General features: G+C 37.2%; 1 long non-coding RNA gene across 1 annotated transcript; it reads right to left on the reverse strand.

The window, feature by feature from the left end:
- Positions 1-12,438: 12,438 nt before the first annotated feature.
- On the reverse strand, positions 12,439-108,704 carry LOC121315328. Its single transcript, XR_005950243.1, has 3 exons — positions 108,211-108,704; positions 56,893-57,011; positions 12,439-12,499 (listed from the first exon to the last, which is right to left on the reverse strand). It is a non-coding gene; the product is annotated as an uncharacterized LOC121315328 (long non-coding RNA).
- Between the last annotated feature and the right edge of the window lie 35,475 nt (positions 108,705-144,179).

Below are 144,179 nucleotides of genomic sequence, written 5' to 3' on the forward strand. Positions count from 1 at the left end.
AGACTACTGAAGAGAACTTGGATTATATTGCTTAGTTATTGGGTTCTAGTTTTGTAAAATGAACAGACATTTTTAATTAAAGACTGGAGTAAGCACTTCGAAAATATGGCCCTGTCTATACTACAATTCATCCATAACTTCAAAACACTCAATCGTAACCTTGAAGTACAACATCTTGAGTGCCATCTTCAGTGTCAAGAGCATCAATTGAAATATTGCGCTCAGGAGAAATCTAGAAATTTAAAACAAACTTTTTTATTCGAGAATAAAAACATTTGACATAAGTATCTATCACAGCATTTTAAATTGCTTGGTTTTGGTGCCTTTCGGGACGCTTGGAGTGCGATTTCGAGAAAACTCTGTAAAATGCAAAAGTAAGGGCTGAGTACTTTACTTTTGAGCTGGATTGCACTGTCCCATCTATGTTGTGATTCTGAAGGAGTTTGAGCTGGGTGTTTAAGAAAGAGGGAGACAGAAGTTTCCAGCAAATCAGGAACAACTGACATTCCCTTTAAGAAAATGATAGCCCTAGCATTTGCCTTTGCTGTGATTTTCATGAATAAAAAGCTGCTCTTTCACTATAGCACCATGTATTAATGCAGTACTTAGAAATATTTACATTGACTGAACAATGTTGGTATACATGACTGCTGTATTTCCTTTCATTTATAAACATGAGCTGCTTATAGAGCTTATTTAAGATGTATATGGGAGCTGTGATTTGGAAAATGACTTCCTATTTTGCACACAATATCCACATACATGTTTCAAACCTGACACACTAAGAAAAGGTGTCCTTAAAAATATGATATGATCTGGAATAAATCACCCAGGAATTAAATATGAACTTTATATTATTCAGCAAGTTTTTATTTTTTATTTTTTAGAAACGTTTAATATTTTAGATCGGCACCTAAGTTTATGAAGCCAGAGTGCAGTGGCAAAACAAAATACTAGATCTGTTCTAAAAAAATAATTACCATACACTGTAAACAGTTAAACTTTACTAAATGTTATGTTCAATTAAATTAAGTCAAAATGCACATACAGTACTAGTGTTTACTAAAACTAAAATATTACATTTAACTTGCTTGCTAACTATTTGTAGCTGACGTTGATTGAAGGCATAAATCTGGGCGTTACCTTATTTTTTTGTCCAGTGTCTGCAAGACTGGGCTCCCAAGTGACGCATCCAGTAAAAGCTCTCCAAGTGGAGTGCAGGAAGTGCCCTATAGTCTGGGGATTGCAGGTTTGAGTCCAGGCTATGTCACAGCCGACCGTGATCAGGAGATCCTAGGGGGTGGCACACAATTGGCCGAGTGCTGCCCGGGTAGGGAGGGCTTAGGTTGGCAAGGGAATCCACGGCTCACTGCTCATCAGCGACCCCTGTGGCCGATAGGGCACATGTAGTTCTGCAGTGGAGCCGCCAGATCTGTGTTGTCCTCCGGCACTATAGGTCTTGTGGCCTCGTTGTGGATCCGCAATGCGACAAATGCTGGATTGGCAGGAGCACGTTTCGGAGGATGCATGCTCCAGCCTCTGTTCCCCGAGTTGGAGGGGGGTTTGCGAGCCGTGAGCCAAGGATTCAGATAATAATTGGGGAGAAAACGATGAGTAAAGTTATACAAAAAAAATGTCTGCACGACTTTTAGTGATGGTTACAAAGATTTTCCTGTGATTTGATTATATTTCTTAGAGTTCCTGCCTGGTGGCATCTCCCTGTGAGAGCTACGTGTGAACAGCACCCAGCATTTTGATACTATACTGTTGAGGGCATTAGCCAAAATGTTTGTCTACTCAGTTTCTCTTTAGTTATAACTATAATTTATACTGCAGGACCAGTAATGTTTTTTTTTTTAATAACGTACTTATTCTATAAAGTCTATACTTGCATCTGTCCTTGGTGTTCTAGAAGTGGAGTGCACTTGCATATACTATGTTTTATTGTACGGTTTATACTCACATACACAAACAAGACTATCAAAAACATTGCTTCATATCAGACCGGCTGTAAAACAGCTGTGTATGTCACAGGGACAAGTCATTAATCTCCATTATTAAGAGGAAGAGTATGCCGGGCTCTATGCTTTATTCAAGAGCTGGTTTGTTACTTTTATAGAACTGTGCACTAAACCCCTGATCAATAGCAGTTCAACAGAAGTGTGAAGCATGCCAAAATTGAATTAATACAACAGAGCCAGCTTACAAATTCTAATTCTCTATACTTTCTGGAATGCCTCTTAAAGCTCCTGCACAGCAAGTCTTTCTGTGCCCTTCACACAGAAGGGAAAGGTCATAAGTACGGGAAACAAAGTACTCATTTGCAAGCTTTATATTAGTTTTCAATTTCTATATGAACTCTGTCTGCGACACCGATATAACGTAAAAAAATAAATAAATAGCAAACTTTATGAACACACGTCATTAAGGATTTTTTTTTTTTTTCTTTTAAGTTTTAAAATTCCATTTCAATGCAGATTTTGACATTTGGAAGATGGGAGATGGGGCAGTGAAATGCCTCCTCCACCAAACTAGTAAATATTAAACTGTATTGACTTGCCCTGGGGAAAAATAAAGAAGTCTCTCTTTGCATTCACAATCTAGATGTGCAGGACCTCTTCTACCTCCACTGCTGTTAAGTTAGCTCTCAGTGTTTGCTGATCCTTTTGCTGTCGTAGAATGTAACTATGATCATATTGCAAACAGGAAGACTAATACCGAAACAGTGCTATAAGACAGCATGTAAAATCCTTTTCTGTAAGCTTACATCACCAGCCATGAAGTTAGCTTTGTATTTAAATAAAAACAAAAAGTAAGTCATGTAAACAAACATTTTGGCTTCTGCCTTTTCTAGCATACTGGAAAATAAACAAAACAGCCCTACAATATGCTAGTAAGTAGATCCAGTTTAAGTATCCATTCCAAAAAAAAAAAAAAAAAAGAAAAGAAAACAGTTCATTTCCCTTTCTTATTGTAACAAAGAGTCAAACTTTCCAAAGGTGTGTTTTATACAATGTCCAAGGTTATTTCAGCCAACCAGAGCATGAATGCATGTGTTATGCTGCAACTGGACCAATCTAGTAAATACCCTTAACCAGGGGTGAAATTCTCAAGAAAAAAGTGCAGGTACTCATATGAGCAACTGGATGGAGTAGACCTGTGGTTTATTTTATTTTTTTTCCTACACGTAACCATTAAAGACAATCTGAGCGCCAAGTAATGCATACTTCTAAAATGTGCATAATATTTTTTTAATACAAAATAAGCCTAAAATAAAGAATAACCAATTCACCATAAACAACAAAGCTGAAAGTACAAAGTGTTGTAGCCTCTGTAGGTATTACAGTCATGTACTGTAATATAAAAGATAAGAACTATTACCCTATGAGGTAACTGCTGTAGAGAGGTTTCAGGATGTTTCAGGATGTTATAAAAAATGGTATTAAATCAATGGTGATATGAACTGACTACAAAAGGTCCAAGTTAAACAATGCACAATAGGGGCTACAATACCCCTGTATTTTTTATATAAATGACACTACTCTTAAAAAAAATATATATATATATATATATATATATATATATATATATATATATATATATATATATATATATATACTTGACTTGACCATTTTAATTTCCATAGTATTCTCTGAAATCATACTTTCCAGGCCCTGGGTACTCATCTACAACAGGACCTGGCCATGCCACATTGACAGCCTTGGAATAGAACATACAGTATATCTGTGTCATTATTATTTAATTTACTTATTGCTTATCTACAATACTATATGCTTTTCTGTTGTGTTTCTGTTTAGATTAATTACCATGAACTATTATAGAAAAAAAAGTTATGTCAGCACGACAAATACCTATTTATAAAACTGAAAGTCCCAGTTTGTATGTATTTTCAGATTTTGTCAAAGAAAATATTAGGCTTGTAACGCTAATGATAATAATTGAATTATTTACCGATTGGGACCCCACGATAACACATCGGTAATATTTTAATGAAATCGAATATTCCATGAAATTAAAAACATGTCTTGTATATATTAACTTACTGTCATTAATGTAATCTGTGCTGTTGCTTCTAAAAATTACTGAGAATATGCATCTGTACACAAACACAGGATGATAATGCAGAAATCAAGGGTAATTTGCTTTATTAATGTATTTTATACATATTATTTTGTTTGAAATCAGTCCCAACTGTAACCGTCTGTCTTGAGCGAAATTAATATTTAACATTCCTGCGTTGTCATGTGCCGCTGTTTTTTTTGTTTTGTTCTTGAGAAAAATATATATCTTGTTAACTTGTTTGCTGATGAAAATGTATTACGTGAACACACCGACAGTATGAAGTGCATGAATGTAAGTGAGTGTAAACAAGAGACGCACACATGGTACTAGGCAGCCAGGCGGCAAATACTGTGCCAAGAAGTACTTTTCTTTTTATATTATTTTCAAAACCAAAAAAAAAAATAATAAGGTTTGTTTCAACCTGGAGGTGATTTTTTTTTTTTTTTTTTTCTAATTTACCGTTATGTTTACACTGGAAATTTGCCAGATTTTACACAAAACAAGGCAAAGACTAGGGCTAGGGATGGCAGGAATATGAAATAGGAGAGTGCTATATTTAAATGCCAGTGTATTTATCAAACGTGTCTTTGTTTGAGTGAGTTTTTTTTTTTTTTTTTATATACCATACTCTATAAAAAGAGGACTTATTGTTCCTTTAAACTGCTACTGTGAGGGAAGATTTTTATTTATTTTTAAGCATTTTAACTCGATAATGATCGATAATCGTCGTTAGCATTTGCATGAATACTGAAAATTTACATTTTAAAAATACATTAAAAATCGTGTAAATAATCACATGGACAAAATGCAATGAACCACTGACGCATGTGCAAACCTCAAAATAATGTCAGAGTAGCATTTGGTATCTTGTAAGCATGTTCAATACAAGTTATTTAAGCCGATTTCCTGTTATCCTGTTCCCGATTTTATTATTTTTTGTGTGTTAAGTTTGTTTTTAGGTGTGTATCCCTTTAAAAAAAGACGCTCCTGTTTCTTAATTAATTGATGCATGTCCCTTTTTTCAAAAAATCTATAGTTTCCGCTAAGGGATTGGACTGTGAGAGTAAACAGGTGAAGAAACTAGAGTAGACCACAAGAGAGAGGGGACAGGTTGTGGATTTGTTGTTTTTCTTGATTTACAGCTATTGACTGTTACTCGGGTTCTAAGAGAAACGCCAATCAATGGAATCAAATGATAAAGCAATACTTTAACGGACTGTGTTTGCCTACGAGACTAACAATGATTGGCATGTAGAGGGTTTGTTGTATCTTAATATAAAATAAACATGATTATACTGCGTTTGTATTTTTAGCGGTATTAACAATACAAAGTATGTCTCTGAGAGCCTAGCTTTTTTTTTTTTTTAAACCCCACGATATCGCGATATTTAAATTATTATCGATTTCATTTCAAAATATCAATATTAGTGCCCACCCCTACTTAATGGGTTAATCAATCATATTATATTGTTACAAATTAATACAATACACTAAAGTACATGACTAACACATTGAAGTTCAATACAAAAACTACTTGCACTTTCCTATTCTAATCACTTGCTGCACAATTTGCAGCTAAATCTAACAAATATAACTCACTGTTTTGCTTTTTATTTGTTAGCACTCTCCTCATTGCGAAAGATAGGAGCAAAACAAAACGTTGATTACTATACATAACATTTACCTTGCAAGTTGAGCCAGTGTTTAGAAAGTGCTAAGCAGACTTGCATCTGTATCTCGATTCTGACTCGCGCGGCAAATCCTGTGTTTTATCACTTGCCATTTTAGGCAAAACATGTTGTGATATGTATTTATATCAATGTGCAGCAGTGTTTGTTCACATATTCAGCTTGTTCCTCCACACTAAAGAAAAGCTTACTCAACACTGCTGTTTTCACGCCTTGTTGATCAATGAGCCAATGAACACGGACTCAAAGCGAAATGGGTAGACATTTGTGACGCATTCCAAAAGGAAACTGTCCGATTGGTTCAATATTGATTGGCTCCAAAGCTGCCAAATGACTTCTCATGATCTTACTCAGGTCAATAGATCATCCATTGGTTAATTTCAAGAATATTTTAATGAGTTTAGCTAACTGCTGTTTTCCAACAGAACGCTAGTAGACTGTAAGGCCTGGACACACCAGCTCTTCACGTCGCTTTGCCTTTTTACCCAATTGTCAATTCCCTTTCCCAGGCAAAAAAAAAGTACTTAATAGCATTCCCTTTAACGCTACCCTCCCCCACTGTTGCTCTTACCCAATAAAAATAAAATATGGCTGTATTTTGGGAAGACATGGGAAATGTGACACCAACAGAAGAAGGAGAGATTCTTTTATTCTACAGTTTATGCAATTACAAAAGTTGCGTACTATACATAGGGTTGAACATAATTTTCCATTTGACTTGAATTTCTTAAAAAGGGAATTTAGATAGTCTTCTAAAATAAATGTCTTTAATCATCTTTAGTACCATGCCTATTTAAATGTATAAAGTGCTCCCATTTATAACATTGTAGTTGGGAGCCATAGTTAAGAGAACGTGCTATTTGTGTCCCACCTTTTAATGAGAACACTAGCGTTAGTGTAATGGCATTATGGGGTAAATGGGAGCCCTGACCTCATCGGCTTATAACCTATTCCTCAGTATAAAGAGCTGTGTATACATAACCACAGAATGTATTTATGCATATTTGCAAATGCGTGTTTTTGTATGGGTGTTCTTTTTATCTGTACACGTTACTAGACCACAGTTTTACAGCAACTGATTATGCAACAAAAGATCTGAGCAGTACATCTTGTAGCTCATATAGTGATATTTTTCATTTTAATAAAGACTGAATCAGCAACACAAAGCACATAAGCATAAAATACTCAACACTCATATTAATTAACTCAGGTACTCAAGTATATGCCTCTCTGTACCAGAAATGGAAAGAGAGAAAAATTGGTTTTACATCAGAATTAATTTGAACCAGGAGGTATTTATATATAATTTATGTAAAAAAAAAAAAAAGTCAATTGTGCAGAACACTGTGATGTAAGGAATAAGTCTGTGTTAACCTACATAAACAACAAATCAATACACAGTATATGAATCAGGCAGGAATGTCGATAATTTGTACTTATATCAGCAATGACGTGATAGCATTTTTTCAGTTTTACCCCTCGTTTCAACTTCTCATTTCATAGGATTGCAGTACAGTGTTTGACATTAATACCGGCTTAGTTTTAGCTGTGTTTACGGATTATAGTGTAATATGTATAACGATTACTCATGATTTAAGGGGCTCCTGAGTGGCGCATCTAGTAAAGGCACTCCACATGCAGTGCGGGATGTGTTGTATAGTCTGGACATTGCCAGTTCAAGTCCAGGCTATTCCTTTGCCGACTGAGGACAAGAGCTCCCAGGAAGCAGGGGGAAGGGAGGGCTAGGTCAGTCAGGGTGTCCTCAGCTCACCACACACCAGCAACCCCTGTGGTCTGGCCAGGAGCCTGCAGGCTTGTCTGTAAGCTGCCCAGGGCTGCATTGTACAAGAAGTCTATTCTGCAATCATAATTTAAAAAACTGAAATCTTTTAAATAAATATTTTTCAAGCATTTTTGTACAGGATTTGTACCACAAATCTAACTACTAAGCTACTGAAATTCTGCTCTGCTTTAAAAATAAATAAATAAATAATAAGCAAAAGCAAAACAAACAAAAAAAAAAAAACTTGAACCAACTATCTAAGTTATGTGACTAAGCATGTTGGCAAAAGCATATGTCCTAATTAAAAGTGAAGCAAGTTTCCCTGTCTTGTCCCTGCAAATAATATGCTATAAAAATAAAAAATAAATAAAAAAAAAAATTGTTTGTTTTCAGACACAGAACAAAACCCATTCTGACCTCCTTGAAGCTGGGGAAGAGATTATTTACAACATATCTAGCATATTTTTTGGGCTAAGCTGTCCTGGTTTTTAATTGACTGGCAGCATTTTGAGACAAGACTTTCAAGCCCCTCCAAAAGTGGTGTCCAGTATGTGGAAGCACTTCAAAATGACAAGTCAAAAAAGACTATATTGAATCCAGGGTTTGTCTTTAGAATCCAAGCATCTGTAATTGCCCTTATGGCTTGTGTTCACCTGGACAGTGTGGGACAGTTCAGGTTTCTAGTACCTTCAATTGTACAAGTCATTATAGACGGCTGAGGATCTTTCACCCATCAGAGAGCATGTTTCTGCTGTATGCCACAACATATCACAAAAAAGCCAATTCATGGCAATCATACCATATTGAGTTATAGGGCTGTGAAAGTCTGTGTATGTGTTCTATCGGCAAGTAAGTAAACAGACCTTGGCTTACTTCTACTTGTTCTTATATTCTCTCATACACAGGTCATTATGCTATAACACTGGCTTCTCAGACACTGTTGGTACTTCAGTTTTGAAGATGTGGGTTGTTAATTTGTTTGGAATTACATAAAAAGGTAAAATAAAGCAGAGTTTGGATAGACTGCTGTGGGATGTTCCATCACTCTTCCTGTGTAGTTGCAGCCAGCTGGCAAAGATTGGCTGGGCGTGGTTGTGACCTGTGGATGGTACTGGCGATTTGGGCCCACAGATGTTCATTTGGACTCATGTCAGGAGAAAAAGTTGGATACGGCAAAATATCGACATTGTTGGCTTGAAGTCGTGCAATTGTAATCATAACACTCTGTGGTCTTGCATTGTCCTGCTGGAAAATCGACACTTCCGGATTGGCTTGGAGGAACAACAAAGCTGTGCCTCAAGGACTTTGTCAATGTATCTCTAAGCAGTAAGGTTGCCCTCAGTGTCAGCCAAAGACGTTCTTGTGTTAAAGGAGATTCCTGCCCACTTCAACACACTTCCAACGCCCCACTGGTTGGCTTCAACAATGCAACAGTCAGCATAACGCTCATCACGACGTCTCCACACACGTTGTCTTCCGTCAGGTCTGTGAAAAATGGCATTCATCTGTGAATAAAAAACTCTTTCTGTCACCACCTCAGATGTTTTCTGGCCCACAGAAGACTGCGATTCCGTCTCTCAGCTGTCAACATGTTACCCCTGAACGGCCTCCGAACATGCTCATCATTTTCACGCAGATGGAAAGCTACAGTCATTCTGCTGATGCTCAAGTTATTTCTTCCTGGAATTTCTCATGCTGTAGCCATTGCAGTCTGAAAGCAATTATGCAGAGGGATCAGTCAAATGTGATGGTCCTGGGCTGGTGTGGTAACCATCTGCCTTCCAGGACGTGGACTGTCCCTCACAGTGCCAGTTTCCTGGTTTCTCTGAAGCAGAACATCTCCGGGCATCATCTCTCACAGACATGCTAATAGCAACCAGGCGATTTTCATTACTTAAGAGGGGCATGGTCGTATCATTCGCTGTTCTTGTGTTAATTAAAATCACGTTTTTTCAAATGGCTATTTATACAGATTCTTAATCAATTAATTTTGGTAAATTTAACTCAATTAACAAACACTGAGCAGCTGGTGTTTTTATGAAATCCAGTGACTTGAACTCAGTATACAAACCTATCTGCTCACTATTTAAAATGTAAATAACATTATGTATGTGCCCAATGAGCTACTGATGTAAAACTCAGACTGCTGCATTTTCACTGTTCATCAGTATACATAGATATAAACTTATAAAGATGCAAACCGCCCCACTGTTGATGTATCATCTGTCAGCATAAATCCTCACTCTACATTACTGATTGATATCTGTTTATAAAATCCTGTCAAACTCACAGTCTAGCCTTTCTCTGTAGGTACACTTTACTTTTCATCCCTACACAAACTTGTAGAGATTTATAAAAAGAGACTCTTATGGGGGGGGGGGGGGGGGGGGGGGGGGCAGTCAATATTGAACCCATACTATTCATTTTAAAGAGTTAATCACATCCACTCAACTGTATGTCAGAAGCAGATTTTTATAAGCCATGTGTTGACTGATTGTATTCAATATAGTGTAGTGGCAGATGTCTATATAATGTTGCTATGCATTGTTTGGTTCAAGAGTAAGTATCGGGGTTCTGAAAAATAGTGTTATGTCGTGTTGCTACTGTTTAAATAATGTGCCTGTTATTTATTTTAATTGTTAACAATGACAAGTTTTACACTTAAAACTTTAAATTAGTTTCAAAGCTATTTGCAAAATGACAGCTCTAGCACTGATAGTGTAAGGATTATTGCCCACATTGTCAAACAGATGATCTATGATGTGGTACAGAACAGAAAAGCCAGAGCATGTGTTTGTTTTTTTTTTTTTAAACCACTCTTCATGCAGGGATTTAGAGGACAGATCTCAAACCCCAGTGCACTACAGCAGCCATTTTGAAAAGAGCTTTGAAACAGATTTTAAAGTTACAAGTGTAAAAAGTTGTCAGGATGTTAATAATGAAAAGAGAAATTACAGGTACATTATTTAAACTGTTGTAGCAACACGTGGAGCTGTATAACGCTATATTTTTTGGAACACCGCTACTTAATCTTTAAGCACGTATTTAATCTTTGAGAGTATATTTTTCTACATTGCAAATATGTATTATTTTTAATACAAGTACGTTGAGGAATTCATAAATAAAAAAATAGAAAAGAAAGAATGTGTTTCCAGAGATATCAGGGGAAATGTATCCTCTACTATTGGAGGTACATTCTGAATGTAATTACCAGATTTTGCCGAGCTGTGCACAGGGGGCGTAAAGTTGTTGTTAAATGCAAAACTATACAGATAAAATGCAGTACAATACAGGTAATAACATTTAAAATATGAACAACAGATTATAAAAATATGTCTGCAATCGGGTTTTAAAAACCCCTACAGTTGGTGCCTACCTTACAGAAACTGGCAGTTGATTCCATAGTTTGGGAGCCTTAAAGCCAAATGTCCTACCTCCTGTGTTCTTTTTAAAAATTTTAGGGACAGTAAGCAGTCCTGAGATCATAATGGTCATATAGGTGTGTATGGGATTAAAATATCATTTAAATATGAGGATATGAAGGAGCTAAACCATTTAATGCTTAGTATGTAATAAGCATAACCTTAAAATCAACCCTGAACTTTACAATTTTATATATATATATATATATATATATATATATATATATATATATATATATATATATATATATATATATATATATAGTAACATGGCAGGAAGGGGGCTAATATCCTCTCACACTCTTTTCTGAGCAAGTCATTTTACTGTTACTAGTGAACCCTTTTTTGGTGCACCTAGCGTTTTTCCTACAGCTTTACTGAAGTGATGGTTTATGCAATGTAAGGAGAGGATGCTATGGGGTTGCATAATGATGTTAATGTTCAAAAGGCCCATAAGAGACTAAACAACACAAGAGGAAAATGTAAAACTTGCACAAAACAAAGGCAAGTAAAAACTTTCATACCTATTATTATTTACTTTAACCAAAGGAAATGTTCATATAGCTATAGATTGGAGAAAACACTTTAAATGGGGTGACATTCATAAAGTCTCTCAAATCTCTGGCACACCAATCCTTCAAAACACCGTCACCATCAACATTAATGTCAGTCACAATTGTGCATGTAAGCTGAACAAATCAGTCGGGGTGGTTACTTGCGATAAAGACTTTTGTAGACCCCTATTTTTACATGCATTCTCTAATATGAACAATGGGTTCATAATACGTTTTCATTTCAGTCAGGCTTTATTGAATACCATCATAATCAATAGGATCATTGGCTTATCCTTTCTGTATTAAACCGCTAAGACCTCCTTAGACATGAGCGAATCAGAAATTTCACATTGAGAATTGGCATGCGGGAACCATGGAACCAGTTTGTCGCCTAACATGCAGTTGCTCTACCAATTTATACAGATAACTATGTCAATGCCTATTAAGGGTGAAGCTGGTGATAAAGGACAAGTGCAGCATATAGTTTCCATGACACCCTGTTCCTGATATTTCTGCAACTTAAAAAATAATAATTAGACCGGAAACTATGGGCTGTAGTCCACTAAATAGTACTGTACTCTAGAATGCAGTTAAAATGAGTTCAAACTACTCCAGAGAGCACAGTCCCCCAAATGTATGCAAAGGAGTTGTCTCTACTGAGCCCCCACACAGTATTCCCCAAGAGGTTTCCTTCCAATTACTCTCCATCTCCAAATCTGAGACGGAGCAGATCAAAATCTGCAATGGAACGGCTGGAGGCTCAGTGAAGGACTTATTTCTTCAGTGTTGCCCCTGGGAGTAAGTGCTAATCAACCTCCAACACAAATGATAAAGGAGATTGAATAATAGGCTCAAGGCATGAAGCCTTAATAGTGCTTACCTATATTGTGCAGTATTCTGCCATAGGGCCACTCGCAGCTTGTCTCCTCTTATGTGCTGACTGTGCTTTGTGAAGTTTGAAGTTCCAACCTATCAGAGAAAAGAAAAAAGGTTAAATGTACAGTACTTTTTCATTCACAAGGAGGTTTATGGTGCCTCACAATGTACCAAATGTATTCGTTGTTGTAAATATATTGTTAAAAATAAACATTGTCACAGTGTATCCTATGCTGAATTATACAGAAAGCCCTACAGTTTCTCCATCTGCTTTTTCAAAACATTGGAATTCCTTGATGCTTTAATCTGAGGGTGTGGCAAAATGCCCACCTCTTATTTTTTGTATTATTACTATTATATAATTATATTGTATTTTTATGCAGGCGGACAAAGCCATTCATGTTATTATTTGCTGTTTGAGACTGGCGAAAAAGAAGGTCTTAAAGTGTGTAGTCGATGGGGACGGGGTTAAAGCCCAGCCACAGACTATAAAAAGACGCACTCCAGGCTTATTGGGAGGACAGTGTCAAGAGGCGAGACGTGAGTCTAAATTAATTACTGTTTTACTTTGCCCAGAGTGCCCTTTGCTTTGTTTTGTGTATGTTTTTTTTTTTTTTTTTTTTTGTTTAAACTGTTTTATTTTTTTGTTAAATTATTAAATACGAGCGCAGCAGTGCCGTTTTGCCCATACAAAACATTGTTATTGTTTCATTTCCTGGTTCGTGACATCACCAGACCTGTGCACTGCAACCACTCTGTCACAGAGGGCTATATGTGTTTCAGCAGCACAACCTCTCCAAAACCAGCGCACTCTGTGCTTTAGTCTTAACCAATGACATATTTTGTTATTATCATGGAGCAGGTGGCAAGAGGAAAAGTTCTCAACCCTACTTTCAATGGCAGCTTAACCTCGTAGCTTAACCCAAAAACAACTACCCCTGGACCACCAGCTTAGCAATTCAACTGCCTTAAAAGCAAGTTATAGGAGAAGTTTTCTGAGCTGCCACTATATCTATTACTACCATTCCTTATAACACCTATCATGGAGATATTACATAAATATCACTTATTTTGAAATGTCACAAGCAAGGGAGATCAGATTGCTTTAGTTATATCTGTTAGATCAGTAAAAGAAAAAAAAATAACGCTGCAACAACAAACTTTCAATTGACACTACGCTCAGCCATGGCAGCTGTGTCTGGATGCCATGCTGACAGTTAAACTTCTCAAGAACAAAGTCATCTCAGCAGAATTGTGCTGGAAGACATTTAGAGCTAGGTCCAATTAGGTTCACAAGTTCTTCCATCATTTTCAGCTATAAATCGTATCCCTGTCTTACACTTGTCCGTTGCTACATAACACTGTATGAACAGCTAGACAGGCTGGCTACTTCGAGACAAACTCGAAATCAGGGGCTTCTCAGCATCTGTTAGTATTTGTGTTTGTTATCATTGGATTAGACACTCTCAAATTTTCATTGGAACAATTTTCACCTGAAATCAAAAACACCAATTCCAATTACTTAATTCCACTGTTTACAATTTCAAATTTAATATATGTTTTTTTTTCAAATTTAATATCTGTTGTTTACTGCTGATTTGAGGCCACAAAGTGGATGGTTCCTGTTGATCAACGAAAATAATCTGCTGCAATTTTCATCTGTGGGGGATGTGTGTTGTTATCTGTAGGCCTTATATTGCAGCGTTCTGAGTTCAGTGCATCTGACTGCTGCTAAACATAATTTTTATGTTATGTCCTTTTACAGGTAACACTTTAATTTAGTTTGGTGCTGAATCGAGGTGAAGCAACAAAACCAAAATCTGATATTGTTTTCTAAATGGGAAGCATATTATCATACATGCCAACAGTCCCTATAGGGTCGGGACAGCAAATGTCCCACGTCCCGATGCATAGGAAGAAAGTCTCAGTATTTATACATAGAAAAAAATGCATTTATTCTATGCAGTAGAGTTAGTGAAAACCGCAAGCTGTGCTCTTCATGCAGCTGACACATCTGCTGATCACTAACTTACCAGTATACAAAGCTAGGAACGCTTCACTGTGTCTGTGTTTACTGTCATACTGGTCATGAGGTGTTGAGTTGAGGGGATACGTCTATTATTATATGATGGGAGTGTTTTTTGCGTATGACCCCTCCCATGTGTATGATGTGTATAACTGTCAATGTAGAGATGCTTCAAAAAGCAGATGATCTGAATGTATCCTATGAATGTTGTAGCAATGATACATGTCCGAGTTACTTTACAACCAGCCTGTATAATGCCACTCATGTAACTTTCAGTAAAAAATTAATCGTCACTGCTGTCAGTAAAAATGCTTTTTAGCAGCCGATAACTATTCAACTTTTGACAAGACAAGGACCCTAGGGAGCGCTCTTGAGATATGCTGCTGTTCCTCTATTAAATTAGTAAAACATATTTTCATGCAAGTGGCCTTTTTTAAGATCCCCATCCTACTGATTGATTGCTGCCACGAGTCTCTGTCTCGAGAGAAATGAAAAATCCCAGTGATGTGAAGGATGCATGTTTGCTGTCACAACACCCTTTTCATTATTTTCAATTGAAATTTGCAACCCTCCTTGACTTTCTGATGAAAACAATAATGCAGAAAGAATTAATTTATTTCCTGCAAATAGCAAAGAGTAAAATATGTAAATTACAAAAAACAGAGGCTAGCTGTTGAAATTGCTGAAGCTACATTTCTTTTAAGGCTGTTTTGACATGGACAGTAATTTTCATATATATTCTATGAATTTTCACATGTGTATATTCAGGGCATTAAGTGAGTCATTTGTCTGGGAACAGACAGTCAGGAGAACTCTAAATTAAAGGTCATAATGTTTTTAAGTCTTCGAGATTCCTGCTGCTAAGCACTATTTTGTTTTGTAACTTGGTTAAGCGAGTACTTTCTTTGTAGTTATACTGCTGTATGTGCAATTATTATTATTTATTTCTTAGCAAATGCACTTATCCTGGGCGACTTACAATTGTTATAAAATATCACAGTACAAAGTATCACATAATAAAATATCACATTACAGAGTATCATAATACAGATAAGAGCAGTTATGAAAGTACAATAAGACCAAATTCAAGTAAGAGCAAAATAAAGAATACAGTAACAAGTGAGTCTGACTGAGAGCAGTTAAAACGTATAGTAAATATTTGCTTATATGAGCAAAGTCCAGTAAGAACGTAGTAAGTATGATAAATGAGAATGATTTAATAAACTTGGGTATGGTGACTTATAAGAGTAAAATCAAATACAAGACACAGTAAGTAGTTCTAGTTAGAAGCAGTAGTTGAATACGACAAGGTATAGAGCGGTTCAGTGCAAGCACAAGCTGATGCAAGTACTGGTACAATTGGGTGCCATATAGTCCAGTATGGTACATGTGTGTCTTGAGGAGGCACCAGAAGGTGGTCAGGGACTGAGCAGTCCTAATATTCCGTGGGTAGGTCGTTCCACCACTGAGGGGCGGGGGAGTGGAGGAGATTGGAGGAGCGGAGGCGAGACGTGGTGTAGGGAGAAATGATAGTCTGGAGATAGGAGGGAGCAGAAAGGTCAAGGCAGCGATAGGGGAGTACAAGAGTTTATGGCTTTCGAGCAAGGAGCAAAGATCGGAATCCGAGAGGGGTGAGAAGGTTGGTAGAATAGTAGGAGTTGCAGAGGGTGTTGGGGAGGGAGTGAACAGAGGACATGGTATGGGTGGGAAAGGAGGAGAGGTAATGAAGAGTTTGTGGAGGTCTGAGATTTTGGAGAAGGAGGCAGTCATCAGCCATGACGGAATATGGAGGGAGGGCTAAGGAGGGAGGAGAAGGTAGAGAAAAGTTTACGAGGATTGTTAGTGGAAGACTGTATGATAGTGGAAGTAGGAGTGTTGGCAGAGGTCAGTGTAGAAGAGAAGGAAGTGAGGAGCGAGTGATAGAGATTGAAGGAAGCAGGGAGAGTGATTTTCTTCCATTTCTTTTCAGCAGTGGGTAGTTTGGTATGAGCAGAGCAGAGCATGGAGGAGAGCCAATGCTATATATAATCTACACTGTCCTACTATTGTAATTGTAATTATGCACATACAGAAATCTACCCATTAAAACAAAAAAACAGTAGGATTTGTACTTCACTCCTGAAGCACTATACAACAAGCTTGGGGTTTCTCAGTATTGAAACAATAAGAAAAGCAGATTCATTCATTCAAATCCATTCAAAACCAAAACAGCCTTTGTTTCAGGGTAAAGTTTGCACGACTTGAAATAATTAGCATACTAATACAAAATACAGGTGAACCTGTTTTATATCACCTCGCTTAATATCATACCCTGTTTATTATTCCGATTTTTGAGAACCACTCGCCATGCACCATAGGTTCTTTGCTTATTGTCACATTTTGTGCAGCCTGTCAAATTCTGTGTGCTGCGTGGCTGGGCTTTATTAAATAACCACAGGTTTGATCACTTTAAAAAAATGAGAGGGGATGGTTTTAAAGAAAATGCACGGAGAAGCCGAAGACGCAGACATTGGGTCACGTGAAAAACGGTTAGAAAATGAGTGGATCGAAATGAGACGTGGCATTTGGAATGCAAATGAAAGTGGAATTTTCTTTTGAGCACGATGGGACGCTCACCTTTAAATCCGACAATAAAAAAGGAGAAAAGAAGTAAAAAAAGAAAAGAATCACCGCTCTATTCATCTGCTCCATGGCTGGTAATAAAAAGGACCTTTTCATCATCGGGGAAAGTCAAAACCCATGGTGTTTTAAAAATGCAAGACATCTTCCACTCCGCTACACTGCCAATGTATCTGCCTGGATGACAGGCTACCTATTAAGCGAGTGACTGAAGGACTGGGATCGAAAGTTGGGTCAGCCCACATGACAAAAAGTATGGCATTGAGGAATATCCGGCTTCAATTCCTCCCAAAGAACACAACTTCAATCCTTCAGCCATGTGATCAGGGAATTATCAGAATTGCCAAGGCATACTTTCGCAAGCAAATGGTTTGCACAGTGTTGCACCACACTGACAATGAGAACAACAAAGCTACTGCTGTGGAAATTGCCGGGAAGATCAGTTTTTTAGATGCCATTCTAATGCTCGCAAATGTCAGAGGTTCAACAGTCAGGAATTGCTGGAAAAAAGGAGGTCTGGTATAAGCACCCATGGGAAAAGCAATTGTTGTTGATCCACCAAGAGAACCGGATGCCCACGAATTTGAAGACTGGATAGACACCGATGACAACGCTATTCGAATGTTTCTAAAATCCCAGTACAATTCAGATGCGACTGGAAAAAAAATGCATATGTTACTTCAAATCAGTGGGTATTCTCCACAACAGCACAGCTTGGAACTTTCAGGACCATTCTGCCTGATTCACTTGACAACCAAGTCACTTTGGTAGGGTGGGGATCTTAGGGTAGTTATCAGCACTTCACCGTAAAATGAATAACACACCTAGGCATGCAGATATTGGTTATATTATTAGTACAAAGTGGTTTTGTTTGTAAAAGTTTTTAGTCTAGGTTACAGAGAAATGAGGTTTGCAGTTTTACATGGTCTTGCCATTGTGTAGGACTATATTTATTCAATGAAAATCCTAATTTCCTGTCCGTCGACTCTTCATTTAATATTCATGGCCGGTGGTTTGGTTCATTTAATTATTATTATTATTATTATTATTATTATTATTATTATTATTATTATTATTATTATTATTATTAGTGACTGTTTTACCTTGTGACAGAGATTCCTGTCAACCGGCAGAAGCAAAATAAAATAAAACTCCTTTTCTTTGGTTAAATGTTTTTATAGTAGGTACATCTGCAACAGAAATTGTATTCTTTGTTGTACTTTTCAAATATGTTTCTTTTAGGGACTGGAACTGTTAAAATCTCTATCCAGTTGATTTTACATTTGTGGTTTGTTACACTTCCTTTACATGGACTTGCTTGTGGACCAGAGTTTTCTCTTATGAGTTTGTTTGGATTGACTTCATACAGTTATGTGTACTGTATATGAAGGGTAAGGGTAAGGGTAAACTTGACTTGATAAAGTCTAAGCACCTATAATGCATTTCATCAGTTTATTTAAATACTGTACAGGAGTGCAACAGCTACATCGTGTAAAGGGGGTGATGTTGCTCAGTGATTTCATTTAGACTCAGAAAATTCTATGGGTCGATGAACTGAAAGATGTTTTTACATTTCAGGGCCATGTCTAAAAAAAAACATCCCATTGTTATTGCTGCTGCATATTTCTGGAAAATGGATGTCTGTGAAGTTAAATTACACAGCTGAATTCACAACAATAACCAGAACAATGGCTTCTCCTCTTTCTTTATAAACATTTCAGCAGTCAGCTATGGCTGTACAATATGTGAGTATGTGAAGTGTGTAAATAATAGCCTCATTCTAGTTCCTGGTTAGAGATTGGATAGGATCTGATTCCCTTTGTTTGATCTCTGAATCTCTCTGTCAGCTCTCACCCACACTCATTTTATACACCTCTCTTCATCTAATAATTAGGACCTAGCTGAAACCTTGTGCACTTTTAAATACTAACCCATTTTCTATTGTAGCTAAATGCTGATGCTACAGACAAACCTTTTATACTAAAACCAAGAATGTTATATTTAAATTGTCTAACAGAATAACAAATTCAGTGTAAGCTTAATTAATATATTGATGATATATTATATGTAAACAAAGTTTAAATTACTATTTGCTTCATTACATATCTTTTGCTTTACCACTCAGCTTTTAGTATACCAAAGTATTTTACAAGAGGTGCATGTTTTACAGGGGTGGAGTGTGTCTTATGCAAGGCATGGGTCTTATACAAGGGAGACCCATGCCTTGCAACAACCTTTGTTTTTAGTTTCTGTTGTTGAAAATAAGGATGAAGATGGCAGCAGCTGGCTCATGGGTTCCATTTTAAGAACGACGTGGTGGGGAAGCACAGCCAGGCATAACTGATTGGTTGATAATGATAGTGTAGCGGGTCTAATGTAATTTTAACAAATAGGCTAACAGGAACTGAGCTAAAATTAGTTTTAAAAAAGAGCTGATGTCACTGCCTTGTGGCTTTTGCTAGTGCATCGCCGCCACACGCGAACACCTCGTCTGCTAATATAAAAACCGCTTCAGCAAGTAGATATTTCATTTGCTTTGTATTATTGTGAATTACGTGTGTATAGGATAACAGTACGATATTAATGCTTTGTTTTTCATTGTTTTGTGATGTGCAGTACGAAAACAACGAACAGTAATTCTAAGTGTCTATGTATAGTGCAGCTAAGGGAAGCGCAGTTAGACAGTAAAAATTGTGAGCCAACTCCAGGACTGCGATATGTCCGAATCCACACTATAGCGAGGGGTATAGATTTTAAACCTATATTAATACAATCAAAATACAGTTGGCAAAAATCATGGATTTTAAATGAATATGCATACATATTTATTTGCTTTCATAAACGCATCGTTGATGATCTCTGAGTTCAAAAGAAACAAAAGCAAAATTGGTTCCATATTCAGTATTTACTAAATTGCTTTATATTTCACCATTTTCATACAAGTTCATCTCATTGGTAGGTTCATACTTAGCTTTAGAGTGAATCAGATGTAATGACAATATGAAAACTGTTGTGCCAAGACAGAAAGTAAAAACCAATAAGAGCGAGAATAGGAAGCTGCTGACAGCTTGTGGAAGACTGACAATTACCAAGCTATGTGACTCACTCTTCCTCTTTTATAGAGCAACTAATCTTCTAATACAAGAAAAATGTCAACTAAGACCACATATATTGTGTATATATATATATATATATATATATATATATATATATACACGATTATGCCAGTAGGACTCAACAGAAAAGAATGAACTAAATAATTCCAATAAATATATACAAGTTAAAAATAATTAGAGAAACTAAATAATTAATTCAAAAGTTTTACATGCTGATGAGCTGGGGAGGCCAAATCAAGGCTGATCCTCAGAGCCAGCATTCTAAGATAATATAAATCTAAGTTTATATAAAATAATGTTAATTAGAATCAATATAGATTTAATGATACAAGTAAAAATGATGCCACAATATATAGAACATCATTACATCATGTAAGAATAAATCATGGATTATGAATATAAACAATAACAAGTAGTTGTCATGCCGTCAAAAACCTATAAATACCATCAATGTTTTGATTCAAACACAGGCTCCCTTGAGAAATATGTGTGAAACATATCAAAACATTGGGCAACTGCCTCTCTGCGCTAATATATTCAACTTTCAGAGTCATCATTTCATTCAATGTGAGCCAACAGTCAGATACGGAAACCGTGACTAATGTTTCAGTCAAAGTGTCCTCCTACCCCACAGTAGACAATACACTCATAGACTGCCCCTGACCAAATCAATAGGTTTTGCAGCAGCCTCAGAGCAACATATTCTTCATCCTCTCAGGTTCTGCAGCGGCATCGGATCTATGCATTCTTCATCTCTGCCCAAAGGCAGTCCATCTCCGGCTCCATCTAAACCACCTTAACAAGATCAATATCCACTGCACTCAGCAGATCTCTGCTCTCTGCAGCAGGCCACTGCACACTACTGACAGCACTCCATCGTTTTCTTCCTCAGATCTCTGCACTGTTCAGAAGATCCCACCATCTACTGTTAATCGCTCCCCACTATAGCAAACCTCGGCTCCCTCTTCAGATCTGCTCACTATTGCAACATGCAAAAAGTTGCTTTAGTTTACAGTTTAAATCTGTAACCTCCCTCCTCCACAGCTTTCACACTTCAGCTTTCCTCCAATATGCAAATCGTGGCAGCATTTCCAGTCAAGGCTAATGCTAATCCCCATCTAATCAAAATACGGGGCGCTTGACTTCCTCAGCAATCTATTTGTATGTCTGCTCATCCTCTCAAATATTACAGCATTAATACATGGTGAGTTAAGGAGTTCCACTATTAGGAGAATGACTGGAGTTCACCTTTTCTATTCCAAGCAGACATGATAGTAGCAAACCGCTGATTGATCCCATATTAACTAACACATAATTAACACGGAGTGGAGGCTTCCTGTCTGCTAGGGCCACCAGAGGTTTTCCCTTAATCAGCCTCAAGGGTTTTTCTTCCTCTCCACTGAGTGGCAGGTATAAACAGTCACATCCTACTGAATCACTAACAATCCCTGTTTGTCTCGTTTGTCTTTCTGATCTTGTGTCTATGTTACACATCGGCATGTGTTGTCCTTGTTTGTCTTGCGGTGTGGGTGATTTCGACCAGGGGTCCATCCTTTGGGGGGCAACTGAGTATCAACACGTGTTGGTTTTATATCTTTCAATAGAACAATTATAAATGATAGAAATCACTGCCTTTGTGGTTTTTCAATTTTATTAACTGCCTACATATAATTATATATATATATATATATATATATATATATATATATATATATATATATATATATATATATATAGGCAGTTAAATTGAAAAAAACTATTTTTTTTTGCCCTATATATATGTAGGCAGTTAAAACGAAATAAACCACAAAATCCAGTGATTCAAAATTTTTGGTAGTTTCCGTTCACTCATGGCAATAAGGGTATCCGTATCGGTTGTAATCAGCAAACATCAGTACCGTTGATAAGGGTTAATGTTTAATAATGACATCTCTTCAGCAAAACTCATGCCTCTACTAAGTGTGATTTACTATTAAGTTGAACTCATTTAGACAAAAACATAACCTAAGTGCATGCAGGTTTTGCATTTCAGTGAGAATCATAAGTACTGTGCTTTGTCACTTTGCCACCAAAACATTATTTTGTATTGTGCATTGTTGTCAGGCAGTGATTACGGGTGTAAGTAAAAGACACTTTCAATTTTTATTTTTGTTTTACTTAAGAAAATACAAATTCATGCAATAAAATATATGGAACAATATAAACCTCAAGATCACCATTTGTTGCATCAACAGGTATTTCCTAAAACAAAAATGTTTTTCCACAAGCTACAGCAGTACAGTAAATTATTTTCCACATCGGTATGTAAAACAACACTAGTGCGTACCAACCATAAGATTAAACTATAGCAACCTTTACCCACGGTTTTACATGGATGTTATTCCAAAACCAGTCAACCATCTTGCTATCTCCTCCTAGGACCTGTTTCATGATTCCATGATTTATGCAAACAGAATATCGAAAGCCCAGTAAATGAAATAAGGGGCTCAACTCCCCTAAGCATTGAAACTGCTTCTCAGCTGGAAGGTACTTTTTTAAAAAGGAGTATGCAAATTTCCTGCAAACTGAGCTTCTCTGAAAGTCGATCAATGCAAAATGTACTAGAAAGGAGTGTGGTTTTTAAACTGGGTAACCAGCTGAGTGGCATTTAAACGTTAACCCTTAAAATCAAGCCAAGCACTTACTTTTATAAATAGGAATTCACCGTTTAATGAATAGTTTTTAGTACTGCATGCGACTCATGTTATTAATTAAAATATAAAATGGAATGGGTTTCAGAGTCAAGCTACTTCCTACCTCATTTTAATTATATTTATTGCTATTGAGTGATGTCAGGAGTGGCAAGTTTCTGTACTTGTAAAGTTTATACACTAAGTACTAAAAGAAACTTTCAACTATCTTAATCTTTTGGACTATAAGTCTTTGTCACTGTCTTTAATGTTTTTAACTGCATCATGATTGTAATCTAGTTTTGTTGGCAGCATTCTCAATTGGATTAGGATTACCGTGCTGTTGGCGTTACCCACTTCAGATCAAGTGTTATTCTGGCAAATCAGACTTCTTAAAATGGCTTCACTGTGCATGACATTAAAGCAAATTATTTTCAATGGTGTTTTTTATTTTTTGTAGTGAAAGCATCATAAAGTAACCGTTTCCGGTTTAGAACCAAATTACACCATTGTGGCACACTTTTTAAGGTCCAGTCCTCAAATCCAGGTACATAGAAATTAAGTTGAAGTCTAAGCCTTATACTTTGGCCATGATCTTGGCAAAATAAAACAACAACAAAGAAATGCAATTACCTTTTTTTTTTAAATTTAATTGAAGGTTTGTTTCTAATAAAATATGAATGTAACGTTGTACATGTATTCTATTCTAATCATGTATAAGATTGATTGTGTGCCCTTCTGCTTTAAGTTACCATAATTTACACCCAGACATTTTAGGTTAATGTGTCTTTTCTTTAATAAGCATCAATAAATTCACTACTTGGTTTGTTTTTTTATAGGTTGTATCTCACAATTGCCAATTTCCTAAAATGCTTTCTGTAACAACATTTTGTGCTAACGAACCCCTTCAATCAGACAAGTAAAAAATGCATAGCCTACAAACCCAGTCGAGACCAGTACAATGTATTTAGTTGTTAAGTTTCATACTTACCTTATTGATGTATGTTGTTTTCTGTTTTTAGATTTGACAATTCTAAGTTATAGAAAACACAGTTTGAGTTGAAAATAATCATATGAATTAGATGTGACTCCTACGGTGTTCCACTTGAATCCAAAATTAATTAGCAAATAATTAAAAAAAATATATAAAAAATACGGAGCTATTCACATGTCACCACTGTAATAATAATAATTCAGTAGTTAATTATTTCAGTTTGCAGGCATTACATTTGCCAGAAAAACAAAGAAGACAATTGGAAAAATACACTGGAATGCATATGACTAGACAATTGCTTAAAAATAAAATATATAATAATCATTCAAATGTATAACTAGAATGCGGCCTGAAAAATAAAAGAAATAAAAAAGCCTTTTATATCACTAATGCTATTCTCCTGCAAGAACATTCTTCTCATGGCTATAAAAACGTCTTTTCCAGTTGATGAATACACTTAGACGCGTTAAAAATGTTCCTGAGGGCATGTCATACATTTCATACCACATATCCTTAATCCCCATCCAGTTTTAAAAAGGAATCGTTTATGTGCAGTTGCTGGTTTTCTGACACAGCATCCAACCTGATTTCCTGATCATCACTGCAGAATGTCTACAAAGAGAATGTCACAGTTGTACTTCTGATTTGGTTCTTCTAATCTGGAGCGCTGGGTACAATCATCCATAACTGAAAGCTTTTTATTCACACATTCTGAGGTAGAATTATAAGAAACCTATATTTCAATGTACTTCTCTATTTGAATCAGAAACCCTTTGCTTACAGAGTGCACTCATTTTTGCACCATGACCCTTATAAAAGTTTACCATAGCAAAATTCCTAATCTGAATATTTTCACTGATGATGTTACCCTCTCTCATGCACTGGATCCGTCTTTAAAAACAAAACAAGTAAATATAATTAAAACAACAGCTAAACACAGCATTGTTTCCAGTGAGAAGTCAGCTAAACCTCACTAACTTGGACCTGCATTTTCCTTAGCAATTAGTCAGGGTTTCCTGCACGTAAACTTCAGCAGGCAACAGAACAAAACCAAAATGTTATTTGATGAAAACCAAGCAGTAAAACCGGAAATTTCCTTAGTGTCAGATTATCTTTATCAGATTATATTTATCTTTTAAATTTCTTCTGAAAGGTACATACAATTTTCATCTTAAACAATGCTTTTATTCTGGATGCAGCAACTGGTAAGTACAGTATAGGCACACAATGTATGTTCTTTTTGTTGTCAACTAATTGTTAACTAATCCTTAATTTTGTTACATAAAGTCCAAAATGACTGGATTATTTGATCTTTTACCAAGGGGTGCAGTTAATTAGTTTATAAGTGGAAAGGAAAGAAAATAAAGGAAAACTATTAACTTTGTAATTGGCAATTTTTTAAAAAAAGCATGCTTTTCATACAAAAAATACTCAGGGGAGCCAATTTTGATGTTACACTAGAATAAGATATTATATCAATTATTATATAAGACCCTTACTTGTATTATTCTGACTCCCAATTTAACCCTGACATTGAATATTAGTGGAAGGGGTATGCAGGATACAATAGAGATAGTATTATATAGATATAATATGTGTATTATCATGCTGTGATTTAGCCCTCTCAAAATGCATCCATAACAAAAATATAAATGTCAAGGGAGCAAATAAACTGTAAATATATATTTTATATTAATAAATAATTGTTTTACTTCCTTGGTAAAGAAATACAAGAATAAGCACTGTCTGCTGTGGTGGATCTGCTCCTTCAGCTCTTCTAGCAGGGTTATGAACCAGAAGACAATGAATATCTCTAGCCTACTCTTTTTAATAATTTATTTATGACAGGTTGTCCATACAGTGAATACAAGTGTAAGCTATGTTGCCCAGATGCCAAGTGTTTGTCTAAATCTTTATAATGTAATACAGTACATTGATATTTAAAACTTAAACCCTTTAAGCCCAGATAGGAGTCTCCTCAAGATTGTGATAAATAATACAGGGTTAAAGAGACAAGGAGATTTTATTTCACGATCACAATAGCCCCATTAAAGTTGTATATCGTTAGCCCACTTTCTGTTTTTGTTACTGGGTCAGTTTGCACAATGATTGGTTTTATATTTTATGTAGCATGATGTAGAGATTAGATTGTTATGTTTTGTTTGAATAAGTGTGCCAGAGCAGAAGCACTTTAAAACTGCAATCATATGTCTCCTGCATCAGCTATTCCCACAACGTGCCTTGACCACAATGCCACCTTACCACATGGGGTTTAAAAACAAATAAAAAGTTAATACCTCTTCTAGCTTCTCTGCACTGGTTTTCAGTCTACTTCAGAGGAAGATTTTGCTTATGACATTAAGGCTATGCAGGGCCGTGCTTCTGTATATGAACTCATAGTGTATGCAATAATGTATTAACTTCTGTTTGACCTGAAATACTATACAACTCAACATCGGCCAATAAGCTTGCAAAAAGCAAGTTACCTGCTAGCAAACATAATTTATGACACCAAACAAGTGCTTTATTTAGGGGGGGGATAAAGTACAATGAACCTTTGCTGAAAACAGGTAAACACATTCACTCTTATTGGATTCTCTGTCTAGGGCCATTAGTGAAGGAGCTTATGTTTATTCCAGAGCTATATGATGCAAGTTTAGTAGAGGCAGAGAAGATACACACAATGTTGGTTGCTCTCTGTGATTGGTGTTCCATAGAACTCCATTAGAAGATCTGTGTCTTAGATGTGCTTAGAACATTCAGAGTGGCCGAAGAATTCTAAGCTTTAAACCTGAGCACCCTAAAGGGTTGGCAGGACTTGTGTGCCTGAAAACTATGCAAACACTAAGCTAAAACTTTACGAAAGCTCCTAGTGCATTGTTCGTGTATATTATGGATGAATAACCAATTAAACACCCCATAGAAGTTTGATTATCTGTAACAATGAAGAGATAGAATCAAAGGCATACTTTTTTGTTCTAAAACCGGAGGAGCAGAATGTATCCTGGGGGGCATGAGAAAGTTCAAGTATATATATATATATGTATACATTAGCTTGAAGCAAATCTTACTGCTGGCACGTCAAAGTTTTTTGATGGTGCTGTGCATCTGGCTGGTGCCTTTTATTTAAGCTTGCATATTATTGGACGAAGTCCGCTGCCATCTGGTGATGTACGTAGTTTTTCAGCTTACTACGTGGCGTGCGCATTACTAAGCATTGGACACAGTCGGTAAACTATTATGTGCAGAATTAAGTTTTATTATGATGGATCAGTGGCTGGTGCGTGCAAAAGAAAAAATACAGCAGTGACACTCACTTGTGTATATTTGGGTCCATCCCTGAGAATGCTGGAGCAAAGTGGAATTTCTGAGATGTTGATTGGTAATTTCTTCCCTCCTGAGTTTGATAATGTCTTGCGTGCACAAACAGTAATAAATGATGAATAAAGACACATAATGAATGGGATCATACAAAAAATTTAAATATATATGTTACGAACATTCAGAGGGTATAAAATATTGCTTTGGACTGCAGCTTAAACCAGACCAAAGCAGCCCGACAGACAGTCCACATTCAGACCCATGAACCCTATACCAGTATTTAACGTTTACAAATACAAATTATCAATTTAAAAAAAAAAAATAGGTAAATATATAAATTAGTTCTCCTGAGACAGCTACTTACTGAATCGCAGTAAACATATTTTGCCTCACTGAAACACAAGACTGATGGACTATCTCAAGTTTCAAAAGAACAACTTGTAGCAATAAATTGTTTAAAACAGCTGTACGAAAAAAAAACACTTATTTTGTTGAAATGTAAGAAAAGTTAAAATGACACAACAGGCTTGCTTATTTAGTTTTAAAGTAAAAAAAAATAAAATAAAAAATTAGTTTTGTATTTTTTTGTTTGAAATCCCAGAAAACTAGAACAGTATATTGTGATAGTATATTTCTTGGTGTACGAAAAAAGAGGTAGGTGTTTATTTTTGGTTTGGTTTTGTTTTATTTTTGTATAATTAAAAATAGCGCATAGGTGCCGAAAAAATCAACTTCTTGTGGTCTGGGTCATTTTTAAAGGGGCAATAAATATATACATATATATTAATTTGTATGGGTATAATTAATTTTGGGCCAGAATTAATATATAATTAATTAATTAAATATAATATATGGATATATATATATATATATTGCCGCAAAATATATTCTGTGATCTACAAAACATATTTTAGATAAATATATATTATAATTATATATTATAATTATATATTATGTTTTATATGTACACAAAAAATATAACTTTAGACTGACAAAAAAAAAAAGTTTTAGGGTACAAAATCTTATTATTATTTAGTATGGTAAAACAGCAAATATCAAACTGTGGAAAAAATTTACCTGTGTAAATCCTTGTTAAAAGCTAGATCTGAACGTATTATTTGATAGGATCAATTCTGTGATATTGCTGTTACCAAGTAAAACTCAGTTAAGAGGAATATCTGTGGGCACCACCAAAATTGTGATTTAATTCTGTCCTCTACCAACTGTCAGCTTATTATCAGCAGACTGACTGAACCCTTAGGAAATCAGTATCTTACATATAAAAAAATCAATGTGGAACCACAACCATACCACTCTTCATACTGATCTCATAAGATCACAGAAATAGCATCATCAAAGTCAAATACAATGCATCAGACTTGTTGGACCCAAGTCACATTTTTTGGACATTTGGGCTTCGTGACTCGGACATATTAACGATGAGTCCTTTTTTCATTTTCAGTTACACAAGAAATTCTAACTTTCCAGTCCCACTTCCCCTAAAACTTCCACCGACAACTATATCTCTCTGAATACAATGTCTTCAGTTACAAGGAAACTGCACAATAAAAACCCACCGAACAACACTATCCAATCGCTGGTTCACCATGTTGTCTTTGCAGCCAATCATAGTAAGAATAAGAAATTGTACGCGAGTTAGGTTGTAGTGTAAACACCCCCCCACCCTCGCACAAATCCAACTGCAACCATTGCAAAGACCAAGTTTTTTTTTTCTCTTTTGCAATAAGTTTTATAAGGAATAACTGTCAGCTTTTAACAAAGGTTTCTCTTTACTACTTTAAACTCTGTTCTAGTGTTTTTAAGCACAGTAGAAATACATTTCTTAAACTGCATTCTTGACAAATACATCATTTAATTTTGCTGAGCTCCCTGAATATAATTCATTTGCACTGAAAACAACATTGGACATCTTAGAATGAAAGAAAAAAGAATAATCATATAACAATTATATTAAGGAGACTATGTGGTCCAGTGGTTAAAGAAACAGCCTTGTAACGAGGAGGCCCCCGGTTCAAATCCCAGCTCAGCCACTGACTCACTGTGTGACCCTGAGTAAGTCACTTAACCTCTTGTGCTCTGTCTTTCTGGTGAGATGTCCTTGTAAGTGACTATGCAACTGCTGCATAATTCACACACCCTAGTCTCGTATCTTGTAAAGCACTTAGTGATGTTGGTCCACTATGAAAGGCACCATATAAAGTATATGTATATATATAAATCATACTATTAGAGCTTCTTAATTAAATATTATGTACTTTGCTTCTAATCTCCACTCGTTCCCAACACATGCCATCACTGTTTGCAAGGAATGTCAATAAATTCACCTGGCAAATTCAGAGTAAAAGTAACCACTCAAAACTTGCCTACCATCAAACAGGCAGATATATCAGGTTGATATAACAGAAGGACTAATTGACAGCAAAAAAAAAAAAAAATCACTTAATACCACTCCATTTACCAGGGAACTTTTTTACAGGGAGATGGGGTCTGGTAGGAAGGCTGTTCAGAAAGGAATTCAGTGGAGCATTGAATGTGTGGTGCATAGTGTGTGATTAACAATAAAGCATGTTCATTAAGAACACAGTGTGTGCCTAAATCTTTTGCTGAAAACCCCAATCTACATTTCTGGATGTTGCAAATGCCTGAGTAAAAAAAAAAAAAAAAAAAAAAAAAACGACAAAACAGCAACACGCAGTGACCATGGCTTTGATCGGGAAAATAGCTGCGTTCTGAGAGTAAAAAAAAGATTTTGAGTTCTAGATGGAGCAGTTTGAACTCTGGCTGACTGCTAATGAGATAGAAGATGGGAAACATGTGAGTGTATTTTTGTCTGTAATAGGATCTGAAGCATAGAGGCTGCTTAAAAATTTAATCACGCCAGAAAAACCTAAAAATAAAACTTTTATAGAACTAGTACGAGCACTGCAGACACATTACAAACCTAAACCTGTGATTATAGCAGAGCGGTTTCATTTTCATAGGAGAGATCAAAATGAAACCGAGACATTTCTGATTACATTGTTTGTTGAAACAATTGGCAAATACATGCAAGTTCGGACCGTTTTTTGTCTTAAGCTTTGAGAGATAGATTTGTCTGTGGCCTTAAATGCAAGTCTACACAGAAGAGACTGTTGTCCGAGAAGGATTTGACTTTTGCATCTGCTAATGGAAATGGTTGCTAAAGTGCTAAGTTGGCAAGGAGAAAGAACGCTCACAACAAATACACACCGTTTTCAAGCAGGAGAAAACCTTTAGAGGGGAGAGGAGAGCAAGGAAACACACAGGAGAATAACTGCTACAGATGCAGAGGAAAACATAATTCAAGCAACTGCCATTTTAAAACAGAACAGTGCCACAAATGTAAAAAAAAAAAAACTGGGCATATAGCAAGTAGCTGTAGAAATAGGACAGACTAGGGAACTGCACACATTGCGAGTGAGGAGCAGGAAGACAGTGACAGCAGTGGTGCAGACACTTTGGAATTGTTTACAGTGTTTACAGTGAAAAGGGAATTTTCAATTCATTGTTCTTAGAAGACACCCCAGTAAATATGCAGTTAGACCCAGTAAGCATTGTCCCAGAAACCCTGTACCAAAGGATTCTGTTGCACAGGCCACTAGAAAGTAGTACCTTGCAGCTTAAGACCTACTCTGGAGAGAAAATATCAATACTGGGACAGGTTAAAGTCAAGGTGAAATACAATGAACAGGATAGACCTGCACTGCTGGGGCGAAATTGGTTGAGGAATATAAAACTGAACTGGTCAAACATTTTTCAAGTGTCTAGAGGGACGAATACCTTGAACAGTACATTCCAAGAGATTTTAGAGCACCATAAGGCAGTGTTTGTGAAAGAGCTAACACCTATTAAAACTTTCAAAGCTTGGATAAAAGTACAGCCTGGAGCACAGCCGTTGTTCACAAACCAAGACCAGTACCATACGCACTGCGAGAACCTGTTGAGAAGGAATTAGACAAACTGGACCGATTGTAGCGGTGCCAAGCAAGACAAGACTATCCGAATATGTGGGGATTACAAAGTTACTGTCAACCGGCGCATATCCGAAAAAACATACCCACTACAAAATACAGATGATTTATTTTCTAAGTTAGCTAGGGAGAGTTTACATTAGTAAACTTGATTTGTTAAATTCATACCTGCGGCTCAAGTTAGAGGAGAGCTCAGAAGAGTTTTTGACCATAAACACACATCGGGGCTTGTACAGATACCATAGCCTGCCCTTCAGTGTGTCAAGCACTCCTGCTATATTTCAGTCTGTCATGGACCAAATTCTACAGGGACTGGATAACGTTGTTTGTTAAATAGATTACATTGTGATAACTGGCAAATCAGAGAATAACCATCTGAAGATGTAAATGAGGTCTTAAACCACTAATAACACCATGGTGTACATGTTAAGTCATCAAAATACAGTTTTATGCAACCTAGTGTGAATAGCAGGGTTACAACCTACTGAAAAAAAGGTGACTGCAACCAAGAACGCATCTAGACCTAGCACTGCATCAGAACTGCGTTTTTTTCTCAGATTATTAAATTATTATGGCCGGTTTTTAGAAAACAGGGCTGTGATGAGTCAAAGGGGTTTCGGTCTGTGATTCAGCCTCCCGACAGTAGGTGGCATCAAACCAACTCGGGACTTCCCTTACCAAGATCTCGTGACCATGGCAAAAGTCATCTTTTGAGGGGCGGCACCTTGGTGAGGGGTGGAAGTACGAGTATGTAACTTCCAGCCACTGGAGTCAAGTGAAGGATAAGGACACGTGTCGGTTGGGGATTGGTGTTCCACTGACTACAGAGGCGGGACATTACATACTAAAGGGAACGTACTACTGTGTTCGGGGTTGGTCCGAAAGTAAAAGTAGGAGGAGTCACGGGTGAAGGGAGATACTGGTTTTGTGCAGCGGGTTTTTTTGAAATACTAACATTTCTTTTGTCTTTTTTTTGTTTATGATCACCACAAAGACAAATTAAAGACGAGTCATCAGTTTGTTTTGGATTTCACCCCTGCACTCCTTCCCTCACACCATTTTGTTTTTCGTTTGTTATTTAATCCTTTTTGTTGTGTATAGAAAATAAAAATAAATTATTTTATTTCTGTACACATAAATTACTGTCTGGACATTCCATTTAATACACTCTCGCCTCACACGTGGTGTCAGAAGTGAAAATGGATCCAGCTACAGTTTTGACAATGTTTAGGGAGCAGGAGGAGAAGCGAGAGGAGAGAGAGACACGGCACCTGGAACAGCTCGCCCAGTTCTTGGGACAGCTGGTAGAAAAACTATCAATATCAACATCAGAGAGAGCGGTTGCCCGGATGTTTGCAGCTCAGCCTAATCTTCAGAAGATGACCTCGGAAGATGATCCCGAGGCTTTCTTGATTACTTTTGAGAGAGTGGCAGAGGCTGCAGAGTGGCCTAGGGAACACTGGGCCATGAAATTGGCACCCTGCCTGACAGGGGAAGCTCAGGCAGCGTATCGAGCCCTGACGGCCACGAATGCAGGGGACTATGTTAAAGTTAAAGAAGCCATTCTCTCACGCCTCGGGATCACGGAGGAAACATACCGGCGCCGTTTTCGGGAATACCAGCTGTCCAAGGGGATGCGGCCCCGGGTTGCGGGACAATATCTTTTAGATCAGTGCACCCGGTGGCTGCGGCCAGAAGAACATACACCCCAAGAACTGGTGCAGAAAATAGTTATAGAACAGTTTGCGTCTATACTACCGCCAGGGAATCGAGAGTGGATTAAGAGGAATAGACCTACCACTCTCGAGGATGCCCTCCTCCTGGCGGAGGCCTACGAAGACGCAAACGAAGGTGCCGGGTCAGACCCCACTCCTGCCCCTAAACTAACTCGGACCAACCAACCAATGAAGCCCAGAGGGGGTAACCGGACCTTCAGACCATGGAGGTCGAGGTTAGCCCCATCCTGGGCGAGAGAGAATCCCCCTAACCTGCCGGTCGCGGACTCGCAGGACAGATTAACTCCGTTGATGCCTCCTAACCAAGTGTGCTACCAATGTAATGAGCCTGGACACATTGCCAGGAATTGTCCAGTAATAAAGGTGGACCTGGCGACAAGATCCTGGTCAGCAGTAACAGGTAGGAACACTGGGGAATGTCGGGAGGGCCCTTATCAGTTAAGAGTACAGGTCGGGGGAAAGAGTACTTACGCATTTGCGGACTCTGGGTGTGCACAAACATTGATTCGGCAAGCTCTCTTGGATGGGGTAGCCTGGGAGCCACAGGGTAAAGTGGCTATCTCCTGTATTCATGGAGAAACTCGGGTTTATCCCACCACTAAAGTTAGACTTATTGTAGGTGATTATTCAGCTTACGTTAAAGTGGCTGTAGCGCAATGTTTACCATACCCTGTTCTCCTGGGAAGAGACTGGCCGTTTTTTGATCGTATTTTAGGTCGGGAAATGGTCTTAGTTTCTACCAGGGGACAATTAAAGCAACAGGAGAAAACAATTGGCGAGATTTTTCCGTTGCAATCCGACCTGTTTAACCCTAAAATCCGCCCAAGAAAAACAAAAAGAGAGCGTCGGGTGGAAAAATATGAGGGAACTCTGAGACGACAAGGGGAGGGGTCTGACACAAAAGTAAACCAATCGTTGAAACGGCAAGGAAAGGGAGTAGGTATTCAGTGTAACCGGGGCTGCGAGGTTACTGAGGTGGAAGGTCATGTAATAAAAGACACTCCTCTCTGTGTACCTAACCATTGGGACCGAGATATTGACTTGGGATATGAACAACAAAATGATCCCACGTTACAGTATGCTTGGAAACGGGTTAGATATATCGAGGGGAAGGATATGCAGGAAGGACAACCGGTGGTATTTCCGCATTTTTCTGTATCTGGGCACTTATTATATAGAATAACCCGGGCTCCCGGGACGGGACAGCTCGTAAAACAGTTATTGGTTCCTAGGCCTTTTCAGTCAGAAATCATGAGATTGGCGCATGACATTCCATTTTCAGGTCATTTGGGAACTGAAAAGACTCAGGAACGAATTCTGGCCCGGTTTTTTTGGCCTGGGGTTTATGGTCTTGTGCGGAAGTATGTATCGGAGTGTCCTGAATGTCAATTAGCTGCCCCTAAGTCAGTTCGCCCCGCACCTCTGGTTCCACTTCCAATTATTGGGGTTCCGTTTGAAAGGATTGGTGTAGATTTAGTAGGCCCTCTGGAGGGAACAGAGTCAGGATATCGGTATATTTTAGTAGTAGTGGACTACGCAACGAGATATCCAGAAGCTGTTCCCTTACGCTCTATGAATGCAATAGCTGTAGCGAATGAATTGGTAAAAATATTCTCTAGGGTGGGAATCCCGAAAGAAATTCTCACTGATCAGGGCACTAATTTTATGTCAGACTGTATTCAGCAACTATATAAATTATTGAAAATTCGTTCAATTAGAACCTCAGTTTTTCATCCACAAACGGATGGGCTTGTTGAACGATTTAATCAGACTTTGAAAAATATGTTGCGCCGCTTTGTAGATCAAGAAAAACGCAATTGGGCTAAACTGCTTCCCTACTTGCTCTTTGCAGTTCGCGAGGTACCACAATCCTCAACGGGGTTTTCCCCGTTTGAGCTCTTGTACGGTCGGCAGCCGCGGGGTATCTTGGATCTCATAAGAGAAGGCTGGGAAGAACAGTCAAAGGAGTCTAAAAATGTAGTAAAATACGTGTTGCAGTTACGCGATCGCTTAGAATTAGTCGGTCGATTGGCACATGACAATCTCAAAGCGGCACAGCAGAAGCAGCAACAAAGCTACAATAAAAATGCAAGAATTCGGAACTTTCGACCTGGAGATAAAGTGTTGTTATTGTTGCCCTCATCGGAATCTAAGTTGTTTGCTAAATGGCAGGGTCCTTTTCAGGTTATTCGAGCAATTGGTAAAGTCAATTATGAGATCCGACAGCCTGGGCGTCGGAAAGAAAGTCAAATTTATCATGTTAATCTCCTGAAACCGTGGAAAGAACGGGAAGTCCATTTTATATCTCCTGTACAGGAGGGAGAGGATTTTGGACCCTCAATTGAGTCAGAGTCAGCAATTGAGGTCCCGATGGGGGAACAATTAACTCCTGATCAGCGTGAAGAGGTAAGCAATCTAATTAAAATGTTCAGTGATGTGTTTTCTAACGTGCCTGGAAGAACGCATTTGATCGAACATGCTATTATCACTCCGCCAGGTCTAAGAGTTAGACAGAGACCGTATCGCATTCCAGAGAGTCGGAGAGATTCTGTTCGAAGGGAGGTGGAGTGTATGTTGAAACTTGGGGTAATTGAACCTTCCCGAAGTGAGTGGTGTAGCCCAATAGTACCAATAGACAAGCCAGATGGGTCACTACGATTATGTATCGATTTTAGGAGGGTGAATGCTATCTCCAAGTTTGATGCATATCCCATGCCTCGAGTAGATGAACTCTTAGACAAACTGGGGCAAGCTCGGTTTATTTCAACTCTGGATCTGACGAAAGGATATTGGCAAATTCCATTAACGAAAGCCTCTCGTGAGAAAACGGCATTTTCAACCCCAGAGGGTCTTTTTCAATTTTGTACTATGCCGTTCGGACTTCATGGAGCGCCTGCTACTTTTCAGAGACTAATGGACAGGGTTTTACAACCTCATCGAGAGTATGCAGCTGCGTATATCGATGATGTAGTCATTTATAGTTCTTCCTGGAGAGAACATTTGACTAGATTAGAAGCCGTCTTACAGTCTCTGAGGAGGGCGGGGCTCACAGCGAACATGGCAAAGTGCGCTATTGGAAAAGAAGAAACTAAATATTTAGGTTTCATAATGGGTAAGGGTAGAGTGAAACCGTTGGTTTCAAAAGTCCAGGCTTTGTTGGATTCACCGGTACCTACCACGAAAACCCAGGTGAGATCACTGTTAGGGTTGGCTGGTTATTACCGCCGCTTTATTCCACACTTTTCCACTATAGCCGCCCCTCTCACTGATCTCACTAAAAAGAACGCTCCAAATAAAATTAAGTGGAGTGCAGAGTGTCAGACAGCCTTTGAATCTATTAAAACTAATTTGAGTCAGGCCCCAGCATTAATAAGCCCGGATTTCAGCCGAGAGTTCGTCCTGCAGACAGATGCATCGCAGACTGGTCTGGGGGCGGTTCTGTCCCAGGAGAGAGATGGTGTAGAACACCCGATACTATACATCAGTCGGAAGTTACTGCCCAGAGAACAGAGGTATTCGGTAGTGGAGAAAGAATGCCTGGCAGTGAAATGGGCAGTGGAATCTTTAAAATACTATCTTCTGGGACGACCCTTTGTACTCATCACAGATCACGCTTCTTTAAAGTGGTTAGACACGATGAAGGATTCAAACGCTAGGATTACGCGGTGGTACCTGGCGCTCCAACCCTTCGCCTTTCAAATAAGGTATCGTGCGGGTAAGTTACATCAAAATGCTGATTTTTTTTCCCGGGAGGGAGGTAAAAGGGAAGGGTTAGAGGTTTCCGAGTGTTCCTTCGGCTCCACTCTGAGGGGTGGGATATGTGATGAGTCAAAGGGGTTTCGGTCTGTGATTCAGCCTCCCGACAGTAGATGGCATCAAACCAACTCGGGACTTCCCTTACCAAGATCTCGTGACCATGGCAAAAGTCATCTTTTGAGGGGCGGCACCTTGGTGAGGGGCGGAAGTACGAGTATGTAACTTCCAGCCACTGGAGTCAAGTGAAGGATAAGGACACGTGTCGGTTGGGGATTGGTGTTCCACTGACTACAGAGGCGGGACATTACATACTAAAGGGAACGTACTACTGTGTTCGGGGTTGGTCCGAAAGTAAAAGTAGGAGGAGTCACGGGTGAAGGGAGATACTGGTTTTGTGCAGCGGGTTTTTTTGAAATACTAACATTTCTTTTGTCTTTTTTTTGTTTATGATCACCACGAAGACAAATTAAAGACGAGTCATCAGTTTGTTTTGGATTTCACCCCTGCACTCCTTCCCTCACACCATTTTGTTTTTCGTTTGTTATTTAATCCTTTTTGTTGTGTATAGAAAATAAAAATAAATTATTTTATTTCTGTACACATAAATTACTGTCTGGACATTCCATTTAATACACTCTCGCCTCACAAGGGCACATACTGGACAATGATAATAAATATAGTCAAAAATAACATCCAAGTCCATGAAGTAGAGGTCTTCACAGGTCCAAAATAATAAACCAGAGAACCGGATAATGAGTGCTTCACTTTTCCTTTGCCTAGCTCTAGCATGTCCTGGCTGCACTAGACAGTATTACCAGCATCAACCTAAAAATCTATGTCTGTGTGAACTTCATTTTTTATTCCATTATGAACCTACACAAAGGGGAATATAACATGCTTTTGTGTAAAAAAGAAAAGATAAAAAATATATTGTTATCACAAACTTGAACTTGAAACTTTTCTATAAACTTCAGGTGCATTCAAACAGTATGTATTCCAATCCCAGAACAATAGAAAACAGTGACAGACAAGTTGAAAAAGGCGTGCAAATAGAACAATCTAGACTGAAAAAATAAATCGATCATCTTTTTATTTTTTATTATTTGTGCATTTTTCTTGAGGGACATCAGACAATGTCTGTTAGATAAACTGTTCCCCACTACGACCACTAGTTTAATGAAAATTGATTTGCGTTTGTTTCAAGGACCGAGACTCGAAGTCAAGGTCACTGGGACTTGGACTCGAATGATAGTGACACGGACTCTGCATTTGAGGACTTGACTACAAGTCTGCGATGTACGGTAAAAGTCCGAAAAGCCTTACGTTTTACCAGTAAATGTCAACATTTACCAAATAAGGTAGTAAATGGCAAAAATTATTAATAATAATTAAGAAATAAATAGCTTTTTGGACATTTACCAGTTAATCTTATGATTTACCAAAGCCTATTAGTAAATGCAGGTATATCATCAAAATAATTTATGAATTCCTGCATATAATTGTCAATTAACAAAATAATCATTAATATTGAACAATATTTTTATTTCTGCATACACATTTTCCATTAACAAAATAATCATTATTGAGCTTACAGTAATGCGCAATTGAGCAATTTAAACTGGTACTGAACAATACTGTGAGTCACTTACGTGGAACACCCATCATTCTGGTAAATGTGTGTATTAAATTAAATGCTGTTGAAGGATGTTGTACTCCAAATATGTAGTCGTTTGATGAAAAATAACATTCTGTTAAATGCAAATTTCAATTGTTTAGGACCTTCGATTTTTCAACAGAAAATCAAACTTTGGTTATGACACAAAACGCCACAAAGACAGAAAATGGATAGATCTATACTCACTTATTGCAGCATTTTGTGGCACTTGGTTACACAGAACTCCTGAAGCCTTACAATATTTGAAAGCGAGACATTCGGTCATCAGCCAAAGGCATGTTGTTTATTATTGTGATTTGCCAGTAAATGTCCGAAGTAAAGCATTATCATGTTTAATTTGGACATTTACTGTTTTGTTTGATAAATGTTGACATTTACAAGTAAATCTTAAGATTTGCTAATATTCAGACTTTTACTGTAACATATACACGACTTATCCTACCCTTAAAAATGTATGTGAAAGCTTGCCAGAAATGGAATGCTTTACATACAATCAAGAAAAGGTGATTCCACCTTCCTGCCAGTCCAACAAATGTGATTCATGATTTAAGATGATAGTGCAATATTGTTTAAGAAAGCGTTGGAAAATCTGACAACTTTTTTTTTAACTGGAATCGTATGATCTGCGAATAGTGAAACATAATTTACAAATGAGAGGAGGCCATTAGGCCCATCTAAACTCGTCCGTTTGCTAGTAACTGACTGATCTCAGAACTTTGTCAAGTTGGGTTGTTAAGGATCCATGTGATTCTGCCCCGAACTATAATAAGATGTTTTAATTTAAGGTCACTGGTTTCTCACTATACATCTTACAACACGACTTGGAGGAGCAGGAGCTTGGGAGCCCAAAGCATCCTAAACTTTAATCTTTATATTTCTGTCATTCTGTAAAATTTTCCATATTGCTAAAATTGGTCAAATTACCATTTCAGAAGGGATGACTAAAATATTAAGATGGGTGGATTTTTTTTTAAATGCTCTGTATTCACAATCTGCCATATTCTGTAAATGTTAGCTTACATTTATAAAGCAGTGAGACTAAAAATGACATGCTGTAGTAATGAATCCTTTATTAAGGTATCTCTCTTTAAGGTAGAAGCATGTTAATTTGACCAGCAGAGGGATGTGGGTAGTAGTTGGTGCTTGGGGTAGTAAGGTTGTGTTTTGACTGCTTTACGATTAACACAACAGTGCTAATATCATTTCCCACCTGCTGGATGTTTTCAGGGATGAACAGAATACTGTATTTTGCTTACTAATACTGTAATGAGCATATAATAGGGTGTGTGTGTGTGTGTGTGTGTGTGTGTGTGTGTGTGTGTGTGTGTGTCTTTTATTTTTTACTGCTGTTTCCACACATTTATGTTATGCAAACTAATTTGATTTAGTGTAATGGCAGGCACTCATATTTTCTTCAGTAGGCCTTCCTCTTTTGTAAATGGATTGTGAATCATTTCAAAAGTCAAGCCTTCAGGCCCTAAACCTTATTTTTTGGTAAATTAACACTTCCATGCTCTACACCTATACTCATTTTAAAGCTCTTTGTTAAAAGTTTGGGTGACAGAAAAAAACAAAAAAAACATCTAGACTAATAATCATATGTTGCACCCACTCGTTCACAAAGAAATGGAAAGGGTCCCAACATGGAAATCCCTGATTTAGCCAACCTTTACCAAGATTAACCATTGCCAGACCATGCTTGGTACAGTGCAAGCTATGTTCAATCTCAACAAACATCTTTCTTTTTGGCTCCAACGATTTTACACCCTCCATTGCTATAGTTCAATTTTTCTCTAAGCAAAAAATAATATATTGTCAGTGTTGGGCACATCACTGAAAAAAGAAACATATACTTGTTTCTTCAGAAAAAACTAATATAATGTCCTTACTTATTACGTAATGAAAAGTAGCACTTTATATTAATCGTTATATTTTTTCTCTTGTCTTGTCCTGCGAAACAGTTGTTGTGACTGTTGCTTACTATTTAACTGTATGTCTGGTAATTAATTTAATAAATGTGTCAAACAGGTTTTTAAAATGTTTGTAGTATAACAAACAACTTTCAATAATTGACTGGATATAGCAAATTGTAATCATTACAATGCATGCAACTTTGCAGTCATAGGAGTGAAAATTAAAAAAAAAAAACCTGATGTTACATAATGGCTTTTTATAAAAGAATAGTGAGCGTTAGTGGGAAAACTGACAATGTACAGTACATAAAACATTGTGTTAGATACGTTACTTAACATGATAGATACACACATGTATTTTGTGGATACATATGGATCTATGCATCAATTATACTATAATATTTTTTCATATGCATGCAATCCACTGAAACCCCATTAGAAATGGACCACTGCACACAATCAACACAAGCATGAAAGCTTTCCAGAAATCACAGGTGGAAAACAGAAGTGGTAAGCATGGTAAAAAAAAACAAAAAAAACAAGATGTGTCTTCAGTGTTAGTGCTGTCCAGCTGATTTGTGTTTCAGTGATGTGAAAAATCTCAGTACACCATGATATCTCCACAGTGAGTGTGGATAGCAGATGTAAATGTGGTACAATGTCATTGGGTCCAGCTGTGAAAGTGTGTATTGTGCTAAAAGTGTGGATTTCATTTTCAATTTATGGAGGCCACCAAAACCAGGGAACTGACTTTGTCACCTGAAGGATGTTCTTAGGATATCAGAAAAGTGGATCTGTCAAACATCAAATTATTTTATTATTACCTATTAGAGCTACAATTTTGCATGAATTGATTTACCTCCTCAGCTGAAAGCAACATTTATTTTCAAGTCTATAAAGAAGGCACTGCTTCAAATTACTGTAACAATCGTCAATATTTCAAAAAATGTCCTAACTACTGCTTACGGCCCTATTATCATAACTGAACTTCAGGTCTATAAAAATAAGATGTCTATTATTCCGAATTATACACTAACCAGACACTGCTCTCCGCTTGTTTTCTATGGAGGTCCAGCATGGCTGTGGCATGTTCCTCTGTAATAACGGTACACCCTTGTTCAGATAAAGCCTCAGACCTCTGGTCTCTCGGTTTATTGACTCTTCGTAACATACCACAGCAATGTCATTATCCCTTATGTATCTTATGGTCACCAGTTCAAATCCCACCTCTGCCACTGGCTGACTCACTGTGTGACCCTGAGCAAGTCACTTAACCTCCTTGTGCTCCATCCTGCAGATGAGATATTAAATCAATGTCCTATTGTAAATGACTCTGCATATAATGCACAGTTCACAGCCTACCTCTGTAAAGCAATTTGTGATGGTGGCCCACTATGAAAGGTGCTATATAAAAATAAAGATATTATTATTATTATTATTATTATTATTATTATTATTATTATTATTATTATTATTATTTAGAGTGTAAAATTAATTAGATTGCTGTCTAAATGTGGAGCAAAGTATTATGTATATGACAAAGCTGCAGTGTCTTTCCTCCATTCTCTATAATTATATCCTTATTACATTATAAGCTGCACACTGAGAAGCATTTGGAACCGTGACCCTTTTATGAATATAGAAGATCAGTAAATTAGTGATAAGTAATTGTTGAAATAACTCCTCTGTAAACAGCATGATTGTGGTGTAATTAAATATAAACTCAATTTTCTGTTATCCTATTAAATAATGTTAACAGCTTATCAGCATACTGTGTTGGGTTTTAAATAAAAATAGAAAAGCATAATGCGCCAAAACAAATTCAGCATCATTTGCACTTTATGGAATAAGGGTCTTAAAATACTGAATAATTGATTCAATGCTACAGTAAAAGCCTTGGATTAGAACATATATCCATGTTTCTTTTATTTATTTTTACTTATTATTTATCCTGCAATAATATATTCTGTGTGCTTCTCTGCTGTGTTTCTGTGTAGATTAATTACCATGATCTATTCCAGAAAAATATTTTTAAAGGCATACACAGTATAAAAGTAGACATTTTGGGGCATTTTTTTTTTAATCCCTGGCATTTTGGTTTCTGGACAATAAGCAAAGTTGCAAAAGTCACATTTTCATAAAGTAATATCATTACTGTGGTTTACTTACTTTTTAAAACAAATTTAACATAAATAAACACTGCAAGAAAATGTAGAAAAGGGGGTGTTATACAAAGAAAAAACACCTCAACGTTTTGGTTTTTATTTAAAAGTCCTTGTAACAGAAAATACTAGGATCACAACAAAACAAAACATTGATCACTATACTTAACATGTACCTTGAAAGTTGGGCCAGTGTTTGAAAAGCGTGAAGCACACCTCCATCTGTACTCTGACTCACCAAATCTGAAGCAGCACCTTGTGATCCTGTTTTTTAAATTTTAATCCCTACTGTCTGACACATCACTTTCCATTTTAGAAGCTTTCACGGAAATTCTGGCAAGATGGTAAATCAGTGCACGGCAAAACGCGTTGTGATAATTATTTCTAATATTTATTAACTATGTCATTTATGGCAAACAATGACGTGGATTTTTGCCTTCAAATTACAGCAATGGTCGTTCAAATATTCAGATAGTTTCTCCGCCACACTAAAGAAAATAATAATGACTCCAGGCCGTTGTTTTCACTAAAGTCTTCCCTCGTTGATCAACCAATGTACTGAAGTTAATGGAAGGCAATAGCTGTTCACAGAAACAGAAGCTGTATGAGGAAACAGAACGTAAGCATCATGAAGTGATGAATGAAAGCACATTTGAGACACGTTGCTCTAGTGGACTGTGTGAGGGGGTGGAAATGCATCTGCGTTGGATGAAAAGCAGATGATATAAGTCCCGGTACCCAGTACCAGCATCAAAATAAGTCCCGGTACAGAGTACCGGTGAGTACCGGCAGAATTTCACCCCTGGTGATAAATATATATGGGAGCTGACATCTTTTGAGGTTTTTGATATGTCTCAATGATGGGAAAATAAACATGTCTGGTTGTGTTTGTAAGAAACTACTGGCACACCAGGCAAAGGATCAAACTCTTGTCTCCTAGTTCAGAAACCAACTGACTACTGTGTTAAAATAATGTTAGCTATATATATAAAAAAAAAAAAAATCATAAATTCACTCATTAGTTACATAGGTCTTGAATGTAAAGTTTATAATGAAACATGTTATAGCAAAAATGTGTTTTCAATGTAATACAAGTTAAAGGTTACTGTGGCTTATTCTCAGGATTTATTTACATTTGCACTACCTGGCTTGTTTCACTCAGCATTGTCTTCTTGGTGAAAACATATCACTGGTTAATAATGTGTCAGTCAATAGGGGAAGGAGTTAGTGGGTTAATGATAGGAAAGAATCCATTGAAAGGGTGGGGATAATTTCATCCTCCAGATGAAATGACCAAGCATGTGCAGAACTAACTGAAAACAAGGTTTGCAAACAAGACTTCTTAATTAAAATGTAGTACCAGATATCATGTTTTAAAATAAAAAAGCACATGTGTTTCTTTCAAATCTGGACATATGAGACCTATGTTATACACAAAGACGTGCACAACAGGTTAGAATTACAGATTTCTTTAATGTTTTTATTTTAATTTTTTTTAGCTACTATCACTCTAAAAGAGCCAGGCTCTTCATTAGCATTTTTATATAACTCAACTCAGTCCCCTACTGGTGAGATTGATTACATTGCAGCATGGTGTGAGCTTGTATTGGGAAAAGGTTTCACTTCCTTCTGCATATTATGTTATACTATAATCACTTGCTCCATGCATAACTGTTTCAAAGTTAAACTACTGGACTATAAACAGATGTCAAATATATACTTTGAATCCAAAAGGCAAATGTCAATAAGGGTTTTTTTTGTTTAAACTGGACACACACACACACACACACATATATATATATATATATATATATATATATATATATATATATATATATATATATATATATATATATATATGCTGCTGTGACAAAATGTCCTTTGTATAAAATATTAATGTGTGCTTTTATTTCAGCTACCTCAGTTATGCATTTACAAAACAAAATGTTTATTCCAAGAGGCAACAATGCTACACATTTCATTGTTGCTTCAGAGTCCTCTTTATTATAGTGTCTAAGTTTCAGGTGGCATGGTGATCTATAATAAGCCTGACGTTGAGTAGCTAATGGGGTTTCAAAGAATTCAATTCTACCAATGATATAAATTAACAAATCTTGTTAGGATTTGTACAAATAACTTGAATTCCATGCTTTCCCTCCTCACAGCCATTTCTGCTGGTGCATTTGGCCCTGAATCTTGGCTGATCTGTGCACACATCCTCCTCTGGCACTGCCTTTATCTTTTACTCAGGAGGGTGACTGGAAACCAACTGAGTCAGATGGCTAGAGAACATTCAGCAATCAGGATTCTGATAAATCTGGAAGATGTTCTACATGGTTTAACGTGCTTAATCCTTAAGGTACCGCAACTACATAGCTTTCTTTATTTTCTTAACAGCGTGAAATGCAGGGCAGGTAGTTAAAGCAGTCACTACTGTCAACGGGAGGAAGAGGACCATAAAAACTGCTGAGTTATTTAGGCTTTTTGTCGTCGTCCCCCATCCCGCGTGTTGCAGAGGGGAAAAGAAGCAATTTGATGCGAGAAAAAGAAAGATGGTTTGAATGTTTGAGAAAAAGCAGCTGATGGTGGATTAAAGGAGAATGTTGGTAAGAATTTGTGAGAGTAGCCTGAAATCCCAGCAACTGCTGGTTTGCAATAGCTGGGGAATAAAGCATTCCTGGTATCCTGAGCAAACTATTTGGTTTATAAAACCATATGCTTAAATAAAAAGTAGATTCTTAGAACTAGCGCTGCAGACGTGTTCATCTAGAATTCAAATAGCCTCAAACAAGCCCTTTGAAGCTTGTACAAAGTTTTCGAGATTTTGGCATTATTGGCAATAAAGGATGGTATTGAGCTTGCATCTAAAATTAAACTTGAAGCTCTATAAACTGCAGCTTGACTACTTTTCTTCCTGTATCCGGGAAGTTTGAGATATGCTAAGCTTGTTGCCATGGCAACCGGCTTGTTTCAAGAGGGGGGGCCTTGTTTTGAGAAGCACCGCTGTTTGAAAATTTAAAAAATGAAAAATAAAATAAAATAATAAAACTTACATGTATGGTCACTGAAACTGAAATTTGATCACTATCAGTATATGATTGTCTATACATTCCATTCATTAATGGATTCTTAATTCAAGTTGCAAATTACATCATTTTAAATGTACCAATGTTGTTGCTTTCTTTTTCTAGCATTGATTTGCAATGTCATTTTATTCATTTAGTTCAGATTAATCATTGTCCGAAATGTTCTTGAGGAAGGGGGATTTGCTTTTTGGCACTGTTGTCTTGCAAGTGTGTATACCTGTAGTTTACTTTTACTATAGTTTTACATTCTCACTACCATGTGTGCATTTACAAACAAAATTATACATAAGCATTTGTCTTTTTTTATTATCTTTACAAAGAGTAAATAATAAGTGATTGGGAAGTTACTGAGTGGGGTGCGGCCACCTCTGTGATGATGAGGATTATTATTATTATTATTATTATTATTATTATTATTATATTATTATTATTATTATTATTATTAAAATGTATTGTATTGTGTTTGTTAAAAACAATGTTTTGTTATTGTTTTGCAGGGTAGATAGGGTGAAAGCCCCATCCCGCTAAACTCGTGCGGAATGTGTCCGTCTCCAAATTGATTAAGTGATTACTAATTTGGAGATGGCCGAGGACATGAAAGTACATGAGCAGCTCATAAGGGGGAGAGGGTTAAGAGGGGTGAGACGGATATCAAGAAAGTAAACCATTGCTATATGTATTGAATCAAAACCAGCATGGTACTGGTTTTGTTTGTGTGTGCTTATTTGGTTTGGCCAACGTGCCTTTCGTTTTGTGTTTTGTTTGTTTTGATTTATTGAATAAATAGGTGTCCAGCATTTCACCTGCAGTACCGTGCCTGTCTATACTTCCTGGTCTGTCACCACCCAGCCATCTGTGACAGTTACTCAGTAGGTTTTTTTTTTTAAGTAGTTTAACTTAAACTCACATCTGTTTGCCTGAGTAATGTAATTAAGAAGAAACAGTTTGTGATATTGAAGAGAGAAGTGATATTAGTCAGTTATATGAGGTATACAGTGAGAAGAATAATGTTTTCTTAGTGGCTCCGGAATCAATTAATTAAATAGTCCAACCCCAACCAACCTAAGAAGAGTGTAGGCATTTTCTGGATGTCTTTGTATCTGTTTGTTTAACCTATAATTGAGCTCAAAAGGAGTCTGTTTACGGACTGTATTAAGCTTTTGAGGTTTTGACTCAAGCCTGTTGCTGTGGAGCTCTATTTATAACACACAACTTCACAATAGACAGTAGTAATTTACAGTGAAAGCCAATAACAGATTTGAACCAATAAAACCATGAAGAAAACAATGTAGGACAAAGTTTCTCTCAAAACAGGGTGTTACCCTTACAAAAAATATTTAAAGTACAGTAGGGTCCACTCAATTTTAAAAATCCCACCGACAACCTGGCATTTTAAATCTTTTTACTCTGGCAATGTAAGAGACAGCCACGGTTGCATAGCATAGTTTGGAAGAGGAGATTCAGGGCTTTTAAATGAGGTCCTATATATGTATTTCTGGGATTGTAGCCTGGCACTAGAGAGACATGAATGCACACGTGCTTTGCTATGTTATTGCTGCACTCTATGACAGACCTATCTCAGTACAGTAAACACACATTTTACAAAAGAAAAATGGCGACATTGAAGGCACAAAAACCTATTTTCCGATAAGTATATAATTGTTTTTTCATCAACAGTGGGCATGTTGTTTTATTCACAGTTTGCTCACCCGGTGACACCCTGTGGTCACAGACCTGCTGTTAAAATCAACAGGTGATGCTCAACAAATTGCTGCTAAAATTACCCATGAGCCACCAGACTCCCCGGGCTAGAAAGCTGTTTCAGTCGACTCTGACGGCAAATCATTTAAGAAATGGTAAATAATAGAAGTTAAACTGAATCCCACTCATTATGAACTTTTCCCTTCCATTTAAGTAGTCAAATCCAAAAGCAAAGACATTCGAATTAAAGTTGATGGAGTTTGTAATGACACTAGTTATATTATCTAACTTTGGCATTTAATATCATAGCAATTAAGTCATAAAAAAGAGTACTGCTTAGCATAAAACCTTTTGTATGAATTTACTATTAAATGTAATTCAGCATGTTACTATCTGCACAAAAAACTAATAAATCGTTTTTAATATAAGTTCATAAAAATCCATTTTTATATAAACCCTCGCTTGGTTAAAGAATATAGAGTTGCCCGAATAAAAGAAACAGCATTGGTGTGTATTATTCAGAAAAAAAAAAGGACTGAAGAAAATGTAAAGCCGGATGGAGTGAACTGCATGATTAGATTTGTGAAGAGCAAGAAAACCCTGAAGTAAAGAGTGGAGTTGGAAGATCGTGGCCCCACACTGCTGGAATTGCCAGTTGCTCTGTGCAGTGTGACTCCAAGTCCTTCTGCAGGTATCGCTGCATCGCTGTGTAATTTTGTGTTGAAGCGATGGTCCCAATCTGTTCAACAGATCGTCAAACCTTTCACCTGTCATTCTAAAAATCGCTTTCTTTGGCTTGCAAATCTGTAACAGCCTTGTCTTGCACCACAGCACAAAGTTTTCTCCTACTACTAGTCGCCATATTGAGGTCACCAAACTGTTGTTTTCATCCAGTCACTGGTGCACATATTTCTGCCTCACCAGTCTATTTGTTGCAGTGAATAAAACAACGCGCCCAGTGTTTGTGGATCAGGTGCACATTACAAGTCAGCTGCTAGGGTTTGGTTGCCATGGTTGTCAAGTAGCCACAGTGAATAGCTCCCACATGATCAGTTTTGTGGCACAAATAATTTGAATGTGTTTTTTCTTTTCTTTTGCACATTTTTCAATTGTTCTGTTTTTTTTTTTTTTTTTTTTTGGGCTGCTTTTGATCTAATTTGTATATATGGCCATAATTCCTTTATTTATTATCTAATTTGTTAAAACAAATGTCCATGTTCCCTGCAAGTTTCATTGTACACTGTCAGAGTTGAGCTGGCCGTGCTAAAATACATTTTATAAACAATAAATTGTTGTTTTTTTTTCTAAAAAGCATCTCTCTTTCTGTGTTTTTTGTTATCTGTACTAAACAGTGTGAGTCTCAGACTATTTCACTTTTTTTATGGAAGCCTACCATGTGCACATTCACTGAATGTATGACATGTACCTGTAACCTTTATAGTTAAAGAGTTATAGCCACAAATCTAACAGTAAAAACAAAAAACAGCCAAAAATAACTTGGACCCTAACTTGTTTTGTAGTAGGGACAATAGAAGCAAGAAAGAGATCTGTTGATACATCCAGGAATTCAGAGAGACCTGAGTGTGTTACAGTATAAATATAGGCTGGGTTGTTAGTGAATCTATTACCGTCAGTCTTACAGTGCATTGGAATTCAGAATTATCAATAAAAGTCTGTCCCCTGAATACATCAGTACCGGTAGAGAGGTAATGTGACCTTATAGGTAAAAAAACAAAGAGTCAGCGTTAAAAGTATTGGTTTAAGTGCTAATATCCCACAATGAAACATATTACAATTATGCAATGGCTATGAGGTAATTTGCAATGAAAGATCATTGACAAAAATCAGTTTATAAAGATTACTTCACATAGTTCATTTAAATGAATAGGAAGATGATCCTTGCCATTATATAATTAACATTATCACATTTACCCAAAAGAAGTGACCATGATTCAAACAATGAATTGTTATTAATAATGTGTTGCATCTGCTGTAGTACGAAGGCTGGCATTTCCATAACAGATGCTTACTTGCTGTTTTGAGACCTCATAAGACATTCTTTAAAAGGAGAATTACTTATCTCAGGGGACCATTTCGTTTTCAATTATTCTTGAACAAATAAATAGATGTCAAACCAAGTAATTTACCAGGGAAACTAAATGTGTTTGAGAATCATTGTACCTACCACTGATACAAAAACAAATCTTCAAAACTTTTTGAGTGAGTGAGCTGATACTGCTGCAACTACCCCACTACCAGGGCTTTGTATACCAAAAGTGCACATTTGTGCAAATTGCCTTTTAGAAATCTTCCATCGAAAGGAGCTTTGGAAACCTGTACATTGGATCTGATTTCTTGTTTAATTAAAGAAAATCACAACACAAATAAAGGGTGTTTCTTTGAAAATCTTGCATTCTGCTTTTAATTGTATCTTGATCTTGGTTTGTATATATTAATCATTAAGCACAATAGTGGTAATCCTAGAACCATGTGGATAATTGATTACAAAATTAGTTTCAGCTTGATTGTCCCTTTGGTCTTTAAAAAATGAAGAGTTCAATGACTATTTTTGCATTAATTATAACTTTTGTTCAGGAAGGGAAAAGTACTGCAAGAGGTTGAGTGTATAAACAGTCCGCTAATGCTACATATTAATACAGCAGACCTGAACATAGCTATTAACAACGGCATGAGAAGAACCAGTCACATTTTGAGAGGTTAACCCTGCAGCATACTAAAGCAATACTTTGGGCTGTCTGTCCGCTGTTTGTTTTTTGAGAGAGAGAGAGAGAGAGAGAGAGAGAGAGAGAGAGAGAGAGAGAGAGAGAGAGAGAGAGAGAGAGAGAGAGAGAGATTAATGTAAGGGAATTCTCTTAAGGGGAATACAAACCATATATCACAAACAGTCATTCAGTGTTCTATTTATACCACAAGTATATATTTAATATAAATAGCAACACAATTTGTACATATTTTATATTACATCATTTAATTCAGGGTTATTTTACTGGCAGAATAAAGGGCACACCAAGCTGCTGTGTTGATTCATGATGGAAACATGTACTGGTTACACCAGATTCAGAGTATGGGACTTGAACCAACACTAGCTTGAACCAACATGATCACAGTGCCATTAACACATCACAGCATGAGCATTTAACCTTGTACAACCTGGACTTCAGCATATCTGCCAATGAGAACTGTTGTCAAAAAAAGCTGATATGGTGCATGTCAGATGAAGCTTTGAATCACTCATATCAACTGAAACTACAATGGCAATGCTTTGTGCTCTTATAAAAGTACTTTGTACAAACCAATATTTTTTTCTGTCCTTTTTGTTGTTCTTTCTTCCACTGAATTATCAGATGAAACTAGATGTGTAGTGATTGTTGTGCATCAACATCTACAAGGAAATATGTAAGGGCTCCTGAGTGGCACATCCAGTAAAGGCGCTCCGCATGGAGTGCAGGAAGCGCCTATAACTTGGAGGTCACCGGTTTGAGTCCAGGCTATTCCACTGCCAACTGTGGACGGGAGTTCCCCGGGGACAGTGCACAAGTGGGCGAGCTTAGGTCAGCCAGGGTGTCCTTGGCTCACCGTGCACCAGCGACCCCTGTAGTGTGGCTGGGCGCCTGTGGGCTTGCCTGTAAGCTGCCCTGAGCTGTATTGTCTGACACTGTAGCTCTGAGGTGGCTGCATTGTGGGCCTGCAGTGTGAAAAAGAAGCAGTTGGCTGATGGCACATGCTTCAGAGGACAGCGTGTGTTCGTCAGCACGGGAGTGGTAGCAGTAAGCTAAGCCAAAAAATTATTGGCTATTCCAAATTGGGAATTAAAAAAAAAAATTATAATTGGTGACTACTACATATATATATATATAATGATAATTAAGTGTAACTTGCCCCAGGATGGAATATATAAGCCTGACCTCATTTGGACTGCATCTGAATACAACCCTTAGTTCGTAAGATAGTGAACAACTGTTTCATTGAAAGGGTTTAAACCAAATAGATTTTTCTAATGAATCTCAACAAACTAAACAAACTTAGAATCAGTGCTATTAGAAAGCTCTGATTATGCCATAAATTATTTATTCTTAGATCCCCCTGTCTATCCTAAACAGCTCTATTTTTTCTCAGCTAATTGCATATCCCTGTTAGGATACAACTATTAATGTCACCTTACCTTCTTATAATCTTCCTTAATCGTTGCTGTGATTAGTAAAATTCTGATTCTAACCGCTGTCAGGTATCTATCAAAAAAATAAATAAATTGTTGAAATCCCCAGCCACAGGTATCCATTTTAGTTTCCACACAGCAGCAATGCTACATATACTTTGTACTGTGCCGTATACCTTGTGCCACAGAGTGTTTTATAAACCATGTTCACTTTTATGATCAGACAGCAATGACAGGGCCTGAAATCTCTGAAATATCTACTACCACAGACAACTGGTTTGGATGAAGGCGGATGACCTGCCAATCAATAACCTGGACAGAACATTGTGCTAAAATAATTTGTATCCTATCTGATCAATATGAACTCCTTTAATAAATGCTGTTGCTATTTTTTCATCACCTAAATTATACCCCAGCTCACTTAAGCCCACAACATTATATGCCCTAGAAATTGATGATTCTACACATGATAGATAAATCTGAAAAACACTGTTCTTAGTAGGTGTTCCTCAAGCTTGCACCATTTTTAAGGTAAAAGCATAACTACCTATAAAATTATCTTCAGAAATTATGTGACAAATCTTATACCTACTACTGCATATCTCCCTCCTACAAAACAGATTTACACTGTATGCATAATTTCCAGCAAAACCCTCAGCTGTCACTGTGAAACAGTAAGTGGAATTTTTAAGCCACCACTGAATATTGGATTAGTTGCCAGTCGCTGGTGCAGTAAGTTTCTGACTGACAGCTGTTAAGCGTTATTCTGGGTCTGATGAATGTTACTTCCTACCCACTTCACAGTATGCCATCATCCTCAGTTCCCCTGATATGATACATGTGTCTAGAAAAAAAAACATCTTCTGAACTTGAGCCCAAATTTATTCCTCCTTAAAAAAAAAAAAAAAAAGCTGTATAACTACATTCAGTACAGCCTTTGATTATCAGTACAAATTGAGTCTGGTCAGAGCAGTTTGGATACATGTCTACTATAATCCCTTTTCCCATGATGCACTTGTTTGTGAGAGAAGTTTCCGTAGGTTAGCAGAAAATAAAAGTTGGGCTTGCATTTGCGTTTTTAATGTCTTTTTCCATTAAAATTAGTTGAAGCTCATCTTCAAAAAGCTGAAGTTAAATTGTTAAATTGAAATACGACCCCATCAGTTTGGGGTTATTTTATATTTTTAGAAGCCTGGCTTGGGGTTGTCTCGCGACAGACAATTCACTTTACCCAAAGCCATTTCATTCGACTTTATGAAGCCAAATTAGTTCATTCTATAGAGTGATATTAATCAATACAACTCTAAAAAAAAGTTCACCTGCTTTCTTCGTACAACCATGTGGCAGTACCGATTCTTGTCTGCTCGTTTTGCAATTACCATCCTTATGTCAAATCAATCAACCATCCCACATGCTATTCTATTCCCCAAGTGAATCTCTAAAGAAAAGGAGTAATGAGATATCATTCTTTCCATCACCTCAATATTAAAGTGCAAGGTTGTAAGAATTCTGAGTTCAAGTATAAGTGTGCTATCTTTAAACAATAACCTGTGACAATATGAGTGTTTATCAGCTGTTAACAGTTAAATATTTTAGCACATTGCCTTAGTGTTCCCACGGAGAACATTTTTTCTCCCAGCAGCTGTTAAAAAATGTCCAATAACTTAAACTTTTGCTTCCCTCTTGGGGACTACTGTCTCTCAAGCTCCATTGGCACTGAGAAAGATGATAAATGATGTGCTGTGTTCAGTAATGGACCTGCCTAATATATGCCATCTTTTGATATATAGTGGGATCTTCTATATCAACAAACTGTTCTATTGGTAGGCCTCAAAAGTAAAATATGATTACTTTTGAGGCCTACCAATAGATAAATATTCCTGTGTGGGGTGCCAGTAAACACTTCCTTAGCAGGAGGCAACGATGAATTTAAAGGTAACAAGCTTTTTTATTATTAAAAGTAAACATTGATTACAGATATAGTGCAGTGTTTTCCGCTAGACTTGTTAGTTTAATACACAAAGTTGCTGAGTTCATACACATTCCTAAAGTACCCCAAGAAGCCATTCCTTGTTCAACAGTAATTCAACATGATATTTTATATATTGTCATATACTGTACAAACACCAAGTGATTTTGATATAAATGGAGCACTACTGACCTACATAACAGCTACAGTGCCCTTCGAAAGTACTGGGACAGCGAGGTCTAACCTGTTATTTTTGCTTTACAGTCAAGCAATTTGTATTTGTAATCATGAGATTAATATGAATAATAAGTACAATAATATGTTTTATTTTTGGGTAATTCCATGCATACATTTGAGCATATTAGAACAAAAACATAGTTTGTGTTCAACCCATTTATTTCAAGTGACCATAAGTATTGGGTCACTTTCACTTTAAGTACCTTTCAGGGTGTAAAAGTCAGCATTTGGTTGCATATCCCTTTGAGGCAATAACTGCATGAAGTCTGCAACCCATTGAGCTCACCAAACTCTTTGTGTAATCATTTGAGATGTTTTGCCAAGGCTTTGCTCAGTCTTCTGTGAACTGTGGATTTTGATACCTTCACCCCTGCACTCTAGAGGTTGTTGGTGATTTCACTGACAGCTGTTTTAGGGTTTTCCTTGACAGCTCAGATCATTTTTCTGTCATCAACTGCAGATCTATTTCTTGGCCAACCCGGTCTTGGCTGATTGGTAATTATACCTGTGGTTTCTTTCTTCTTCAGTATATTCCAAATTGTAGATTTTCTATTCTTCACCTTCAAAATTGCCTGCTTTTCTTTAACAGAAAGTTCTTTGGTTTTTATATTGATTTCCGACTATGGACTCCAAACACAAAGCGATATCAAAGCGAGACAGGACGATAGGATGTTCACAGCTCTTTTATGAGTGCCTAATTACCCAACAACAAACACCTGACCAACAAGAGACACCTGTCAGCCAATTGTCCCAATACTTTTGCTCCTTCGAAATAAAGAGTTTCAACACTATTAATTTGTTTAACTGACCTAAGAGGGTAGAACTGAATTGACTTTATTAAAAAATAAAACACTTAGGAGTTGTACTTATCAGTGGTGTTTTTTTTGTTTTTTTTTCAAGGAGAAATGATTATTATTAGAGTTCATAGTGAAAATCCCAGTTTAAACTTCACTGTCGCAATAATTTTGGAAGGCACTGTATATGAAGTACCAGGCAACTTGGAATATAAAGACTATTACTAAATATCTGACTTTTACAACAACACACATGAACATGTGCTGGAGTGTTGGTAGTATTTCTATTAGTAGTATTTGTTAAACTAAAGGTTGTTGTTATGGGGACATTCTGGTTGAGATATGTTTCCATATTAAGCCCAGCAGTGTTATCCTCTTATTAATTCCTTTTTATTCAAAAATTTGCTTTGAGTTTCAGTTTAAGTTCACAAAAACAGTAAGTTTACTTAAAATGGTATTTCCACTCAACAGATAATTGTTATAATAATATAAAAAGGAATTAAAAAACTTAACACAAATCTGACTGTCACTAATGGACTGAAAACTTAACACAAATCTGACAGTCACTAACAGCAAAATATTAATTGAGATTCAATAGAAATACTCCAAGACCTACCAGGACCAAAATTCTTATAACTAAATAAAACTTAAGCATAGCTTTATATTTTAAATTCATATGGTAATCAGTGTGGAGGAACGTGGCTATTAGCTGCTCTACAAAAACAGGGGGGGGGATAGTTGGTGACCAAATACTACAGAAATCTACTTACAAAAAACCAATAACAACTAAACTCAAAACCGCAGAGCAATAAATTGTGACCAAGCATGACCAAGTTTCACTAAATTGCCACTTGAAGGTAGCATCAGCATACATTAAACCACCTCACCCATAAACTGGAGGAAAGACTAAAGTACAGTATACATTAAAAGCCTTTAGTGAAAATATAAATAAATATAAAATCATGCAACTGAAACAGATTGAATGGGAAGCAATATTGTTTTGGGTAACACTTTACATGCGTCTCCAACACTGTAGTTACACTATAGTTGTGTAGTAAACACTTCATTACATTGTAGTCAGCCAATCATGTGTGCAAATACAATGTAATTACTGCCAACTTACACCTGTCATTCAGGAGAACTGAAGTTGACTTCCATTCCCACTTTAGAATCAGTTGTCTATTTTCATCCACTGCAGGGGAACAGCCTGCTGCCTGATCAGGTACTCAAAAACCTGAGCTATCTGGCTCCTCAGTTCGGAGATGTCCTTAGCCTATTTCGAGTGTCTCGTCCGCTTACTGAACCTTGAGGGAGATCTTGAGTGGCTGTGAGCTCGATGGGCTCACAACCAACACACCGAGGTGGACAGGTCAATGTATCCATGGAGTCTACTCTACAATGGGCTGGAATCAGGCGCAGTGGAGGAAGCACATGTTGTTGTTTTTTATTTTTTAAACTGCAAGGCAGTGAAGGGTAGAGTGTTTTTTTTTTGGCCGCTCATGCCGAGTGGGAGGGCCGAGTCAGGCCAGCGGCGTTGACTCAACAGTGGGTGCAGCAGAGCAGGGTCCCGGTGGAGGAATACATTTGTCTTTTCTCTCTTTTATTTAATTTTGCTGCAAAAAGCAGAAGAAAATACATACAGGCAGCAGATGCTGTAGGGTTAGAAAAAGCAGACTACAATCGCCAAGTGATGTAGGCTGCTGAAAGAATATATATATATATTTTAAATTGAGCACAATTCTGCAGAACTTATAGATCAGTTCTCACAAGCTGAGTTTCTGATTCCTTGAAAGTGGCAAAACGACTTCCAGTAATAAATTGCAGGGGAACTACCAGAAAACATGTAGTGAGAGCACTTTCACACAGAGTCAGTCACACAACTAGAGGTTAGTTTATACCTACCTTACCTAACTGATTGTGTGAAGCAAAAGAGAACACGACTACTTATTCTCTCGGTAGGTGGGACTGAGGACGTCACTACCTGGAGGGGCCTATCCGCAGCTCTGACATAAAATAATCAGCAAATACCTGACCTGTGGCAGGTATTTCCCAAAAGTATGGTTGTTGGTCATCTTCGAATTGAAAGGGAACCACAATACGCTATACTTTGTCAGAATTAAGCCTACTTAATGTGTTTAGCTACACCTGAGCTATTTAAAAAATGCGGGAGAAATTATACATTTATAGCTATACTAATATATATATATACACACACACACACACACACACACACACACACACACACACACACACACACACACACACACACACATTAATAGCTGTATTGCTAACATATATATTAGTTTAACTGTTAAGATATTAACTAGTGTATCAAGAGAAGTGTATTTCTTGACTGCAGCTTTACATCAGTAGTTTAAATTATGCTCTAAGCTCTCATAATGATGGAGTCTTACACAGACTCATAGATAACCACTTCAGGGAGTAGGTGTAATAAACTCAGGTATGATGACATACAGGTGAAAACAAAATGTTTCATAGAGTAGACATTTACATTCTTTACTTACCTTCAACACTGCGCTGATGAACTGCACATTAGCTCCTCTGTCTCTTATCTCTTGCTGTCACGTGATGCAATGTCATGTGCTGTAGGGTCCCCCACGCTTCATTAGCTGACTCTCTTCACCTGTCAGAATAAAAACAAACACTTACTACAGCTTTCCCACAAAACATTATTTCAATGAACGTTATACACATTCACTCAGAATATATTTCAAGTTGGGTGTCCCAACGCTTGAAGGTTATTGCATATCCCCTATAAACCCCCTGTTCCAGGGAGGACCATGTCGCTGGTTCAGCTGCGCTGCTGCTTTGCTAAACAGAAAGACTTGCCAGAGCTGAGCTGATTGGGAGGTTCTGATTGGCTGGGGGGCCCCGGGGCCCGGGGGCTGACCCCGCTGGGGGGTAGGGGGGGTTGCACTTTTTTAAGAAAGCAACAATGTGCTGCCACGTTCGAGGCAACTGCAATGCCATAGCTACACAGGTAGGCACTGAACGAAAGCTTGCTTGCTGACATCGAGGAGAGCGTCCTCTCTCCAAGACGGTGCCGAGGCCGTCCGAAGAGGCCGGAGTCTCTGCGAGGATACTGGAACTCCAGGAGCCCAGAAGTAGGTCAGTATAGGGGATTTTATACCATATTAAGTACAGTGAGGTTTGGTAGTTTAGTAGGTTCCTGGAGCGGGACGTTCTTTTTAGTGGGAGTAGTGTTTGCCATTTGTGGGCAAACGTATTTTTAGCTTTGTTTTCTTTTGTTTTCTTTATTAAATCCAGCACTAGGATTACCACTGTTGGTACCCTAGCGTCGGGGCCTGTGTTGTTTTTAAATCTGCGTGCCTGTGTGGCATGTCAACACCCACTGCTCTTTGTCCGATTCAATATTATTTCGGTGACGACCCACGTATGTAACATCGCCCTGTTACACCCCCCCCAAAATAAATAAATGTCAGCTTACTCATAAAGTAGGGAATGGTCGATATAAAAGTGGCACTGTGTCCTTAAGAGGTCTGAATTATTGACACATGTGCCTAGCAGACAGATACCCATTAGAATATGACAAGTGTAATCTCTTTGCCATCGACTTTCATTTAGATTCCAAATGGGTATCCTTTAAAATAATTCCAAAACAAATAATAAACCGCTCAAGACTACTTTAAAAAAAAAAACTCTAAATTAAAAAGTCTGATTTGCTTATTTATGGCTTGGTAAGTTTATTTGGTGAGTTTTTCTATTCAGAAAATAATTGTGCAAATGACGATTTGGAGTAAATAGCTTTTAGCCGTAGGTGGGTAAAATGCTTCAGTGTATAAAAGGGGACACTCCTTGTAGAAAACTAGTCCTGTCCAGAACCCATCAGTGCACGGGGCTGCATAGAATTATGTAAAGGGGGAGTTAAATAAGGCAATCAATCAGGGGTGCAACTCACATGAAGCTGCATTAGGCTCAGCTCTCCTTTTGACAGGAATTCATTACCCAGATAAAAATCCCCCATGGGATGCCACAGCCTATTATGCTGCTTGCACAATATTTTATTACGATGCTGATATAACAGTGTCTGTAATTCCAGGAGAGGTTGCAGTCTCTAACCAATTTCTTTCACAAATTGGATTCCACTACGTTCCCTCCTGAAACAATGCTTTGTGCAGAGGGGGACAGTGATGTGGATACAAGTACAGAAATAGGAGTAGCAGGGGTGAGCACGAAGCCGGAACTTGAACCATACCATACTGGGTCTATTCTGAGTCACGCATGAACCTGAATAATTAAGATGGTTTAGACGAACATACGTTAGGCAACAAAAACTATTCTTCAAGAGTCAAATGATACAGTCGCTATACATTCATCAGGCTAGCCTGGGAATGCCTTTGCACTCACCTTATGCTGTGATTCAGGTTTACTATCAACTCCTTTTAAGATTTTGATAATAACTATCAGGTCCCCCTAACTCTTCTTTGTTGTAAACTAACTAAAACATTAAGGATAAATAAAGGTCTCTCTTCAAAGCTCATTCCTTTCAGCCCATGGGTAAAGTTGTAATCCCCACTATGTAGATTGTTGTATAAATCAAACTAATGTGTATATGTTGAAATGTAATAAGGATTCCATAATATTGTTCAAGTTAAGAGGTAAGAGATTATGAAAAATGTTATCTCGGGATACATACTTTGAATATTATCTGAAATCCATCAAATCCGCATGCAAACATCTATTAAGCCTCCAACTCACTCTGACTTCCCTCTACCTTCTTTCAACAGGAGCCTAACTCAGTGCAGCAGACTGAAATTTAAACAGCAAATTGGAATTCGAATGGAACCTAATTAACTGGTTTTAAATTAATGAGCGGAGCGCATGAAATATGAGATTAATATAGCATATGCATGTTTGAAGCATATTTATAAGAGGTCTCTATGGGGAAAGCTAGCGACAGTGAAAAGAAACTGAAAATGAACAAGGATTATGTGTTTGTTGTCTAAACCATCTGCTTCCTTTTTAATGCATTTGTACTTAATTGAGGTAAGGTGGTACAGCCTAAAGACTCATCAATGGTCTGTTTCATTGCCATTTATTGAACACTGAATGCAAGAATTTATTTTGAAATAGTTTTCACTTTATTTATTTACGTGAATCACAGATAGGCACTGTCACTTTAATAATGGAAACGATTGCAGGAGTTCACTGAATTTCCAATAAGATTCTTAGTTTAAACAGGTCAACAGCCAGTACAATGAGTTCATAGCCTTTTCATACTAAATAAATCCTGCATCTTACAAATATTCTTCTAAAAATGCAAAATGCAATGAAAAAGAAAAAGCTGGGCTAAAAAGCAATTCGCATTTCAAAGATTCAGTGTCTCTGATAAATTATTTCGATCTTCCCATAACTGGAAAATCTTACTGGCCCTATCGCCATTTTTTCTCTATTAAAAATAATGATGTTTTCAACAATAGCAAAATGATTTTTGTGACTGTTACAAGTACAGACATATTGAAACTTGGTTCTGTTAACCGTCTTGTGCCATCTTTGACACTATCTAATGACCCACAGCTCTTTGTCTTCCAAAACATTTCAGACTGTGCTTAAACCCACTGTTGGCATCTGGAGCTCCTTGCATATTTTACACAATATATTATCTGTTGCTAATGTTTAAAAGCTGTAAACCAAACTTGTTCAGACATGCAATAAAATAAATAAAATAAAAAACACACACAAACAAAAGAAAAATAGAATCTACTGTCGTGTGCATACATTTTAACATTGTTAAAATGTGAGCTGTTACCAGAATCGTACAGTACAATATGAAAATTATTTTAACTCAATGTAAGCTTTGCGCTTTTGGTATTCACCAGCTTTAGTGTGCGGAATCCGCTGGTGAAACACTGTGTTTCAGTAGTGATCTGTAACAAACCAGTTTGTAGTCAGATAACACCCTCTAGCGGTTAACAAAACTGCATATCGCCTGACTTCAGTTTGACCGCAGCAAGTACCGCGCCATATATCGCCATTGCTATAGCCAACTGTGGCTACCACTATATGAATTTCACATGCCCATTATGAGCTGCATTAGAGGAAGAGAGAAAGAGAGGAAGACATTGGAACATAAAGAACTAGACACAAACTCCCTAGTAGCAAAGTAAAAAAAAAAAATAATAATCATATTTGCAAGTGAAACATTTATATCAGAGTTACGTGAATACAATGTGTATATATATATATATATATATATATATATATATATATATATAGCTGGAACTGCCTTAGGAGAAATGTAAAGGTGCTTATGAGTGTACCTTGGAACAAAATAATTTGTTATGGCTGCATAATGGACATTGATTGTCAACTATTTTTTACCTTAAAAAAAAACTATTTGTCATTATTAAACAGCAAGCTCTGGAAAGGTAATGGATTACGAGTGCTGATGAATGAATCCTGATAACTCATCGTCCTTAGTAGAAACATTTAAAGAACAGATCAACAGAGACATGCTGTGATGTAGGTCTCAAATAAGAGACGCAAATTAGCCAGCCCTTTTATTCTGGAAACCATATCTCTAAAACAACACCTACTGGTGTGGCTATGGAATCAATTACCTAGCCATGTTGTAAATGCTGAATCATTGGGATCCTCTAAGATGTGACTTGACAAAGTAGCAATCACTGACAGTACACCACTGCGTATTGTTCTGAAACTCACTGGTCTGACAATGAAAATGTGTACGAGTTGAATATGTATGGTCTAGCCATGGTTCACATGCCAAGCATGGCAATTATCATGTGCAACAAAATGTATGTTGTTTAACTTTCAAAAGAACACATTCATTTTTGTAATTACTATCTTCCACGAGGTGTTCTGTTGAAAGTTAAACATTACGTAAGCATTCGTTCAAGCCATCAACAAATCAAAACATGTGGTAAAACGTATGCATGCTGATTTTTATTTGTTTATCTAGCAGATGCCTTTATCCAAGTCGACTTACAGAGACTAGGGTGTGTAAACTATGCATCAGCTGCAGAGTCACCTACAACGTCTCACCTGAAAGACAGAGCACAAGGAGGTTAAGTGACTTGCTCATGATCACATAATGAGTGAGCTGGGATTTGAACCGAGAAGCTCCTGGTTACAAGCCCTTTGCAGACTCAACTCTGTATAGTTTGTAAGACAATAGGAGGTCAGATTTCAAGGTTGTATGGCTCTAGGCAGGTGAAGAATAGTGTCAGGAAGCTTAGTAATAAAGCAGAGTGAAAGCATGGTGAAGCATAGGTAAGCATTGAAAAGCCCAGAGAGATACAGGAAAGCATATTGCAATACACTTTGGTAAACACATGGCCAACCATGGTAAATTATGGTAAATTCATAGCATACCCACAGGAAAAGCATTGGAAAACTTCTAATTTACTGTGCACATTTACTTTCTTACATGAAGGGAAATCTTCCCAACACAACACAAACAACAACCATGCCCTTTTAACCAGCAGTGACAACACATTGGGGGCCTTGGACCAATAAAGATATACAGACTACATTTTGTGTTTGGTTTTGTTCTGTGTCTGTCCTTTTTAAAGTGGGTATTGCTTTTTTGTGTGCATATTGGATAATAGAAGAGACATTTATAAGGATCATACTGTCTGGAAAGAAACACTGATTTGCCAGCATACTTGGCAGGACATGGAATGACAATGATTTCTAAAATACCATTTAGATTCTGACCTTGCGGTATATATAAAAAGGGGTGTAACGAAAGCCACAAATATAACACCTAAAGTTTAAATCCAAGAATTCACAATAATCAAATAACAGGTCAAGGCATGAAAATTCTCAAGCAGTGTTGACTGGAAGTCATTAGTTTAGAAACATTTAAAACAAAATACTTAAAACTGCTTTTATCTATTTACCAAAACCAAGCCTAATGTGTTTATCAATTGTTACAACCAGTTCACTCATTAACAGTTTACAAAAGTTAATTTTAGCTATATGAGAAATCAAGCATGCTCAGAGCATCTTCCAGCAATTTCTTACAATGAATTTGACCCTGCACACCACTTAACAGATACACCATGTTTTATTTATTTGTATTCTAATACTGGTTGTATTCAGAGTTACTTGTGTAAATGAAGCTGACAAATGGTTTTTGATTCAAAAACACTTTATATACAAGAAAGGTATACCTCCAATACAACCATATGAGCACGAGTTACAAACTGACTTTTGACTTAGGTTTGTATCAGAAAGGACGGATATCCACGGAGTCAATACGAACGAGATGAAAAGGCTAACAAACTTTTACAAGATTTGATATTTATACCTTTGTAAACAGCTGTTGACTCCCATTCAATCCGACTGGTTTCTGTCCAATAAGTGAGGTAGCCGTTATCTCACCACACACAGCGAGCCTACCACATACATCCTCTGTGGGAAAGGGGGGGCGGTGCTCTCTGACCTTATGGTCCACCACCTGCTACTTTGAGCAGGGCGCATCCATTTTATCCTTTAATGCACCTCCCCCCTGTCTCAGGGTCAGCCACTTGTAATGTGAGAACCAGCTAATAAATAATGATCATTTTATTTGGGATTTATTCCTACCAAATAAAATGAATAGCAAAAACGTAATATTCACAATATGTGTGGATATAAGTGTTCATACATTTGTCAAACTCAGAACAAGCACAAGTATTCTGAATCCCTAACAGCCTTAACATTGCTAAGCAAGGTCTGGGTCAAATCCCTTAAACAATTTTTGGCAGGCTAAATGAGACAACTCTATGCCCTTGTCTCATTTTTTTTAACGCTGCTAATACCATCCAGAAGCACCTAAGAATGCCGTGTGGATGTGGCATAAGTGTCAGATAAATTGAGTGTGCCATTCACACAATACAGTGGCTAGTAATATGGATCGGGTCAGAGCAGTGAGCTGTCAAAAGTGATTTAATAATACCACAACAGCTTTTCAAATCTGAATATGCCAACAAAAAAAGTGGCACAATGCCAGAAAACCTTTTAAAATGTTGTTCTGTATTTGACAGCTGACAAAAACGACCTTTCGTTGTTTTTGCTTTTCTTAGTTAAAACTGTCACATGTTTTATTAGACAACTTTCATTGTTAAATCCACTGCTCTGCTCCACACATTGTCTACACATGTTGTTCTGAATCTTGCCATCTTGTCCAGTGACTGCTTTTAACATGGTATATATAGGAAACTTTTTTTTTCCCCTAAAGAACTGGTCGTACAGCACACTTCAGCAATATTGTATTATAGATTCCAGCTGTAACAGATGTTGTGAGGATGCTGTTCTTGTTACCTTTTTTCCTAGCAGGTTTTTCTAGGACGCAAAGGTTTTTCAAAATTGTTATGCTGCTAATAACAACAAAAAACAGGTAACATCTACTGGCATTACAACTGAAGCATAACAGGACACAGCATTCTGTGACAGAATAACCAACAACCTGGACCCTGTGCCTAAATCTTATTTTGACAGTTTTCTGATTGGCAAACTTTCTAGGTGAAGTAGGGTGTCTATATGCAATCTTGCAAAGAACAGTAGTGACCAAAAATAGGCATCTGATAAGAAAACTGGACACTACTAATGTTGTCATGCCTACCTGGGGACCTTGTCCTCATCCAAAGACAAGGTTTGTCTCCTTGGAAATGTTTAAAACGAGTTAACTGTAAAGGCCTGGTCACATGGGCAACTTTTGTAAGCATGCTGCGAAGGAAGACTACGATATACAAATGTACTAATTACATTATAACAAACCTGTAGTTCCTTCTTAATTAAATAAAAGCTGTACATTAGCAGAATTATTTAGTTAGGTCTACATTTTTAATATGCCAAACATAATAAATGTATCAGTATTCATTATCCTAAACAATGTTTTCAATTCTTGTTTCAATGTTGTTGTAACCGTGGACGTTAACGTTCACTTATCCACATACACACTGTATTGCATATCTATAGACTACTAATTGGATGAAATGCAGGAATCAGAATGTATCATATACGCTGTCTGTCTGACGTTATGGCCTTATCGTCTTGTGACACTACTATCAAATTAAATTGGCTGATATTGAAAATGTTACTCTCATGTTGTCTGATAATTAAAACATCGTCGTAAGTGGGAAACGTGTTGCTGGGGTGTTGACCAGGGTGGTCCCACCAGGCGACAAACCGACAACAACTTTCGCCACCTTGTTGCCATCAACAGAAGTTGCCCGTGTGACCAGGCCTTAAGGGAACCAGTGTCAAAGCAATATAAAGTTGTCACTGACAATCTGTAGAAAATCAGTACCTCAACATAGCATTATCACCTCCCTGCAGAAGGATGTTAGGAGTCAGAGAGGGGGTCTGCAGGTCATAGAATTCTTAATAAAGCAATGTATAAGCGTGTCAACAGTTTAAAAATAATGATTTTATATATATATATATATATATATATATATATATATATATATATATATATATATATATATATATATATACACACACACACACACACACACACACACATATATATATATATATATATATATATATATATATACACACACACACACACACATACATATATATATATATATATATATATATATATATACACACACACACACACACACACACACACATATATATATATATATATATATATATATATATATATATATATATATATATATATATATATATATATATAAATGCTGCAGTGTTCTCTTAACATGATACAATCAGCCATACTGTGTTAACATGTTCTAGCCACAGAGGAGCAGATCACAGTTTGCATTGGAAATGTTGATTAGATTTTGATCCAACTCATTCTGCAAATGTGCTATTCTATATCACAGACTAGTAGGTAAATTGGACCATTAAGCACTTTCGCATAGGTAGTAGTGATCGCTTACTTCATGTTGCTTTTATGTTCTAAGCAGTGACATGTCCTTTTTGGTTGTATACATGAAAAACATTGAATTAAAGAATGGCATATAAAGGAAAAGGCAGGGGGAGTACCACATCCAGTACCTAAATGCACACAAAATGACAAATGTTAAACACCCCAGTGCAACCAAGGCAAAGTCTGTTCAGCATGATTTACTGCAGTGAGCTTGCTGCATCTGGCAACAGCCCAAACCAGAGTTATCAAAAGTTCATACATAAAAAATGTGATGCAGATTGTGTGCTGTCAAAGTATGTAAGTAATGCAGTTCCTGTTGGTCTTGCCAGTTTTTTTTTTTTTTTTTTTTTTAACAGCCCTTTCACTTAAACCACAATACCCTCCCTTCCTCTGAACTGCAGGTTTAATTTAAATTATACAGGCCCTTATTTACTAATCATGCACTTTATTTGTTGGTAAGATTTAAAAGGTGAAATCTTTTATGAATCACAATTATAATTCGATTCACTAAGCTATTAGGACATCAATAAAACTTAGAGCTGTAATTTATCAATAAACACTTTGCTCTAAATGGCTTGTCCTATTGGATTTTATAGGCGGATGAGCTTCAAGCCCAAATCACATTTGGTATTTATGGTGCATTACTCAATCCAGTTAGCAGAATGCAACAATCTTCTTTAGGAAAAGAAAATATATGAAGCCAAACTAGTGATAAGAATAAGAGCAGTTCATACAGCTACATTTGGTCTATATTTCTGATGAATTAAACCATTTAAAAATCTACCATTTTCAGATCATAATATCAAAAGACAAATAATAATAAATTTAGCAATTCAATCTGAAGACTGTGTTGTGTACGGTCATCTATGGTGGAGAAAGTCAATGCTGTCAGTGTTACCAGGAGGACAGTCAACCAGGTGATGAAAAGGTGAAATTCAGCTATTAGGTCTAGGATGACCTGCAGAGTGAGACGATAAATCCTTACTACTGCATCCTCCAGTATCCCAAACAAAGTAACCCTGGGTTTAAATATGCAGTGTCTTCTCCGTCTTGCCCTTCTCCTCTGAAGGATTTCCTGCCTGTCCTCAACAAGAGCCAAGTGTCGCTGCATCAGGAAGTGTCCCACAGCAGCCATCCTAAGGCCAATGACAGGTCTCTGCAGGTGTATGCTTTTATACAGCTATTAATTACTTGCTTCTACAATGGTTTACACCATGTAAGAGGAGGTGCAAAGTTTTTGGAAGGTCAGCAATTGCCCAAATCAAGGAAACATCTTTACATCTCATTATAATTTTTGTGCCTGCTTAGTATTCCAGATCACAGCCCATTTCCATGCTCTTTTCTTCATTTGAATGCATTTCAATATCATTTACATGGCTGGCAAAATGCTTATTTGTAACAGATGCAGAACGCCAGGTGAAAACCATTCTTTTAATTTTTAGTGGCCACTAAAGTCCCACTTTACGGCAGCTAGACTTGGTTTAAAAAAATTGTGATTTTGGCCGCAATATAGATGTTACATCAGTCCCAGTATTTGAATAGTGCCTTCAAGATCCATTGCGATACTGTATCATTACTTTTATAGCTTGCGTATGAGGTACAGACTGCACCCCAAGGATGAAGAATGGAAAGTTTTATTGCCACATAAAAATGGAAAGACACTACATTTTCTGTGTTTATTCTTTTTCAGTCTCTACATCATCGCTCACCAGTGTTTATGTGCTAGATTAAACCTCCAGCAAACACACCCACATAACTCTCATCTCCTTTCAGCTACTGGTGTCAGAGCACTGTAAATAACTTCCAGATCAGAGAAGAATGTCCAATTAGTTTGAGGCTTCACATTAGGCAAATAAAGTCAGCTTTTTTACTAACCAGATTTAGAGGCTTCTTCAAAGTTTTACAATTGAACAGGGAAAATTCCTCTTAGAATAAGGGTGGTTCGCTTGTCGATGTAAAATGAGGGCACAGTGACATGTATGTAAGACATTTTAACATACACTACTGCTGGAACAACTATCTGCATATTTGAACAAATATTTTTTGACAAGTGAAAAAAATATTCCTAGAAATTTGAAAAAAAATAATTAAAAATAAAAACTGAAATAGCTTGGTTGGATAAGTGTCCACCCCCTTTGTAATAGCAATCCTAAATTAGCTCAGGTGTAACCAGTCGCCTTCAAAATCACACACCAAGTCAAGTGGCTTCCATCTGTGTTAAATTGTAGTGATTCACATGATTTCAGGATAAACTCAGCAGTTCCTGTAGGTTCCCTCTGCTGGGAATTACATTTCAAAGCAAAGACACAACCATGAGCACCAAGGAGCTTTCAAAAAAACTCTGGGACAAAGTTGTTTAAAGGCACAGATCAGCAGTGGCAGCATCATGTTATGGGGATGTTTCTCATCTGCAGGGACTGGGGCACTTGTCAGGATAGGAAGGAAAATGAATGGAGCAAAGTACAGAGAAGTCCATGAGGAAAACCTGCTGCCCTCTGCAAGAAAAATTAAACTAGAACAGAAGTTCACCTTTCAGCATGACAGCGACCCAAAACACACAGCCAAAGCTACACTGAAGTAGCTCAGGAACAAAAAGGTAAATGTCCTTGAGTGGCCCAGTCAGAGCCCCGACCTAAATACAATTGAAAATATGTGGCATGACTTGAAGATTGCTGTCTATCAACGCTCCCCAAGTAACTTGACAGAGCTTGAACAGTTTTGAAAAGAAGAATAGTTAAAGATTGCCAAATGTAGGTGTGCAAAGTTGTAGAGACCTATCCCAACAGACTCACAGCTCTAATTGTTGCCAAAGGTGCTTCCACCAAGTACTAACTCAAGGGGGTGGAGACTTTCTATAAGCACTGTGTGTGTGTGTGTGTGTGTGTGTGTGTGTGTGTGTGTGTGTGTGTATATATATATATATATATATATATATATATATATATATATATATATATATATATATATATATATATTAGTGCTTTTTAATTTAGCCCTGGGACGCCAGCATTATAATCATGTAGTAGAAGTGTGTTAGCAGTCTGACAGTGTGGTCATAACATTAATAAATCAATTTAAAAGCTTGACAACACTTTAAAGTAACGATTAATCCATAATTACAATGAAGCAAAGTTCTCGTAAACTGATCGTTTCAATTTTTTTTTCTCTCCAAAATGTGCCCTTCATCTCAGTTGATAGGTGGAAGCTATTTTCAGATTGTTGTCATTCTTCCACACACATATCTATTCCAAACATGCTGTTTAAGACATTAGACAAAAAAGTAATAATAATAATACTAATACTACTACTACTAATACTACTACTACTACTAATAATAATAATAATAATAATAATAATAATAATAATAATAATAATAATAATAATAATAATAATTATTTGATTTCTTTTTTTAAGTATAAAACCATTTTATTAATCAAGCACAGCAGCATTGGAGAATGGCCACAGTACTGTTAGGGTAATGCATACCCTCATGCATAAAACACCAGGAAAGTGTAGCTAACCCTGTTAAACCCCAGAGGAGTCAGTAGCATACACTGATTTAACAGATTAGTTTCTCTACTGGCATTCGGATTGGTTAAAACCTGTACTGATACTGTACTTGGATGTTACCAGGTGATTTATCTCTGAATGCTTCTGAAAAACCATGCTGAGAAATGCTGAGGTATTAATACGTGTGTTATAAAACATGCCTGTAATTTACTCCTATATTTTAAAAAGGAAGAAAAAGAAAATCCAGTAATTCTTCCAGAACTCTTACAATGCCTCAAATAAGATTTGGTAACGGTGAAGGGTTGATGGCATTCCTTCTAAGTCTGTAACAGGGGCAGTAGCACCTCATGTGGCAGGGTGAAGGTTCACCAGCACTTAAACAAATTGGCAATGATTTATTTAAGGGTTTTTCTCATTTAAAAAAAAAAAAAAAAAAAAAAAAAAAAAAAAAAACTAAATTACATAGTAAATCTGGTGACGTTTTAAGTAAAAGTTTTAAGTTTTAAATTATTCTTTTTTTATCCATCTCTAATCAGTACCTTTGTTAAACCGTAGATTCTTAGGATCATCTTCCTTCTTGTCATGTGAGCTAGGAGTCAGGTGTCCTGCCCTCTTAACCTCATTCAGTGCTTTGCTTTCTGAAAATGGCTAGAAGCCAAGACTCCTTCCGGGCGACATCAATCTGACACAGACCTAGCATGCTGCTACAAGATCGTGTTCCTCTGCTTTTGAAATGTTTCTGTGTTCTGCTTGCAGGATGAAGCGACGTAGCTAGGCAACAAATTTTGCTAAGCACGCTGCTAATGAGCAGTGACTGGCCCAAGCCCATGTGTCATTGGAAGGCTTAATCCGATTCGTAAATATCCTTAAGACCATACGGTTAGTTGCTGTTTTTAGCAGCCATACAGCCACACTTCCATCACAGAATGAAATATCACTGTGAACTTTTTTTATTGGAAGCTTTCAGCGTCAGCCTTTTTCAGTGAATCAGTTCTTATTAAACATACAAGAACATAAGTATTGAGGACTGAGGGATGAATGCAGGGTGGCTGGAATGGAAGCGCTTGTTTACTACATATTCTGATATTCCCGAAAGTATCACTGTCTTTTTTTTTTTTTGTGAGCAAGCCTCATGCAAGTGAAGTCATGCCAGAAGTTATAATATAGCATAATTCTAGAGGTAGAGACAAAGGACCCTAGCACCGTTCCTATAGCCTATCACCTCAATATGTTTTCCAGACCTGCTTAGGACAGAGAGAAGGAGACACGTCTTCACAAAATAGTGAGGTTATGGAAAGGGTTACCTAGTCATGTTAATGAGGCTGAATCACTTGGATCTTTTAAGATCCAACTAGTAAGTACCAGTCTAGGATAGATGGGCTGAATAGCCTCTTGTTTGTAATTGTGTTTTTATATCTCCAGAGCATATTTCTATATGAAGAATCTAAGCCGAAGAAACCACCAGCAGGATTTATACAGAGGTGAAGGTTTTTCTCAGATCGTGGTGATACTCTAATTACATATATTCTTCAAGCATTTAAAGTTACACAGTTTTCCAAGAGTTGTGTATGCAGCATATGGGTCAATGTGTTGTGACGTCAGACCAGGAAGGAAATCACAACAGTTCTGTGGTATGGAAGCGCTGATGCGTGAGCTTTATAGGATTTGAATCTGAATCCTATATCTGTCTAGACGCACATCCATTTTAGCATATCCCTCCAAAGTGTGCGGTTCTTATTTAAATAAAAGACACAACTCCAGTATTGAACGGAACTGTTGTATTTAATAACAAGAACACGTTTGATGAACTCTGTCGCAGCTCTCGACTCCCTAGAACTGTTCGCGCCATCACTAAACACACGCAGCTGCTGAAGGCAAACATATCCCCATATGCAACAGCACAGTCACATCACACTTTTCATGGAGAAAAGTTATGCAGTAAGCCTGTATTATATAGTAATGGCAAACTGTTGTAGACTTTTGTGCTTTGTTGCTTTACCTGAGATGTGTTCTAGAGATCATACTGGCAGAAAAAAAAAAATAAAAAATCAGTGCATAGAAATATATATTTTTTGTAACTTTACAACTGTCAGATGTGCAAGACATTGTTGAACAATATGTTTTAGTAAATAAAATGTTACGTTACTGTGATGTGCCAATACAAGTTGAACCATTTGGGAACTGTTGTGTTTTATTAAAATCATTTTAAAACTATTTCATAGCCAGTTTCGTATGTCTTACACACAAGCGCATTTAAATCTAAATGGGTTTTATTTTGCAGGGAGATTCAGGTCACTCTCAGATAGGGTTGTCAACAGGCTCCAGAATCTTGGGACACTTTTAGGCAGGTCAGATTTTTTTTTTAACTCACCTCTCTAAACTGTAATGTATTCAACATGTAAAGTGAATGTGAATTGCTTGAGCAGTTTAGTAAATGTATTTAATTGTTTAATTGTGGTAGCAACTCTATTCGGAGAGCCTTGTAAAAACAATTAGTCATATTGCTTCAATTTTTTTATACAGTAAACAATATCTATAGTTTAACACAAATACTATAGATAACTTTGCACTCACCTGCACTCTTTCATTTAACCTTGTGACAGCAGGTAAAGTTTCTATTTGTTTCATATTTCTTGCTTCACACAGTCCCACCCAGTCAGAGACTCAGAAAGCCAATCAGCTGCTGTATAGGTCTGACTGATGGAAACGATCCTCGCAAGCACGTGTGTACTTTTGGTAACAACTAAGTAAACAATTCAATTAATTTAGCGACAATTCACACTCACTTTACTGAATAAATTGCAGTTTAGAGAGGTGAGTTATAAAACCTTACTTTCCTTAGTGTCCCAAGATTCTGGAGTATGTTAGCAACCCTACTCTCAAATCAGGTGACACAGGTTGAAAAGTCATTAAAGAAATAGTGGTTTATGGCAAAGATGCAGCTCTCCCATTTTGTAAAGGTAAAGCAAACAGTTCTGTATTTTGATGTTTCTATTGTGGAAGGCAGCAGGGGAGCGGCTAGCTGTAAATTGTGTAAGTTTCAAACTGAAATCTTATTCAGGGATATATTTCAATTCGATAATAAAAATACTATGAACAAAAAGGCTAAAACCAATAGATTGTGAGCGTCCATTGTTAGTAGCTGCCAGTCTGTTTTTCATTTAACAGTTTCCTTCAGTTTTCTTGACAGTTTTTGTAGATTCGGTATTCGGTCGAATCTTTCGAAATGGATTCGGCATTTGGATGAATCTCAAAAACTTGGATTCGGTGCATCCCTAATACACTTTAACAAAACGGAATGGCACAGTGGCCAAAATAAATAGACAAAAACAGACACAAAAAAAAAACACGGATCGTGGTGCTGTAAACCAGAACGGGTAGCAAATGTTTTCTAACACTCTCGACTCTCTCGTCTCATGACTCACACCTCTCGTTCCACCTCTGAACACATACTCTCTCTTCAGCCAAAGCTGCTTGTTTTTATATTGTGGCCGAGGGATTAACTGGCTATCAATTACCTAGTTTACCCCCCAACCACATTCAGCACGGAGTTTCTCAACAACCAGTTTGTCAATAGTCACTTCTGTTGACCATGCATTCTCACGATGTTATCAGGATGGGACATTTTAACCACATCCATAATTTGGATAATCCATTTCACTAAATACGCATCCTCAATATGCTAAAACGCTGTTTCCTTAACTCCAGTATGTCTTTTGTCTATAAAACTATTTTACTATGTTCAGTCAAGAACCAGCACATTAAGCCATTTTGCTTATAAATTACATGAACAGGTTATCTACTTCCAGTCATTTTTTAATTAAACCAAGTTGTGAATTTGCACATAGAATTATATTTTGAAGTGTATTGCAGATGTTCAATAGAACATTGGTGCAAAAGAGGATGATATTATTATTATTATTATTATTATTATTATTATTATTATTATTATTATTATTATTATTATGATTATGTGGCAGAGCAGAGCTCTGCCCTTTAGAAATTGGCAATTATGGGGTTAAATTCCCCTACCTGTCTGGGTTTATTGTGTTCAGGTGGCTGGGGTTGATTAGTTAATTAGAGTAATTAACGATCAATCAGCACCCAGCCACCTGACATAAAAGCAGGCCTCAGCTTCCCATTAGGGAGCTGAGGGAGCAAGCAGATGGTTGTGCTTGTTGTTTTTGGTTTTGGGAATTTTTCTAATCCAGTGAAGGCATTGAGCAGCCTGGAAATCTTTATTTTTGTAAGTTTTGTTTTATTATGTTTTGTTATTTGTGTTTAACTATCTTTATTTTCGCCCTTGTGCCCTTTTATTTTGTGTTTATTTATAATAAAATTATTATTTTTTTGAACTGCAGTCTGCCTCTGGGCCTCTAAACACTCGTCAGCCTGTCACATATTTATTTATTATTATTATTATTATTATTATTATTATTATATTATTATTATTATTATTATTATTATTATTTATCTAGCAGACGCCTTTATCCAAGGCGACTTAGAGATACTAGATATGAACAATAGTAAAGCTGGAGGGGGTTACATATGCAACTTTACGCTTTTCCCAGACATTTTGTTTTTATATGTTGGTTCACGGGGCATGAGCTGGGGAGTAGGGATAGGGCAGAAGAAGCAGAAGGGAGCGGTAAGTAGGACAGAGTGCCGGCTAGAAAGGACCGGACCTAGGATAGAAGAGAATGCAGGGCCCACTCTAGTAGCAGACCAGCAAAGCTGGACATGGTAGCTAGGTCACTGACTGAGGGCGGCGATGCCGACACGAGCCCAGGGGCGAAGGACCCAGCAACCGAAGACAGGATACAGAAAGTAGTCACTGTCTTAGGGCAGCAATGCCTACACGACCCAGGGCCGAAGGACCCAGCAACCGAAAACACATATGAGGGTTATGTCTCAGGGAGCTGGCCCTCAGAGGAAGACGGTCCCGGAAGACCGGGACACGAAAGGAGATAGAGAGGGAGAGGTACCCAGCGTCTGAAACTTCTGTAAAGGGGCGCTCGTTAGACCCCCAATTGGCTGAGACTTCACGCTGTCTGGGACCTGAGATAAAAATAAGGCACAGAGGTTTGTATGGGACTCGAGCATGAGCAGCCACGTCTCGAACTGAGACAGAGTATAGAACAGAGCCTTGAGTGAGGCAAGATAAGCACAGGAACTGCAAAAGAAGTGTGGCCGGGGGTCTGCTCTGACTCACATGGTGAGACCCCCCCTGAAGATCAAAGGAGGCTGAAGCCTGCCTTGAGGTCGGGGAAGTGAGATCACTTGACCCCCAGAGAGGACTGACGCGAAGGCATGTATGAGAAGGTCGAGAAGGGGAGGAGGAGGAAAACGAAACACTAGACAGCAAAGGTGCAAGTGATCAGGGCTTAAATAGAAAATAGGTACTAATTGACAGGAAATTGGAAGCCCCCTGCTGCATGCCCCCTGAACTACGCTAGCTAACATTTAAATGATCAAGTTGTGTGGGGCATAGTAGACAATGGTATTTTGTAATGTCATAGGGCAGAGAATGAATGAAAAACCGATGGCTTTTGAAAGTTGATTATATAAGAGAATTCCGTTATATCATTTAGTTTTTGGCATGTAGATAATGGTACTACTTGAGGGAAGTGGAATGGGTCATGCTTTTTAACTCGTTAGCATACCAATTATTTACCAAGCTCTCTGGTTGTCCCTAAATGAGCTGCTACCAAGACTGTACTCATGTTGTACTCAGCAACGACAACAACAAATACAGCCCAACAATGGCAGTTTTTTGGTCTATACTCTATATCAGACAGAAAAAGTTTTCAATTTGTAGCGTCTGTGCTTCCCCCAGCCCTCAAGACACGTGGAGTTCAGTGAGAATTTGAAATACATTCAGCTGAATAAGAAACCATGTTAGTAGGGAGTAGGCTGTTTGTTGTCTGTGCTCCACAATTAATCTATTTGTTGTGAAGTTTAAATGCCTGCAGGGTGCCCAGTAAGAGGCTAGTCAATGGAAATTCAGAGTCTCAACTATCAGCAGCTCACCAGCAGTTTGTGGATCTTTATTGCACTGATATAGTTTAGGTGTATCTCATCCTGAGTTAACATGTATTTGCACAAAAGGTGCACATATTTTGTCTTTTATTCTTGTCTATAAACATTTATTTAAAAAGCTGATGACACACTAAGATGGCAAGAGCTTCAATTAAAACAAATGAGAAGGAAAGATAAAATCATTTAATATTAGAGAAATAAGCCCTTAATTTTATAAGCATTTGTAATTTTAGGACCAAGATATTAATACAAGGCAGTCATTTATAGTAAAGTCCAGAGTGCTCTCATTTAGTGAATGAGAAAAGGTAGGGATTAGGGAGATGAAAAATTAGAGCAGTCTGATGATAAAGCTGTAAGCTCAATATACACTGCAGAATCAGAGTACCACATGGATAAAGGTGCACTGTTGTACCTGTTCCAAATCAATTGTGATGTCAGAGCTGATGGTCTGATAATGGTTCTGCATGGTCCTTTACATACAGTATATTCAAGCTCTGTACCTTTAAGGTTTAGGCTTTTTGGAGACTGGCATCTGACCTCAGCTTCCAAAGGTGTAAATGCATTGTGGGTGCAGGATTACAGTGAGTTAAAGGGTACACAAGGACCTTTTTATTTTATGGTGTTAATTTTCCCATGTGTTTCTACAACAGTTTACATAAGGTGTGTGAATTGTTTTATTTTATTTTGTACACATTTTTACCAATTTTTAAAATATTTAAATTGCACTCCCTGCCTCAAGATAGCTTCCCATGTACCCGCATGGTCCTCTCAAAACTACATTTGCCATCATTCTCCTCCTCATATATGTAACTGAGATGGATTTACCAGTGAGCAGGAGGATAATGGGAAATGTAGTTCTCAGAGGTCCATGTTGGTACATGGGAAGCCATCTTAAGGCAGGGAATACAATTTAAAAGTTTCAAAAAGTGGTTAAAATGTAAAAAAATAATAATAATTAAAACAATAAACTCACCTTACGTAAACAGTTGTAGCAACACATGGGAACATGTAACACAATAAAATAAAAAGGTCCTTCTGTACCATTTAACTTGCAGATTTATAGTTCATACAATAGTATCACAGCCTTGTATGTAAATATGCAATCTGTATGCATATTAGAGCTGGCCCTAAATAAATACAGTTTAATGGATATATTTTTGCTGAATCAGATCGATCTGCCATGTACAGTATGTGTCAAGTATTAATAAATAATGTGGTGCATTGCTGTGAGCTTTGTACAAATAGTCATGGCAAGTTTTGCTATTGTTTTCCTGTTATTTCTCTGAATGGTTTTCATGAAGAAAAGTGGTTAAGATGCCACGTTGCATGCAACATCAGATCATGCCCCTGAAGCCCCTCAATCCCTGTCTGATGCCCTGCCGACTTTACCTTGGACTATAATGTGGATGTAGTGCATGGGGACACAGGGTGAAGTGATTCACCTATTCTGTGACACAGTATTCATTCATGCCAGGAACACTTAATCACTACTCACAGCATACCGATGAATGACTTGATTCTGAACAAAACATCTCAATCAAGCTAAATTAGCAGAACCACTAAGTGGCACAATACCTACTTATGTGGCTTTTTCTTTTATACATTCATTGTGCAGATTATCGATCTTGCAGTTTGTTAAAAACATGGATTTGTAACAATATTTTTTTTTAACATGTTTTATTTTTACTTCCACATTGTTTTATAGCTCATTAAAAATATATTTAAAAAAAAAACTACATTTCTCTGCTGTTTTCTGGCTCGTTTTGGGAGCTTAATACTTGTTATTCACCTTTTTAAGTAATGTGTTTCTCTAATGGCAAAAAAAGACACTAGTTTGCTATACTTTCTACACAATTCATTTGAGTAACACTTTTGGTTTATTGGTCTACCTGGTAGCAGCATTTCTATTTCAGTTACCTGGGAAACAGTTACCTGTCCCTGATGTTTTTTATTGCATTATTCAAGACATGCAATCAAACAGGTGTTTTTAGAAGACAGCACTTCATTTTAGTTGGACTCTGTGCACACACCCCATGTACAAGTTTACTGTGGTATATCATGGGAAAAGCATAGCAAATGGAAGTAAAGTCAAGTGAAAACATAGTGAAGGTGCCCATGGTAAATCACAGCACAGATTTGTAAAGTAAAAAAAAAGTGAGTTCAATCATTATATAGCACAAAAGCAAGGCGGCATCAGATCACTTTGCAAATCTGTCATAGTACAGTAAAACGTATAAGGGGACTTGTTGGTTTAAACCACAGAATTCACTGAAATCTTCATTTTGCTTCTAACACATTACTATGGGTCTAGCTGCCAATAAGAATCTTAATTTTTAATTATACATTTCAGTTATGCATTTGATTTTACAGATCCTGGTTAGCACGCTTACCTTAGGTTAACCCTTTCAGGACCAAGCATTCTCAGTGGGATGCTTCCCCAGGATCAGGAATTTCATGGCTGCAGGTGACTTTCTTCCTATAAAAATTAACTAAAACCCTACGTTTTAAAGTAGCATCTTGGAGATGGTGTCATGTTTTCAGAACACTTTGGGGAACATTATAAAGTACTATAAAATGCTTCAGAAACCATACAAACTTTGCTTCTTTTTCAACACAATATTTATTTATTTATTCAATTTTTTATTATGTATTCTGCTTTGAGATACACATATAAAACAGGTTATTCTATGACCAGAGGGACATTACAATACTTCCTGAAAGTTTTGTTGATAAATATTGATGTTTGGGCAAATTACAAGACATTGTTTCACCTGAGTTATTGCAGTGACATAATACACATTTATTCTCAAGGTTTTTATAAGCAGTAATGGACAGTACTCTCGATTATTTTCTTAAAATAAATATTTATAAATAAAATAATAGTTATTCATTCCATTATTATCAGTAATAAGGAAAAAAAAACATACCTGATACATTTAGTTCATGAAATAGTATCTGCTTATATCCACTTGTTTCTTGATATTTATAAATGTTTATATATATATATATATATATATATATATATATATATATATATATATATATAACACATGAGACAGAATGCATTTTCTGATATAATAAGTCAAATACATCAGATTTACAGTGTTTCCCCTTTTTTATTAGCTCTAAACAAGTTCATGTGATATTTTGTTTCTGCTTTTGTCTCTGTTGGGCTGCTTGTAAACTGTCTCTGCCCTTTAGATACTAAATGCCCCTCTCAGTGACACCACACGAAAACAAAAACTATCAGGAAGGGTAACGTCAGTCCCTCCCCTATCCAAAGATATGTGTTTTATGCCTGCACTGTACGGTAGCCAAGTAAGTCATCAAAACAAAGTGCCTTTTTTATCGTGTTAAAATGATCCTGGTCCTTAAAGGGTTAAGTAGTCCAAGTTTAGGCAGGACACTAATGTTATTTACATGAAACTTTGCATTACATTCTGGCTCCCCTGTGCTTTACAGAGCTTTCACTTTTATCTTTGAGACTTATCTGCTCGCTGTTCAGCACAGTCTTGCCCCTCAAAGCAATCGTACCAAAACAGGCAGAGAGGTTCATGCAAATTTTATATTCCTGACAAATAAACAAGACATGGTTGGAACAGGCAAATTCATACACCAATATTCTCACCACGTGCCATGTGTCTGCTGTTGAAATCATTCTTTCCAGATCATTGAACCATTTCAAAACAGGAACTTCTTGGCTCCTTGGGCATTTAAATTTCACCATTTGCATTATTCAAGGCAGAACATTCATATCTTGTCTCCCTGTATACTACAGTAAAATCCAGCCCGTTAAAATATTGCTGTAATGCCAGCAGCCATCCCACAGAGGGGCAATAATATATATATATATATATATAATATATATATATATATATATATATATATATAATATATATATATATATATATATTATATATATAAATAGGCTTGCTACTTTTTGATATTAATTGGTAAAGTTTGCCATCTGTCCTCATCTCCATTCTGCTCTGAATGGCTGGGGGTAACTGTTAGTCAACTTAGTGGTCCGTTAATATTGTAGATTCACCCTGTTCTTACAGATCTTGTTGACTGAAGCAGTGCTAGAATGCTCTCATTTGCCAGATAGAACGTCTGTCATTCAAAGCGCCTACTTTGAAGTAAGTAGGTTAAGGTGTACGTAAGCTTTTGCTTTAGGTATACAGTGACAGTTAATAGTTTGATTTGAAAACGGGGTGCAAGATAAAAACACTTAAATGAGTATAGTGCACAATACCCTGGCCGACGGCTGAAGCCTCCGCAGCAGGACAAAGCGTGCCGTCTGTCTTGCCTTCTAGTGACTCTGAGTCGGGCTGCGCTGAAGCAGGAGAGGGGGAGCTCAGACTCTGAATAATGAGTGCAAGTTAGTTCTGTTCAAGTACCTAATGTTTTGTTCTGATCCACTCGGGAGCCCCTTGTCAATTGCATAATTGATGGTCAATTAACACTGGTCACCTGCCTTTGTTCTTCTTTGTTTTTCGCTTATTCATGTTCTTGTGTACCAGCATGAAGATTCATGCCTGCGTGGATAACCAAGGAAAGGGAACCAGTGAACCAAACCTGAGGACCACCACGTGTTTGACCGGGATCCTTAGGATTCATTTAGGCGATTGTACTTCTCTCTCATCTCTCATCGGATACCCACACAGTAAAAGATATTCCTTGTTTTCAGCATTCCTGTATTCCACCATGTCCTCTTTTCTTCTCTTTACTTCCCCTTGGGGAGAAGTAAAGCTTGCTTCCCAGCCTTGGAGGCTGATCGGCTCAGTCTCGCCTCCGCGAGCCAAGGGGAAATCATGTTCTCTTTCTAAAGGCAAGTTCAAGTACCAGGGCTTTACTCCACACAACCCTAGCTCCTTCTCCGTGAATATTATATTATATTATAATATAACTACTCAGTTTTGGAGTGCTAACAAACTTTTGCAGATTCCTTAACTAAACACTGGATGGCTAAGCCATTTCCCAGTTACAAAAAAACAGTACTTTTTTTTTTTTTTTAACAGTTTACAGTACAAACAAAAAGGTTTACACTCTACCTTTTCTCTTAAACCACACAGGAACATGTGGCTTCACACAGCCTGACACACAACAGCCCTGACTACAGGTGACCAGATTTTGAAATCCTTAAACTGGGGCAGTATGGAAATATCGTAACTAACTTCCAAACTATGGGTAAACTCTGTCTAGGGTAGTGGTGATCAACTCTAGCCCTCGAGATCCATTTCAGTTAGAGTTTTTACTCTAACCAGGTCCTAAGTTAGCTAATTTGACCTGCTAGGGGTTAAGTAACTCAATAAGGACTTTACTGGAACAAAAACCCTGACTGGAATAGATCTTAAGGACCAGAGTTGTACACCACTGCACTAGAGTTTTTATTTTCACTTTGGTAATGTTTGATCACAGTCATGGTGATATTCAAAGTGTCATAAAACTTTCTGATGATCTTCCTGTCTGTAATTTCATTTCTTCACAATGAGTACAGTTATTACCTTACACAGTAGCAAATCAATAATATAAACTTCAGAGATTTTTAATTTACATTTTTTTTTTTTTATTGCTGATTGCAACAAAGGGTTATTATTATTCAGATTCACATTTTTGACTTTTTGTGTCCATTTGACTTTTTTCTTAACTATAATACAGCTTAACCCCCCACCCCCCAATGAGCCATAAAGTGGCCCTACATTGAACTACAAAGCTCAGGAAGCCAAGGAGATCAATCATATTCATTATTTGTGTATGCACACACAGTCCTTAAGTGGTTACACTTGCTTTGCATATTTATCAGTAGAATGAATCATATAGTACATCCTTATTTTGTGCAATCTTGTCATAAAACTGGGGACAAGTCTCCTGAAAGTTGAATCTTGTGATCAGCATGGCTTTGATAGTGGGCACTTGCTTTCTGCAGGGGCATTCCTTCCAGGAGCAGCAAGAATGAGTTCCATAATCACACTGATGTTCTTGTAGGTAACCTGGTTGCTGTCAAAATGCTTAAACATTCAAGTTCATCTTTCACCGTCAGGATCCAATTTATTTCAGCTCCAAAGCCACAAATACAGCTGAAGTGGTGTGTTTTTCAATTTTCAGTATGGTGGCTTGAAACATAGACAGCTGCCCATCGACAAACCACAACCAAACCTCAGACAATGGATTTTCAGAGAAGCCTCACATTGCTCATGGGCAGCTGGTTTGCGATAAACAGTAGGCTTTCAATCCTTCAAAGATCTGAAGGATCCTTTCAACTGCTGGCATTAGAGAGAAACACCTAGTGTTGCTGTGCCCTAACAGATCCAGGTACCCAACCTTTGCAAATTTAAGAACTGTTTAAGTTGTTTGACTGTATATACGTAAAATAACTTGTAATTTTTCACCACCGTAGCCTCACAATACAGAGAAAGACAATCTACTGAACTCTGCAGTGTTGTGAATAATATGAGCAGCACATCCCACTCCAATTATTTCATGTCCAGTGTGATCCATTTTTTTTTTTTTTAAGTAATGTTGGTTCCACCTGTTGCTGCTCATCCAAAATTTCTGTTGTCAGCACAGAAAGCTACAACCTTGTTCATCAAGCCATGCTTTTGCAATGTGCTGATTGGATATTCAGACATCAAATCTGATGTTTCACCAGGCAAAGAAGACATTTCAAGAACTTTAACCTTAATTCCTTCAAGTGGCTTGTAATAACGAAGGAGGATAGGCACTATCGATTTGAAGCATCCATGGCTACAGAGAGAAATTTTGCCTCCATTAAATCAGCTCTGAATTCTGTCATTGGAACGAGGAACGATGATGTTAACAACAATGAACTCGGTTTTGGTCCAGGCACTCTGAAAATTCTTTTCAAAACACTTTTAATTAGTTTAGAGGAGCAATGTTTGTGAAAAACTATGATTGTGGGAAACCCTATGCTATGCAAAGGTGCCTTCAGTAGCAACTAACTCAAATGTTTTCTCCCCGCAGTCTGACAGCTGTTTGCTTGAACCCCCTGTCTGTACAGCTGACTTAAGTTTAGGTATGATGACAACACTGGCCAAGAATTTATCAAAATTAACTACTTAGTACTTCACCACTGTTTTTGTTTTTATGAAGCATGTTCAAGATATCCCTCTAACTTGCTTTGTCTTAAGAACTTTGTTTCTTCCTTTTATCTCTCCATTTATTTGTACATTTAAGAAACTTCTCTCTTTGTAATATCCTCTACCAGTGAGTCCAAACTCACTCCTGGAAATCTAGTCTCTTTTCTGTCTAAGAAACTACATCTTCTCCTCTCCCTGATTTCCACTTTCAAGAAATCTGTCTCTTTCTCTCTTTCTATTCTGTCTTCCATTGTCCAGTCTGCAAATCAGGTCCTTCCTGTATGAAAACACTAAATGTCTCAATATTTATATTTATTAAATGGTTCCTTCATAATCAATTTTTTGTACCTGTGGTAAAAATGTAACAAGACATAGTCCTTTATCCCCTCCTGGACTACATTATCTTCTCCCGCTAGTCTGCCACAATGACCAAAACACATTTTAAGAGCATAAAAAAAAACCCAAAACCCAAAACTGTACACAGTGCACAATTTACAATATATGTTTCATGAAGAAATTGTTTTAAATTCATCAATCTGTTATAGGTTGTTTGCGATTGTTTTATGTTTGCCCTCACATTCAACAGACAATACGCACAACCCACTGTTTCCTTTGACAAAAAGCAACAGCATATGTTTTGTAAAAAAGTTTGTATCAACTATCTGAATAGATTTGGTAGAAAAAAGTGCCACAGTTTAAGAGTTGTGGTAAATACTTTGTGACTACATTATAAAATGTAAAGTCAGACCGTCCTCTTTACCTTCAGCCTGATTTAAGTCAAACGGATCCAGTCATTGGATCAGCTCAAGATTAAATCTTACAAATCATTCATTACTTCTACAGTGAACAAGTCATACAAAATATTAAATCTGCTGCATTCATGAAGCCACCACAGCTATAAATCTCTGGAATGTAATATCCTTTCTGCCTGCCTGCCCCTTCCTCCAGCTCTTACCCTGTCAAGGCTCTCTCTCGCTATCTTTCTTAGTTCATTTACTTCTCACATCAAAGGGGTTGCGATGTGTCAGCTTTCAAGAAGGACGCTGTAAGTGCCTGACAAGTCACATTGAAAAGTGCTCCACGTGAGTGAGTAGGGTCACCCCCCAGCTGAACAGACTGCTATGTTAATTTCTGTCATTGTTCCAGGCAGACTAACAGTTACCTAGCTAGGACTGATGGGTCCCTGGCTGTCCATCTTTATGGCTGTTATACTTTATTTAGATAAATAAGGTACTGAATCACGAAACAACTCATCTATGCAACAAAGGTGAAAAAAATATCCTCTAATGTTAACCGACATTTCTTTTCCAGTGCACAAGTATAGACGGCACTGGACCGTTATAAGATCTAGTTATTTTTCTCATCTGTTTAAAACTTTAGTTTAAATGACAAATTGAACAGGAATACAACACTGCACCGTTACATTAAAATATAATTCATTGTTAAATAGCAGAAAAAATATGTTTTTATTTTTTACTGTATTCTCTCAGTTTGCAAACTGAAGCCTGTCATTTTCTCTGCTTAAGAGCAATGAATAGGCTACAAATCTGATTTACATGTTTTCCAACCAGTAAGTAACCTATCCTGTTCAGGGGAGTTAACAATGTAATTTAAATGTATGTGTTACAAATACAAGAATACTTAAGCTACCCAATTATTGGATAATTAAACACAGAGATTTGTTTTATTGGCTTAAATGCATGTTCCTAAACACAGAAATGATGCTTGGAAATGTATTCTTCACCTGGTCTGAGGCACGTGGTAATTATGATGCCAGTAAGTGTCAATTACCGGCACCATAAGCTTTATGAATCAGACAAATAATATGCTAAAGAAAAAAATGGTCTCCAAGGGCATGTTATTCCAACTAGTGATGAGTGTTTTGTGATGGTAAATGGCTTTTATGAATCACCCGATGAAATACTGTCATGTTATGCACTATTATTGGCACGATAAAGGAGACGGTAAGATTCATGCATATGGGCCTTACAATCTATATATTGTATTAAGAAATATAATACATGTTTAGCATTACAAAACACTCTGCTAAGTTTGCCCTGGGGACAATTTTTCTTTATTCTACCCTGTTTTATCTCCTATTTGGAATGTCCCATTCCAATGCCTCCTCACTGCTTTCACCCATACAACCTCTGTTATTGTTAAACTACCAATAATCTTTTTAGCTGGTCACCACCTAGTCTCATCCGTCACCTCAGGAGCAGGGGTTGTGGTGGTGAAGTGAGGCCATTATTCCACAGGAAATAAATCCCTAGCTTAACTTGGCAACTCAAAGGCAACCAGGATTAAACATGCAAGCTTTAAATTGCATGATTCTGTGTTCTTAATAGTTTAATATAGAGTTGGGCAATGATAAGAAAATGTTATATCGATATCGTGCATCTATTTCGATATTGATTTTATATATATTGTAACAGGATGTAGCAGGACAGTGGGCCTGCAAACTGAAAAATTATTTGTTTATGGCAGGGTCAGAGTTAAAGCCTCCCTGCCAAGGTAACTGTTTTGTTTAATTGTTTAATTATCACCTGCAACTGGCAATTATTAAAAATTAGAGCCAGGTGCAGGATATAAAAGGAAAGCAGTCAGCCTGCTCAGGGCTGCTGCTGGGGAGTGTACAGCCCGATTGGAAGTCGTAAAGGTCTGTGTAAAACATACGTTTGGTTTTATAAAAATCTGTGTTATTGTTTTGTTTTGGTGTTGTATGTCAGGTAAACAGTTTAGCTGTCCTGCGCGTTAGTCAGGGATCTGCATGTGTTTAGTTAGTGCTCCAAATAGGAGCTAGGTGTTTGTTTTGTTTATTTCATTTTGTTTATTAAGTGTGTGTGAGCACTGTTTCTTTCAATCCTGTGTGTTGGGTTTTTACTTTGAAGGGAAATGAACCTGTGTGAGCCTGTGTGGCAAGCCGCAAGATCACTATATATATATATATATATATATATATATATATATATATATATATATATATATATATATATATATATATATATATTACAATCAGCACTCACATATCTGACCCTACAATTTTGGCTTCAGTGACGGTTAAATACGTGTGACGCATATCTGATTATTTCAGTTTGGCCCGTTCCAACCCTTGTCCGTTTTCCAGGGAACACAAAAAAGATACAACATCAAAAACACATAGTTGAAAAAACTGTTTTAAAATAAGTAGGCTTCCAATTAGATGTACTGTATTGGTTTTGATGGTACAGTACTATATTAACAGAAGGAAGTATTTTAACTCAAAACGATAGTATAATGAAAATATCACTTGACAAAAGAGACAACACGTGGATTGTAATACCGTACATACTTTTAAATCCGGTATGTATTGTAGCAGTATGTAAAATTCCCCATTAATGACCTAATAACAAAATGAAATCAAAATGTTACCCATGCACAGAACTGAGTAAAATGTAAAAAGTAATGCAATTTAGCAAATGAGTAAAAAAAATAAAGATAAAATATAAAGAAATTGCCACTGTCATGCATATTCATGAGCAGTCAACACTGGGGCGTGGTTTGGTAGAGGGTAGATTTATTGTCTGTATCTATTGATTAATAGCTACTGCTTCAGATGGATTTGGCATGCAGAGAAAAACTCAGGCTGCGAAGGATATTCAAATAAATTGTAACATTGAAGAGTTGGGCTTTGTATCACAAAACCAGTGATCGAGTCGGAAATCGCATGTGACGGGTAAGTGCATTGATTTGTTACATATATATGGGGATTGCTTTTATTCTTAATACAGGGGCAGTAAAACATGACTGACGCGCATCTGGGTAATAGATATCCGAGTGCTGACTGTGTGTGGGTGTGTGTGGGTGTGTGTGTGTGTGTGTGTGTGGTGTGTGTATATATATATATATATATATATATATATATATGTGTGTGTGTGTGTGTGTGTGTGTGTATGGGTATGTACACATATATATGTATGTATGTATGTTTACGGTTATAAAAAATAACTTATTTCACATTATTTGGGTTGAAAAGGGGTGAGCTTATAAACATAAAGAAAGAAAACAGCAATATGGTTCTGAAACTAATACGGTAATTACATCACTATGGAAACCAACTGCATTGTATCATTGTGCATGCAGACCACACAAAAATAAAACAAATTTAATTCAGCCCCTGGTACTCCTCAGCACTTCCATTGTAACTCTGTTGACAAGTCACAGAGAAATATATAAATCTTCATTCTCAACAATCTCTGTCTCTCTTTCTCTGTAATTGCTTTCCCAATCAAAAGTGCGCAAGTGTGAGTCAAACTGACAGATAATGAGGGAGAGAGAAAAATGTTTACTCAAAACTTCAACTCATACATTAAATCATGCTTTTATCAAAATAATCACCCTTAACTTTGATCACAGCCGGCAAGCCAAAAGACAATTTTGCAGAAAGTCTTCTGTGATATAACTCATTCCTTACATCCTGAATAGACTGGCATAACTATTTAGTGTTGGTTATTTCTCTGCTAACTTTATTCTAGACACAATTATTAGAACTGGGTTTTCAAAGCCTAGTTTTTACTTCTTGTCCGACAAAATTATATTCTTGGTGTATACTTTGCACCACTACCTTGCTGTGAGGTGAGTAGCTCATAGCCAAGCCATCAGTGCCTGTCTCTTCCAATGCAATTTTTTATTTTTATATAGCTTCTTTAATTCTCCCCCTGCAAACTCCATTATGGGCTCAAAAGGGCTCTCTAACACATCCTCTCTCCAGTACAGCGGGACATCAGAGTGTAACCATAAACCTGTCCCCCCTGCAACACTCTACCCCCAGTGGATATAAGAAATACAACACTTGTTCTATGTAGTACACCCACCCCTCGTCATATCGCCCTCGCTATATTGCGGATTTGGCTATATCGTGGTCCTGGAGTTGGCTCCCAATTTTGAATGTCTAACTGCGCATGCATTAGCTGCACTGTTCATGGACAATTTCACTTAGAATTGTTTGTTTTATTTTGTACTGCACATCACAAATGCACATTCCACAATAATACAAAGCAAATTAAATATCTCTTGCTGAAACATTTTTTTAAGCAATGCACAAGCAGAAGTCACAGGGCAGTGACGTCAGCTTCCTAGCAACAAGCATCCTATGCTGTGAATGGATTCTTTCAATGCAGCTGTTTGGGCATTTGAGAAAGGAGAGGAAGACTCATGAAATTAATTGTAGACTTAAGCTGATGAGAAGCAGTTACCCTCCGCAGTATGAATTTAAATGGTGTGCTGCTTGTTATCCGAAAAATAAGAAAAAGCGGGTTGTGAGGAAGATTTTTTATACTGGAGGGAGTGGTTGTACAATATTTGTTATTAGCCTATTTGTTTTTTCTATGGATCTCTTGCTATATCGTGGCCCTCAATATAAAGAGAATTTGTATTGGACACTGACACCTAGGGGAGGAGCCAACAGCACAGCAGAACAACGCAGCTATAAACGAGGCAGTCTTCCCAGCGACAGCGAGTGGAAGTGACAGCGTGGGAGAAGTACAGGCGTGGAAAAGTGCAGAGCAGTTTAGAAGCACTAAGGAGAAATTACATCTTTAATTGCTTTAATCAGAAAACACAGGACATTGGGCAAACACTGCAGCTCAAAGTCAAACAGCCGCGTGTGTTTTTCTGATAACAAACAAGCTGAAACTCGGAGGAGCTGATTCAAATTCAGCGCCGTTATGAGACACGGGCGAGGGGAGGAGCCAACAGCACAGCAGAACAACGCAGTTAAACGAGGCAGTCTTCCCAGCGACAGCGAGTGGAAGCGACAGCGTGGGAGAAGTACAGGCGTGGAAAAGTGCAGAGCAGTTTAGAAGCAGTTTGAAAGCAGGTTGACGGCTGCAGAAGAAACTAAACTTAAAAAAAAAAACCCATCAACATGGTCTTCAAGCCAGTAATCGGTGACACCTGCATGATGTGTGAAATCCAAGAAAACCCAGCAGAGCTAAACCAAGTGTGCGTAAAGTGCTGCACGAACCAGGACTTGCATAAACTAGTAAGTATGCTAGAAATGAAGCTGGAAGAAATGAGACAAGCAACAGGATCTTGAGGAGCTGGCACACCCACAATTCATGGAAGTCTGCATCACCCCTAACAGACTGAAAGCCACCAGGGAGATAGAAGGTCAGAACAGCTGGGTTCAGGTAGGCAGAAGCAGGGAAAAAAAGAAACTTTGTCAAACACAACCACCAGAAATCAAAACAACCAACAAATCTGAGTCACTTCAAAATTTTGATGAGCAAAACCAACAAGAAGAGAATGAAAGGAACAACATCCAGGACCCTATTGACAGTGGTGACCAGACAGCAAAAAGAAGGGAGGTCATGATTGTTGGGGACTCCATATTGAGAAACACAGCAAGTTCAATTCGCAGTTTGGACCCCCTTACTACAACAGTGTGCTGCCTTCCGGGAGCCTCTGTCAAGCACATCACTGAGAACGTGGACAGGCTCCTAGAACGAACAGGAGACGACCCGGTAGTAGTCGTCCACATCGGTACAAACAACATTGGAAGAGACAGACCAAAATCCCTGCAAAACAAATTCAGAGAGCTAGGAAGGAAATTAAAAGATAAGACCAAAACTGTGGTATTTTCTAGTATACTACCGGCACCTTGCAAAGGACCATATGGACAGCTGGAAATAATTAATCTAAACGCATGGCTGAAGACGTGGTGCACACGGGAAGGCTTCACCTATCTTGATCATTGGACCACATTCTACAACGAGGACTATCTGTATAGACGGGACGGACTGCACTTAAATAAAAAGGGAACCAGTCTACTTGGAGAAAAGATCCTCAAGCAGGTTCGGAAGCATTTAAACTAGAAAGGAAGGGGGGAGAAATCAACAAAAAAACAGAAGGGAGACCGCATCAAAACAAGAACAACAACTCAGGTAAGACAACCATTAAATGTATTTATCTAAATGCTAGAAGTATCAGAAACAAAATTTTAGAACTTGAAGATACTGCACTAACAAGTAACTATGATGTGATAGGTGTTACGGAAACTTGGTTGTCTGAGAGTGATGGGGACGAATATAATATTTGTGGGTATACACTGTATAGGAAAGACAGGCAGGACAGAAGAGGAGGAGGGGTAGCGCTATACATAAGAAACAGTCTTGAAGCCCAGATGTTAAACCTGGACAAAGAAAACAAAGCCAAATCAATATGGGTCGGAATAACAGACAAAAATGAAAAGGGCATAATAATAGGAGCATGCTATAGACCGCCAGATTCAGACGGTGAGCAAAATAATCTGTTATACAATGACATTAGAAATGCGTGTAGCAAAGGAGAAGCCATACTAACGGGGGATTTCAACTTCCCCCATATAAAATGGGAAAACCCGGTGGGGAGCATGACGGATAAAATTGAAATGGTGGAAATGACAAATGACTGCTTCCTAACACAATTTGTCAAGGCACCAACTAGAGGGGTGGCATGCCTTGATTTAGTCTTTTCAAATAACGAAGATAGAATAACTAAAACAGAGGTCTCATTTGAAGTGCTTTTTAAAACCCCAAAAGTAATGACTAAAGCTAAGGTTTACAATTTTAGAAAAGCAAACTATGAAGGTATGAAACAGAGACTAACAGAAGTAGATTGGAGTAAAATAGAGAAAACATCCACAGAAAAATATGGCTGTTCTTCAAAAATGTAGTACTAGAGGCGCAAAACAATATCATCCCTAAAGTAGACAAATCTAAATGTAAAACTAAATTGCCAAAATGGCTTAATAGATCAATTAAAAAAAAATATTCAGCAAAAAAAGGCACTTTACAGAGCGTTAAAAAAGGGACCAAAAAGAAAGTACACAGAAAGAGTACACGGAACTGCAAACGTAAGTCAAAAAGGAAGTTAGAAAGGCCAAGAGAGAAATAGAAATGAACATTGCTAAGGGGGCTAAAACCAATTCCAAAATGTTTTTCCAATATTACAACAGCAGGAGAACATTCAAAGAGGAGGTTAAATGTCTAAGAGATACAAATGGCAAAATCGTAGAGGAAGGAAAAAAAATAGCAAATATATTAAATGATTACTTTTCACAAGTTTTTACAAAGGAGGATACGGACAACATGCCCCACATGTCATCCAGTTCCTATCCAGTTTTAAATAACTTTAGCATAACCGAGGCAGAAGTGTTAAAGGGACTAGGAGCTCTTAAAATAAACAAATCCCCTGGGCCGGATGACATCCTCCCAGTAGTACTCAAAGAAATGAAAGAAGTAATTTACAAACCGCTAACCAAGATCATGCAACAGTCTCTTGACACAGGGATGGTGGCGACAGACTGGAAAATTGCAAACGTAATACCGATCCACAAAAAGGGAAACAAAACTGAACCAGGTAACTACAGACCAGTAAGCCTGACTTCTATTATATGCAAACTTATGGAAACTAGAATAAGATCCAAAATGGAAAATTACCTATATGGTAACAGGGTCCTGGGAGACAGTCAACATGGTTTTAGGAAAGAGAGATCGTGTCTAACTAACTTGCTTGATTTTTTTGAGGATGCAACATCGATAATGGATAATTGCAAAGCATATGACATGGTTAATTTAGACTTCCAGAAAGCTTTTGACAAAGTCCCGCACAAAAGATTAATTCTCAAACTGAACGCAGTAGGGATTCAAGGAAACACATGTACATGGATTAGGGAGTGGTTAACATGTAGGAAACAAAAAGTACTGATTAGAGGAGAAACCTCAGAATGGAGTGTGGTAACCAGTGGAGTACCACAGGGTCCTCTGCTATTCCTAATCTACATTAATGATTTAGATTTTGGTATAGCAAGCAAACGTGTTAAATTTGCAGACGACACAAAAATAGGAGTGGCAAACACTGTTGCAGCAGCAAAGGTCATTCAAAATGATCTAGACAAGATTCAGAACTGGGCAGACACATGGCAAATGACATTTAATAGAGAAAAGTGTAATGTACTGCACGCAGGAAATAAAAATGTGCATTATAAATATCATATGGGAGATACTAAAATTGGAGAAGGAATCTATGAAAAAGACCTAGGAGTTTTTGTTGACTCAGAAATTTCTTCATCTAGACAATGTGGGGAAGCTATAAAAGTAGTCAGTCTTGAACAAAGAAGACTACGCGGCGACCTAATTCAAGCATTCAAAATACTAAAAGGTATTGACAATGTCGACCCAAGGGACAAACTTTTTTTTAATAGGTATTTTTTTTAATAGCTTTAATAGGTCATTTTAAGAACAATAAAGTGAGGAAAATACAAAAATTATGAATTTATTTATGAAATATTACTGCGCATTACCTTTCAGATCAGACAGTGGGTGTCAGATGTAGTAGCCACTAGGGACCACTAGAGGGTACAAATTAACTTAACCCTGAACTCACACAATCAAACACAACATCTTTGACCTTTATTATATTAATTTGTACAAAAATAAAAAATGCATAAATTCTGAAGTTATTTACAAAAATATAGTAGAGCAAAATACAGCTGTACCGTTATAATACATACAAATGCGGCTCTCAGGCTTGCGCAACTTATTTTTTTATTCTTTATGCAAAACCCAGAAAACTTCAGCAGAACTAATTTAAATAAATGTCATGTTACTCCTTTATTCACCTTACCTCATTTGCAATTACTATTATCACTATTTATTTGTCCCCAACTTCAGTCTGGTCCACATCATATGCGACTTAAATCTTACCCCTAAACTTAATCACTAAATCCAACCTCTACCACTAAACCTAACCTCTACCCCTAAACCTAACCCTAAACTTAACTAACCCTACCCCCAAACCTAACTACCCCTACACCTAACCCTAAACTTAACCTCTACCCCTAAACCTAACCCATAAAACTAACTCTGTCACTATCAAACTAACTCTGTTACTATTATTTCAACACCGTTTGTTTTGCACGCTCTAGTGGCTACCACATCTGATGCTCACTGCCCTGAACTGAAAGGTAATACGCAGTTATGTTTTCACCAAAATTTCATAAATAAATTCAAAATGTCTGTTTTCCTCACTTTATTCTTAAAATGAGCTATTAAAGTTTAACAGGGCAACGGTTTCTATTTTTTAGTGTATGAGTTAAGTGTACTGTATCTCTACGTATAATGGTAGGTATTATATACTGTGATAGAAATACAAGGGAAGTCGACCAGCAAGGAAGAAGGAAACGATGTGGCAGCTGCAGATTGGAAGGTGTTTGCACTCATTTACTAAGGGATCATCTGTGACAGCATAAAAGGGGACGGAGAATTTGCAATCTGTTTTTTCGCTTTGGTTTATGCATATGAACTGAGAAGGATAGTGAGAGACCCCCTTGTACGAGAAAGCTGCATTGTAAGTTTTGTTTGTTACACCATATTAGACGGGGAACACTTTCCCAGAGCTGTCGCCGAGGACCAGCACTAAAGCTGGAATATCACCACTACTGTCGCAGCTTTAACCTGTATCACCCACCACGAGCACTACTGCACTCACCCAGGACTGGTGACCGTGTGTGTATAATTGTGGGGTGGATACATTGTTGGGTTATTATTGTTTGGGTCTGCAAACCCATTACTGTTTATTATTGTTATCGGTCACCAGACCTGGGTACAGAAAAAAAAACAAAACAATATAAACATATTTAATTTAAGATTGCTTTCAATCTTGCAAGGTTGTAGTTAAATTATGAATTGATTACTAAAGAATGTACCTTTGTAAAATGTTTGTGGGTTATGACATTATGAGATTAAAGCCATAGACTAAACATAGTTCATTTGTAATCCATATTTAATATGCATTTGCCTTTTCACTTAGACTTTTTTTTATTAATCCCCCAGGAATGTGTGAATAATAACTTTGAAACAACTGTTTGTATTCAAAAATATAGCACCACGATGCACACGGCACAGGATAAAGCAAAGGTGCAGTAATGTGTTTGTTTTAAACAGTAAAGGGGGTTCTGTAGCCCTTTTAATGTATGAATGCAGGTATTGGACCATATGGGAACACTCTGTCATGTCTTATTGCATTGTTATTTCCACGGTGTTCCACTTGAATACACTGAGACACTTTTTGTTATTTGTACATATAAAATATAATTACATAAAAAACAGTAACTACAAAACAGATGTTATTCCCATTCAAATTCTATTGAATTGACTATGAACAGGTCACTGTTATTTCAAGTGTTACACCATACTTTATTGGAGTCTGATAAAGCAAACCCATCCGGGTTAATAAACATTTAAACTGTCTGGAGGATTTCAGTGGCAGTATAAAATCTGACCCCACACTTCAGTAAACAAATGCACACTGGAAAGACAAGCAGGTTAACTAGGAAGTTGTGAATATATCCTCAGAATTCTCTACAGAAAGTGCATGAATTAAAAGGATGCTGTATTTAATGTCCTCTATATCTCTCTTGTATTTAAGTTCTTACCAGTTTAATATTCTATCATCTATGTTCTCATGTATAGATGCTTATGTTCTATGTGAGGTGGGGAAGCATAAAAGGGTTTCACAGATTTCAGTGCACGAAGCACGCTACCACAATGCAGACTTCAATGTGCAATGCATGCTTAGTGAACAGTGCAGTGCTAAAATCAGCTTTAAAAAGTCTCATTATGGTTCGTATGCATAGCAAACAATGAAGAGCAGAAACAATACCATGTGTTACTGTGAAAGTGTAAAAGTCCCGAAGTTCTATACTTAACAAGAAGGAATTGCCTGGACATATGCTGAGTTATTTAATAATAAACAGAAAAGAGAAAAACAGAGGAGAAAGCCTGATCCTGTTGGATATTAACTAGATTTGTTATTTTCCTGAAAACCTGAGAAAAAAGCATTTGTAGAAAGCTGCTGGATACCATAATAAACATGTGGGTTAGTTATCTGTGTCTGTGTATGACTCACAGATCGTTGTGTTTATTGCCGGAGGCTTGGTGGAACAGATTTAATTTTGCAGATTGTGTTATGGTCACAGCCAAGCCACTAACATGGTAACTTTACCATCTGAACCTCTCTCTAAAATAACCAACAGAAGTCTTGTCACTTGTGTATCGGTCTGACCGTTGTCTGGGTTTGAGGATTAGTGTTAGGGTTATGAAGGAAATTGCTATTCATTAATTGAGAAACAAATGATGATCATGAGTTAGGTAAAGGGGGTAGGGAGCTGCAGGCTAATAAGCAGTTGTTGTTGGAAAATTTTAAGCAGGTGGTTTGGCACAGACAATTTTTATTTTGTTTTTAATTTTGGAACTAGAACAGACTAGTTGTTCATTCAGTGCTTTATTGCATGCAGTGTGGAACCCTGCAATGCCACTGACAGTTTCTACAGATTGCTTGTTTAGCAGTTATAAGAAAGACTTCTAAATCTTCAGTTCTGTGAGAGACAGTATCACTGAGCTCCATGAGGCTCCAATGGGCAGGGCAATCCATTAAACAGGGCAGATAAGGTTGTGAGAACCCAACTCTGCTGGGTAATTGAGTTTGTTCACAGCGTGCTTACTGTCAAACCTAGGCAACCTGTAGAATCTATTCAGGTTTTGAGATTATTGACAACAGCATTTCTTTTCTTTAAGGACAGTTAGGCATACAGTCTTTTTTGTACAAATTCACAAGCAACACTGTCTCCCTCCACTAAAAGAATAAGAATGAGCAATGGTTTGACTTTTGAAAGATAAAGGGATTATGCAGTGTTGGGCACACTTACTGTCGGAAAGCTTACATAGAGAGGGAGATACAGTTAAAAACTACAGCTAAAAAATTCTAGTAACGAATGTCTACATTATCATTAGTTTTTCACTTGTACACTTACAAATTAAGCTCTGTGGTGTCTCCCACAACTACAGTGCATCAGCGAATCAAAGCCACTCCCCAACAAATCTTTTTGAGTTCTAAGTGTGGGTGTTTAGAGATGTAACTGCCTCAGCCAGGCCCAGCGCTAGCACCCAGGGCCCCAACGCCAGAGGGGGGGCCCACACACATACAGAAATAAAATTGATTAAATGTACTATTTCTGTGCTAGCTATCCTACTCAAGCAGCCTTTAGGGCTAGAAACGCTAAACTGTATGCGTGCAGTGCAGTGAAACTGTTCAGAACTTTTTTTCTTTCCTGCTTGCATCCTACTCCCTTAGTCCCACCTCCTCTCACTCCCTATTGGCTTCCGTCCTCCCCAGGTCTTTGTAAAGCCAAAAGCTATTGGCTGTAAATGTGTAAAGACTAAAAGATAATTGGCAGATTAACTTTCCAACAATCAAGACTTTCATTTGACAAGCATTATGTCGAGCCTCACTATCATAACAGCCATTATGATTATACAATTTTAACCCATTAAAAATGAAACTTGCCGAACCTCCACATAAAAGGAAACACTCACTCACTGGAGGTCCATTGCCCGGGGCACACAAAAACCTGGCTCTGGGCTTGACCTCAGCTACAGACACGAATTCAGAAAATAGTTGCTTAACTTCTTTCTTGTATTTAAATAAAGGGTACGTCTATTTTGATTTTTTTGGCATATATATTAACATAAAATGTAAAAGCATTCTTATGCCTTATGCCACATAGATCTCCCTAATCTATTACCAAATATTATATTTAACATCTGTTATTTAAAATGTATTTCGATGTAATTAGGTTATTTATACAATGTTCACAATGAGAAAATGTTATGCTTTAGGCTGATGAATCATGCAAAATACATATGGAGCGAGTGTACTGTCATATTATGACTTCAGCAATGTAATGCTCTATTTAAAACAGAAATGTTCCAAAAAGTAATTTCTCATAACATAATGTGTATAATTAGAATAATTGAGTCCCAGTCTGGGTTTTGAATTCCCAGAAGGCAGAGTATCATTTATTTACAAGGAAACATAAATGCAAGAAAGAAAAGTATTGTTAATAATAAAATAAAAATCTGATGAAGGTATACCTAAAAAAGGAATGTAGATAGTGACTCTCTGGAGGCTGTGTGGTCCAGTGATTAAAGAAAAGGGCTTTTAATCAGGAGGTCCCTGGTTCAAATCTCGGCTCACTCACTGACTGTGTGACCCTGAGCAAGTCACTTCCTTGTGCTCTGTCTTTTGGGTGAGAGGTTGTTGTAAGTGACTCTGCAGCTGATGCATCATTCGCACACCCTAGTCTCTGTAAGTCACCTTGGATAAAGGCATCTGCTAAATAAACAAATAAGAATAATTCTATGTTTACCATGTTTCAAAAATTAAAAACCTACTTATTTTACAAATGTGGCACATTTACGCATACACAAAAACATGGGGCTGCTGTAAATTACTTTTTGTTTTTATAGTCTCTTGAGTTATGTTTCCAGAACCAGCAAATACAAACACTATTACTGCAAAAGGCACTCAACTGCAATACACAATAAGAAAGAGTAAGTAGCCAGAAATATGTCATAAAGGGTAGCATATAGAGGTTACTGAATTAGTTTCTATGTTTAAAAAAAGAACAAGAAAAAATGCCTGGTTCCAGTAATTCCCTATGTATAAAAGTGCCACTCAGTAACGACGCTGCTTTTAATGTGTTACTGAATATACTGTAGAGATCATGATACAACTCATTACCATTAGATCATGAGAGAACTGATTACCGTTAGATCATGAGAGAACTCATTAGCGTTAGATTATGATAGAATTCATTACCGTTAGATCATGAGAGAACTCAGTACCGTTAGATTATGATAGAATTCATTACCGTTAGATCATGACAGAACTCATTACTGTTAGATCATGAGAGAACTCATTACCGTTAGATCATGACAGAACTCATTACTGTAGAGATCATGATAGAACTCATTACCGTTAGATGATAGAACTCATTACCATTAGATCATGATAGAACAATCATTGTTTTGATATTTTTATTCACAAATCCTTGGTCCTCAATCAGTGTTGACCACTTACTTCAGTATGGTATTATGTGCATTATTAACCCTGTTTGTCTTAACTTGTGGATCATCCAAACGTGTTGATATGTTAGATCTTTTTATGTACATGGGCAGGCAAGACTTCCGTATCACATCAAAGAAACATTTCTCATTTCACACAGCGTCATTTGGAGGTTACATCGACATACTGAGTAGTTTCAAAATTCAAATCCTAGACGGTACTGCTGCACAGAGATGCCAATGCTAAATACCATCTCTGACTTCTCTGACTCACAATGAATCCTGGAGAAAGGCTGGGTCGGCCGTGAGGTTGAAAAAGGACTGGCACAACTACAAACACTTATGCACACTTGCACTGAGACCTGTGTAATTTCCATTACCTTTTGATAGTGTACATACAGTATATAAAGATTATGAGAAGTTGGTTCAGGGCAGTACCGGTGGTCCTTTACTAACAGTGACCTGACAATTTTGTCACAACAAAAAAAAAGCTATTTTAGACTGCAGAACCAAAGCACAACATAAAACAAGGTTACACTTTAGATCTGTAATGCTATTTACACCAAATCTTAATGCAGCTAAGAAATTAAGAAATTAACACAATACAGTTGCTAAACCAGTAATAAGTAATCTGGTGGTGTTTTTAATTTGTTTTAGAACAGTATATCTATCATAAATTGTGTTTTTGAGTAAGTAGCTTTGAGAATCTAGCCTGAAGATGTATATAGATATAATTAATTGCACTGTAATAATGCAATAAGTGCTCAGGTTGGTGGTGGTTCTGTTACATTGTAACTGCAAGTTCACAAAATGGAAATTCTAACATCTTTTATATTGCATCTTTCTTGCATTTGTGCATTTGCAATGTAATCAACAGTACTGCAATTCCATGTAAAGTGTTACCCAACAAAATAACTCAACTATAATGCACAAGAGGTTTTTTTTTTTTTTTTTTGCATAACAGTAAGGCCATTAAATCAAGCTGCAAGAAACAGCTAGTATTCAGTTTCAAGACTTAGTGCAACCAGGTTACTGCAGAGCTAAAGAACTGGATAGACTGTTAAAGCTGTCCTCGTTGAGCAGCCTGCATTATATGTGGAGAACATTCTGCTACAACACAGCTTAGTTCCCTGGCTATAAAGGTTATCATTACTGAGCTGTAAATCCGCAAAAACACAACACTCTGCTTGAGAATTGCCGGCCTTTACGTCTTGCTTCTTAAATTCTCCCTCTGGGACGTACAGTATTTCAAAGTACTTTAGCACTGACAGGTCTCTGAGCTGCTTCATTTCATTTACAAGGATGTCCTGGAGGTGACAGCTCCGGGGATTTGTGGCCAAGTGGTTCGGAGGGTACAGGTGTTGGAGTGATGTGGTGCGCAAGGAAGAGAGAGACATGATAATCCAATCAGAAAACGATTTATTTTGTAATCCAGGTCTGGTGGCCTTAAACAATAATCCCAGGCAATACACAGCAACATGTATTGCACTGTTCTGTAAAACGGGTTTGCTGTCCCAAATAATAAACACAGTTATTACATCCACAATATAAAAACATGGTCACCAGTCCTGGGTGAGTGCTGTAGTGCTCGTGGCACAGGTGCAGTGATTTTTGTCCTGTAAAGTGCTTTGAGATACAACTGTATGAAGAGTGCTATATAAATAAACTTTGATATGATTTGACATCATTTCCCTTCTGGGTTGATGATTTAGTGTACCACAGTTCCTCCCCCTTCTAGATGACGACTTCCTTTTAACCTGGAGAATTGTCAGACCATTCAGTCCAGGGTACTCTGTTCCCTTTACTTAGCGCCCTCATAGGTTGGAAGGGAGATTTACTACCAAGAATCATTCTGTTTCTGTCACATATCCCACCGCTCAGGGTGAAGCTGAAGGAACACTTGGCTGAATCTATCTTTCCCATTACTCCTCCCTGCTGGGAAAAATATTCCGCATTTTGCTGGTCTTTCCCCGCACAGTGTACCATGTAGTACATTAAGGGCTGCAATGCCAGAGACCAGGAGTTATTCGGGCATTGCTGTCCTTCCTTGTGCTGAACCACTTGAGTGGTGCATGGTCTGTGACAAGATCAAATGAATGTCCCAGCAGACAGTATCGTAAAGAGTGAGTAGCCCATTTAATGGCCAAACACTCCTTTTTTTGACCACAGAGTAGTTGCGCTCCCGAGGTAGCATCTTTTTGCTGATGTACAGTATTAGGTGTTCTACTCCATCTATCTTTTGGGACAAGACCGCACCCAAACCAACATCCAACGCATCGGTGTGGAGGATGAATCTCTTGGTGAAATCTGGCGTGAATAGAGTGGGTGCCTGACATAGTCTTGGCTTAATAATATCAATCGCCCCCTAACATTCTACTGACCACTTAATAAAATTTGGTACATTCTTTCTGGTGAGGTCGAGTAAGGGGTTAACCACTGTGGTATACTCGGGGATAAATCTTCAGTAATAACCGGCTAACCCCAGTAGCGACCTCATCTGAGCCTTGGTTTTGGGGATTGCTGTATCTACCAGAGACTAGATTTATGTCTCTGTTTTGGCAAACACACATTTTCACAAGTTAGCGGTCAGCCGGGCTACCCTTAGGGACTGATGGACGGCCGTGATCCTAGCCAAATGCTCTCGACGGGTGGGGCTGTAAATAACCACATCATCAATTTACACTGCCGCATATTCATGATGTGGCCGTAAAACCTGTTCCATCAGTCTCTGAAAGGCAGAGGGCGCATCATGTAGCCCAAACGGCATGGTTGTAAAGTGAAACAGCCCTTCTGGTGTTGAAAATGCGGTTTTCTCTCTAGAACTGCGGGTTAAGGGGATCTGCCAGTATCACTTTGTCAGATCCAGAGTAGAGATAAACTTTGCCATTCCCAGTCTATCTAGAAGTTCGTTAACCCGAGGTATGGGATAGGCATCGAACTTGGCAATAGCCTTTACCTTACGGAAATTAATGCAGAAGCGGTTGGTGCCGTCTGTTTTGACCACTATCACAATTGGACTGCACCACTCGCTCCTGGAAGGTTCAAGGCTCAATCACTGCAAGTTGGAGCATCGGCCATACCTCTTTGCTAACGCCACTTCGTCGACTTTCCGGGATCCAATAAGGTCTCTCTCATACAACACTGAACTCCTCAATAAGCTTAAGCAGCTCCCGTTGTTGATATAGAAGTAACTGTTCCTCCATCGAAATTACTGTAGTGCTAAGGGTCTCTGTTCAGGGGCCTAAATCATCCTCTGTTTTGCCTGGGGCTATAAATAAGGCCTCCCTTGCCTGCCAGGGCTTTAATAAATTTATATGTTAAATTTCCCATTCATTACAGTGATCGGGCTGTCTAATTTCATAATTCACTTTACCTATAGCCCGAATCACTTCATATGGCCCCTTCCATTTAGCACATAATTTAGATTCTGATGATGGAGCAGCAGCATTACTTTGTCTCCTGGTCCAAAAGTTTGAATTCTTGCATTTTTGTTGTAATGTTGCTGTTGCCGGTGCTGAGCCAATTTGAGGTTGTCCTGGGCCAAACGACCGACAAAATCTAGGCGATCCCTGAGTAGGAGCACATGCTGCACTACATTTTTGGATGAGCCTTTGTGCTCCTCCCGTCCCTCTCTCAACAGATCGAGGATGCCACCAGGCTGTCGCCCATACAAGAGCTCGAAGGGGGAGAACTCTGTGGCACCTCTCTCACTGCAAAAAGGAGGTAGGGAAGAAGCGATGCCCAATGTTTTTGCTCACAGTTCACAAAATGTTTCAGCATCTGCTTCAGGGTCTGATTGAAACGTACCACCAAACCATCCCTCTGTGAACAATAAATAGATGTCCTGATGAAATTGATTTTTTGTATTTTATAAACTTGTAATTTACTTTACATTCAGAAATAAACCCTAACATCCACAAGCGTAGACCATCAATACATCTAGCTAGCAATCCATGGCATAACTATGAAGAGAGGGCTTAACCTTAACCCTTTTTAATATTGGACTCTTATCAGAGAGAGAAATCTCTCCACTTACTCACTCAGCCATTCTTCCAGAGAACGAGAAAGTGAACAGGAAAAGAAATCAAAAGGTGGGCCAGGAAAGAGTTAACCTGGCTAAAAATCCAAAACAATATTCCAAACTAGAAACAGTGCGATATATTGAAGACACGGAAAAAGGCTTCCTGTAGAAATACTTGTCATTGAATTTAGTTTATTTTAGTATTTCTTAGTCATTCTAGTTAATGAAATAGTTCTATAAAGTTCCATGCCTTGCATATCTGTTCACTTTGTATACTCTCAAATGTGTAGTTTTGAAAGAAACACATGTTTTAGCAAACATGTAAATAAGCTTTAAAGGCAAGCAAACTTTAAGAATAAACTTTAATAAACTTTCTATAACCTAGTGTAGTACCAGATAATGTTTTAAAATGAAATGTGTGTTTGCTAAACATTGCATTACTGCATTACTAGTAAAGTTTTAATGAAATTATTTTCTTAGCTACCATATACAAGGGGCTTCATATTTCAGATTATTCGAATGGGTGAAAGGGAAATATTATCAGTAAATGGTAACTAAAGCGGAACTCTGTTGATGGAGGTTTTAATATGGTGTGCCGAAGTCTCATTGATGACGTACTAAAGAATGCATCAGTTAGAAATAATTATTTACATTAAAAAGAGCAGATGCTTTATCTCATTGACAAATATGTTTACAGGTTTTAAACCTAGCAGGTTTACATGAAAAGCAGCATAATCACATGGAGTTGTACATGTATATCTTAGCTTGACTGCCTTGACACAGTTGAGGATTGCTACGGCAATGTTGTTTTTTTTTTTTTTTTTTTGCCAAAGTTACAAATTTGCGAGGGCTGTGAAAACTTTATTTTTTTTTTTTATTCTTTTTAATCAGATCAACAACATACTTGCTTAGAGGAATCGCTATGAAATACTGTTTTAAAACAACCCTATTTTAATTATTTAAATAGCAGCCAATCTTAGGACCTAAAAATGAATCTGCTCTATCACATTGCAATAAATGGCCACTGAAGTGAAAGACATGTAGATCTGTCGCTAAAACAGAACCACTCACAGAAAGCTTCAGTTCTAAATTTACTATGTAACATACTTGTTCTATGATGTCTTTTACATAAAACGAGAAGGGAAGGAAATAAAGGTACAATTTTGTAATCAACTTTTTACTGTTTCATATGGCAGCATACCATAATAACTGACTTCCTTAGAAGATATGAACAGTAGGTATTCTATTTTAAGTTGGAAATTCCTGCTTTAACACTGTCAGTAGGTATTTCGATAATCGTCTCACTGATGAGCAAGCTCACATAGGAAACCCGGCCCTAACACAGGCTCCTGTATCCCAGATTGATCTCCCCTTAATTCCCCAGAACAGCTTTATATCAGGAAACCCTTTAATAAGCCACTCACACTCACAGCCCAGCACTCCCATGTTAATCTTAAGAGAGCACAGGCACTGGTGATAGAAATTCAGCCTCCATGTTACTGCACACCTCTTAACACTGATATCTCACAGATGCTTCTCAACTGACAGGCTCGTCAGTTCTCCTGTTTAAGGTGTTCCACAAGGACCTTGCTAGATAAGCTTCAAATCCAAGTAAATTACACCTACTTAACAGTGGAGCTACCTCAGTGGTATGTGAATGCTGTCACTTGAAACCCAATGAATAACCTTTTCATTTAACTCTGACGATTATAGCTTTGCTTTTATGAAGAATTAATATTCCTTCATCCTGGGAAAATGCATTGCTTGTGCCGGATTACAGTTTGAATACCTTTTACCAGTGCATTGTTTAATTATTTTGCAACCTTTGACATAACGATAAAAACAAGAAATACGACTGATGAACCTGCCAGCTGCAAACACAAAACAGCATACCAGGAAAATGGCTGCTGCTGACACTTGGTCACATATCTCATGAGGAAAGCAACACAGCTACAAGCAGGATAAGCCTATTAAAACTAAGCAAGCAAACAGCTGCTGGGCTTCTGTGACAGCCACCCTTCCAGCAACAGGCAGACTGCTGGGCCCTCAAGAGGCAGCAGCTCATGTACAGTTCAGGATATGCTTATCCACCCGTACAGAACAATGAATTGATGTATGAAGGAATGTCTGTATATCCTCCAATAGATCACATACCAGGCCCTATCTTAAAGTGCAAAACTTTCCCCCAATTTTGTTTGTTTTAAATGCATGCTATAAACCAGCAGGGAACAGTTCACAGCTCCTAGAAGCATTACAATTACTGTTAATACATTTTACCTACAATTATGTTTGTTACAATATACATTTGTGTGTTAGTATGTGACTAATGACAAGCACCATTGTTAATGAAAAAGTAGTACCCTTTATAACGTTGTACTCGGAAGCCATAAGACCTTGATATTTTGTATAGTGCAATATAATGAGAACACTCAAGTGGGAGCCATGACTGTACCACATTATAAACTGTTCTACAGAATAAACTGGTAAAGCATAGATAAACATTGTAAGGAACAGAGGGAATGGTAAATCATAGTAAAAAAAACATGGCATACCATGGTAAACTATGGTAAATACATATTGGGGAAAACTGCGAATATACTGTCGGCAGTAACTGGGTCTCAGATCTGAAGGCCTGTGTTCAATACAGGGACCTTTCACTATTTCCAACAAATGATGGATTCAAATAATGGCAGATTTACTACTGTACTTTATTGGGGCAGACTGACAGACATTCATTTAAATTTAGTATTTCAGGTCATTCCATCATTTTTCACTGTAAATAGATGGTGGGTCTGCCCACAAAGTTTATATATATATATATATATATATATATAGTATATATATATTATCATTATATATATATGTGCTCTTGCTGGTCATTTCATGTGAAGAGTGAACCTCTCCACTCAGCTGCTTCATCTGTTAAATGACATGCTTTCAGTCAGTACAATGCTTCGACCCAGAAGGCATTGTTTAAACGTTTGATTCTTTCAGTGTTGCACATTTAAAACCTATGTAGAAAATGGAAGCCCCACGACATCCCACCCCAATTAGAGGTTTCCCATCTTACACAAGAACAATCTGATTCTTGCATTTTAGCCAGTTTTGTACCCACTTACATATACTACCTTGTATTAATACAGAATGCAGTTTGAGGATTAGCCTTGCACGTGGTACTGTGTAAAAGGCTGTTTTAAAGTCCAAGTACATGCTCGTCATAGGCTCTTTTTATGTCCATCTTTTTGTGTCCTTCTTTGAGAAGTTTAAGAGGTTTTTCAGGCAGAAGCGCCCTTTCCTGAATCCGTGTTTGCTCTCCTTTGATGCTGTTGCTGTATGCACACTCTAGTTACCCTCTTACCACTGATTCCATGATTTTACATGTTATGGAACAGACTGATGGGTCTGTAGTTGGGGCACCCCCTGTCTTGATTGATTTGTGAAATAACTTGGCGGTGACCTCCCTTGTTTCTTTAAACACTTGGGTATATGCCACCCAGACTAGGGGCTTTGTTAGTTTTGAAAGCCTCCAGTCCTCTTAAAGGCTGAGCCTGATATCTTGGCCATGTTCCCCTACAAGAAGCTCAGTGATTTAATCCCCAGCATGAAGCATGGAAACAGCTATTAATGCAAAGGGTCAGGGCACTCCAAGAAATCCTGCAAAAGAGCTACAAAATAATAGTCCTCCACTCTTCTTACATGATCTCAAGGTAAGGTTACAGGATTCCATTATAATAGAAATATAAACTTTCCTCATTTTTTTAAGTGTTTTTTTTTTCTTTTCTTTTTTCCTTTGAATCTATTCTGGCAGCTTATTTCTGAAAGCTTATTATTCTTCCTATTTGGATGGCCTCTATAGATCATATCGCAATCACAACCCTGTTATGCACAGCAGGAAGTACGTACAAGAAATCTTCAATACAGAAAGCCTTTGTATGGTCAGTCATTCAATCACTCCAGCATCAGGCAAGAATGTAAAAAAGCTTCATGATAGCATCAGTAGGACACTGTATTCCTTCGAATTTAAGATACTTTTTACACCATTTTTAATTCTCAAAAATGGCCTGTGTCTTAGATTTCTGTATAGTGATGCGTGTATTAAAATCGGCAACAAAAGATGTAACTGTCTAAGTACACAAACAGCAACTTGACTGACTGTCGAGAAACGATGAACAAAAACTTCACTGCCTGAGTATCTTAAATCATCCATGACATACAGGCAGCCATTTTCAAAGAAGCTCATTAGCTTCCTCACACATTTGAAGTAAAGCTTTTACAATTTCAACTTTTCGTTATTAGGCTCAGTTCTAACAAACAGTACCAGCTTGGACAGATCGGAAATGCTGATACGACCCCATATTTGATATGTCAAGCAATGCCACAGTTCACAAAAAGAGAGAAAAACAAGTCTGTGTAAGCACAACTGGAAATGAGAAGCAACTGTAATGCTTTGTATGACAGCAGGTGGCCGCAAACTGCCTCCATACCTAGTATTCTTATATGGGAAACTTGGTTGTGTTTCTGAAAGGAGAAGCCACCCACTAATCGTTGCATTAGCTCAAGCGCCATAAAAACTGTCTTTCATTCACATTGCTTCTTTTGTTTGGCAGCTCAGTAACGCACGGTGAGGCCATACAGGGAGATGGCCGCCTTTAGAGCGTGGAGGAAGGGTTACCCACAGCCTTGGATTCCCTAAGGTTTCCTCCTACAAGTAGAGGTTTTTCCTTACCTGAGTGTCGCGCGGTTCATATTTAGTTTCTGCAGGGTGTGTGGCAGGCTGGAGAGGTCGGGCTCTCCCGCAGTGCAGGCATGCTGTGGGGGCGGGCCCATGTCTCAGCAGCTTACTTTTCATTCATCCTTTTCTTGTCTTTTGGGGGTAGGTGGTAGTGCACAACTGTGGCTGTTGTGTTAACATTCATCCATCTTCATTTTATCCAGTCATGGCTTGGTGGCTTTGTTTTTTGGGGGGTGGCCCCATGTGCCACTTCCTATCTGTGGCACTAGACTACATAATATCATTTGTGTATTCGCTAGTCGGCCAGAATTGTGGTTATCTGTGGAGCACCCATGGACAAGGTCTCCGGCCAAATTCATCATCTATCATTAAATCTCCTGTTCAATTGCAATTTAAATCATCCACACTGAGGATTCTCCATTCCTAATGTGCAAATCTTAACTCTTATCTTAATCTTTATTTGATGGTTTAGTTTTTCATCGAATTGAGGGTGGGAAATTTGGGCTGCATCTTAAATTCAAGGGAGTTTTACATTCGAAGGAATATTCCCTTTAGTAAAATCACAGCAGTGTAATAAAGCACAGTGAAAGCATGGGAAAGCATAGGTTTGGTAAAGCAAATAAAAATAAAAAACACAGCAGACCATGGTAAATTCATAGAATACCACTAGAAAAGCACAAGATAACTGCAACATGACTGCAAATGTGGCTGTTATATTGGCTTGTCTTCACCCCTAAAACATACTGTGCACGTGCAGTTCAGTAATTCCCACCAGTCAACTGCTCAAACCACAACAAAATTTACTGCTCCTCTCACCCTTTCCTTTCTCCCCCTTTTTCCTTCCTTCCCTTGCTCTGTATTTGTCCTCAAGACTCTTCTCTCTCCTTCACTGCCTCTATCTTCCACCTGCCCCGCTTAAGTCACAATTCTAGCTGCCTCTACCGATAGTACTTGACACAAGATAAGCAAAACCTTACTTATTAAACAGATAGGAACACATTCAACATTGTATTTAAAGATGTCTAGCCCTCTAGAGGTGTGTGCATGTCACAGAACATTAACAATGACGTCATGCATTTTGTATTTACCTTTATATTGACTTCTTGCTTTGACACATTCAGTTTTACTAGGCTTCTCAAACTATTTAACATTCAAAAAGAACCATCCTAGCATTATTAACATAGTTCTGCACAGATATTACATCCCTAATTAAGACAAAATCTGTATGTTACATTAAACCACAAAAAAACAAACTTTTCCTTAGTGTAGCATGTTGTGAATGTATTGTTGTTGTTGTGTATGGATTAATGTATACATTGTAAAATTGAATTGGACTGTACATTCAGTGTTTTCTTTTAATTGCAAAAAATGGGTCTGCAAATTGCCACTGTTACACCTAGCCTACTGTGTGATTTGTATTATCCTATAAAAGTTTCCTTATCCAACCCCACTGTAAATTACAGAGATCAACATACATTTAACATTCTGTAGTGGTGTGTGGGATGTAGTATCATTCCCTTTCTTCAGGGTACAACAACCCACTTGAATACATGTGACAAACTGACTTTGTCGTTGCATTGCCATATTCTCCAGAAAACGCAGTTAAAAACACCACCACTACTTACCAGCGCTCAAATTACTGACATGCACAATTTTTCTGTGACCCAATCTAATGAGTGAGAATTAAGTGTTTTCTACTGCGATAAACATTACAGAAGCACTGTATTCAATTAAAGTTTCTTATTGTTTAAACAGGAAAAGTGCCCATTTGGCTAGTATATTATGTATTAATTGATCTGCCTGCATCAATTATGTAGGGTGTATTTGACATGAAAGAAAATGTGGTAAATAAATCAAACATAAAAGCAAAAAGAACAACACACTGATTTTACTTTGTAAATACAGTAATACATTTGTGAAACCTTAAATGTGAAAAAAATTTAAAAAGTAAGCTAGCATTCAGTATGGCTTTTGTGTGTGCCCAAGAAATAGTTCACACAAGCCATATATTCTTCTTTGAATCAGGTCATAAGCGTGTATTCTAATAGTCCCTCAGAGTCTGGACTCTCATTAGTAAGAACTGGAGGAACTGCGTGTGGGATAGTTACTGTACTAATGAATTTAATCTGTTGAGAAGGGGCATATTCAGATTTTATTTTTCAAAATAAAACTCCTCTTAAACTTACACGCCCATCCACATTTATTTATTTATTTTTTAAGATATGCATACAGTCATAGAACATGTAATATGGACCCCCCCCCCCCCCCCACACCCCACACCCCACACCCCACACACACACACACACACACACGCACACACACCATGCGTGTTATGGTATACGCCTATAATACATTTTAAGAGACATCGAATGTGTGGTATTTGGTAGTATGGCATCTGATGAATGTAGAAATGTGGTATGTTTTAACCTCATTTAACTTCACAGGTATAATCTGCATCCCCTATGCTTGAAATGCTTACTTTTTAAGAACTACATCAAGCAGTATGTATGTACCAGTCAAATTTGAAGTGTGATGCATAGAGCAGTCTACTTAGAATACTTGTAAGGGACAACGCGTTCAGCCGCAGCATGATTAATACAAATGTAGAAAAACATTCCCCTACCTTTGTAAACGACCGTGTATCCTTTGCATGTCAGTAGGGTTACTGTTATTGCGCATCTTTCAGCTTTTACACAAAATATATGAACTCACAACAATCCAACAAGGTCCATCCTTTCCAGAATCTTAAGGAAACTGATGACAAGGAAATCTGATCACCAGAGGCACCGTCAGCCTGCAAACACCGCTGTGTAGTTTGTTCCCAATTCCAGGTTCAAAACATTCGTTGAGGTTCCATGCGTATATTCCAATAAACAAACACATCAGAATCCAATTTTTTTTCGCTCCAAATTATTGACAATTGTAACTATGCGTGCATTGTTTTACAGTTATTTAAGACATTTGAAACTTTAACAGCCGCCGACTGTACAGCACAGGGCGTGCTCCCAGATCTCCACGAGATAGTGCAACCAAGCTGGAACCCTTAATTTTCAAGTTCATTATATATTACACGAAAGCACACTAACATGTCTCGCAGAGAGATCAGTTGAGAGGGGTTGAGAGCAAGAGATGGAGAAAGACTGCCGCAGTGATCTCCGGAAAGCACTCTAGATGGCACAACCAGACAGCACAGCGCGTGCTGCCAAAGAAAGCGCAGCTGCTGTGCAAGCACGCCAATGTCTTTCTCTCTCTCTCTCTCTCGTTTATAATCCCAGATTATTTAAATACATCGTCTTTAAATGCGACATGCTTCGAATTTAGCTGTTATTATTATTATTATTATTATTATTATTATTATTATTATTATTATATTATTATTATTATTATTATTGTTGTTGTTAATATACAAGATTGGAACTGTGTCTAGACCTATTGCATAGTGCAAGTAAAACTGGCCAGTTTAGTGACATGTCTCTGTTTAAAAAGCAGATTAGTGTGTCTAATCTATTTTATAATAGAAAAATAAATTTTGTGGAAGACAGCTAAACAAGTTAAATAGGGAATACGCCGTTTCTTCTTTCCTTGGCCAGTGAGGTATGGATACATCTCGTTCTCTGCTTTTAATCTTGGTAAAGCTTATTATTATTATTATTATTATTATTATTATTATTATTATTATTATTATTATTATTATTATTAGGCTTCTGCTACTTTTTCTGGAACGCGCTGTGATCAAGTTAGTTAAAATAATCCTGAAGTCAACAAAGAATTCAGTATCTCCGATGGGGGGGGGGGGGGGGGGGGGGGGGGGGGGGGGGGGGGATGGGAATCACGACACGAGACTAGTTCTTAAAATCCAAATTCTTATTCAAGTGAAGTGCCACTAAATTTGTCGGTTCTTGTAGTGCGCGGTTGTACCTGTTCGTAAAGCAACTAGGAACCGCGTTGGTTTTACTGGGATGCAGATTGCTACTGTTTTTGGACCGTAGCCCTCCAAAACGTAAAGGGGTCTCTGGATATGTACTGGAGACTACACTCCTGCCATACGAATTGTTGCAGTATTTATCTGATCATTGATAATAAGTGTTAAATGATTACCTTTCATCTACATTTAAAGCAGTATCGTTTAATAACATTGCTTAATAAATTATCAAAGCTATAATCACATAGATTTACACTAAGTCGTTTTACACCTTGTGCATGTTTTTGAATTGTATGAAGCTTTTTATGACAACGTGCTTTATAACAAGCAACCATAGGGGGCAGATGAATACCTGCTTGACTGTATAATGTGGGCTGGGAATGCATACAATCTCAGCATCGTACAGCTGCAGTATCCCACAGGAAAAAGCATTTTACAGATTACACAGACCTAGTGTTTTGAGCATAGACTTTTATACATAGGGTGATCCCACCTTTAAATAACACAGTACATAGTTAGTGGCTGTTGACTGCGCTACCCAGTGAGCTAATCTGAAAGCGGGACAAAAAACAAACATCATGACAGTGTAACATGCATTCCTCGCCATTGCTGTAAATTCAAAGGAGAGAGCTTGTAACATAAGAAATCAGATCACTATAACGTTTATCGGCTACTGTATATGCACATGTAAGAATATAACTTTGACAGACTCTGATACTGTTTATAACCGCTGCCAAATAATGTCTTAATAAAGATTCATCACCACGGAATAATCGAGAGAAAAAAAAAAGTGTTCTACCAACGGAGAGACAGTCAGGTGCCTCCATATAGAAGATTCTAAAACTTTTAATACGTTTCAGAATAATGTTTGGAACTTTATTTTCCAGTTTCATAGTAAGACAGCTGTTTGAATGTAAGTAGAGCCATAACTAGGTATTTTACACCCGGGGCGAGTAAGAATATTTGCGCCTCTACTGATTTTTTTTTTTGTTTGTTTGTTTGTTTGTTTTGTTTTTTTTTTTTGTTTTTTGAACGTTATAGGAGTTAGGATATGTACATGTACTGATACTGTATAATGATATATAATATGTATTGTATGTTGATATCAGCCTATTTTTTATTTTTTGTAAATCTGTATTGTTAAGATAAAATAAATAAGCAAATAAATAATACAAATAATGACGCAACAACCACCATACACTCGGACTGTCGGATGTTGGGTAACTCAACTGTTTTAGTCATATTTAACCATTTTGCCTACGCAGAATGACCATGAATGACAACTTTCTGTTTTAGCGCTTGGAGTTTAACCTTAAATCAGAAATTAAAACCCAATATAAATCAATAGAAAGACATTAAGTAGATATTTCTATAATATGTTTTGCTGTGGGATGTATTACGTTTTTTTTTTTTCATGTAGCCACGCCTCAAAAAATAAAAAATAAATAAAATGGAGAATGCTGAGCAGTTGTACTGTTTGTGATAAAAGTTAATTATTTATGCGTATATATGTCATATATATGTATCATAGAGATATATATATATATATAGAATATATATATAAGTATATATATATATATATATATATATATATATTATATATATATATTGTTATTATTATTTTATAATTGTATCGCCGCTCCTTTAGTATTCTGTTCACGAAGGGCTTTTTTTTTTTTTTTAAAGGACGAGAATCATCAACCCTCTTATGTGTGATCCCGTTTAAGTGTATATTTTTTATGAAAAAAAGGCTATACAATTAAGCGTGTTAAAACTAATAATAATAATAATAATCACCATCATCCGCCATTGACATAAATTGATATCCAGCGCTTTTTGACCGCCAATATGAAGGCGGGAGAAAATGTGACGTCCCATGAAAACTCTCAATACCATTCCCCATTGAACGCGGCTGCAATAGAGGCGTGTCCCACCGCATCCCTAACCAATTACGTGGGGACATATGCCGTAGTGATAGCTATGACCCAATGAACAAAACAAGATCGGTGATTGGACAGCTGAGATATGACAAAAACGTCATCATGACAATAGTAATGAAATTAAAGCATAGGGTTAATAAGTCTGTCCATTTTTTTTTAAACAGTAATTTTTCCAACCCCCCCACAGCTTGCGCCCTGGACGGCTGTCCTGCTCGGCCCGCCCTAGTTACGGCCCTGAATGTAAGTGTTGACATACATATCCAGACAGACGGTCAGACAGACTGACAACCATAAAACCCCGTTTTAACTGTCCCAAACCTGCGAACTAAATATACAAATAGGCATGATGACGAAAGTGCGTAGACACATACTATACGGGGTTATTTATTTGTCTAATTTATTTTTAAATAAATAAATAAATAATCTAGGAAAACGATCATTGAGCTTAACCGTTGTATTCACTCGCTAAAATGTTTATTTATTTATTTTATGTTTTATTTCTCATTTAGATCAATAGAATATACCCATTAGGTAATTGCTTATTTTTATTTCTTTTCTATTTACAGATATCAAGGTTATCAACATTGTGTAAACTTTTAGCGCTGTTGAATTAATTATTTATTTGTTTATTTACGTATGGGTAACAGTATTTAAGAGGTACGGGTTTTACAGTGATTCCTGTTAACCTGTTGATTGTCTTTTTGCGGTGGAAAACCCCGCCAAGCAAATCAAACGTGAGCAGCATTATCATGGAATGGGTCACGTAGTCAGGGACCACTGCAACTTGGTAGGTGCTTCACATCGTCCACTGCGGCTCAAGCAAAGGGGGACTGTTTCTCCTATTTACAGTTATGAATGACAGAAACAGTTCCTAAAAACGGCCACTTTATATTACTATTAGCACTAACTTCTCTAATGCCAGTACCCCAAATCACTGGAATAATTTCATTCATTGCCAATCACAAGTGGCAGGCATTCCCTCAAATCTGATGACACAGCAACACGTTTCATGTTTTAACAAGAAGGCAACAGGATTTTATTTTTTCTATGTTGTGATTTGGTGTTGACTCCGCCCCCAGATTATTTATATAGATCAATTTGTAGATGTTATTTTTCACTTGGACATTATGGACTTTTTTGTGTTAATCAGTGGTAAAAAACTTTTTTATTTTAATTTATTTATTTATTTATTTATTTTTAGCTATTTTCAAGTTTTATGTAAATCTTTTTTTCGGCGCTTTTGCTTTTTACATGCTGTATGAAATGTTTGCATTTTTGTTTCGGGTTACTTTCCAAAATGCGGTTGTTTCTGTCACAATATGTATATTAACTCAACAGTACTTGCACACTTTCAAATACCTTCTTTCCTTTGCTGTCTTGATCAATTAAATCCTTATGGTCATGGGCACATTCTTCTGGGGTTTGTCTAGGCATTTCACATTTTGCCTCAATTTGCAATTCTGTTTTAAATTCTCCCTATAACTGTAATATAGCTTTTAATCCCACAAACAAGCCTTCTTTTGCTTTTTTGTAGTAGTTTTTTTTTTCTTTTTTAATGGGAAAGGGGTGAAGTCACATAACCATTTCCAGCGTTTGTTCGTGTTTACTGGCTATACACCATTTTGTAACGGGGGTGTTTTATTGTTTATTGGTTAAAACCGAAAATCAGATGTCCTAATTATAAGTTATTTTTACACTGGGCCAGCTGTTAAGAAGTCTTTTCAGTAAGCACAGCATACACAAATAGTATGGTAAACTAAGGGTTAATAAGTCTTAACTGCATGTGCTGCAGAATGGAACTACAGTACAGTATGTGCCTTTACATAGAGCAAACAAATAACGTCACTACTGAGCAACAGTTGCAAGATCTATTTAGCCTTTCTTAAATCCAAATGTTTCCTAAATGCCAAACGACAGTAATATAGATATGCCTGTTTATGCTGTAGGTGATTGCTTTGAGCAAATAAAGCCTTTTTTGTCATTTTGGAATGAAGACAGCTGTATGTCTTTTAAATTACCCCATATTCTGTAGGGATTATTTGAAGATATAAAAGTTAAAATGTCATGAAAAGGATTTAAAGACACCAGAGGAATCACACAGAGCTGAACATCACCAGCACTCAGCATGCATGCTTTGATCTCTTATTTCACCTTTCAAATAGTAATAGGCAGATAATAAATACGTATGCCTCATACTACAATCAGTGCTTATGTGGTTTTTTATACCGGCAACAGACGCCTCAAAGGAAGTCTGCCAGAGATCTGTGTACAGTATGTCTGTACTAGAATATGGTCAATACTTGAATACAAAAACACCAGACAACAGCAATAAATAGCATTGTGCCTGGCCATGTGTAGCAAAAAATACTGTATTTTACTTTAATGCGTGTTTTAAAAATCTATTTCATTCTGTCCAACATATGCACTGCTGTATATGTCCCATTGTGTCCTTGCTTTTAAGCCTTTAAACTGCCATTTGACAAGCACAGACAGACATGCTCCATTTGCTCTGTCAAAGTCAACAAGAAACCAGGCTTGACACCTCAACATAACCAGGAAGCTCCCCACCAAAAAGGGTCAGAACTTGTTGGACCTCCAGGAGCCCAAACATAAAGAAGTCCCTTACCTTGCCTTAATATGTAAATTCAGATAACTTTAAATCTTAACCAATTGCAAGTCTTGAAACTACTGGTCTATTTATAGACAAGCTTTTCTAATTGGACAAAGCTCCACCCCGACTTTTTCGATTCAAGCCTACTTCCAGAAGCACACTGAGTTATATTCTCAAAGCTATTTACTCCAAATTGTCATTAGCTCAATTTATTCTGAAAGGAAATTAGGAACTCTAAAATAAAAATAAATAAAAAAAAAACAAAAAAACCTGAGACCATTAACAAGCCCTTAATTTAAATGTTTGAGTTGTTTATTTCGGGTTTGGTAATTTTATTAGGTGTTTTGGTTTGTTTGTTTGTTTTTGCTTTCTAAAAAAAAAAAAAAATAGCTAATGGCAATTAAAGACCTTTAAGTATCGGCAGTGTCACTGTCTCCACAACCTGTCCTTGGGGCTTTGCCAAACTTACAAGTCTTCCTCTTCACCATCATCATCTTTGAGGTCATTTGGTCTATCGGCAGCATTGAGGCCTGCACTTTGTTCCTTTTTACTTTTTCTTCAAACAAAGCAAGAAGTTGCAATGGTGTATAACTGGATGGTCCTCAAAAGACATTGTTCTATGAAGACCCTTCGAAATATTGTGTTTCTAGTGAACATAACTGAACATAGAGATCAAAGTGCATCTTATACCATTGAATAGTAGTATCAAGGTAATTTTTAGATCCCACTCCTTACTGAATTAGATGCCTTTCTTGAATCTGCTTATTCTTATTGAATCATTACATTGAACCTAAGTACTCAATATTGATTTGAACCAATAATTATCAATATTATTTGTAATGTTTCATAAATCAAACAGTTTTGAATCAACAGGCAAACCCTTTGTTCTGAAGTCTTAGACGCCTGTCTGAATTATAATATTCTTCACAAGACATCACATCTTGGGGACTCTTGGGGGACAGTAATGTTCATTACAAGACCTTACATGTTGGGGGCTCGTCCTGGACACACACGCACATTATGTATGGCTTATGAAGTATTTAAAAAATAATTTGCCATTAAGCAAATCATAAAAAAATAGTTCTGAGGACATGGATAACAAATACATAATTAAACATGTATTAATAAAGGGAAATATACAGAAACACATGCCTAGGAGATCTGAAGGAATCCTAGCTTTCGTTTTTAATTTGGGGATTGTTGTGTTGACTTGCTTTTGCTAAGAGAAGCTATGATGTCACTCTTAGAAGGGACCGGACAATAAGTGCTGCGTCCCATACATGCAACCAGAGAAATTACACTTTACAACCATCCAGAATCAACTCCAGTATGTAATCTATCATTCTACAATGTTCCAGGCATATTGATCAATAATATCGAATACATACAAGCCCATATCAATATGACATCTCAGTTTTAAAGTTATAGCTAATACTCCTCATAAGAAGCTTCTGAGACTTTCATTTGAGCCGTATCAGATTGGCAGTCCCCTCTGTAGAGTCATGAAGATGCCTGTTGGTTCCTATAATACCGAAGTCCCATCAGTGTTTACAACAGAGCAGCAGTCTCTAGTGCATACCTACTTTAGCTCTACCTCCCTTTGCGCCATTCAGAACCAAACAACCACAGGAGGGTGTCAGTGTGATTAGTTCTCATGTTTACCCAACACTACCCCTGTGGCTACTCATCATTATGAGATCAAAATGAATATGAAAATTTGTTATATTTACCTAAATGTTTTCCACAACCTACATTGTGAAATGCTTTTTATTGTGTGTGTGCGTGTGTCCAAGTGCAGTGCAATAAAGGAAACTGAATTTGTCTTAATATCCAGCAAATTTGGATACATTTTAAAAGGTGTGACATCTCACCCACACCAACAACAGCCATATCAATATTAATAATGGTTGATTTGGAAGTTATTACACATGAATTTATACAATGTTCAATGTCGATTAAGCCAATTTAGGCAAAGATTACCATTTGTGTATTACATAGCGACAAAATAAACCCAACCCAAATGACACACACACACATAATGTTATGCAGTTGTATTACAGCCCTGGATGAAACTTGAATCCTAACTGAATGAGACACAAGTTGCCGTATATATGTCAAACACAGCACATCTCAGCAATGTTACTAAAGGTCAATAGCTGTCACAGTGCCAATTTCTTCACCGTGAGCTCAAAATGTCTGTCCTGTCTAAAACTGAATGAAGGAACAGATAGAAACAATAATATCAAGTTGCATAAGACAATACATTACAATACGCATATCCTGGCTTGCGTTCTTGAACACCAGCCACATGGAAATATTCCCTTGAAAGTTGCTACTTATATTATATATATATATATATATATATATATATATATATATATATATATATATATATATATATATATATAAAAAACACAACTTTAAAAAATAATAACCATGATTGGTTAAAACAACATCACATGACCGTGTGTGTGTGTGTGTGTGTGTGTGTGTGTGTGTGTGTGTGTGGTATATATATATATAGCGTACAGCATAGTTTGCATACTAATGAGCCTCTTCACACTGAATAAATCACTACATTCTAAACTCCATGACAAACTGCCATTTTATTTGTTATTAGTTACAAACCCACAGCCAAAAATGAGTAGCATTTCATCTATTTCCTTTAATATATTTGGGGATGAAACTCCACATAACTTGTACAACACCAACTTTCTGAGTGAAGACAGCAGTCCATCTGGATAAATAAATTAAATAAATAAATAAAATAAGTGCACCAGCAAGAGTAGACACATAACAATAGATGAAGTACAGCTAAATGAAATGAAAAAAACAAAGATTGAAAACACACACAAAAAAACCTACACCATGGGCTGGTTAATGTACTTAAAGAAATAAATATGGACATTCATTTCATTGAAATCATTTTATTGAAGTCCAAAAAATCTCAATAACATTAAGGGAATTTTATGCCAGTGCAAGAAGTTCAACTGGGGACCAGTATTCAATCTCCAGTTTATAACGCTGAGCTGGACTAAATACATATTTTAACAGTAGAGGTTTTAACAACTCGGTTGACAGTGAGTTTAAAACCAGCAATAATGTATTCCTGTCAGTCAAAAAAGCAGGTAGAGACAAGGCAAGTGTCTGCGGGAAACTGAGGCGCTGTCCTCTGACACCGCGGTCGGATTGGTGTGTAAAGTCTGGTTTAATCGTCAACTTAATCTGGCACGACTTGGAAACGATGGTGTCCGACAACTAACAAAAACATATTTTGAGATCCAAAAGGATGAAAACATACTAGAATATGTTTGCCTCGCATATAACGAGTTAACAAACTCAAGATCCAGCTTCAGTCTCCATCGCAACTGCTTTCCACACTTCCTTAGTGTCATTTGAAATTCTGCCCATCATCACAGCTTGTGCTCAGTCCTCTAATTTCTAGTGAGATGGCACTTCCAATGCAGAAATTCACAAGAAACAAACTTTTTGTCTTTTTATTGTGCTGATTAACAATTGACATCACGAGAAGCTGCAAAACGATCTGTCGATCTTGGGCAGGTGTTGCGACTGTTGGCCTCCCACTTCTTGGCCTGTCATTGACAATGTGTCTGGTTATACAATCTTGCCAGGTCTGAAATTGCTGGCTATGAGCACCCAAGACGGTGAGTGTCCAATCAATTGTCTCATTAACTAGGTGAAAAAACCAAAAACATTTTGTCAATGTCCATCATTTATATACCTTATTTTTGTTCGATAATAAATGTTTTATAATAGTGATAAGTTTCTTTTGGTGCTCAGTATATATGCGTGTGTGTGTGCGTGGGTGCTTGCATGTTTGTGTGTGTGTGTTGTGTGCATTTGTCCATGTATGCTTGTGCATATTTGTGTGTGCGTGCTTGCGTGCATGCCTGCGCGTGTTTGTGTTGTGTGTGTGCATGCTTGCACGTGTTTGTGTGTGCGTGTCTGCATGCTTACACGTGGTTGTGCTGTGTGTGCTTACGCGTATTTGTGTGTATGTGTTGTGTGCGTGTGTGCATGTATGCTTGCATGTGTTTGTTTGTGTGTATGTGTTCTGTATGCTTGCACGTAATTGTGTGCATATGTATGTGCATGTATTCTTGCACGTGTTTGTGTATGTTATGTTTGTGTGCGTGCATGCTTGTGTGTGTTCGTGTTTGTGTGTGTGCGTGTGTGCATGTTTGTGTGTATGTGTTGTGTGTCTGCGTGCATGCTTGCACATGTTTGTGTATGTGTGTATTGACAACGGTGAAACCTGGATGTGAGACCTCTACCTTTGTTAGGTAGATTCTTTACTCTTCTTAATCTCATTGAATCAAAGACTATGAAGGCTTTTATGAGGAGGAAGCTGTTGCTGAACCATCCATTTTTTAAAAAACACTGTAAATCGCATACATAATTGTGCTGCTGCCACAGAGCATTCCAGTGCAATTAGTTTATGAAATCAGCTCACAGTTCTCAGTATGACATCAATTCTGTACACTTAGTATTGTTTGCCCTTGTGGTCCTTGGTCTGTGGAATCATTTGCCAGAAGGCATTTTGGCTGCCTCTGAGGCTCAGTTAAACTGTCTACTTGATTGTTTTAATATGTGGTGTATTGATTTCACTGTGTGCATGAAAAAACAATTAACATTGGTGTGTATGAGTGTGGCTTTGCTGGACTGCTCTCTGACACCCTGAGAAACAAGATATAATGCTTCATAGTCCTTTATGCCATATGGCCAGGTCTAATTGACAATTAATCAATTAATCCTGGTCACTTAGTGCATATACATTTTTGCAGGGATGGGGTTTTAACCCCATCCCTGCCAAACAAGTTCAAAATACATATGTATTTTGTATACAATAAAACATACAAAAGAACACATCAGCTAATGTTGTAAAACTTAAATAAAACAAATGCTAATAATACTTTTGAGAAAAGGCTCTGTGGATTCTATAGCTGTGGATGTGAATGCAACAGTTGTTATGGATATATTTTTTAAAATGTTTGTTCAGTAAACACAAAAATAATTTTGGACTTCTGGCTAGTGTGGATTATTGTCATAAAGACGGCTGCAGTGGGTGACGGACACATCAGACCAGGAACAAGGAAATAAACATATGTGGGGTTTGGTGAAGCTGAGCGATTGTTACCGCTCTGCATTTAAACAAGCAGAAAATAAAAGGTTGCAAGATAAACAAAACACAGGACACGGCCCTTTAGCCAAAATAAAGAGACAAACAAAAACGGACTACACAGACAAAAAAGGTGAGCTGATATTTATCTATTATTATAACCTGTCTCCAACACACAACCCAGAGTGAAAACATGCAGCTTTTATGCAGCTGTACCGAGACTCGACTGCTAATCAATCATTCAATTTGAGTCTCCACCTGCACGGTAATTAGTGCAATTCCCTGTACTCGCATATTATTACATTTTACCTGCACGTGAAGTGCTGTGCAATCCTCGTCCCTAAACACAAATATACATTTTAAACAACTCGTGTTCCACAGACCCATTTATATATCCCGTGTACCAATGACTATACACCAACATTAACACACAACATGCAACATACAACACAAAAATACACACAGGAGCGGGGCAACATTGCCACAATCATTAAGAAAAATCACAAAGTTTGCTCTACAATCCTGAACCATAAGAAAATAAGGTTTGTTTGACCATTCTTGGCTGGTTGGCATGAATCTACAGAGGCATTTCCATATTCATATGTTATAAAATTCATTATTTTAACATTACATGCAAGAGTCATTTAATATATTTAACACATTTCTGTCCAGATTTGTGGACCCAAGGCCTGAAGGGTCTATGAAACATCAAACGACACTCTATGGTAATGTTGTATCCCATCTCTCTTGTTCATTTCATGCTATGAGAATATTTCAGTGTAGACTTTAGACATAAATCCAATAACAGATGTCAGTGTTAATATACAGTACTTTTTAAAAATATATATTTTATATTCACCCTGCCAAAAACAATAATCTGGTAAATATGGATGATTTTAACAGAGTATTCCAAGGAACCTTGTTCACTCTCATACAGTTCTTTTCAGGAACAGGGCACATTCAAGCTAATTGCTTGAAGCCTGCTGCAACATCCACACAACTATAGAAATGCAACAAGATCTATCCAGTGATGAGTCATGTGGTAGAATCTTGCGAGGGAGGCTTGCTAATACCATTTTACTTTTTTGTTTATACCTTTACACTTTTTCTCCCCCACATAAGACCTAAATTTACGAAAGGGCATTATCTGTAGTTGTAACGTGCACATTAAGTAGTGAGCATAAAGGGCATCAGAAATCTAAATATACCTTCCCATTTACCACAGAGAACACTTTAAATGATTATCTTACAAATACTAACATTGTTAAAAGTACCAGATGTTACACTTCTGAATTAGTAAGTGCATTTTAGTTGTAGAATCAGTGACCAACAGATTGCATGAAGCACATTTGTCATATTGAAATTATGTTAATTAAATTGCATTGAAATTCCATTCCCAGTCTTTCTGTCTGAATGCCTGCTTTGACATCATTGGTAAATAAGTCACCGAAGCTCTAGCTGGAGAAATGTATCCAAAGAACCATCTCAATAGGTAGTGGATAGTGTTGATGAATCAATTAGTTGAAAGGACAAGGCCGCTGTTCAATGCTAATTATCTTTACTATTTCTGGTACTAACACTGTATGAAAATGTGTGCATTGACATGTTAACAACAGCAGCAGGAAAGTTAATCAATTTAGGAACTGCTTTCTTTCTGGCCAAGTGCTGACCAATTGCCATGTTTCAGTCTCTTTCTCTGGCTTGCTCATCGGTTTGATACATTTGAGCACCGAGTACCTGACAAAAGTTCACTAGAGTGCAAGAACAGCACATTGTATTAAAGTGTAGTGAAAGCATGGTAAATTATAAGTAAGCATTGTAAAGCCCAGTGAGCAATGGTAATGAATATCTAAAAAAACAAAAAAAACAAAAACATACAACAAACCATGTTAAACTACAGTAAATGCATAGTATAATAATGGGAAAAGCTTGGGGAAGCTTCAAAATTACTGCTCAGATTAACTCTTGTAAGGTGTTTAATGGACTTGAAGGCACTCCCCCCCCCCACCCATAGTATCAATGCCCTTGCTGAAGTCAATGCACATGGATCCTTAAGCCATAATACCGTCTATGGCATGCTCTTATTGCCAGGTGACTTCGTCTGTGACCCTATAGGTTTGGATTTAACAGACCACTAACAGTCAGGCAGATATCAATTTGCTTATGGACACTTTTTCAGCGATTGCTTGGAGAGCCGATATGGATCTGTGGTGTCTAATTACCATACTAATGACAACTGAATAAGAAGGGCACAGCTTTAGCCAATTTACAGTGATACCTTTAGTAGAAATGAATGAATACTTTAACAGAATAGATAACAGGTGATCCAACATATTCTAATTTGGTGTTATGGTCCATTTTGTTTAGGGTTCTATTTTTATTTTATTTTTAAATTAATTTCCCACAAGGTTACTGGCTTAAAGTCAAAAGTGACTGTTCGTTTACTTGGATACATAAAATTAGATATTAATTAGTATTTGTGAATGTCTGGAAAGTACTCCATACATTAACACATTGCATTTAACATTTATATAGATATTATGTTTTTGTTGAAGTAACTATAAAATAATGTACCAGGATGCCTGTTATAAAAAATGCCCATATAAAAGCTTAGCAAAGTGTAATAAATCATAGTGAAATCATGGTAAACTACAGGTGAGCATTTTGAAGCATGCAGCTATATGGCAAATTATATCAGAAATGTAAACTAAGGTAAATAAATTGTATAGCCATTGGAAAAGCATGGGAAAACTACAGAATGACTGAAATAAGGATTATTTTTGCTTTACCAGTAATACACTGTACTTGGTTTCTTATAATTGTATATACTAGTTTAGTTGGTCACAATTGTTCTTCTCATTACCAACCTTATAGGATAAAGTGACAACCTTTTATTAGCTTCCCTTGTGACTATATGCATTTAATGCACCTTGTGTTTAGGATGTAAATAATTATTCCAAGACTTGAAAACATCTACAGAACAGCTGTTGTAATTGAGGCCCTAAGGGATATTAGCATTGAGGCCTTAGTCTTGAATCAACACCAATCTACTATAACGGGGAGAAAAGTACATTTTAAAATAGTTTATTGCACAAGGGGTTGTGGTTTCTTTACGTGAATGAATTATATGCAACAATTTTAAATACAACGCTGTATATAAACTACTGTTTCCAGTTTAACACTGGAAGTGAAGTAATTAGGTACCACAAGGCTGCAGCAGTTTTTCTTCTATATTGCTTTGACATTTGTGCTTATTTAAAATGGAAGCACTTATTAGAACAAAAGCACAGAACCAAAATCAACAGAGGGGGGGTAGGAAATAGATTTTAAAATCTTGTTCAGCACTCCTTGAAACCTATGAAAGAAAGTAAAAGCAAAACTATTGAAATGTATTCAGCGCACAAGCTGTTAAGAGAATCAACACAAGCATCATGCATTCATTAATATATTATTCTTTGAGATCCTTTTTGATCAGGTGGAGGTAGTTCATTTTCATATAAACTGCATTTAGTATTCATGGATATTTCAAGCTGTTAACTGGAGCCTATAATCCTATCATAAAAATGACACACATACGGCTGTAAGAATTGTGGGCAGTGAATTTGTTGCCAAACTTTTAACACAGACCACAACTTTGTATAGGTGCCACAACTTTTAATGTGACTACAATGTTTATTATTTATATGTAATTTCATTGCAAAATAATGCTGAAAAATAAACTGAAACACTCACATTGTCTTTTTCTATTGGAGAATTGATATGCCTTGTCATCCTCTGTAGCCAATCAGTGATCTTTTTTCCTGTTGCTATGGAAAGCAACAGTGGCCAGAACTTCTAAAAAAAAAAAAACACTGTTCTTAAAGCGTTATACATAATCCTATCTGTTTAAAATGCATACCTTAAATTTTCATTTCAAGGCAGAGGAAAGATCTTAGGAAATATTTTATTGTACAGGTTTACCACAGTAAAAACATAACACAGTTGAATAGAGAAAGCACGGTAAAGTAAAATCCAAGCATTACAAAGCCCAAGAAGGTATGGTAAAGCATGTTAAAAAAAAAAAAAATCATGGTAAACTAGCAGACAGAGTATAACATGAAAACGTATTGTGCAAATATACCATGGTGAACATTGTATAATTCGTGACGAGACATGCTGGGTCATATTTTCAAAGCGATCTGAATAGGGTAAAGTTTATCCAAGAAGATACACTGTTGATTGAGATGTGTGAACATGCTACATTTTAATCAAATAGGTGCAAAGCAATGCTAAGCTATTCCTGACCTGCCAGTTGCTTTTTTTCAAACAAAGGAAGTCAACTGTAACATTAATAATCAATACGACATAGCTTTGGCTTCCTGGTGCACACGATTCATGCAAAATGCCTGTTGAGAAGCATTAATCTCCACAATACACTAGGTCTATACAATTGATCTAACCAACAGCAGCTCTAGATAACTTTGTTGGGAGCTTAGTATACAACACTAAGGTTATGGAAAACACCTCTAAGTCTTGTTTGTGTATTTTTGTATGTAAAACAGAGCTTCAGTGACATGCAGTAAAACAGAGCTTCAGTGACATGCAGTCACAAGGACAGGCTTGAGTGGCATGAGTGGTGACGTCACAGACCAGGAAGCACTACGCAGCAGACAGAGGTATGGGGATGAAACTGCGTGGCTGCTCAATACTTTTTAAATTCCAAAAGAAAAAACGACTCAGTGGCCAAGATAAACAAAGGCTACAAGTACCTTCAGGGTGGTTCACAGTAAGTAGCGTTCATTTTGTTCCTTTACAGTTTACTTGCCACTTGTCTCTCCAACTCCAACTAACACACTCTGCGCAAGACCTTATATAACAAGTGGTCAGGAGCTAATCAGACAATTGGCAAGCATTTATCTCCTGACCACCTGCATTCCACATGTGAAGGCAGGGAGAGGAAGTTAACCCCTCCCTGCTGAATCAACACTATATTAAATAGCGGACGGTTTTCATCCGCCCCCATACAAATAAACAAAAACGTCTTTTTGCCATCATTTTAAATACATGGTCACCTTCACCGCTTAAGGCCATAGTGTTTTCACTACTGCTTTACCCAGAGTAGTGCATGTTGGGACATATAGTCCTAACCTCTTAAAATGGCAAGGACTACACTGCGCTGTATTCCTGAACCAATGTACCTCCCCCCGACAACCCTTCCACATACTTTACCACAGTATGTATGTGATTTTGTTTAGAATGTTTCAGATATAACTAATATAACCTCTCGTTTGCAAGAATGTCCCAGGAAGTAACAGGCAGACTTAAATTCAGAAATAAACAAACAAAGCAATTCATCATCCAGTTCTTCTACACTGCCACCTCAGATTTCTGGTATTCTAGATATGTCGCTTTTCATAAGTCAGTCTTAAATGTCTCTCCTAAGGCAAATATTTATCATACATCTTCATACATTGATAAAACTTCAAGTGAGGAGTAATCTGTTCTGTTGCATGGAAACTTAGGGTTGGCAAGGAGGGGGTTACAAGCCTCCCTGCCAGAGTACATGCGAGAATGTGGATGAAGCCTTAATTGAATGATTAATGGTTAATTAGGCTCCAGCCACATGGTATAATAGGAAGGAGAAATCCTTCCTGTGGAAGAGGGAGAGGTGATGGCACTGTGTGCTGTGTTGGGTCTATTTCTGTCAGTGGAGATGAATGCATATTGTATTGTTTTGTTTAAACCTTTAGCATTTTAGCCCTTGTGCCTGTTTGTTTGTTTGTGTGTTTTATTTAATAAACATGCACTAGTGCTTTAAACCATTAGTGGATCCGAGTCTCATTCCTGACTCTATCCTGCTACAGGAGCATATTTTCTGTGTTTCTTTAATTATCCTATTTTTATAAAGAAGAAATGCACCTATTTCACAAAGCCACAACCAAACATACTTCAAGGTCACGGCCATGTGTGAAATTGCTCAGTGATCTTCACCAATGCATTATTCTTGTTATTTAGAATCACCTTTTATAGAATTTACTTCAGACATATGCGGTTTGTTTCTCAATTATGAGTTTATTAAAGACTGGAGGAAATGCTTTGGCAGCATGGGCCACATTAAAATGCTCTTGTACAGCATGCCTGAAATTTCTAAGCAAATGCAAAACGCAGAGACAATAAAATATGAATCAATGATATACATCTAGCTTCCCTGACCTATAGTGTGCCAATCACTGAGATGGTTTATGTATTTTTGAGATTTATGCCCTTAATGCCTTACATACACAGAGCTCTCAAATCCTGTGTAATAAAAATGTAATCAATGAAAATGAAAGCTGTAGAGTGGCATACATATACCAAAACTAAATATAGCCCACATAACAGATCCTGTCTTGAGTTCCAATTACAGTACTGCCATGGATATTCAGTGACAAGTTCAATACTGAAAAAAGCAATCACTAATCACAATTACTGCACAAGTTCAGTGTGTCTTCAAGCATTCTCATGCACACACAAAAGTGCCAAACTATTGAAAAACTTTAGACAGTCTCACACGAATAAAATTAATAAAATACCAGACAATACGTGTATTTTCATGAACGAATATTTTTATTATAGCTGACAGTGTAAGGATTATTGCCCCATACCAAACAGGTAACTTAACGTTTAACCCCTGCTTCAGGTCATAGGGTCAACATAAGGAACACAGGAGGTAGGGCTTTTTGTAGAGCTCCTAAATTATGGAATGCTCTGCCTTGGTTCTTCAGGGAAGCTTTTCAAGTTAAGACTGAAAATGCACGTTTATAAAATGGCTTTCTTATTTTAATGGGTTTTAATGTAACTTTAAAATTGCTGCTTTTGTATTATGTCTATACTGTTATTTAAATCTGTTACTTAAGTGGTCTCATTGTGGCAGTTATTTTTTTTCTGCTATTTACTGTACTTTGCAATACTTTTGTATAAAAAGTGATATATAAATGCAATAAATACGTCAAATAGATAAATAAGTCAGGTCCTCCACTGAAGAGGTAATGATACTGTAGCACGGGGGCACTTACAGTTCAGATCTTGGTTTCAACTATGCCCTTAATTATTAAATTGAACCAAACCTGAAATGGAATGGCACTCCAGGACCAGTCATCTAAAACACAGCAGAAATATAGTGGGGGAGGGGGGGGGGGGAGAGACAATGTTAGGTATGATTTATTGAATAGGTCTATTCTGCTTATAATTATAAACAAATGCCCTTTTTAAGCTGTGGTATCAGTTCTTGTTCCATGCATTTTCTCTTGGGCCAAACTCTTTTGAAATGTATGTTTTTACAGTAAACATCTGGTTAACCTACAGACTGGGGAAGTGATAATGTAAACAATTGTACTGATCAGTCACGAGGAATGATACAATATTTAGTAGACACGATATGCGATCCAGACACATGTGGGCTTTGTATTGTACATCATATACTGTGTCAATAGCCTTCTACAGCTACACATCACCTTATGGAATCAACACATTGTGCTTCATAAAGTCTAATGGAGCCTGCTTAAAAACTGTTAAGTTTACCACCATAGGCTTCAATATGGAATACATTAATTCTTATTAAAAAAATAAAAAATGTTTTTGGAAAGCATAAATATGGGCAATATCAGACCTCTATAGAATCAATAAGTAAATTGCATCAATTGAATTCCAGGAAACAACCCATGTCACCTCTGTAAACTATTTCAAAATACAAATATTACAAGCATTTAAAGCTGTAAACAAAACAAACTAAACCCTGTGCCATCCTGCTTAGAAGTAGTGTGTTAAAGAGAATTATAATAATAAAAAAACATTTAGAACCCATAATATTTGAGTGGAGAGAAGGTACATCTACACAAGCCTCTTAATAACAAATGGAGTACAGAATTAGGACTAGAAATTGGACTCTGATGATTAGGATACTATCTGGAACCACTGTTTTAAACCCAGCAGAGAAGCTAAAACCCAGGCAATGCAATTTACTTAATAGAGTATTGGATACTGCAAACTTTTTAAAGCCAATCTAAAGGATAGCAGCGAGTGTTGGCAATGCTCTACTAAAGACGCTGGATATAAACACGTCTGTTGAATGTCCGCGTTTAGAGGTGTACGGGGGGGGGGGGGAATGTTTGTCAAAACCCATCAATCAAACCTTCTTTGATTACACTAGGTATAGACCCCTCTGAGAAGAAATGTGAAGGGAAATTAATTAGATTTAATAACTATAGCTAAACAGGTTATTTTGAGGCACTGGAAAGAAAAAGTTGTCCCTCCAGCTGCAGAATGGTTGAATATGGCAATGGCCAGATTTTTTAAAGTTATAGCAAATGCAGGAGGACTTCCCAGCTCATTTGTAAATACCTGGATACTTTTTGAAAAGGTGATATTAGGAAGTTAACAAAATTACCCTTTACTCAAGTACCCTATTCTTATGTAGGGTATGCATTTTCTATTTTATTATCATTTTTAGGATACAGTATATAAAATATGACACACACAATAATAGATGGGCTTTAGTGAGTTAGGGGAAAATAATTTCATCTAGGGTTTCTGTTGCGTCATAAATTACTAGACAGAAATAACTACTTACAATGATACAATGTCTGTTTAATTGCCATTTAATAAAAATAAAAAGCAAATATATTTTTCCTAATATTCTGGCAGTATTCTAACAAGTAATTATACAAATCTCTAAGTTACAAAACTGTAATGCTATTAAAACAGAATGTTGTTCATTTTAATTTGATTAAAACTAGAAAGTGTTCTAAAAATGATTGCGTAGCAAGCAGTCAAGTTAAGTAATGAAAGCGCATCAATTAGTAATTGCTTTATTTATGTTGTATAAGCGTCTTATTGCACGCTTGATTAAAAGTGTAGCACTGTTTCTAAACATGCATGTTCTAACTCCAATGTGTTTCAATGTAAATGAAAAGTTTCTAGATTAAATACATAGCATGACAGCAAACAGAGGGAAAATAAAACTTAATTGCATATCTACTGTGTCATCTTTGAGTGGCGTGCCGTAGGGACATTTCTTACTGTTGCCAAACTTTTTTTTAAGCCAAATAAAAGATCTTGGACAGGCTTGGCATCTTCTGCTAAAATCCTGTGCCAGAACACTTACTGGAAGCCACATTGCTATTTTTTCCAAAAAAAAAAAAAAATATTTGTTCATCTTATGAAAAATAAAGAACATAGACATATGCAGTTTTTCATGTATTTCTGTAATAAAGCCAAACATACATCAGCCCCTCTCTACTTCAAGCCTTTCTATAATAAACTGGAGACAAATCTGGTGTTTTGCAAGAAAAAAAAAATGCTCTGACACCAGGTCAAACATAATAGGTAATCAATCACATAACTTAATACCTAAGCAAAAGTACATTTCTAAAGTATTTAAATTCAATGACAAAAACTACTTTCACGTTCCAATCACATGCTGCACAATTCTCATCTAAATCTAATAAAATTCAAGCGATTTCCAAAACTATTCTAAAACTATAATATTGCAGAATAAGTTGTGAAGGCTTTATTTTGCTCCACTGAATTAACTATAAAAGCAGAGGATGACAAAAGCTGTATACACACACACACACACAAGTAAAAACTGTCAAATTTAACTTACTCTTCAAAAAATATGTGGATAAGGGGGCGTTGCACAAAGAAGAAAAAAATAATTGTTTTTCGTTATTACTCTCTTCATAACAGAAAATAGGATCACAACAAATCAAAACGTTGATCACTGTGCGTAACATTTCCCTTGCTAGTTTGGTCAGTGTCTGGAAAGTGTGAAGCATTTTCGAGTGATGTGTATTACCTGCATCTGTATCACCCAATTTTGACTCACCTGCGAAATCTGAAGCATCACTGTGTTGATGTTATGTTAATAGCACACATCAGACGTGGATGTATGCCTTCAAATTAAAATTTGCAGAAATATTTGTCAGAACCTCCAGATAGTTTTTCTGCACTAAAAAAAAATATTAATCCATACCGCCGTTTTCATATCGCACTCAGTGAAATGGGTGGAGGTTTGACGCATGCCAAAATTAAATCGCATTAGAATGAAAAATAGCCAATCAGCTAACTTGTTCCTGATTAGGTTGCCAAAAAACAAAAACACTTGTTAGGGGACAAAGTACCCTGTAGATAGCGGCGACATTACAATCTTGCCTATCAGCAATTTTAGCTTTTGTAATGAAGGAACCCTGCAGCATGGTAAAGTATATGTCTAATTGTAAATCTGTATCCCACTCCTTTATTGCATAGCTTTACAAATAAGTGGTTTACTCAATGGACTGTAAAGTATCTCATCACTCTTCATATTCATTATGTCCTTACCTACATTTTCAATCACATAAATCAATTTAAATATGCATGTTATAGTCTTGTTTCTTGAGAGCTTACAATCACTTTAAAAAGGCAATAATGTAATTGGCAAACCTTTAAATGTTATTAAAATATTATTTCATCAAACCGAATACAGATTGCTTCACATGAATAGAAATAAAAAGGTCACCGTATTTCAAAACAGAAATATTGAAATGTTCCAGTCCAACAACCTTCCTGTAATTAGAACCATAATGTTGGTGTTAGGAAAATTGCTGTGTTTCTTTCTCATTTTATGTTATCTTTAGAAAAAAAAGGAGGAAGAAGAGAGTTAATTATAGGGCTGGCAATAAGATCACTGTGCTTGATATGTTTTTTTATCGTGTTTTATTCCCTTTTTTATCGCGGTTGATATAATGATTTCATTACCTCCTCCAAGACAAACCTCTGGACTGATTACACCGTGTAACAATTTTTTTATTTTTAATTTTTTGGTTCCTGGGTAGTAAGTGTTATTTCCTAATTGCTTATGCCTCAAAAGTATAGAAAATGGCTATTATTCCCCACAAACTTTGCTTCTGTGACCAGGACAGTGATATTTTGAAATTTACCTATTTTCAAGAACATTCCAGATAGATTCAGCGCTGAGTAAACTTGGAGTAACTTCTAGAACTTTCTAGAACTTTCCAGTAATATAAATAGTAGTATAAATACAGGGGCCTTAAGCCCACCAGTTCAGTTTAGTTCCAGCTGCCTAAATGGATACATATCTGCATTGTTCTGAGATGGCATCAAGAGGCTGCAAGCATCCGGCAGACGCATTTTGCTATGTCTGCGGCCAATTTATCAAGACAAGAGCGAAAAAGTACTCCTTGGAAGCATCTGCTAAAATGTGTGAGGCCTACAAGGCATATTTTGGCAAATTGTGTTACATAGTGTTATTTATCGTCTTAAAGGCTTACTATCTGTTACCAGCCTTATGGACTCTCACTTACTCTTAACAAAGCAACAAAATGTGTTGAAGAGGCAGTAAATAACTACAACTCCACCCTTACTGAGATAACTGATCATGTTGCTTCACTGAAAACTAGTATCTTGTGCTCACTCATCGTCTTGGTACTGACCATCTAAGAAACTTGAAAGTAGGTGGAGGAGCAATGGTGTCACTGTCCATAGGAAGACCTGGAAGTAACATTTATGTACTTATAACTCTAATCTTTCATCAGTTACAACTGCTTACTATTCCGATATTAAAAGCTGAGGGTCATCGAAAAATGAAAGTATTGTAAAGACATTAAGTAAAATTCTTCAACCAAAACATAATACTAATTCTGCACCCCCTTTAATACTTTACAGACAAAGTCAAAGCCATTAGAAGTTCTATGTTGCCTTGTAATGCTCAAGACATCACATCCACTTCTGAAATAACTTCCACTTTAAAATTTTCACATTTCAGTAGTTGAAGCTTCTGATATTGTGGATATAACAAATCACTCACGATCCACGACCTGTTCTCTCAACCTTCTAAGTTGGTAGTTCAATGACTATCTTGCTCCTCAAATTACAAAAATTATAAATCTTTAGATTCTGGAGTGGTTCCACTGGGATTAAAACATTCCACGGTGACACCAACCCCCCCCCCCCCCCCCCCCCCAAAAAAAACCACACCCTTATTAGACCCTGATACTTAAATAACTCGTCCAAAATCAAACTTTTTTGGCCAAGGTTCTGGAGAGGGTTGTTACTAGATAACTACTTGATTATCTTTCTACTAATCATCTCCTTGAAAAATCTCAATCTGGATTGTGGAAATAGGTATTCTAACCAACATAGTACAGAGTCAGCACTGGTACTCTTAGTCCATGATCTATTGATCAGTGCAGATAATGGTAAACCATCAGCACTTGTTCTGTTGAATATCACTGCTGCCTTTGATACCATTGATCATCCAGTCTTATTAAACCGACTAGATAAGCGTGTTGAACTGTGCTATCTTGGTTTAGTTCTTATCTGTGCATCTAAAAGTATTCTGTGTCCCATTGTGGTGCTAACTCTGATATGTTTAATGTGTCTTCTGCAGGGTTCAGTTCTTGGCCCTCTTTTTAATCTTCATATGTTTCCATTAGGTAGCGTAATTAGAGAAAATGGATTGAATTTCTACTCTTATGAGGGTGAAACACAACTCTCCAAATTAAACCTTGGTTCCATAAATACGGACTCTAGGTTATCGGCCTGCTTGGATAATATTACTGTTTGGATGACTAACAACTTCTTACAGCTCGCAGGCACTAGGAAACCACATCACTATCATTGCTGTCCTGTGGCATAAATTGCTGTATCTTATGTTGCTGTATCAACTTTAGCCAGAAACTTGGGAGTTGTTTTAGATTTGTGACTTAGTTTTGAGGCACATTTATCAGTGGTAAATCATCTTTTCACCAGCTACTTAATATTGCCAAAATCTGTTCTCACCTTTCACAAAAAGACTAAGATTCTGATTCATGCCTTTAACATCTTGAATTGATTATTGCAATGCACTGTGTTTTGGGTTATTATAAAATTTGGTATCATCATCTACACATATGGAAGAGAGAGGTTTGGAATTGAAAAAAAAGGAAAAGTACAAACTATTCCTGGAAAGTCTAGACAGCAGCAGGAGACTGGATGCTTAGAGAAAGGAGGCAGTTGAGGAAGCAATGGAGAAAAGCAGAACAAAGTCAGGAGGGACTCAATCTGTTACAAAGGGTCATAAAAGATAAGCTTGCAACATTGCGCCAAGCTGAGCGCCTACAGAAACGCTACAAAAAGAAAGCACGTGCGAGAACTAACTTTTATAAAGATCCATTCAAATTTGTAAAGAAGATATTCACCAGTGAGAAATGTTAAAACCAAGCCTCGCCCAGGACAACTGGAAGCTGCTGGAGACTGGAAGATGCTGGCAGATGTTGGTCAACTGCTTATTTTTCCTCATGAGATTGCCACCATTAACCTTCGACCAGACATTTTCTTGTGGTCTGAATCAGCATGCCTTGTTCATCTGGTAGAGTTAACAGTGCCATGGGAAGATGCTGTGGATGAGGTGTATGAGGTGAAGAAACTTTGGTATGCTCAACTAGCTGCTGAAGCGGAACAGCAAGGATGGAGAGTCCAAGTTTACTCAGTGGAGGTGGATTGTCAAGGATTCGTGGCACAGTCTACAACCCGGTTTCTCAGAGAAGTCAGGTTCAATGGCTAAGAGTTGCGTTGTACAGTGAAGAACTTATCTGAAGCAGCAGAAAGGAGCAGCAACTGGCTGTGGTTGAGATGGAAAGATTCTGGATGGGGATCTCAAGCACAATAGAAAGAAATCAACGCTGATGTACAGGTAAGTAAGCTGGGCTGAGCGGGGCGTGGAGGGGGGTGATGCTGGGATGCCAGAATCACTGTTGAGCCCTCTTGAGGTGTCGTGGGCTAAATGAACAAAACACTGAGGATGGAAGAGACCCACTTGAAGACCCCAGAAATGTACCCTACTTAGCTCAATCCAGACGGTTGTCATGCTGATGCGCTGGGGAGACCGCACTGGGTTGATCCCCGGAGCCAGCATCGTAGCCGTTGTGTGTGCCGATGCACTAGGGAGGTTAAATAAGCTGATCCCTGGAGCCAGCATTACACTTCAGCAATCAATACCAGACAGAATATCTACATCAGATGGAAAACACAAATGGATGGAGATTCATATGTATCACATTAGTTTATTGCAAAGCTATGTCTTAGTTGGTGCTTATCTTGGCGAGAGCCAAGTTCAAATCAGCATGAAGTTCAACACCTACGCTCATGTAATGGAAATCATAATCTAAACTGGTACATCAGTTGCAGTTAGTTCAGAATGCTGCTGCAAGAATACTGACAGGCACCAAAAAACTAAAATAGAACACATTCCCCCGGTCCTAAAATCACTACACTGGCTACAGTTTTTTTTTTTTTTTTTATTGGATAATTTTTAAGATCCTCTTGCTGACCTTTAAGGCTGTCCAGGAAACTGGTCCTTCATATGTGATGGATTTGTTGCATTGTTATGCCCCTGGTTGTCAGCTATGCTCCTCAGGAGCTGGGCTGCTGGCTGTTCTGTCAACTAGATGCATTACATTGAGAGAGTGAAGCTTCTCCTCCTGTGCTCCTGCTCTGTGGAACTGCCACAATCTACACTTTGTTTTCCTTAGCTTTTGGTAATGAACAGTTTAGTATAACATAAAATAGATGTTTCACATATTTATATATTGTAAAACTGTATAATATATTGCAATTGCTTTGTTTTTTAAAAAAATGCTGTTTCTAATGTATTTATGCACTTGAAAATGTTTTAAAAGTATCTGATGTTATTAACAGTTGCTGATGTATTTTGTGCTATGTACAACACTTTGATATGTTCTACAGGAAAAGCACTATATAAAAATAAAACTGATTGATTTGTTTTAACACATACTGTGGCTTACCTAGCTGATGCAGTGCTAGACTTTGGTACTGGTTTAACTGGGCGGAGGCTAGGCATGAACCAGTGACCCTGCACACTGCAAGCGAGGGTCTTAACCACAATGCAAAAGAGCCGGACTGTCTGGATTCAGTAGATACTTTTTATAAAACAATTTGATCAATTTACATTAATAGAAGAATGGAAAAAAAAAGTTCAAAGATGCTTACAATACCTGCTGTTTAACTATAAGCATTATCTGTTTGTATTTTTCTGAACATTTTGTAAGAAATATAATTGTTTTACCCACAGGGGTGGAGGCAAACCTGCTAGAGAGAGTCTTAACCAACATGCAAAATAAAGTCTCAGAGCCTCATCTCGTCACAGAATCCATAACAGCAGCATAAACACAACGCTACCTGTTACACTGGCACAGAAGCCATGGAAACACAATGATGCATGTGTAATCCTGGGGCGGTGGGTTTTAAAGCATGAATGTAGTCAATTATCTGCAAGACAGCCTGCACACAGATCCAATACACAGTGCTTTAATTAGGAAATCCCCTTTTCCCTGCACGTCATCATAAAGAACACAAATTCTTAATAGGATGATTAAGTGGATGGAATGAACCTGTGCAGGTTATTTAAGTGCTTTTGGTTAGAACAAAGAGAAAAAGGTCTGGGAGGCTGGCAAGCTGTGTGTTGTCTGCCGAACTTGAAATTGATCTTTTTGTATTTTTCTAGGTCAGACAGTCATGCTAGTTTTTAGTGAAGTGTGTATAAATTGTAAAGATGGTAATTGCACTTGGAGATTACAGGTTTGTCTCGTGAAGTCTTTCGAACAGGATAAAAACATAATAGCACTGCTGTTAAACAAGGAGTTAAAGGGACGGACTAAATCTGAACACTTAGAAGATTCATTCACTTTGGATGCAATACTGAACTTTCATATGCGTGAGTAACCACGCGGAGACTGAACTTTTAGTGATCATCACATTCCATCTAACAAAGGGGACAAGGACTTGGTTCTTTTCTTAATTTGCATTGTGTATGATCAATTTAATTGTTATTTTGCTTTTTAAATGAACATACATTATATATATATATATATATATATATATATATATACACACACACACACACACACACACACACACACACACACACACACACACACACACACACACACACACACACAGTGTGATGTTGGTGCCACTATTATGTACTACTAGACCTGCATAAGCAGTGCGCAGATATACATGAAGTGCGGATCAACTGGGAAGTGTTGTCTGTCTCAGGCAAACCTTCCGAGGAGTCGGCGGTGGCTGTCTGCAATATTTCACGTAAACAAAAGAACCTCACGAAAGAAGATCCCCCCCCTTACAACAAAAGAAATTACATTCAAAATTCCTTTTTCGCCAGAGTAAGTCTACTTTCACCAGAACAGCTGCTTTGTGAGAACTCCTTTTTCGTCAGACGAGTGGTGCAAAAATATTTTAACAGATAAAATAAACACATTTCCCACACAAAATGATAAGACAATGTTACAGTCAATCTTATGGAGTCTCAATTATAAACAGACATGTCATAGTTCACTAAAGATATGATTGTCAGGCAGTTTATTTTTTTTGCTGAAAACAAAATGTCCACCGCATGAACAAAGATTTTTTTCTTATGAAAAAAAGATTAGACCCTCGCAAAAAAAAAAAAAAAGATATTTTGTTGTGAGACTAATTCCGATTTCAAAATCAAAAATTGTCAAACAAAAATTCCAAACCTTTTTGGAGCTGGAGATTATCTGGATCTCGGAATTCATATATCCCACATCAAGAGATCTACCCAAAGTGACCACACATTCACATTTCCGTGCAAATCCATTGAACAGGGTCAAAGTTATTAAAGTACAGAAATTGAGGTTTAACATTAAACGGCTTACTGAACCCTCCACTAAAAACTAATACCTACTGTAAAAATAGCAATGTTGTTTATGGAATATCCTGTGAGAAATGTGATGAAATGAAATATGTTGGAAAGACTGGAACAACTTTACATAATTCTGAACCTCCTTTCATTAATTTGAAATAAAAAAAAAATGAACCACTAGTACAGCACTTCAGTCAAGGACATGACAAATAATGTAAAGTTTGTAGTAACAGAACAGATAAAAATTGTCAATGCTACATATAGAGGAATAAAAGAAAGTAAATAGATAAACAGACTGAACACGATTATGCCAGCAGGACTCAACAGAAAAGATTGAACTAATTAACTCCAGTGAATAGATAACATTTAAATAAATAAAAACAAAATTCATTCAAAAGCTATGCATGCTGATGTGCTGGGGAAGACAAATCAAGGCTGATCCTCAGAGCCCAGCATTGCATAATAATATAAGCTTATATAAAATAATGTTAATTAAAATTAATACAGATTTAAAGATGCAATTAAAATGATGTCACAATATACAGAACACCATTACATCATGTAAGAGTATATATATATATATATATATATATATATATATATATATATATATATATATATATATATATATATATTTATTATATATATCACTTGTCCGTACCAGGTTTGGTCCCCTTTTTGTACTGGGTCAGGAAACAAAATCACGAATAGCGCCCAGGGATGAAAACTTTGTTTTTAGTGCTTATGCGCACTTTTATTCAAAATGCAAACAAACAAACCAAAAACCTAGCTGTCACTGAGCACTCACTACATGTATGCAGGTCCCTGACTAAGGTGCAGGACAAATAAGCTGTTTACCCGACATAACACCAAAACACAAATACATTTTTTTATAAAACAATTTTCAATAATCGCCAGGTGCAGGTGATAATTAATTTAACAAAACAATGAAATTAAACAAAACAAAAGCAATTTCCTTGGCAGGGAGGCTTTAACTCTGTCCCTGCCATAAAACAAAACATTTTAATATTGCATTCTCCCTGTCCTGCTACATGTGTTACAATATATATATATATATATATATATATATATATATATATATATATATATATATATATATATATATATATATACCCCTATCGTGGTTATTATCTTCCAAGACATAGACTTTTCCTTGATGAAAAGGAACGCGATATGTTTTTTTATTATTTTTTTTTTATTTTTTTAATTTAAAAAAAGGCATTTACAAATGCAGTGTATAACTGACATTCATCTAAGCAAGTGCGTGTACATATAAAGAGAAGACACAAAAGCAGTGCTGATGGAGGGCTGGAAATGAGAACACCATGTAGGCCACACTTCTACGTTTAAGTTTCGTTTGCCATAAATACACTTTTAATTAGATTTTTTTTTTATGTATTTATCAGATCAGTCTACTAGAACTTTAATACGCACATTTAAAGACTGCTGCTGTCTGAGTTACCTTGTTTTTATTGCTGTTTGTTTTAGTCATGAGCAGTTGTCAGAGCACGAAGGTACTCTTCACAAATGAGATGTGATTTCCACACAGTTTATACAAAGTAAATCATGCTTTAAATGTATGTGACCCTGTGACATAGCTTTTATTCATATTCACAAATTAGATAAGGGTAGTTAAAATAGAAAGCTATGTAGCCAATTCACAACATTAATATGTTTAGAAATTCATTCTGAAATTTTAAATAATTGTATTAATCAATTTTACTGTTAAGTGGGACTCCGCAAAACGCTGTGAGAATATTTACTGAAAGTGCAGCACAAACAAGTAAGCAGTTTTATTTTATTTAGTTTTTTTTTTTATCAGGAAGGCACAACAGGAATGTATTTCATTGTGCCAAAAGATTGACCTGCGAGGGATGAGTACATCTGCACCAAAAGGCTCAAACTGTTTTAGATGCTTACCCTTACACTTTGTTTGGAACCAAGTGAAGATATTTTAACAGCAACTGGTTTCTGAAACACCACTGGCTAGATAATGTTGTGTCGTAATGTTGTTGAAGCTGACACCCTGGGATCCTTCAAGAAGCTGCTTGATGAGATTTTGGGATCAATAAGCTACTAACAACCAAACGAGCAAGATGGGCCGAATGGCCTCCTCTCGTTTGTAAACTTTCTTATGTTCTTATGTTCTTATGAGTACAACATGATCAAAGATGCAGCTTTTTTTCTTTCCATGTATAATATATATATAAATTTAGTCATCTCCAAATTTTTTTTTTTTTACCCTGGTTTTCGTGTGCCCAATTGCTATCTGTGTCCTCAGCCCACCGCTAGCAACCCCCCCCCCCCCCCCCCCAAGCCAACTCGGGGAATGGAGGCTGGAGAATGCGTCCTCCAAAACCTGCCAATTCCTCATTTTTCACACTGTGGATCCACAGCGAGGCTGGTTGTGCAGCTACATCAGGTGCATGCAGAGGTGTTCATTCAGTAATCTGCAAGTCTTGTTGTTGTTGACACTTGCTGAAAGATTACTTGCGTTTTTTTTGAGTCATTAAACAGCTGTACAAATTTATGGAAAATTCTACCAAGAGACATGACCTATTTCCTGCAGTAGAGGAAAAGTTTTGGAAAGCTAGTGGCTCCCACTCGACCAAAACTCTAAAATCAAAGAGCACAAGAAGATGGTCAAGCAGAACTGATAATTGCACCACTTTGTTTTCCAAAATTGAGTCAGTTGTACAGACACTACAACGAATTTAGGTTGATAATGCATTTGAAAGAGACACATCTGGTACAGCTCTATCACTCAGCAAAGCTACTGACTGATTTTTATTTTTATCTGATAGCATTCAACAGAATTCTTCCAGTGACAGGTGTGGTGTCTAAATATCTTCAGTCAAGTGACAAGCACATCAGTACAGCAGCAGAAATGATTGAGGACTGCAAATATGAATTAGAGACTACGATCAAAAGACTGGAGGAACAGAGAAGAAAAGTCTCCAAAAGACTGAATCACATGTGGGAGAATGAAACTGTACTCAGTTAAAAGGATACAATTCACATCAAATTCTATTTTGCAACTCTTGATATATGCATTGAAATCATTACTGAGAGGTTTAGCACTGAAGCATTGCCTCTGCTAAAGCACATAAATAGCCTAACACCTCCTTCAGTTGAAGCAAATCTGCAAACTGAGGCAGCTTACAGCTTATTACATAGAGATGGAGATTCACAGATGGCAGTAAACTTCTCATCCACAGACTTGAGACAGTCACATCCTCCCACGACACTGAAAGACATTGATCTCTTTCTAGATGCATACAGCCAAATTGCAAAGCTATAACAGCAAGTCCTGACACTTCCAGTGACATCTTGCAGTAACGAGAGAAACTTTTCAGCTCTAATGTTTGTGAAAAGACTTCTAAGAACAACCATGATACATCTTTTGAATGACCTTATGCTAATTGCAGTTGAAGCAGAGAGAAGTCAGTCAGTAGACCTGGAGTGTGTTAGGGACACCTTCTGGAACTTAACTGATAGATGCTAGGAGGTAAGGAAAACTACCATTGACTATTTATACATTTATGTAGAGCAGTTAAATAAACTGCATGTAGATTTAAAAATACCAAAATATACCCTACAAATGTGTCTTTAAATGCTCCAAATACACATCATTGATAACAAAAGTACTCGCTTTTTTGATGGTGCCCCCCTAAAAATGTTAGTTGCATGATGTACACTGAAAGCGGCAAAAAAACAAACAAATGTAAATAATAACTTAATAATTTTAAAAGAATAGTCTTTGCATTGCCAGAGGCTCTCTTGGCAGCCATTTCTGGGTGCATCAGCATGACAACTGTCTGGACTGAGCTGAGTATGATACTTCTCTGGGGTCTTCAAGTGGGCACCTTCCATCCTTGGTGTTTCGTTGACTAGTCCACATCACCTTAAGAGGGCTTGACAGTGATTCTGACTAATATGTCTGCTTAAAGAAACTGGATGAGATAATTTTGAATATGTTCTAACACATCCAATATGAATTAGGTAACACCACTAATACTGTTAATTCCCAATGAACCAGCTTGAAGTTCATTATTTTCTGAAGCATTACCTGTGAATGACTTAGAGATGAAACTTGCATGCAAAATTTATATTAAAGAAAGGTCTGCAGCCACTAATTTCCGAACCACTGGGTGCAAAGTAAGACTTATGCATTCTATCTGGCAAAATGTGGGTTGTTCACAAAACCAGAACCCAGACCACACCAAAATGTGTGTTTTGCATTTACTCCTGATGTTGCTGAACTGTACAGTAATGTCTCAATATCTTTTAGACACACAAAAAAAAAAAAAAAACACAAGGCTTGTCATCCATAACCTAAATCCCCGTAATAAAGTATAGTGCCATACATGTTTGGAAAAATAAGCTATCCATCAGCCATGCTATTCTAACCATTAATGATCTGGGTAAATTAATTTCTCACAACATCATGAGGGGCTTCAGCACCCTGTATGCATCAAATTAACAACTTTTGAATTTTCATTTACATTACTACTGCATCTAGAATTCAGCTGTAGTTATATTGGATTGTAAAACTAACTTTTTTTTTTAATTCACTTTCAAATATTAATTATTTGTATTTATATTTACACTGGCCACTAAAAAAAGTCACTTTTGAAAGCAGTTGCCAAGTACATAAACATCCAAATACCTAATTTACTGTATCAAAATATGGACGAGGCTAATGTAAACTTAATTTTTTCAGCCTCTCTTAACAGGCAACACAATACATATAAATGCAAAAACTTTCAAATATTTTAATTCCAAAAGAGAAATGTCAAAAAGGTACACACGTGTAATATGTGTTTCAGGGACTGGCAGCCTTTTTCACGGATGTTAAATGTTAGATTTTTTTTTTTTTTAAAGAGTTGGGTGAACTAAATAAAGTTTGATTATTTATTATGAAAAAGTTCTAGGCCTTTGTTGGATTGTTTGGTTCCTGAATACCCATTAAAGACTAACACCGCCCCTGTAATATTTACAACAACCATGAATTTAAACTAATCAGGATTGTGCTGATATTTTTTAATCTGCAGGAGAATGAAATACATATACAAAAATATTTTCTAGCAGTGAAACTGAAATACAAAAATCATATTATAAAAGGCTATTTACCAAAAAAAAAAAAAAAAAAAAAGTTTCTTTAGTGTTTCAATTAAAAACAAAGCAATTCACTACAGCTGCCAAGTATAATTTGTCATCTGTAAAATACCAACAGTGTAAACAACAAATCCGGTACAGAAAGTCTGGGTGTGGGGATTTCATTGCCCCTTTTCTCACTCAGACATTGACCCTGGCTAACTCAGAATGTGAAAGCATTTGGTTTAGGCTGGATGACTGAGGCTGAAGAAAATAAATAAATAACACAACTGAGAGAGAGAGAAATGGGTTAGATATCACTCCTTAATCAATTAAACAGACAAGTAGGGCATTAGGGAATGCAAGAACTATCATGATCATGTGGTAAGATCATGATGGGCAGTAGGGATGAGTCAATTTTCTTCCTTTGTTCCTGCTATTACATCTTGGAATGTTTCAGTTGGCCTCATCATTTGTTAATCATGCCTCCTCCTGCTTTTAGTAGGTGCAGTATGTGCATTTTTTATGAACAGGGATCTCATTTTAAAAGCACCAGTTTGTTGCTATGAAATCTCTATTCTCATCAATGCATACACCACTTTCAGCTTTGCTTATGAGAATTAGAAGATGAGATGCATGCCCTGTTTTTCTTAAATGTTCTGACTGTCAGACTGCACCTCTACTGTACAAAATAAATTACGATTTTTTTTTTCCTATTGTTGTGCGAGTTATTTTATACAACTGGAAGCAGCGCTCTAGATAAGCTAGATATTGAGTGTTTTATGCATTAAAAAATATGAACTTTGTATGATATTCAAATTTAATGCGTAAAGAATATGCATAACAATTTTGCAGCATAGATTGAGTTCTCATGTTATCAAGCTTCTTGTACTTTGTTGGTTCTTAGCATCTCAATGGTCAATTGTGAATTGCGGTAGCTAGAGAATAGACCATAGAATTGTCGGGACAGCTAATTGCAGCCTACCTGGGAATTGCCAGACACACGTGATCAATAAGTTCAGGTTTTCATTACGAGTCAGGATGCTGGATGCTTTATATTGCTATAGCAAGGCAATCAATAAGAGATACTATATTATTTTTCTTTATTGCATTAGTGCAGTATCATTAATATATATATATATATATATATATATATATATATATATATATATATATATATATATATATATATATATATATATATATATATATATTAGGCCCATATTATACACATATAAGAGAATTCATATAAGATAGACGTTATAACTTTTTATTTTTCAGACAAAGATACAAGCCAAACGATTGTCGGTATAGTAAACACCAGTTATTTCGTTTATGCTTCTTTAACGACAAAAGTAACAATTCTGGTTCACAAACATGTCATGTAATGATTTTACATTCCGACATAATTACGTATGGGGTATGCATTCAATCATAATTTCATTATGTAATAAATAATAAATTATTTATTACTAATAAATAAGAATAATAAATTCATTATTTAAGTAAGGTAATGTTGCATTTTTACTCAGTTTATATAAATCAAGTGTATCACAGATTTAACCTCTCATAATGAGTCACTGGGTTTTGTAATAGTGTAGCTCGAGACCTACATTCATAACGAGTCACGTCCGGTTTTTTATCCACCGAACCTTTGGACCGGGTACCACCGTTGGATCTGGACGTTCCCAGACCAGACAGCTGACAGAAACAACACAGTCAGGTACTCAGGTGAAAGGTGCTCTCTTGTGTCGTTTTTATTAAACACAAATATAGAATAAATATTTGAACAAAAAAACAGCTCTCGCAGAGCAAAATAAAAGGTTTAACAAAAACAGATCTCGAACACAAAGCACAAAACTGACACGTAAACTAATGCTGGTCTGCCAAGCACAAGTAGCAATTGCTTACTGTTCTTTTTACTTTTGGTTTTGTTTTTGATTTTCTCCTCTCGTTCTCTCCCCTTGAACACTCACCCTGAACAAGAGAAGCTGCAGCCTTTTATACCGGTGACAATGTCCATACTACCAATACATTAATCAATTAATTAATCTGGAGATGGTCACCTTCTGCACAGGGTTTTTAATATTTGCGTCGTTGACAGCAACTCTGTTTATAATTAAGCCGCTGCTGACCACACATTGTCACAGAGATGTCTGGAGGGACAAACTGCTAACAATCCCCTGCCAGACCACATCCAAACCAACAATAACATTTTTTTTTTAAAATTAAACACAGCATACCTTCAAATCATACAAAACAATACAGTATTTACAATATTCTAAATCATAATACATTCACCCGTGCTAAAATAAACAATACATATATTTACAAGCAGGGCTTTGCCTTGCCCCCTCTAATTATGTGCAGGGCTTTTCCTCCGCCCTGTCACAGACCTTAAAAACCGCCAATGCATAGCTTGCAGAAAGTCAATCAAGAGGAAACAGGTGTGGCTTGTCCAGTGGTGTTTCTGGTATTTCGGCCACTGTACATGCCAGTTGAACATGTCTGCGGGCTACACCTGTTGTAGGGTGAATTGGTGTTTGGATGCCCAGTTGAACATGTCTGCGGGCTACACCTGTTGTAGGGTGAATTGGTGTTTGGATGCCCAGTTGAACATGTCTGCGGGCTACACCTGTTGTAGGGTGAATTGGTGTTTGGATGCCCAGTTGAACATGTCTGCGGGCTACACCTGTTGTAGGGTGAATTGGTGTTTGGATGCCCAGTTGAACATGTCTGCGGGCTACACCTGTTGTAGGGTGAATTGGTGTTTGGATGCCCAGTTGAACATGTCTGCGGGCTACACCTGTTGTAGGGTGAATTGGTGTTTGGATGCCCAGTTGAACATGTCTGCGGGCTACACCTGTTGTAGGGTGAATTGGTGTTTGGATGCCCAGTTGAACATGTCTGCGGGCTACACCTGTTGTAGGGTGAATTGGTGTTTGGATGCCCAGTTGAACATGTCTGCGGGCTACACCTGTTGTAGGGTGAATTGGTGTTTGGATGCCCAGTTGAACATGTCTGCGGGCTACACCTGTTGTAGGGTGAATTGGTGTTTGGATGCCCAGTTGAACATGTCTGCGGGCTACACCTGTTGTAGGGTGAATTGGTGTTTGGATGCCCAGTTGAACATGTCTGCGGGCTACACCTGTTGTAGGGTGA

This window comes from Polyodon spathula, chromosome 5 (assembly GCF_017654505.1).
Source record: "Polyodon spathula isolate WHYD16114869_AA chromosome 5, ASM1765450v1, whole genome shotgun sequence".
NCBI lineage: Eukaryota > Metazoa > Chordata > Actinopteri > Acipenseriformes > Polyodontidae > Polyodon > Polyodon spathula.